At 47.5% G+C, this 139,893-nt stretch overlaps 5 protein-coding genes, 2 long non-coding RNA genes and 1 other non-coding gene across 15 annotated transcripts; 5 read left to right on the top strand and 3 right to left on the bottom strand.

Annotated features, from left to right (window-relative positions):
- Positions 1–3,204: 3,204 nt before the first annotated feature.
- On the top strand, positions 3,205–14,160 carry CNBP (CCHC-type zinc finger nucleic acid binding protein). 4 transcript variants are annotated; one of them, XM_047095855.1, is made up of 5 exons: positions 3,205–3,337; positions 11,390–11,527; positions 11,626–11,718; positions 11,899–12,100; positions 13,163–14,160. In XM_047095855.1, exons 2-5 carry the CDS (start codon positions 11,404–11,406, stop codon positions 13,278–13,280), a joined length of 537 nt encoding a protein of 178 aa, XP_046951811.1. In that variant the 5' UTR covers positions 3,205–3,337; positions 11,390–11,403; the 3' UTR covers positions 13,281–14,160. The 4 variants fall into 4 exon arrangements, with proteins under 4 accessions (XP_046951811.1, XP_046951813.1, XP_046951814.1 ...); XM_047095857.1 differs by having other exon boundaries at positions 3,206–3,337; positions 11,390–11,506; XM_047095858.1 differs by having other exon boundaries at positions 3,207–3,337; positions 11,390–11,506; positions 11,902–12,100.
- Positions 14,161–29,848: 15,688 nt separating this feature from the next.
- Positions 29,849–55,619, top strand: ISY1 (ISY1 splicing factor homolog). Its single transcript, XM_047097455.1, has 11 exons — positions 29,849–30,105; positions 32,196–32,218; positions 32,824–32,875; positions 34,330–34,395; positions 35,404–35,446; positions 40,531–40,643; positions 46,246–46,363; positions 50,175–50,297; positions 51,093–51,214; positions 54,456–54,542; positions 54,929–55,619. Exons 1-11 carry the CDS (start codon positions 30,103–30,105, stop codon positions 55,034–55,036), a joined length of 858 nt encoding a protein of 285 aa, XP_046953411.1. The 5' UTR covers positions 29,849–30,102; the 3' UTR covers positions 55,037–55,619.
- TRNAR-UCU (transfer RNA arginine (anticodon UCU)) lies at positions 47,544–47,628 on the top strand. Its single transcript has one exon. It is a non-coding gene; the product is annotated as a tRNA-Arg (tRNA).
- Positions 55,620–60,927: 5,308 nt separating the features above from the next.
- RAB43 (RAB43, member RAS oncogene family) lies at positions 60,928–94,474 on the top strand. The gene is made up of 3 exons (XM_047097456.1): positions 60,928–61,243; positions 86,674–86,857; positions 90,611–94,474. Exons 1-3 carry the CDS (start codon positions 61,034–61,036, stop codon positions 90,859–90,861), a joined length of 645 nt encoding a protein of 214 aa, XP_046953412.1. The 5' UTR covers positions 60,928–61,033; the 3' UTR covers positions 90,862–94,474.
- Positions 94,475–104,283: 9,809 nt separating this feature from the next.
- Positions 104,284–106,925, bottom strand: GP9 (glycoprotein IX platelet). Of its 5 annotated transcripts, XR_006964951.1 has the most exons (5): positions 106,819–106,925; positions 106,242–106,366; positions 105,951–106,079; positions 104,848–105,843; positions 104,284–104,424 (listed from the first exon to the last, which is right to left on the bottom strand). XR_006964951.1 is itself a non-coding variant. In XM_047095056.1 (4 exons), the coding sequence occupies exon 4, from the start codon at positions 105,830–105,832 to the stop codon at positions 105,299–105,301; it is 534 nt and encodes a 177-aa protein (XP_046951012.1). In that variant the 5' UTR covers positions 105,833–105,843; positions 105,951–105,976; positions 106,242–106,366; positions 106,819–106,925; the 3' UTR covers positions 105,222–105,298. The 5 variants fall into 5 exon arrangements, 4 of the variants coding, with proteins under 4 accessions (XP_046951012.1, XP_046951010.1, XP_046951009.1 ...); XM_047095056.1 differs by lacking the exon at positions 104,284–104,424 and having other exon boundaries at positions 105,222–105,843; positions 105,951–105,976; XM_047095054.1 differs by lacking the exon at positions 104,284–104,424 and having other exon boundaries at positions 105,222–105,843; positions 106,242–106,404; positions 106,819–106,903.
- A 1,986-nt stretch (positions 106,926–108,911) lies between these two features.
- Positions 108,912–109,391, bottom strand: LOC124523215 (uncharacterized). The gene is made up of 3 exons (XR_006964953.1): positions 109,318–109,391; positions 109,086–109,159; positions 108,912–109,003 (listed from the first exon to the last, which is right to left on the bottom strand). It is a non-coding gene; the product is annotated as an uncharacterized LOC124523215 (long non-coding RNA).
- On the top strand, positions 108,950–115,920 carry LOC124523214 (uncharacterized). The gene is made up of 4 exons (XR_006964952.1): positions 108,950–109,039; positions 112,381–112,703; positions 115,047–115,131; positions 115,492–115,920. It is a non-coding gene; the product is annotated as an uncharacterized LOC124523214 (long non-coding RNA).
- Positions 115,921–129,026: 13,106 nt separating this feature from the next.
- LOC124523212 (EF-hand and coiled-coil domain-containing protein 1-like) lies at positions 129,027–138,323 on the bottom strand. Its single transcript, XM_047095057.1, has 6 exons — positions 138,038–138,323; positions 136,145–136,286; positions 134,796–134,961; positions 132,864–133,004; positions 130,816–130,885; positions 129,027–129,993 (listed from the first exon to the last, which is right to left on the bottom strand). The coding sequence occupies exons 2-6, from the start codon at positions 136,177–136,179 to the stop codon at positions 129,857–129,859; spliced, it is 549 nt and encodes a 182-aa protein (XP_046951013.1). The 5' UTR covers positions 136,180–136,286; positions 138,038–138,323; the 3' UTR covers positions 129,027–129,856.
- Positions 138,324–139,893: the final 1,570 nt, after the last annotated feature.

The raw sequence follows: 139,893 nt of genomic DNA, 5'->3' as shown, positions 1-139,893 counted from the left end.
CTCTATACTGTCACTTTAAGGAGTCAATGGAAAATTGTAGGATTAGGTTTCAATCACTACTGGGAGGCTGGAAGCTTTGTGCTTAGGCACTTAGGTTGCCTTGGTTTGAAGCCTGCACTATCATTTATTCACTCTCTGACCTTTAGCAGAATACTTCAATTCTCTGGAATTTTATTTCCTCCTGGGGATAATAAAAGTACTTATCTCATAGAGGTTTTGTGTAAACTTAAAAAGAGATTATAAACAATGACTGGCATATAATAAACACTCAATAACAATAACAAAAATAATAGATAACACTTTAATAGTAATTATGCCAGGCCCTTTTAAACAACTTTATATACACTATTACTATTAGTATAACTTTATATTACACTATTACTATTAGTATAACTGATTTCAATTTCAGGATTTAGCTTAATAAACTGTGTTTTAGTTGCAGGAGCAGACAGGAGAGGTAAAAACGATATATGCTCTTTAACCTTAGTTGCATACTTTCCAGGTCAAGTCACAGAGACTATTTCCCTGCAGGCAGAGAAAACAAGACATTGAAGGTTTAGAACAATATATACGATATCCTCTCCATTTAACAGCAGAATTTAAGGCATGTACTATTGCAGTTGGGCATTTTAGCGGAAATTAAGAGTTGGCAGGTGCTGCTGCTCAACTCGTACTCATTTTAAGGAATCCTGAATCATGCTGAATCATAGCATTTTAGCTGGTCCTCCCTCAGGATACTTAATACTTTCTTATGGCTTTTTTCATCTTGCAAGATCTTCAAGGGCAAGGTTTGTCTGAACTAGTCACCTTTGTAACACATTGCTGAGCATAGTAGTGTTGGTAAGACTGACTACTGGAAGGGAGGAGGGAGAGAAAATACATTTCCAGGGGAAGGAAATGTAATAGGAGACTCTTCATATATGGTTGGCAGTTTATCTTCTGAGTGGGCTGCCTTTTTCCTTTCTTATTTTCAAACATCTCTAGTGAAATAGGTGTACCCAAGGGTAACCAGACAACACAAACTACTGTAGTTAAATTTCATCATAGACCTCTGGAGACAGAATGCCTCATGATCAGTCTGGCTTTGTTAATAATAATAGTCACTACAGAAAGCTGGATGTCGGGTGGAGAAGAGCCATTACCTGTTACTACTCCTAGAGCCTAGCAACAAAGACCATATTATGCTTCCATTCCTTCCACTTAAGTCTTTTGAAACCTACAGAAGATCATATGTTCACTATCTGTTTCACACCCACCCTCATTTTTCTTTTAACATTAGGAACATTCTGTCCCTGGGTCTATAATAAATATCAAACATTTTATGTAGCATTGTGGTTGGGATGATAAACAAAAATCAAGTCAAAAATATGAATTTATGGTTACTATGACAATTTAACTAATCTTCCTGGCATGATGCGGATGCACCCAGGGTGGACTTCCTCCATATAGCCTCTTGCATTGTACTGACTCACTGCTGGGGCTTAGGAAATCACTACTTAAGTGTCTGCAATTACCACACTAGTACTTACCTCAAGATATTATAAAGATTAATCAGGGGAAATCTATAAAGCTGTGTTAAGCTTCTTGGTAATAAAACCACAGAAGCACAAAACACTGTTTTATTATGGTAACTGGTATTAAAACTCAATACAGAAACTGCTGGGCAATTCAATCTTATTGGAAATGGGACCATCTCCTACTGAATTTTGAAATATTTTTACTTTAATCGTCTTGGTTAAAAACAGCTTAAAAATCATTGGTCCTTGAGATAGTTCATTCACTCTTTGATAATTGCTACCCTTTATTGAGCACTATGTTGCGTACAATCTGCTAAATGCGCTACAATGATCGAGTCAGCACTAGTGATTTGAAACCAGGTTTAATGCCTGATTCTCAACACCTGTGCTCTTCACTGCTTTGCCTCCTCATAAACATGATTTCAGAAGCCATACAGCCTGGGGACCGGGAGGATTCAGTGAGATGAAACTAAGGGCAAAGAACAGTTCCAGTCTTTGTAGCTACCCACGTGTACCCACTAATGCTACACACAAGGACCATTCATCAGTTTTAACATCTCGATAGATCTGTACAGTTAATTTCAAAGAAGATGGTCATTAAAGAAAAGAAAATTTCTGGGCTATACCAGCCAACAACATGGGCTGCACACCAACCTTGAGAAGCATATTAAGCTCAGTAGGAGACTATAGTCGCTTCAGGGCTTTTAGAGCTCGAGAGGCTGGGGACGCTTGTTTTTTTTCCTGTTTGTAACAGAAGCCCTTCCAAAATGGTACACAAAATTCTCTAACATTTTAGTTCATATTCAGCAATTTAAATTGTTTGCATCCTGGAAAAGTATCTGACTACATAGCCAATCTTTTTTTGGAGAAGATACCAAATCTCAACTGAAGGCCATTCCTGAACATGATAGCCCAGGCCAGATGGCTCTCCTGGCACTCCGTGTTACCCCTGAAGTCGCAGGGAATGTCACTCATCAGTGTGCTGAACAGTCACTAGGTGTGTTGTGAGGCAAAGAGGTCTCGGTGCCATCCCTTCGCCATCTTCACACCCTCACCAGGTACTTTTCTGGGAGAAAGGGATGTTTGGGGGTTGGTGGTGGCGGTAGATGTTAGAGGTGAACACAGCAAGGCGTTCCAGGCTCTGCCGAGGCTCACACAAAAACGAGAACAAACCTCAGGGCCCGTGACCTTCAGCCACAGAAACTTCCGTCACTTAGCAACCAGGGCTCTTCCCAAACTGAGACGTGTGTATTAGGAAATGGGTCCTGGCTCCCAAAGCCAGAACGATCCAAAGGCCTAGCGGCAGACGCTTTTTTCTGAGCCCCAAAAGGGACCGGAATTTTCCCCGACCCCACGTTAATCACAGCCATTTCACTCAGACCCGCCCTCTGGCATCCCTCGTCGCCGGCTGCCGCGAAAGATCACCAAGGCCGGGACGGGGTCGCGAGGGGCCTGGAATTTAGCGGAAAGAGCCCGAGAACGGTCCGGGGGCCGAGGGTCCAGGCGGGAAAGGCCGCGCGCGGGGCACGGCGGGAAAGGCCGCGGCGCGCCGAGGTAGAAGCCCGCCCCGCCCCGCGCCGCGCTCAAGCTGGGCGGCCCTCCTCTGGGCGACTCTGATTGGACCGCGGAGCTCCGCGCGCTGATTGGCCGCGTGGGCGAGGCGGAGGAGAGCCGTGCGCAGCGGCGTGTGTGGGGCCGTGTGCAGACCCGCGTGTGGCGCAGGCAAGGACCCTGAAAATAAACAGCCGCTACCTTGTGAGCCGACTTCTCCGGGCCTGCGTCCGAGTCTCCGCCGCTGCGGGCCAGCCCAGACGCCGAAGGTGAGGGCCTGGAGTGGGGCCTGGGCTTGGGGAAGCCACGGTGCGGGCCCTGGCCGAGGCGGACGGAGAGGGTAGGGAGCGGTGAGGCGTAGATGGCGGCCGCACTCTGGCCTGTTCTGCTGCTGCGTCAGGCGGGAAACTCGGCTGCCACTGCTGCTTCAGGTTCAGGTTCCCGGCCTGCCGCAGTCGGACGACCCTTCCGCCCTTCCTTCCGTCTTGGGAAGCCGGGCCGCTGCGCGTCGGGGCCTCTTCTGCGGCCAAGGCCGCACCCCAGGCCGCAGCCTTAAAGCAGAGGAGGCCCAGGCCCGTGCGCCCTTGGGACTGAGGCCCTGAGACTTGAAGGGTCGTGGAATGCGGGAAGGAGGGTCGATTTGGCGGGAACTTACTGGAAGGTGGTTGTGGTGGGGAAAAGACCCTAGTGCAGATGGGGAGCGGGGGGGTTGGGTATTTATGCAGGCCATGTGCTGGGGTAGTGGGCCTGGCGGGCCATGTGCCAAGTGTTCTGATGGGCTTAGAAAAGGGTCATTGAAGACGCGCTTGCGGTTAGAGTGAGGGGATACCCTGCCAGAAGGTCTGAGAATGTTTGAAATTCTTACTCTCTATACTTGATAGCTTCCCGATCCTTGAATTTTTATCGTCGTTCAAAGGCTAAATTGCTTGTCTTACATGGCAATTCGAAAAGAGGCAGCAGCTAGGTTTCGCTTTCCATGAATCAACGAAACACACATCATTTCTTGGATTCATTAAACGAATATAATTTAATCTAAAAACGAGACGTGAAAGTTAATGAGCCAGCCCCCATCTAGATATTCCAAATGGGAAAACCTATTTTAGAACGACATAATTGCCCACATTTGGGTTTGGGTGTTGATTTTATTATGGGTAAGCATTATGCTTGTTGCCACATGTTAACCACATGGCCCCAGTCACAGGGCACTTCCAAAGGAAGTGACTGCATCTGGTATTGGGGAGCTTACTTAGAAAAAGAAAATATTGCTCAGTAGTCGTTTGTGACTTGGGATAGTGTGTTTCAGTCATTCAGAAAGACAGAAAGTGTAAGAAGAATCTGGGTTGCTTTTTTCTTTTAAGGTAAACAGGGATTAATTTACAGCCTCCTCATACAAGTTTTTTTTAAAAAGGCTTTCCTTTCCTGTCGTTTGACTCAGTTTTTGAGAGAAACATAACCAGTTAATTTCTGCATGGAAGAGTTACCTTAAGATAGCAACTTTGTTACTCTGTTGCTCAAGCGCTGATTGCATATAAGGTTTTGAGGGTTTTTAAAAGATGCAGGAGATGAAATTCCCACCTCTTAGGCTTTTTTTCCCCCTCTGCAAAGCAGTCATTTTCAAATACTTCCTTAAAAATTGCTCTGATCATGGCTTAATCACACCTGCAAATGCCACGTACTTAGGTGTGTACTCTGTTTAGGTTGTTGAGCCTGATTCTTGTCTACAAGGAGCTCTCTCTTGCACTGGAATATAAAAGGAATCATTTATTAGAGTCCCAAGGGCTGAATTAAGGACTTGAAAGTTTCTCCAAATTGCAACTCTTGGCAGTGGTTTTTTTTTTTTGTTTTGTTTTTTTTTAAGCTATCCGTATGTTTGTGTACTTATCTGCATATGTCACATTAGAAAACTTGGATGAGTCTTAGCAACCCAAAGGTCCACATTTTCATGTTTGATAATGAGAGGTAATGATTTCAAACAAATGTGGAGTCTCTAAAATATTTTGAGCCAAATCAATGGAAGATCAAAGGGCATTTATTACACTAGCATTTGAACAACTGGAACAGGCAGAGTGATCTCTTCTTTACGGTATTATAAGTGGGTTTTGTGAATGGTTATATGTTTGGATTATTTTTACTGTTCTTTTTAAATCTAATAAAAATACCTGGTACCTACATCCTACATGGGAAGTTACCAAATTGGTGCTTAAAAGCAATGGAACCACAGTTTGACTAATTGGAACGATTGGTCTGTTGGCTAAGCACTTGACCACAAGAGAGATTTGCCTTTTTTTTTTTTTTTTTTTTTTTTTTTGCAGGAGTGAGAGTTTTAAAAAATTGTTGGCTTTTTTCCTCTTCCTAGCCTCCTGACAGTAAGTGGAGAGCCAGAAGACTGATGCCAAGGCATCCTGGCCTGCTATGTGGAGAATGCTCTTTCCTTACTGTCTCACTTAATAGAACTCCTATTCTGGCAGTGTCAGATGCTGCTGCAGTAAGGGCATGCTATTGAGAATTCCAGTAAACTGTGCACCATTTTTATGTTGTAAAAAACTGTTGGAATAATAAAGTGAGAGCTTGTGGCAACCAAAATGCAAGTTGTAAGTAGAATCTATTAATCAGTAGTATGAGAATGTAATATAGTGATCACCTGGAGTGGCTCCATAATTACAAATGAGGGTATTAACTAGGGAAATCAGGTGGTCAGTCTTTGGATCTGTAGTGACACTTTAAGTTCTACATAGAGGTTTGAGAAAATCTGTCTTGGCTTAAAATTCAGGAAAGCTGTGTGATGGTATGCTGTGAATAAATTTGTGTATGGCTGTGTATTTTTAAAAAGCTATCAGTTCTAGTTTCGATTTATCTAAAGAGATAAGAATACAGAATACAAATATTTTTGTATTAAAATTGACATGTTTTATATGGTCTCAGTTCTTGAGCTTCCCTATCAGTAAAATGGGAACAAGAATGTGTAACTTGCATAACTTGTTGTGAGGATTGTAGATACTATGTTTATTAACCTTTGAGCCGCAGTAGATATCTAGCTATTAAAACCTCCAAACCCTTTGTGGGTAATCAGAGCAGAAACCAGGATGAGAACCCAGAATCACTCCCACTGTTGCACTCTGGTCTCCATTATTCTGGCAGGAATGCAGGTAACTATACACAATGTAACTTCCTTCCATTCTGAGTTTTTTATTTGTCTTAAAACAGCCTGAAATGTTGCAGTACCATGTTGGAACACTGAACCACTTTAGAGTGTAGTGATGAATGAGTATATTCAGGGGGACAAAAGCTCCCCTATGGTCTGGATGCAGTTAGGGTTACATGGATGAGTCAGGGATAATCCTACACTTGAGGGAAATAACTAGAGATGCCGAAAATGTGAATATATACAGGTATATTAGGAAAGCCATATAAAACAGGATAGCCAGGTCCCCATCATACCTTGTCACCCCCCCCCCCCCCCCCACTTAGCTATCACTACCTATTTTAAATGTATTTATAGAGACAGGGTCTTTTATTCATTGCAACTCACATTGTTAGTCTTGAATTGTGTATTAAGATTTAAGTCATTTACTGGCTTTGTTCTTATTATCAAAAATGTGGAACAATTACATTGATGAAGACAAGTTAGTATTACGGTGTTTTGGTACCAATTGTGAGATATAAGCCTAGATGAGTGTAAAATAGACCTCTTAGTTACATATGGTCTTTCAGTGAATTTTCAGTCTTTTCAGGCGATATCTTGACTGCATTATATCCCTCCTGCTGCCTGGTATGACCTGTGCTCCTACACATCTTTAAGTGTGGTCTGTGTCATGAAAATTAGATATACAAAAATTAAAGTGGAAACACAACATTTCTGTTGTTGGGAATGTGAAGTCATTTGGCATTCACCCATTTTTCTTAGCTCTTCGCCATTCCATTGAGGAAGTAGACTTTATGAGATGGAAAACTTCATTATAAGCACAGTTTGCCCTATGCTAAGTCTGCTCTGTAGGCATTGCACTGAGTTCTAATCCACCTGTAAGCAATCTAACTTAATTGGAGGAAGAGTGGAAAGGAAGGTATGTAAACAGAGGACTTCAACCCTTAAAAGTGTTTTACAATTGAACATCTGTTAAGCACAGGGCACCTGGTAACACTTGTCATCCCTGATCAGTTTTCCCATCTTTTCCTAGTACATCAAATTTCTGAGGTAACACAACAGGTGGTTAAACTGGGTTAAGTTGTTAACCCAGGCTTACCTATGGTCCCCAAATCTTTACTATGTGAAGATAACATAGGTGTAGAGATACCTAGCAATGAGTTTTAGCAGCAAAAGGAGGAAAATACGTGCTCTCTTTCTGCCTGGCAACAGTGAAAATAAGCATTTTGTCTTTTATCTTAAATTTGTAGATACGTTTTGTAGCATTCCATAAAATATTACTGAGGTCTAGTTGATTGAATTCTTGGAGTAATAGGATTTTGTTAGGTAATCTGAAATAAGCATTCTTGAATTTAGAGTTCATCCTTAATGAGTACATAACTTAAAAATACATTGTTACTCTAATGGTGCAATAATTCCTGTGATAGCAAGAATTTAGGTGTTTTATTGTTAGTACTTGGTTAGATTGGGTTGGGTCTGTACAAGAAACAGTTTGTTTCATTCAGCAAATGACTATTAGTTGCCCACCCTCCCCCCCCCCAGCTGTTAAAATACTGAATACAGCTGCTACTAAAAGAATAATTATATGGGGTGTTGTGATGATTGAAAGGTGAAGTACTTGGTCTCTGCCCTCAAGGTAAGAGGCAATATGGTAGTGTCATCAGACAGATCCTAACAAAGTACCCTGGGTTTAACTAGGAAGGAGAGTTCCAAGCTGGGAGATGTGGTCAGATTCTTTTATAAGAGTTGGCATTTGAGCTGGCCCTTGAAGGTTGGAAAAGGTTGTGACAGGTGGAGGGAGCGGAGGCAGAACAGTGCTGCAAAATTGCAGCCAAGAGCAGTCATAGGCTGTGAGAATCACAGAGCCATAATTTTCAATTTTCTTACCTTACTGGCACTCCTTTTCATAGGGAATAGCATACAATTCTCTAAAGAACTTTTAACTCAATACATTTGCATATAAGATGGATATTAGGGGGGCGCCTGGGTGGCGCAGTCGGTTAAGCGTCCGACTTCGGCCAGGTCACGATCTCGCGGTCCGGGAGTTCGAGCCCCGCGTCAGGCTCTGGGCTGATGGCTCAGAGCCTGGAGCCTGTTTCCGATTCTGTGTCTCCCTCACTCTGTCCCTCCCCCGTTCATGCTCTGTCTCTCTCTGTCCCAAAAATAAATAAACGTTGAAAAAAAAAATTTAAAAAAAAAAAAAAAAAAAAGATGGATATTAGGATGGGGACCTGCTCCTAGGATAAGTGGCGGGTCTCTAAAATGTAGTGGGAGTGGGTTGGTTTAATGTTCATGAAGAGACAAATATATCACAGGGGACTTAGTGAAAATACAGAACAGCTAATTGGCTGCAATTGGCTTGGCTGAAGGGAGAAGAGGCAGATTGCACACACGGTACCTAAGCCCACTGAGAAGACCTTTAAAAAAGCCTGTGGCCTACTGATGATGGTCTTTGGGATATTAATGAAGTTAATGTTTCTTTTACCTTTTAAGATGTAGTATTAAGCCTTAATTTACTCCAGTGAACAAAATTATGTGAGACTGAAATTTGTTGATGGCAAAACAAATATTTAAAATTAGTTACATGTATAAAGTTGCATATCTGTTTTGTGGAATAGTTTAATTTCTGTCTAAATGAAGAAATACCTTTTTCCCTAAGTAATTTGTGGTTCATACAGCAATGATCACATTTTAACCAACTTTCAATTAGGAATTAGGGTAGGAGGAAGTAGAGCTTAGTGTTTAATCTTTTAATGTTACTTTAACTAATTGTCTTCTTTCCAGAAGTACTTTTCCTATCATTTCTTTTTCCTTTAGGATCTGGGTACCATGAAAAGAGAGATAAGGCAAAATGGAGGAGAAACAGTTCATGAAAAATCTACGTGTAAATTAAATCTTGAGTCGTTTTTTAAACTGATATTTCTAGGGGCGCCTGGGTGGCGCAGTCGGTTAAGCGTCCGACTTCAGCCAGGTCACGATCTCGCGGTCCGTGAGTTCGAGCCCCGCGTCGGGCTCTGGGCTGATGGCTCGGAGCCTGGAGCCTGTTTCCGATTCTGTGTCTCCCTCTCTCTCTCTGCCCCTCCCCCGTTCATGCTCTGTCTCTCTCTGTCCCAAAAATAAATAAACGTTGAAAAAAAAATTTTTTTTAAAAAACTGATATTTCTATACCAAAAGTAAACCTGAAGTTTTTTACCTGTTGACTTTATTCCACTGATAAACACATGATGATTCATTATAATGCATTTCCTTTGTACTTTATTATGAAATAAACAAGGCCCTTTTAAAGTAGCAGTCTAAAGGGGAGATTACCTGGAACGATCATTTTTTTTTTTTAATTAGCATTGGAAATATATAGCATGTTGAATGTATAGGATTGTCATTTTCTGTAAAAACAGTCTTTAAATATTAAATGATAACCTATTAAGGACTTTTCATATTGCCTAACTTACGTTGTAAAAGAACATGATCATTTCTGTGCAAAGAATTCATCGACAGCAGTAGTTAAATGTGCTCAAATTGGTCTGGCTGTAAACTGGAGAAGATCCAAAATGAAATGGGGATGGAGAGGAGGATGAGGTACCCTAAGCAGCTCTTTTCTGTGATCTTTTTATCTTATTTTGTTCTCTCTGGAAGCCAGGACCTCACATAATATTGAAGGCTAATACCAGTATAAGAAAGCAAATGTAATCTCAGATTTTCCAGTGGCTGTTTTCTTCTGGCTAGAAATGTACATTATGCATCTGAAACCACTAATGCTTAAGCATCCCATGCAGCTCCGCACCTGCCCTTCCCTTTTTTGTTAATGTGTTCATATGGCAAGTGGCAAGAATTGATAGAAAGATCCCTTTTGAAAACTTATCCTGAATCTGATTGCAGAGACTTGGGATAAGTATTGAATTCTTTTGAATATTTGACAATGGAAACTTTTGAAACTGAACTTCAGCTTAATTTTTAGTTACTATCTCTATAACTTGTGATGAACCAGTTAAAGAATGGGTGGAGGCTTTACTGTTTTGCTGTCATTTGATATTCGGTGCTGTGGTTGGTTTGGGTAATTCCACTGTCCAGTCAGTCTTGTTCCCTTGAAGCAATATGTTTTGCTAGACCATGGTCCTTAACGGTTGGCTTTGAGAGGGTAGTTAAAAAAAACTTTTTATACCATGGCTTGACACTGGAAATAAGGGTAAAAATGTTCAGATGTGGAAATGTAAAGGTTATTACATTGTTTTGAGCTGGGTTTTTTTTAACTACTTTCTGAGGAGTTTGTCCTGAAACATTCCATTCTTTTCCATTCTATTCCAGGAATAGCCCTTGCTTATTTTTAGATTGTTACATAAGAAGTATAAAATCCATTTGCTTTAGTGGGAGTTTTTCCCTTTTTTGTAAAAAAGTAGTACCCAATAAAGGAATCTATTGTGAAAGTCCAAGTAGCGTTGTTTTAAATGTAAAACTGGGAAAACTTGGAGAGAATAGAAAAGAGAAAAAAGTGGTCCCAGTGCTTTAGGTGCTATTAGCACTTTGGTGTGCCTTTTTGTTGTTTTTCTAATATTTTTAACATACTGTACCTTCTAGAGATAAAATTTATGTCCTGCGTTTCTTCTAACATACCTGCTCTAAAGAGTCAGCAGGCAAGTGTTGCAGCACAACTGGGTGTTAGATACTAAAGTTACAGAGAGAAATTGTTTTTCTTTACCCCTCACTTTCAATCCATACTACAGCTCCATTGGTTTGAGCTTTTCTGATTTTATGACTATTAAATAACTTCCAGTTGCCCAAAATAAAGTTTACTGGCTTGTAACCATGAAAATGTGTCCGTTAAGTTGGACCTTGCATGAGGTAGATGTTATTTCTAATAATGGATACTCATTGATATTAACTCTATAAATTCCATCACCCCCATCAATAACTGAATTAACATTTGTATTAATATATGCATAATCCTAATGGTTTTAAAGATCAAGAATTATATCAAAATATGTTTACATTTTTTTTTCACTTTTAATATATTTCATAATAGGTATATAATGCCTAAGTGTATAATTGTGTGGCTGTTTTTCCTAACCAATGTATATTCTGGCTTCTTTCCCTCCAGAATAATTATCCAAAAATACACTAAAAGGGCAATAAAAGTTAAAGTAATTCCAAGTGGTTTAACATTGTCGTTTTTAATATTTTGAAGATCTAACTGCAGCCATGAGCAGCAATGAGTGTTTCAAGTGTGGACGATCTGGTCATTGGGCCCGGGAATGCCCTACTGGTGGAGGCCGTGGTCGTGGAATGAGAAGCCGTGGCAGAGGTGGTTTTACCTCGGATAGAGGTATTTTTGTCGAATAAAAAATTTTGAAGTACTTCAGTGTTTCTTAGTATCAAGACTGGTCTAATTAGTCAAATTCTTTTTGTTTCTGCCCAAAATAGGTTTCCAGTTTGTTTCCTCATCTCTTCCAGACATCTGTTATCGCTGTGGTGAGTCTGGTCATCTTGCCAAGGATTGTGATCTTCAAGAGGATGGTAAGTATTTAACACTTCCTTTTCATACCCTTCTAGAACTTGGAGCGGTGAGGATGTACTACTACTGCACGTAGCATTGGAAAGGACTTGCTGCTTTTGAGATTTTGTATTGTATGGCTTAGAACAGCAACGTTATGTAAAGGTTTTATAGTCTTGGTCTGCTTCTTTTCCTTATTGTTGAAGCCTGCTATAACTGCGGTAGAGGTGGCCACATTGCCAAGGACTGCAAGGAGCCCAAGAGAGAGCGAGAGCAGTGCTGCTACAACTGTGGCAAACCAGGCCATCTGGCTCGTGACTGTGACCATGCTGATGAGCAGAAGTGCTATTCTTGTGGAGAATTTGGACACATTCAAAAAGACTGCACCAAAGTGAAGTGCTATAGGTAAGTTGTTAGGGTGTTACTGAAGGAAAGCTCATTGTAGAGATTATTTTAGAAGTGAGCTATAAATGGAAGGACCTTGCGGACCAGTACATTCAGTGAAAGTTGGTTGTGACCAGATGATAATGGTTTTAAGCATATATAACCAGCAGCCTATCTGTACATCAGTCACTATTCTACCATGATAATTTGTGGCTTATGGCTGCTGGACAGCTTACACAACTTGGGAATTTTTAATGTAAAAATTAATGTTATGCTGTAATTTGGTGTTTTCAGAGACATTGGAGAAAACTAAATTTATAATTCGCATACACAGATCTGTTTTTGTTTTGTTTTTAATGTTTATTTTTGTGGGGGTGGCGCAGAGAGAAGGGAGAGAGGAAATCCCAAGCAGGGTCCGCACTGTTCACACACAGCCCGATGGTGGACTTGAAATCCCAAACCTAGAGATCATGACCTAAGCCAAAGTTGGATGCTTAACTGACTGAGCCATTAAGGCACCTCCCCACCCCCATCCACAAATCTTTTGTCCTGCAACCAGAAATCTTTGTGGTTGTGACATATAATGTACGTATTTAAAGTGTAAAATTTGGTAAGTTTTGATACGTACATACCAGTGAGATCTTAGGGATTAATTTGTATAAAGGTTCAACATCTTGGGGCACCTGGATGGCTCAGTTAGTGGAGCATGAGACTCTTGATTTTGAGGTTGTGAGTTTGAGCCCCATGTTTGATGCAGAGATTACTAAAAACTTTTTTAAAAAGGTAACAGCATTTTGCCCAGTGTTATTGTTGTGTTGGTTTTGATATTGGTGGATCTCTTACAGTGAAAATTTTTAATTTTAATGTAATGGCTTAGGCTGCACGATTGAGTACTTTGTTATCTAATTCCTCCTTTCTGCCCTTAGTTTAGGGGTTAATGAGACTGTTTTGAGGGGAAAAAATATGTTCCTTCACTTGTTAACTGCTTTTTGTTCAGTTAATTATTGCTTCACTATGGTTTTGTATTTTCTGAACACATTGTGAAAATTATCTTAATTTCTTTCTCTTTATTTTTTTTTGTAGGTGTGGTGAAACTGGTCATGTAGCCATCAATTGCAGCAAGACAAGTGAAGTCAACTGTTACCGCTGTGGCGAGTCAGGGCACCTTGCACGGGAATGCACGATTGAAGCCACAGCTTAATTATTTTCCTTTGTCGCCCCTCCTTTTTCTGATTGATGGTTGTATTATTTTCTCTGAATCCTCTTCACTGGCCAAAGGTTGGCAGATAGAGGCTACTCCCAGGCCAGTGAGCTTTACTTGCCGTGTAAAAGGAGGAAAGGGGTGGAAAAAAATCGACTTTCTGCATTTAACTACAAAAAAAAAGTTTATGTTTAGTTTGGTAGAGGTGTTATGTATAATGCTTTGTTAAAGAACCCCCTTTCCGCGCCACTGGTGAATAGGGATTGATGAATGGGAAGAGTTGAGTCAGACCAGTAAGCCCGTTCTGGGTTTCTTGGATATGTTCCCATGTAGGAGGTAAAAACAATTCTGGAAGTATCTATGAGCTTCCATAAATAACTTTAATTTTAGCATAATGATGGCCTTGGATTGTCTGACCTCAGTAGCTATTAAATAACATCAAGTAACATCTGTATCAGGCCCTACATAGAACATACAGTTGAGTGGGAGTAAACAAAATAAAGAGACAAACGTGTGTTGATGGCTGTGCAAGAAAGATCGGGATAAAGGCCTAAACAGGAACAACTTCATCACAGCGTTGATGCTGGATATACATAAGGTGATGACAAAGGTTTAGAACACATTTTTTTCAAAGACTAAATCTAAAACCCAGAGTAAACATCTAAGCTCAGAGTTAGCATAATTTGGAGTTATTCAGGAATTGCAGAGAAATGCATTTTCACAGAAATCAAGATGTTATTTTTGTATACTATATCACTTAGACAACTGTGTTTCATTTGCTGTAATCAGTTTTTAAAAGTCAGATGGAAAAAGCAACTGAAGTCCTAGAAAATAGAAATGTAATTTTAAACTATCCAATAAAGCTGGAGGAGGAAGGGGAGTTTGACTAAAGTTCTTTTTGTTTGTTTCAAATTTTCATTAATGTATATAGTGCAAAATGCCATATTAAAGAGGGGAATGTGGAGGACTAAAAGTTGACAGTTTGGACTTTTCTTTGTGTACTAAGTCACGTCTTAGTAATGAAAAATACCTGTTATAAGGAAGCATAGGCTTTAGCTATTTAGGTGTCTGTTTGCGAAGATGTAAAAGTTTTATTTCTCTTTGTAACCCATTATATTGCTGTCCTTGAGCTCTGGTGTTCACTGTCAATAGTTTTAATGCCATTGTTGTTATGTTTTTTTTTTATTTTTATTTTTGAGAGTGAGCAAGTAGGGGAGGGGCAGAGAGACACAGAATCTGAAGCAGGCTTCAGGCTCTGAGCTGTCAGCACAGAGCCCCACATGGGGCTTGAACCCACAAACCGCGAGATCGTGACCTGAGCCAAAGTCAGACGCTCAACCAATTGAACCACCCAGGTGCCCCCATTGTTCTGTTTTAGCATTTAATAGTTTTCCTGGGCTTCACAAGGATCTGAAATGTTAGATTGTTTTTTTCTAGGATTTGATCTAGAGTTGAGGTGGACCTTAGAAATCATTTGGTTTAAGGAACTCACTTTGTACATGACTTACTGGGAACTTGGTTGAAAAATGTATAGCTATCCAAAGCCTAGAACCTAACTCCAGTATCCTTGCCACCTTGTGTCCTCTTCTTTTTTTGTTCCCCACTCCCTATAAGCTAACTATAGTTAGTGGCTTATGCCTTCCTGACTTAGTTTATTGTTTTTCCCCTCCATGTGATTCTTCGCATTGGATGTATTGTGAATTTTCATCCTCGTGTGATACATGTCATTGTACGATTAAGATGTTGGTGCCTCAGCCATGCTATGCTAATTCCTACTTTGTCAAATTAACAGTCAAAAGCAGGCAAAAAAAAGTGAAGTCCTGTCGTGTAGGTCTGTTCACTTACGAATACAAGCTTACAAGTTCCTTTTTCATTTGATATTTTTACTGAGCAAATGGTATATCTCAGATGTTAACTAAGCAGCATCTTGATAATTTTTCTTTCTACTGCAAATAAGCAGTGTAAGGGAAGACCTGTTTTCAAGGGGATCACTGTTAAATGTAGTTAAATTCAGGTTTGGGGGTGGTGCACACGGGGCTATTTCCTATGAGGTTTCTGGCCTCGAGTTAAAAAACCCAGCAAGTGAGATACTTAGAACTGCTTTGCTTTACACAACCGTTCTGTGTTGCATTTGTAGTACCTAGCAGCCTTTTGTTCCAAGCTCTTTGATAAACATAACTGAGTGCCTATTCGCAGGCCACATAAGTGTTCTTTCATAAGGTAGCATTTAGTTGCATTGACCTTGATGATTGAGCAAGTACAACATGAAAATTCTAGGGAAATTCACTTAGCTATGCTGGAAGCCAATGAGCTGTTCCTGTAACAATTAATGGTTTGTTATAAGAGTGGGTTTTAAGCAACTTTTTTTAGGTGTATTTGTTTTGAGAGAGCATGCACATGTGGGGGAGTGGGGAGAAGAGAGAATCCCAAGCAGGCTCCAGGCTGAAGCTCAGACCCTGATGCGGGACTTGATTTCCTGAACTTGGGAGGTCATGATCTGAGCCGAAATCAAGAGTCGATGCTTAAACTGACTGAGTCCCCCCTGGCGCCCTGGTTTTAAGCAACTTTTTAAAAACTTTTCGGACCGTAATTAACATTCCCTTGATTGGCAAATGGTTCTTTCAAAAGTGAGGTTTGCTTGGGGATTTAGCAGCTTTCACCTTTGGTTAAGAAAACTTGAATTCTTCCTCTGGGGGATCTGGACTATGAAGAAACTAATCCTCCGTTTCTATAATACCGACTGAGATTCCTATCCTTGCAGGCTAGATAAAAAGGTCAAGGATTTCTCTTGTGACAAAGGGTTGAGGGGATGATGGAAAGATTAGTGAAGGTACTACAATGAGTTTTTCATTGTGTAACATAAAATTTCATCTTTGCATCCTCATGGAATTTTGCTACCTTTTTGCCTACTTCTGGAATGGCTGTTTCTCTTCAGCTTCTTGAAGCTGGTTCATCAGTGACTTAAATGAAGTAGATCAGATGGCAAGCTTTTGCCTACAAACTTATTTTGAAGAAGTTAAAAGAATAATCTGTACACTTAGGGGTGCCTGGCTGGCTCAGTCGGTAGAACCTGCAACTTTTGATCTTGAATTCAAGATCAAGCCCCACAGTGGGCTTAGAGCTTACATTAAAAAAAAAAAAAAAAAAAAAATACATTGAACACTTTCTACTCCCCACCTAGATTTAACAGCAAACATTTGCTGAGCCATTTGAAAATAAGTTGGTACACCTGACACTTACCTCTTACTGTGGCTTACATGTCCTAAGAACTAAGATGTTCTCTCTCAATCACAGGGATTGCAATCCATTATCATACTTAGAAAATTTGACCTTATTTCTCTAGTACCATTTGATCTTTAATAAAATAATTCAAACAGTGCCGGTTGTACCAAAATCAACATCGCCAGGTTTTCCAAACGGGATCTAGTCAGGGTATGTAAGTTGTGTTTGATAAGTTTATTTAGACTCTCTTCATCTAACAGTTCCCTACCTTTCCCCCTCATAACCATGGGTTTTTGGTTTGTTTTTGAAGAGACCAGAGCAGTTTTCTTGAATGTCCTGTATTTACTAATTATTTTTTCTTCCTGGTGTCACCTTATTTATGTCTTCTATTTTTCCTGCTGTAGAGTCCTGATTATTAGGTTCAGCTTGAACTTGTTTTGGCACGAATGTTTTAAAAGTATGTAATGTTGCATTTCATTAGTTTTACTTTTGATACAGACCTTTATCGATCGTTTAAGACTATTTTTTCATTGCAGTGATACGTCTTTCTCTTGAAAATTTAGTAATCGGTCTCCATCCCCAGTATCTTTTCACGTAATGCTTTTAGCACGTATTATGCCTTGTTCAGATGTTGCTTTGAGTTCATAAATTTGTTGTGCAATTGCTAGGGATGTAGAATGTAATCTCACTAGCTCAGCAAAGCCAGGTTATACCCAGAATGATGCCGGGTACCCCAAACCATAGGTTCTTCATAAATGTTAAGTATCTCTAAAAAAGCCACAAAAGGAAAAGTTGGTTTTCTTGATATAAATTATAGTCCCGTTTCTGTTGAAGTTGTGGGAACAAAACTTCTAAAATAAGCATATGTGTATATATATATATATGTGTATATATATATATATACACACATACATACACGTATAATATACGTGTGTGTATATATATATATATATAAATACGATTTTTCATGTTAAATGTTACATGAAACCTGTTTTTAATAGCAATTCTAGAGTCAGGGTCAGATGCTTGGGTTTTCTAATCATAGCAGTGTATGAGACATTTTTCTCTGGGAAGTGTAGTGGTCCACCTAGCTTGAGGTAGAAAGCTTATTTAATAACCTTGAAGTTGAACATCCCATCTAACTTAGATATGCATAGCAAAGAAAACTACACTTTTAGGTACTATTTTAAAATGTTAATTTGACTGGTCTTTGCATTCTTGGTGTGACACTTTATCTTATTTTTAAATTATTAAAAGTATTTTAGGGGTGGCTGGGTGGCCCTGTTGGTTAAGTGTCCCAACTTCAGCTCAGGCCATGATCTTACAGTTCGTGAGTTTGAGCCCCGTGTCAGGCTCTGTGTGTCAGGCTCTGTGCCGGCAGCTCGGACCCTGGAGTCAGCTTTGGCTCTCTCTGCCCCTCCCCCATTCGTGCTCTGTCTCTCTGCTTCGAAAATAAAATTTCAAGAAAATTAAAAAAAAATTTTTTTAATGTTTATTTTTGAGACAATGCGAGAGACAGTGCAAGCAGCGGAGGGGCAGACAGGGAGACAGAATCTGAAGTGGGCTCCAGGCTCTGAGCTGTCAGCCCCAGAGCCCAATGGGGGGCTTGAACTCACAAACCGTGAGATCATGACCTGAGCTGAAGTCGGATGCTTAACCGACTGAGCCACTCAGGCACCCCCAAAACGTTTTTAATACAGAGTATGCACCTGTGAACGGGAGGTGGGGGAGGAGAGGAAGAGAGAATCTCAAGCTCCACGCTGAGTGTGGAGCTGAAGCAGGGCTTGATCCCATGACCCTAGAGATCATGACCTGAGCCAAAATCAATAATTGGATGCTCGACTGACCCCCCCCAAATTTCCCTTCTTTTTAAAGTTTTACTTGAGTGATCTCTACACCCAACATGGGGTCAAACCCACAACCCCAAGATCGAGTCATGTGCCCATCAGACCGAGCCAGCCAGGCACCCCTTGCTTTGATACTTCCTTTTCCTATTGTAGATAAGTCCAGAATTCTCTCTACACAACCGATATGCTGGATTGCGATGATGGAGGTGATTTCGTGATGCACTGGTTACATCTGAAGCACGTCTGCTTTATTAGGAGTCTCGTGCAGCACTGTACTCCAATGTACAAAAACTTGCACGTACTGCTTTGATGAGTATCAAAGGGCATTGGGTAGTCGACTTCAGGAAACATTTAGGTTCTGCTGTCTGCTACAGGTGCACTTGTAACCTTGTGCACTTAAAGTCCCGCAAGGTAAAACCTTGATATTTGGGGGAAGTTCAGTGTTTGGTGCATACTTTTACCATCTGTCTCTTACTTTCTGTTTTGGATGTGTTTGCTTTAATATGCATTAGTATTTGTTGTGGCAGTCTAAGTTAATGACTTTTCAAAGTTCTCTAAAAGATTCGGAGCACGTGGTTTTCTTGTTGGATTCTGTTATGTCCTAGGAAGCATTAGACATCGTATTTCCTGTGTGTAACCTGAAGTGCCGGGGGTACTGTTGTGAGTCTGGTGTGCTTGCTGTGCGGAGCGAGCGACTGTGAAGCAGTGAAGCAGGAATCTTACCAGCCTCGTGGCTGGGTGCTGGTAACCGCTAGAATTAGGCTTGCAGGCATCTAGGTCTAATTTGGGTGGGTCCCTAAGCTATTGGTGTTTTAGAAGCTTCTAGATGATTCTACGGTACCAGTGGGTTGAAAACCACTGGGGTACGTAACTGAGGTCATAGCCCCAGTGGTGCAGTTGGAATTTGAAAACTCAGTCCTGTGCTTATGCTCTTGGTTACAGGGGTTTACACGTAATTACCCTTTCTTGCTTGCTTTAGAACTGAAAGAACATTCATTAAACATACCTGCTTCACATCTATTCCATTTTCAACCCCACAACAAACCTTTTACAAGGAACGTAGCTGCAATTCTGTTGAGTAGTGTGGATGCATTTTAGTCTTGATATTTCCTGATCTTTTTTCTCCCTACTATTGTGGTTCTTGGTTTTCAGCACTGCGTTTTTCTTGGTAGTTACTTTGCAGTGTGACCCACCAACCAAGGGCCTAGAACTGGACTACTCTTTTCTCCCCAGGGAACATTGTTAAGTGACCAAGCAGAGGCAAAAACAGAGTTAGTTAATTCAGTGACTTCCCAGTATGAATTCTTCCACTTCAGTTGAGATGGACTTCTTTCCTAAGTGTGGCTACTTCATGGCTTTGTCTTCCCAGAGTAACCATCCTTTTCCCATAGGTTCATTTCAGATATTCTTAGTTGCAGTTCGCTTGCCTTCTTGTGCCCCAAATAATGATAGTCATAGGAGCAACGGTATCACAATGGGACCTCCACTTAAAGTGGGTGCAAGTGGAATAGAACGAGGGACAGTTCCCTGGAAGGAGAATTGGGATCTCCAGTCATTCTGCCTGTATATTTATACTTCATGGATCAGGCCACCATGAGCAATGCAATAGGCAAATGTGCTTGTTGCTTAGCTGATGCACCTGCCATTTGTGAGGCAGCCTTATATGATCACTGGAGCTCTTAAGAGCCTTCTCATCAAGAATTGATTGCACCTGGTTGAATGGCTCAACGTCAGAAGATTTTTGGCTAATCTAGGTATAAGGCCACTTGGATGGGCATTCATTCAGTGCTTCCACGTGGTATTTTTAATTGGGAAGGGTCAAACTGTATTTGTACACGTTACATGGTGTTAACAGGTGAGGTGACACTTCTCTCCAAACTGTGGTCACTTGTCCACTAATATTTTTGGGCGATAGTTTCTACACAGTGAACCTGAACAGATGTGGCAGAGGTCAGAGCTTACAGATTTTTCTTTTTTCTAAATCAGACAAAAATTCAAGGGCAAGATTTTTGTTTTTTGAAATTTTAAACTACAGCTTAGAGCAGAAGCAAAAACTGGTCATTGGCCTAAAACCTTTGCTGATTCTTGTGAGTGGAAGGGAAAGTGTATTCACTCTAGTATTTTCATGCCAGTTTGTAGAATTAGCTCACAGTCATTCTAGCTGCCAAGTTAATATCAACTTCTTACAAACGTGTTTCATTAACTAGGTTTCTGAATCAGATCAACCAAAAAAATGCCTTGGAATTGGAATATTTGTAAAGTGGCAAGTATGGTAATGTATGGAGGCAACGTGAATTTCCCACTTGATTTCATTTTAATTTTTTCTAGTTGGTTTGTTGGATCAGGATCCAAATGTTCTATATACATCGCATTTGGTAATGTCTTATATTTGTAATAGTTGCCTGTCCTTATTGGAAAAACAAATTGAGGAATTTCTAATGACTTGCATTTGGCTGATTGTATTCCTGTCGTATTGTTTCATACGGTTTTATCTCCCCGAGTTTAGTAATAGATCTAGAAGCTTGATTATATTTTGATTATTTTTTTAGGCTAGATACATCATAGTGGGTGCTGCATACTTCCTTTTGCATCATATCAGGAGGTACGTAATGTCAGATTGCCTTACTTTGGATACTAAGCTTGGTTAGTAGATTCTAGTGATTTCAGTGTTTTCTATCCATTATAAAGTCTTCCATCAACGTTGCACCAAATAGTTTTAGCAGCCATGGATGATAAACATCTACACTGATACTTTAGTCATAAACAACAAATCAGTGAAAGGACCTTAAATTTCTTAAGGCAAGCCCAGAATAGAAGACCCCAAGAATTAATATATGTGACTTCTAAAAGCTGTGCAAGTTATCTAGGGTGACTGGGTGGCTCAGCCAGTTAAGCGTCTGACTTCAGCTCAGGTTACGATCTCACTGTCCGGTCCGTGAGTTCAAGCCCTGCATCGGCTTTGTGCTGATAAGCGTGGAGCCTGGAGCCTGCTTTGGATTCTGTGTCTCCCTCTCTCTCCACCCCTCCCCACTTGTGCTCACTCGCTCTCTCCCCAAAATAAATAAACCTTAAAAAAATTTTAAAAAGCTGTGCAAATTATCTTGCACTTTTTCCCCCAAGGTCTGTTGGTACTGCAGTATCTATGCCTCCAAAAACCTGATTTTAGCTTCACGGCCTTGCTCATTTTTGAAACAGTGGCATCATGCAGCCAATATGGGCTGTGGTGTCAGACTTCACTGGAATCTCAGTTCTAAGTCTGTTGTTGGCTTACATTTGAAACAGCAAGATTTCTAAGCTCCACTTTCCTCATCTGTAAAGTGAGAAAACCTTGTATTTATTTTGCAGGATCACTATGATGGATTACATGAGACATTGGCAAAGGGCTTAGCACTTACTGGAATAATAAATGGTACATACTATTTTTATGCAAACTTCCTACAGTGCCACCAGATTGCCGCATGCCAACTGAGAGGAATACCTCTCAGGATGTTTGGCAGGTCTGAAAGAATACCTGGCTGAACCAGTTCAGGGACACCTTTAATGTATGCCACTAACTCCTGAGCCTTTGAAAGGCAGCAGATGGTGCTATGAATGAAGCAGGTCAGCTGGGAGATGGGGGAGGTGGTGCTGTAGAAAACTCTGGAGAAGAGCCCACGTCCCTCCAGGGACAACAGCTACTTGGCTCCTCCTGATTGAGAGATTCTCTAATGATTTGGTGCAAGGAGGAGCAGTCTATTTTATTACTTTTTTAGTAGTCTATTTTAAACTTTGATGCATACTCTGTTAAACCTGAGCAACATTTTGAAAATCAGTTTTTCTCAGGCATTGAGGCCTTGGTTCCAAATATGTCCAAAATTTAAACTTTGAATAGAAATTTAATCTGGTTTTGGGATGCCTGGGTGGCTCAATCGGTTAAACGACTGACTCTTGATTTCGGCTCAGATCGTGATCCCAGTCATGGGATCGAGCCCCATGCACCGAGCGTGGAGCCTGCTTAAGATTCTCTCCCTCCTGCCTCTTTCCCCCTTGCGTGCTTGCTCGCTCACTCTCTCTCAAAATAAACTTAAAAAATTTTTTTAATCTGGTTTTGAAATTTTTAAGCAGAAACACTACAAATACCATGGTTTAAAGTTTTACTAAGAACTTTACATTTTTTCTGCCTTTGTGATGTTCCAGTCATACACCTTCCTAAGGATCTTAATAATTCTACCATATTCCATTTTTTTAAAAAATGTTTATTTTGAGACAGGGAGAGAAAATTGCAAGCAGGCTCCATGCTGTCAGCATAGCTGACAGCACAGAGCCCAATGTGGGGCTGATCTCACTAACTGTGAGATTATGACTCGAGCCAAAATCAAGAGTTGGTGGCTTAACTGACTGAGCCACCCAGGTGTCCCTACCATATTCCTTTTTTAATGCTTTTTCTTGAGTATAAACAATCAGATGCAAGAGAAAGTGGATGTCCTCTCATCTCAGGTTGTCAGTGGGAGTTTCTGGTATTTGGGGCTGATTAGCCCTAGGTTAGGACAGAATTCCAAAGGTGATTAAAATCAGATTCTGGAAGTGAGGTTGAATCCTCTTTTTTTTTTTTTTTTAATTTTTTTTTTTAACATTTATTTATTTTTGAGAGCTAGAGACAGAGCACAAGTGGGGAGGGGCAGAGAGAGAGGGAGACACAGAATCTGAAGCAGGTTCCAGGCTCATGGCTGCCTGCACAGAGCCTGATGCGGGGCTTGAACTCACGGACCATGAGATCATGACTTGGACCAAAGTCGGATGCTTAACCAACCGAGCCACCCAGGTGCCCCAAATCCTCTTTCATAACAGTTTTTCTTAATATGGTCGTACACAACAGGTCTCCTAGCCCCTATCTTTCAAGCACATTAAAACAATTTTTTTAATATTTATTTTTGAAAGAGAGCACGAGTTGGGGAGGGGCGGAGAGAGGGAGACACAGACTCTGAAGCAGCGCTGTCAGCACAGAGCCCAATGTGGGGTTCAAACTGAGACCACACGATGAGGACCTGAGCCGAAGTTGGACGCTTAACTGACTGAGCCACCCAGGTGCCCCCTTTCAAGCACATTTAAAGTGTTTGGACCCTTTTTTCTAGAAACAAAGTGGTCTTGCAATATTTTTTTAATATTAGACCACAGTTGTTGATCAGACCTTTTTGTTCTTTGTGTAGTTTATACATTTTCTGGATTGTTTATCTGATTTGGGACATTTTGATTCAGTTCACGGGCGAAAAGTACACATGTATATAATTATAAGTTCCTTTAAAAGGACTTCATGTTCATATCTTTGTAACTAGTTTTCATACACTCTTTTTAAATTTTTTTTAAACATTTATTTTTGAGAGACAGCACAAGCGGGGGGGGATGGGCAGAGAGAGGAGACAGAATCCGAAGCAGGCTCCATGCTCTGAGCTGTCAGCACAGAGCCCGACGCGGGCTTGAACTCACAAACCGCGAGATCGTGACCTGAGCCGAAGTTGGACGCTCAACCGACTGAGCCACCCAGGCGCCCCTCATACGCTTTTTTTCTTAAGCTCACTTATTTATTTTGAGAAAGAGCGTGCAGGGGAGGGGGAGAGAGAGGATTGCAAGCTGGCTCTGCCTTGTCAGCACAGAGCCCAACATGGGGCTCGAACTCCAGAAATGTGAAATCATGATGTGAGCTGAAATCAAGAGTCTGACGCTTAACCGACTGAGCCACCTAGGTGCCCCTGTATATTTTAACATAGCAAAATTGTGAACCCATGGACTTTTACAAATTACTTTTTATTATTTTATGCTCATATTGTCACATCCTTATTTTCTGCTAAGGACAGCATTCTACAAGATCCATTCTGGGTTTTTTTTTTTTTTTTTCTGCCCCAAGTGAAGGAATCAATCACTGTATTAGTTTACTGTTAATGATGTAACTTAATCACACCCCCAAAGTCCTTTGGCCATGTAAGGTAACTCCCAGGTTTTGGGGATTAGGACATGTACATCTCTGACAGGGCATTACTCTTCCTACCTCAGTCTGGCTTCTGGCCCCTAAAGATTCACAGTCATCTCACATGCAAAATGCATTCATTTCCTCCCAGCATCCCCCAACGTGTCAACCCATTATACACCAAAGAAAAAAACCTCCCAACTCTCAGCTCCAAAGTCCAAGTCTCATTGTCTAAATCAGGTCTAGGTAAGAGCTGAGCATGATCTATTGTGGGGCAAAATCCCTCTCCATCTGTGGTTTTATAACAGGTTTTTAAGTTATCTGCTCTCCAAATGTCAATGGTAAGACAGGTATTGGAAATGGGAAGAAATGAAAGGGAAAAAGGAGTCACTGGTCTCAACCAATTTAAAAATCTAGCTGGGCAAACAGTGTCCAATTTAAGGCCTGAGGGTATTCTCCGGGCTCAAGCTACCTTCCTGAGTCCTGCCTTCTTTTTCATGAAAGGTAGCGCTTGTTCATAGCTGAGTAGTTTTGTCAGCTTGTTTCCTGCTTACAGAATTTCGGGAATTTAACAGACTTCTTTAATTTGATCCTTTCTCCATCCCTCAGAGTCCAGGCTGGCAGTGTTCTGGCTGGTATAAAAATTCTCAACCTTGATCTTCTGTGGATGTCACGGAAATTCACTTCATTGGACAAGAGGTGCCTCCACAGAACTTTCCTGGGTAATCCCATCTCTATTCCTGGGTTCTGCTGAGATGGTTGAGAGTATTCATGAGTCACACGCCTAATCTCCTAACCTATCTGTGTGGACAAATATGAACTTTTGGTCATTCTGAGGCACTAGAAAAAGGGGGCTCATCCACACCTTGGCTTTTTCTCCAGAGCACACTTCCCTGTGAGTCTCCTAATTTTAGCATCTTTTTGCAGTGTGGATAGGCTGAGATTTCTGCATTAAGTTCAGGTTCTGTTTTAACCGTTCTTCCCTAGATTTATCTCTTTGCTCTTGCATTTTACTATAAGCATCAAAAAGAAATGAAAAAATCCCTTCAGCTAAATATCCAAGTTTGTTATGTGCAAGTTCTGCCTTCCACATAACTGTTGGGTACAACTCAGCTATGTTTCTACCATATAAGGATTCCCCTTTCTTCCAGTTTCCGATAACATTACCCAATTCCTTCTGAGCCCTCACCAGCCGTGCTTTTAGTGTCTGTATTTCTATTCACAGTCTGTTTATGTATTCTCTAAGACTACAGATTTTCTACTAGGCTCTTCACTTCCTTGTGAGTCCTCACTGACAAAATTGTTAACATTCATGTTTGTAGTAACAATCCGTGGAAAGCATTCTATCATACCCATAATTCTTCCAGCCTGTGTCCATTTTTCAGTTCCAAAACCACTTCTACATCTTAAGGTATTTGTTACAGTAGCACTCCACTTCCAGGTACCAAAATCTGTTTTAGTTTCTATATTGCTGTTGTAACAAATTACCACAAACTTAGTGACTTCAAACACTTTGAATTATTACACTTCTGGAAGGCAAAAGTTGGAAATGGGTTTTACAGGACTAAACGGAAAAAACAGGGCTGCTTTCCTTCTGGAAGCTCTAAGGGAGAATCCTTCCTTGCCTTTTCAAGCTTCTAGAGGATGTCTGCATTCCTTGACAAGTGGCCACTCACTCCAACCTCTGCTTCTGTAGTCATGCTTTCTTGGACTCTGATCCTTGGTCTCCTTATAAAGATCCTTGTGGATGACACTGGGGCCATCGAGTAATCCAGGATAACCTTCCCCTGTCCCAAGATCCTTAATTTAGTTACAGCTACAAAGTCCCATTTGCCATGTAAGGTGATATGTTCACAAGTTTTGGGGATTGGAATGTGGGCATCTTTGGCCAGGGGTGGGGGAGGGGGTGCTTGCCTGCCCCACCTGCTCTCCAATGCAGTATTGAGGTCCTTAAATGGGTGCTAGGGGACACATGAATGAGTGTTGCTAGGTGAAACTACTGCCTCTGTTGCTTGTTGGGTCAGACAGAACTGGAAAATGTCTTTTTAATGTAAAGAGGGGTTTTTTCCCCTACCCAATTAAATGTATTGCATTAAATGTATTACATGCTCACAACATGGACTGATTTAATATTAAGGTTTTTCACTTGTATTGACAATTACTGTGCAGGCATGTGGGTTCAGTGTTGCCTCATATCAGGATTTCTATGTGAGATTTTCTAGTTCTTATAACATGATACAGGGCAAAGCAACGCTGTAGGCCAAATTCAGCCTGCTGGCCAGTTTATAGCTGTGGTCTTATGGATTAGTGATGTGATCTAATGATAGATCGTTGATTGTGGATGTATAGGTAGATAAGATATATATGACTGATACTGGGATATGAGTACAGAAAGTCTTAGCACTACAAATATGCTGTTCAAATTTACAGGGTGGCTAAGAAACACAGCATTAAGTTGAGGCTGTTGGCACAAAAATAAGGCAGTTTAGTGTCACTGTCTTTGCTCCTTTATTCGTTTAGCCATGATATCTCACAAGCCAGACCTATAGGGTGGAGATAAAAAAAACAAGATAGGATTCCAGTAGGGCAAGACCTGTAAATCTTAAGTCTGGTGATTTAAAGACTAACAAAGCTAGGGGCACCCAGCTGGTTCAGTCAGAAGAGCGTACGACTCTTGATCTCAGGGTTGTATATTTATATAAGTAAGTAAGTAAATAAATAAATATATGTATATATAAATAAATAAAAGGCTAACAGAGCTCTTACAAAGCCCCTGAGCCTCCCAGCTGTACATGGAGTTGGGTAAGGCCACGTGATAGATTTGACTGCCGATTATGGGGTTTTGAGTTTTGAAATAGTTACTGAGAAGTTTACATAGATCTGTTCTGAGCACCTTATATGCTGTTCCCTCTTTTTAATAACAGGTCTGTAAGGCAAGTGTCCCAATTTCATGAGTGATGAAAAATGAGAACAGAAGGGTAAATACTATGTCAATTTCACAATAGAAATGAAACAGGTTGTGTAAGTCACCTAAGGCCACAGAACTACTAAGTGGTGGAACTATGATAAATCCAGGATGTCTAAATTGTCTCAGATGATAAGTAGGCATAAACAGGGAATATTTGCAGAGTGGAGGCAGGGTGCTGCAGGCAAAAGGAACACTATGGGCAAAGACAGGATCATTGTGCACGCAGCAAGGACATTAGCAGACTGTGGCAAGATAAATGGTATCATCAGGATGCTCTTAGTTTTAAGTACTGGTAGGTCTGACTTTTACTTGTTTCAACACTAAAGAGAGTTTATTGGTCTATATAACTGAAGACTGAGCAGTGGGTGTGAGTTGCTGACAGCAGCTTCTGGTATTACATTTGCTCTGCGTCTAGCAGGATGTATTCTACCCAGCATTGCAAGCCAAGTCCTGAGACTCAACTTTGAGTCAGCTTGGGTTTGTTTTGTTTTGTTTATTTGTTTTGATAGAGCATGGGAGGGGCAGAGAGGGAGGGAGAGAGAATCCCAAGCAGGCTTCACCCTGTCAGTGCACAGCCTGATGTGGGCTCGATCTCACAGTTGGTGAGACCTAAGCTGAAATCAAGAGTCAGATGCTTAACCAACTGCTTGGGTTTTCAGTCCACCAATCAATATTCATAGGGAGATAGTGTGGATTGTTTAGCTTAACCTAGCTCTTTCATTCTGCTCTTAAAGCTGGGCATGCAGTTCCCTTCCCCTGAACCGTAAGATCCCCAAATGTAATTCAGGTAAGCGGGTAGGGAGAATGGATGCTGGAAGGACAATCAATACAGGTAATGCCTCTTGAATCCTGTTATATATGATCTCTGTATCCTAGAGTCAGGGATTTAATGGACAAAGATACAGAAATGTGAGAAACTTTTGTCTCACAAATACTCAACTTGAGTGAGAAATAACCTTGCTTGTTTGGGAACAGGTGTTATTTATGGTAAAGGTTAACAAAGGTAATAAAAGACTCCCAAATGCAGCAGCTTACACAAGACTAGGTTTGTTTCTTGGGGCACCTGGGTGGCACATTCGGTTGACTGTCCGACTCTTGATTTCAGCTCAGGTCATGATCTCGTTTCAGCACAGGGCTCTGTGCTGACAGCGCGGAGCCTGCTTGGGATTCTCCCTCTCTCTCACTCTCAATCAACATAAACATTAAAAAAAATAAAGTTTGAGAAGCAAAACTATTCCTCTCAACGCTTATATTAAAAAAAAAAAAAAAAGACCATGTTTATCTCTCTCATTTCACAGGGCTAGATGTTCCATAGCTGGGAGTGTAGCATCCTCACAATTCAGTTCTTCCATTTCTGAACTTGAGGTGGCTGTTGGCCATAGTCACCTCTCAGCCGTGAAGGGAAAAATGGCAAGGGAAAGGCGTGTCCATACTTTTCATGGCATTGCCTATGTGGCATTTATTCCCTCCATTCAATTCCCGTTGGCGGTTATATAATCACAAACCCACAATTAGCTGTCAGAAGTGGGAAGATGGGAATCTAGTTGGGTGGCCATATGCCCAGCTGAAATTTTAAGAACTTGTCCTTATCACCGCTCAGGCATGAGATCCTGGTGTCTATTCTGAGTACATGTCTGTCCTGTCTGATCCTGAACCACATGTCAGCTGCTTTCCCCAGATGGCTTGTGCCTCCTGGGTGAAGCTGAAGTGCCCATCATTGGTTACGTCCTCTGGTAGAGAAGACACCATGGCCGAAGCTGTAACTGGCTTAATTTGCTACTGTCCTTTACCTGAATTCCACACAGCTCTGGACACCATATGGGGATAGCCACCAGAACCGTACGTATCAAGTGGCCTCTCCCGTGTCCCTGGGTCCTTGTCTGACGATCTCCTGATCCCAGCAACGTGCCCATCACACACTGATTGACCGCATCTCTCTGGGTAATGACCCAAACCACCTCTCTAACCAACCTCCTCCTCCAAGTAAGTAGGCTTTTCTTCCCTGGGCCTTAAATTTCTTATCTTAAAAGAGGGTGACTTAAAACACGGGTCCAGCTCTGATTGAGCCTGGCGATTCCAGAAGAGCTCAGAAAAAGTTAAGTCCCCACGTAAATGACAGGGAAATGCGGAGGAATTTACGAAGCCCCGCCAGCTCGAACTCCTGGAGAACACTCGCTTTGACCTGACCAAAAGGGCGTTTCAGCGCCTACTACCTGGGGCCTGCGGCTTCCACTTCTCGAGCTGCCTAACCTCTTACGAAGGCTGGGTTCAGCGAGCCCAGTCCGCTGTGAGGACTCAGTTCGTTCAGAGGCATGAGGACGACTTCCGAAAGGGCATGTTTGCTCTCACCAAAAGAAGTAAAAAGGGGGCCGGTGGGATGCGATCCAGAACGGCAACCATAACCCCAAGCAGCTTACAGTCAACCGCACCCGGTGCCCTCCGCTTCCGCAGTAGCAATAGTTAACGCAAGAAAATTTGCACTTGTTATCGCGAGAGCGAAACCAGCCTTCGGGAGCGGAGTCTAAGACACGTCAGTCTCACTACGCAGGCGCAATTTGCCAACGCCCCCAGTCTTCGTACGCGCGTGTCAGTGCGACGCCCGAACGCCTAAGGGAAGGCAGTCCTACAAGAGCGCTTTTGCGTTTCCTCTTCCTCCTCTAGTCGAGTCCCATTTTCGCTTCCGGCCCCCAACTTCCGGTCCATCCCGTTTGTCCTTCCGACAGAAAAATCGGTGGTGCGGTCAGCTAGGGTGTTTCAGTTCCCGCCGGGGTCAGCCTCGCCCGACTCAGTGAAGCTCCCGGGGCTGGGGCCGCGCGGCCCGAGGGCGGCGCCCTCACTGCCACCATGGTGAGTTGGGTGGGTGCGTGGTGGAGGGGGCGAGCGGGCGCGCAGTGAGGTCTCCCAGCCCCATTCGGTCGCTCGTGGTGGAGGGGTGCAGCCGGGCATCACTGCAGGCTTCAGGCTCCTTGTCTACCTGTAACTTGGGTTCTCTTCCTCCTCTCTTCAGCTGTCAGAATTTGGGGTGGGAAATGGGAACCTCGGAGAGCGGAGTTACCGTCTCCAGCACTGTTGTAATCTCGATGAAGCGCCTTATCTTATCGCCCGGGAAAACTAAGAGAGGTGCAAGGACCGGCAGCGAGTCACGGTGCCTGGCGTGGGCCCACTTGTTTGTCCCCAGGTCCCATACGGGGGATGAGCAGCGGGGGTGACAGTATGTTTCTGGGTTATTTGATTTATGTCTCCTCTCTTCCCCATCTCCCCCGCAAGATGTAAACTTCACGGGGGTCGGTCTTTTCAACATTGCTTTCTTAGTGTCTAATAGTGGCTTTCTTAGGGGTGTGACACGTTGTAGGTGTTCAGTAACGATTGAATGGATGGCGTAGTGTTACTGCCTGAGGGTATGATCTCTGTGGTCTGGAGTGGTTTGTTGGCTTCTCCATTGGTTCAGGAAGCACTCTCGACATGTCAGTGTGAGAATGCACCTAGCGCTGGTACAAAGAAGATGCTCATACATGTTAGTTACCATAATATTTTCATTAAGCGAAGCCCGCATAAGAAGCACAAGACACAGTAATGAGGTTATAGAAGATGTATTGCATGCTCTTGTAGATTAATGAGCCCAAGATCCCAAGAAGGGAAGAAACCTTCTTGGGTTGGAATCAGACCTTTCTGTGGGAGACTATATCCCAAATTACTGCTTCATACTGCCCTGCTCAGCCTTGAGGCTCGTCATTTCTGAACTCTAACAAACATAGGGAATCCTTCTGCCTATTCCCTAGCAGGGGAGAAGAATTCCTGGGCCTGGATATTTTTGGGTACAGGAGTTGTTGGGTATTTTATATCCCTGTCACCATCGCACATTCATATATGAGTGGGCTTACATTACCCTGGGTACGTGCCCGTATCACATTGATTCATTGTTTGGTGGGGAAGTTCCAACGAACACCTACCGCGGTGTTTTAAACATGCAGTAAACATTGAGAAACACTAAATTAAATATCTAGAATCTCTAGGATTTAGTAAAATAGGTAGGACACTGCCTCAGCCTTCAAGATGATGGCTTCCCCTGGGAGGGCTGCTTTGTTTTTATCCTTAGTTGGTAATGTGTTCACGTATCCGCCAAGCTTTTGCCGAGTTTGTTGCTGTGTCCATTGTAACGGAAGGCCAGGAAGGAGACTTACGTTGAACTTAACTTTTGCTGAGGCTCTAGAAGCTGCATACCTGATGTTTTTATGTGTTTATCTCTTAAGTCTTCATGACATCTCTAGGAGATAAGAGGTATGATCCCTGTTGTAAAGATGGGGAACCTGAGAGACTACTTCTCCGGGATGGTGAGTGGAAGAGTTGAGAGTAAAGTTCAAGTCCCTGACTTAGCGAGTACTCTTTCTACTTAAACTACAACCCAGAAAACATGTTCTGTGCTTGACAGTGTTTCAGGGACAGTGGACTTGACACTTGTGTGACAGTAGTTACATAAAACTCCTTTTGGAAAAGCCAGTCTTTTCTTCCTCAAGTTCTGCTGGCTGGAAACAGACAGTTGGGATGCTGAGTGGAAAGGACCATGGTAGTTACAAACCCACACAAAAGGTAGCAGCCCAGTTGGGAAGAAGGGGCCACAGACCAACTTTCTGGGATGGCGATGACACCGGTGATACATTTTGAAGGATGGATAAGAGTTAGTCAGATCCAAAGGGTGGGGAGGGACAGTGGAGGGGTGAAGATTTTAGGTGGAGGGAGCAGCGTGGGTAAAGTCACAGGATTTGGACGTCTTTTGATTTTTTTTCTTTTCTTTTTTTGGTTTTCTTTTCTTTTTTTCTTTTGGGATGCTAGTTCAAACATTATGCTTGTGACTGTCCTTTTGATACTTTTCTCTAAAAGTATGTGAAAAAAGGGTATTTTAAACATGGGCATTTTTCTCCCCTTCTGTCTCCTTTTAGGCCCGAAATGCAGAAAAGGCCATGTAAGTATCAATTCAGTTTTGTCTGTAAATTTTAAGGGACTTAATTATCACCATGGAGCTCTTTTTGTGTTTGGTTCTTTTCGTATTTTTCTTTCTCTACGTGTGTTAAAATAGTATGCCCATGTTCGATGTTTGTTTTCCCTACTAGTGTTTTCTGACAACTCCCCAGAACTTATACTGGATAAACATTAGTTTAGTTGGGGATGGTACAGGGGCTATGAGAGTGACAGCTAGGCACCCCATGATGCTAGTCTTTTAGCATCCGGATGTGTTGCTCACCAAGTGGTCTGATCAGGAGAGTTTCCCACGGTCTTTACACACAGTGTAAGTAAAATAGATATTTGGGTGTTCAGGAACACCCATGGCTTTTTAAGTTCCACTGTCGGGACATGGAAACCCATAACTTCTCTTTGGTGTCTTAATCTCTTGTGCATGCTCATGTATGCTCTCTTTTTATGAAGAATAATTATTATAATCTATTTATGAATAGTATTCATGAATGGCTAATGTTAAATACGGTCATGAGCAGATCTATGTCATCTAGGAACTTGAGTGATAAGAAGTCTGTGAGTGGTATCTAATGGATTCTTCTCTCTTTCTGATAGGACGGCCTTAGCAAGATTTCGCCAAGCTCAACTGGAAGAGGGAAAAGTGAAGGTTGGTGTAAATCTTCATGAATTGTAAATCGTTAAGAATAAATGTGGTAAAACTCTCTCCTGAGCAGACGAGACTTCCAATTTCTTGTCTATAGCCGCTGGCACTCTTAGGAGTCTATACATTTGAATTCTAGGTGTCTCTCTCTGTAGCTGGGGCAGTGTGATTGATGATCTAGCTGCTTCCATTTCCTCTGTATTACGATAATTGGCTTTCCATATTATCCCAGCTCTGTCTAATAGTGAATAATAGAAAACGGAAATGTACTATGGAGAGGAGCTCTAAGCTGATACCAGTAAATGATCTCAACTCATGGAGACTCAACCAGGTCAGGGATAATAGGCAGCATTCTTTCAATATTTTTGTTTTATTTTATAGAAATTAAACACACAGGGGCACCTGGGTGGCTCAGTCGGTTAAGTGTCCGACTTCGGCTCAGGTCATGATCTCACAGTCTGTGAGTTTGAGCCCCGCGTCGGGCTCTGCACTGACCGTTCGGAGCCTGGAGCCTGCTTCCGATTCTGTGTCTCCCCCTCTCTCTGCCCCTCCCCCACTCACGCTCTGTCTCTCTCCCTCTCTCAAAAATACATAAACGTTAAAAAAGATTAAAAAAAAAAAAGAAATTAAACACACATGCTCACACACACATGCATGTGTACACATACACGTTTATGTATGTTCTGAATATTGTAGATATTTCTTTTTTTTTAAGTTTCTTTATTTTGGGAGAGAGAGAGAGAGCAAGTAGGGGAGGGACAGAGAGAGAAGGAGAGAGAGAGAGAGAGAGAGAGAGAGAGAATCCCAAGCAGCCTCCACACCATTAGTGCAGAGCCTGATAGAGGGCTCGAAATCATGAACCATGAGATCATGACCTTAGCTGAACTGACTGAACCACCCAGGTGTCCGATAGACATTATTTCTTAAGATAATATGAATATTCCATGAAGTGAATATAACCTAGCTTACTTAGTCATCTCTCTATTATTGAACTTTTAAGTTGTTTCCAGTGGTTCACTGTACCAGATACAGTGCAATGTATGTATGTTTTTGCATGTATAGTTGTTTCCTTTTTTAAAAAAAGTTATTTATTTATTTTGAGAGAGGGACAGTGCATGCGCAAGTGGGGCAGGGGGAGAGGGAGACTCCCAAGCAGGCTCCACCCTGTTAGCACAGGGCCCATTGCAGGGCTCCGTCCCATGAACCGTGAGATCATGACCTGACCTGAAATCAAGAGTCAGATGCTCAATTAACTAAGCCACCCGGGCACCCCTTGTATAGTTGTTTCCAAGTAGAGACCGTAGTGTGAGATAATAAGGCTTGATGGAGATCATTTGGAACTGAAACTTCAAATGTGTTTAGACCACTAGACATTTAGTCTTCAGGGCTGAATCAGTTGTGAATGCTGCACAGAGCTTGTAACTAGTACAGTGGCAACATGTGTATTTTCTTCTTCATAGGAAAGAAGACCCTTCCTTGCCTCAGAATGTACTGAGCTGCCCAAAGCTGAGAAGTGGAGACGACAAGTATGTTCTGGGTGAATCTGGTCTTAGCAGAAGTAACAAGTCTCTGATTGTTTCTTTTTTTTATTGAAGTACAGTTGACACAGAGTGTTACATTAGTTTCAGGTATACAACATGGTGATCCCACAAGTGTAGCTACTATCTGTTACCATAAAGGCTATTATAATACCATTGACTATATTTCCTATGCTGAACTCCACTGCACCTCCCCCTCCCCCCCCCCCCCGACTTATCAATCCATAACTGGAAGCCTGTATCTCCCACTCCCCTTCACCCATTATTATGCCCATCCCCCACCTCCTTCCCCTTTGGCAGTCATCAGTTTCTTCTCTGTCTTCATGGGTCTGTTTCTGCTTTTTTGTTTGTTAATTGATTTGATTTGCTTTTTAGAGTCCACATGTAAGTGAAATCTGTCTGGCTCGTTTCACTTAGCATAAATAATACCCTCTAGGGCCATCCGTGTTGTTGAAAATGGCAAGATCTCATTCTTTTTTATGGCTGAGTAGTGTTCCGTTGTATGTGTATAACACATCTTTCTTATCCATTCAACTGTCCAAGGACACTTGGGTTGCTTACATATCTTGGGTATTGTAAATAATAATGCAGTTAACATGTATCTTTCAAATTCGTGTTTTCATTTTCTTTGGGTAAATACCCAGGAGTGGAATTATTGGATCATATAGTATTTCTATTTTTCATTTTTTTTGGAACCTCCATGTTTTCCATGGTGGCTGTACCAATTTACATTCCTACCTACACTGCACGAGGGTTCTCTTTTTTCTACATTCTCACCAACACTTATTTCTTGTCTTTTTAATTCTAGCCATTCTGACAGGTGTAAGGTGATACCTCATTGTGGTTTTGATTTGTATTCTGATTTTTTCTTATTTTCTCAGTGATTCTTTACCAGAATTCTAAGTATTTTTAATTACTAATCTTGAATTATATGTTTTCTGTGCTTTCAGACATAATCAAAAGTCATGAGAATATTACCTTTTCTTTTTTTCACAGATCATTGGAGAGATCTCTAAAAAAGTGGCTCAAATTCAGAATGGTAAGCTAATTTGTCTTTTATGGTGTTTTTTTTTTTTAAGTTATTTTAAGAGAGAGTGCATGCATGCACGAGAGGGGTAGGGGCAGAGAGAGAGGGAGAGAGAGAATCCCAAGCAGGCTCCATGCTGACATCATGGAGCTCGACCCCACAGAACCATGAGATCATGACCTAGGCCAAAGCCAAGAGTTGGACACTCAACCACTTGAGCCACCCAGGTACCCCTGCAGTGTTGATTCTCAAATCCACCATTAGACTCAGGGATTTCAACACTTCTCTTTCAATAATCAGTAGAACAAGTAGATAGAAGATCATTAAGGACATAGAAGAACTGAATAATAGTATGAGTCAATTTGACACTTCTAGAACATTCCACCTAACAAAAAAAACATTTTTTAAAAGTTTTATTATTTTTTATTTTATTTTATTTTTTTGAGAGAGAGAGAGAGCCATATGGGAGGAGCAGAGAGAGAGGGAGAGAGAATCCCAAGCAGGCTCCGCACTATCAGTCTGGAGACCAAAGCGGGGCTCAAACTTACCAACGGTGAGATCGTGGCCTGAGCCGAAATCAAGAGTCGGACGCTTAACCGACTAAGCCACCCAGGCATCCCAGAATGTTTTCTTTTTTTAAGAGCATCTAGAATATTCACGAAAATAGAACATGTTCTGGGTTATAAAACAAATGTTAGCAAATTTAAAATAATTGAAATCTTACAAAGTATGTTCTCTGATTATAACAGAATTAATGTAGAAATCCGTAACAGAAAGATACCTAGAAAATTCCTAAATATTTGGAAATCAAGCAGCATGTATCTAAGCAACCCATGTGTCTAAGAGCAAACTGCAAGGATATTCGAAAATATTTTGAAGTAAATGAAAATGAAAATATAATGTCAGAATTTAAGGGACAAAAACAATTTTGGGAGGGATGTTCTTTTTTTGTATTAAAATAATAGAAAATAAGAAAGGTCTCAAATCAATGATCTAAACTTCTATGCTAAGAAACTAGAAAAGAAGAGTAAACCAAACCCTAAGTAAGCAGAACGAAGAAAATAATAAAGGTAAGTGCAGATATCGATGAAACTGAAAATCGAAGATGAAGAGAGAAAAGAAGTCAAAAGCTGGTTCTTTTTTTTTTTTTTTAAGCCTCACCAAGGCTTTACTCTTTTATTTTTTATTAAAAAATTTTTTTTAATGTTTATTCTTTTTTTTTTTTTTTTTAATTTTTTTTTTCAACGTTTATTTATTTTTGGGACAGAGAGAGACAGAGCATGAACGGGGGAGGGACAGAGAGAGAGGGAGACACAGAATCGGAAACAGGCTCCAGGCTCCGAGCCATCAGCCCAGAGCCCGATGCGGGGCTCGAACTCACGGACCGCGAGATCGTGACCTGGCTGAAGTCGGACGCTTAACCGACTGCGCCACCCAGGCGCCCCTAATGTTTATTCTTAAGAGAGAGAGAGCACGTGAGCAGGGGAGGTACAGAGAGAGAGGGAGACACAGAATCCGAAGCAGGCTCCAGGCTCTGAGCCGTTAGCACAGAGCCAGTGTGGGGCTCGAACTCACTAACTGTGAGATCATGACCTAAGCCAGAGTCGTTAAACCCAACGCCCCTAAAACCTGGTTCTTTAAAAATATCAGTAAGTGATGCCTGGGTGAGTCAGTCTGTTAAGTGTCTGATTCTTGGTTTTGGCTCAGGTCCTGAGGTCACAGTTCATGAATTTGAGCCCCACATTGAACTATCAGTGCAGCAGAGCCTGCTTGGGACTCTCTCTCTCTGTCTCTCTCTCTCTGTCCCACCCCTCCCCTGCTCACTCTTTCTGTCTCTCAAAATAAACTTCAAAAAAAAAAGAAAATTAAATAAATAAAAAGGTCAATAAAATTAATAGACTTCTAGTCAGAGTGACCAAGAAAAAAAGAAGATACAAATTAGGAACATCTAGGGGTGTCTGGTTTGCTCAGTCAGTAGAGCACGTGACTCTTGAGCTCAGGGTCATGAGTTCGAGCCCCATGTTGGGTATAGAGATTACATAAATAAACAAGCCAACAGGGGCGCCTGGGTGGCTCAGTCGGTTAAGCGTCCAACTTCGGCTCAGGTCATGATCTCGCGGTCCGTGCGGTCCGTGAGTTCGAGCCCCGCGTCGGGCTCTGTGCTGACAGCTCAGAGCCTGGAGCCTGTTTCGGATTCTGTGTCTCCCTCTCTCTCTGACCCTCCCCCATTCATGCTCTGTCTCTCTCTGTCTCAAAAATAAATAAACGTTAAAAAAAAAATTAAAAAAAAAAAATAAACAAGCCAACAAACAAGCAAACTTAAAAAAATTACAAGCACGAGGAATGACACTGGGAATATTACTACAGACTCTCCAGACATTAGAAGGTTAATAAGGGAATGTTACAGACAATGTTATGTCTGTAATTCATCAACTCAGATGAAACCGACCAGTCCTTGAAAGACAGAAACTTAAAGAGAATTAGTTCTTACCCAGGGGCAGTTTTGTCCCGCCAGGGGACATTTGTCAGTATCTGGAGAAACTTTGATTTTTATAACTTGGGGTGCTACTGGCATCTAGTGGTTAAAGCCAGGGAAGCCACTAAGCATCTTACAGTGTATCCTACAAAGAATTATTTGACTTAAAATGTCAGTAGTGCCACTGTTTAGAAACATTGTTCAAGATGAAATTGAAACCTGAGCATTCCTATGTCTATTAAAGAAATCAAGAATTTTTTTTTTTAAGTAAACTCCATGCCCAGCATGGGGCTCAAACCCATGACCCCAAGATCAAGAGTTGCATGCTCTACTGACCGAGGCAGTCAGATGCCCCGTATCTGTTAAAGAAATTGAATTCATAGTTAAAGCCTTCCAGCAAAGAAAACTCCAGACCCAGATGGCTTCACAGGTAAGTTCTACCTAACATTTAAGGAAGAAAAAATACCAATTCAACACAGTTTCTTCCAGAAAATTGAAGGGGAAGGAACACTTCCTCCTTCATTTTAGAAGTTTGACTATTAGCATTACCATGATACTAAATCAGAAAAAGACATTACATGAATAGAAAAAAATTTCCAACTAATATTCCTCATGAGTGTAGAAATCTTCAATAGAATATTAGCAAACCAAATCCAGTAATTTATAAAAAGGATAATACATCACAACCAAGTGGGATTTATCCTTGGTGTACATGTCTGATTCAGTATTCAGAAATGAATATAATTCACTGTATCATCATTCTTTTTTTTTTTTTTTAATGTTTATTTATTTTTGAGACAGAGAGAGACAGAGCATGAACAGGGGAGGGTCAGAGAGAGGGAGACACAGAATCTGAAACAGGCTCCAGGCTCTGAGCTGTCAGCACAGTGCCCGACGCGGGGCTTGAACTCACGGACCGCGAGATCATGACCTGAGCTGAAGTCGGCTGCTTAACCGACTGAGCCACCCAGGCGCCCCCACTGTATCATCATTCTAAAGTAGAGAAGCCTCTCTAGATGATCTTTAGTAGAGATCATCTCAGTAGATAACGGGAAAAATTTTTGGCAAAATTTAACATCCACTCATGGTAAAAACTCTCTGCTAACTGGGAATAAGAGGGAATTTTTTTCACCCAGATAAAACACTTCTCCCAAAAAACCTATAGCCAGCATCGTACTTAATGGCAAAAGGTTGAATGCTTTCCTCCTAAGAGCAAGGACGAGGCAGAAATTCTTACCGCTTGTATTCAAGGTCGTACTGGAATTCCTAGTCTGTGCAGTAAAGCAAGGAAAGGAAATAAAAGGCACACAGATTGGAAAGGAAGAAATACAATTCTCTTCTCAAACTATGTCATTTTCCGTGTAGAAGATCCCAAGAAATCTTATGGGAAGCTTTCTAAAGTGAGTAAGTGAGGTTAGCAAGGTTACAGAGTAGAAAGAAGGACAATACACAAAAATCAATTTTATTGTTATAAACCAGCACTGAAAAATTGGTAATAGAACATTTGCAAAAAGGGCTATTTACAAAAGCACCAAAACAGAAGAGATACTTAGGCATACATCTAACAAAATGTATGTGTGGTCTGTTTGCTTAAAACTAAAACATCGATGAAGGAAATCAAAGAAGACCCAAGTAAGTGGAGAGGTACACGGCATTCGTGGATGGCAAGACCCAAACCTAGTAATGATGTCAGTTCTTGGTCTTTTCAAATAGTACCACAATCAAAATCCCAATGGGATTTTTTTTTTTTTAAATAGGTTGCCAGATTTTTTCTACATTTTAAATGGAAAATCAAAGGAACTAGGATAGCCAAAATAATTTTGAAAAAGAACAAGATTGTAGCATTCATACCACCTAACTTTAAGATTTTATATAAAGCTACTGTATTCCAGATATTGGGGTGGGTAGTGGTGAAAGATAGACCAATGGAAGAGAGTAAGAAATAGAGCCACACATGTGGTCAGTTGACTTTTGACAGTGGTGGAAAACCATTCAGTGGAGAAGGGGGAGGGAGGTTACTCCCTTGCAACAGCCACGTGATACTTTGTTTCAACATATCAAGGTTCATTAGCCATTTCCCTTCCTTTGCGGTGGGATGCCCCAGCTGCTCTTGGCGTGGGAGACAACACCTCTGCAAACTCTCTTGTGCATATTCCTTTAAATGAGTCCCTTAGGCTTCATTCTCAGAGTATAGTCTTTGCCAAAAGATGTTCCCATATAACAAAACATTGCTTTCCTGAAAGGGTGAAACCAACACAGAATTCTCCCAGTCCAGGTGCTTATGTCAGCCTCCTGCATATTTGCTGGCGTTGGATGCCAGGTGCCCCCACCACCAAAGTATTTTAATAGTTGTATAAATGGAACAGTAGGATTGCTTCAGTTTATATTTCTTCAGTTGCTAATGATGATGAAGGTTTTCCTCAAGAATTTTTTTCCCCTGTGCTGGTGGGGACTCGGTTCATAATCCTTGCCATTTCCTTTATTTGGGTGTGATGGTTTTTCTTATAAATTTAAATGAGTGTTTTTGTCCCGCATACCTTCCTAGGTATTGACATTTATTTTTAGGGTTTAACATTGAGTGCTATTTTGAAGAAACAATGTTAATGTTTTTGTTTTCCAGCTGGTTTAGGTGAATTCCGAATTCGGGACCTGAATGATGAAATTAACAAACTGCTAAGAGAGAAAGGACACTGGGAAGTCCGGATAAAGGAGCTGGGTGGTCCTGATTATGGAGTAAGTAAGCCACTGTGCCAGTGGATCTTGGGGGTAAGCGTTTTGGCAGGCTGGGTAACTTTGCATCCGCTGCAGCTCCCAGCCCATGCTGGCCACGGAGTAGGTACTTGAGGAATGAAAGAAGCTTTGAAGAATGCCTGTTAAATGTGGACAGGAAACATGGGAAAGGTAGGGAGGGTAATTTTTTTTTTTTTTTTTACCTTTTTAATGTTTATTTTTTTTTAATTTTTTTATTTTTATTAAAAAAAATTTTTTTAATGTTTATTTTTGAGACCGAGAGAGACACAGCATGAGCAGGGAAGGGGCAGAGAGAGAGAGGGAGACACAGAATGTGAAGCAGGCTCCAGGCTCCACACAGCCAGCACAGAGCCTGACATGGGGCTTGAACTCACAAACTGTGAGATCATGACCTGGGCCGAAGTCAGACGCTTAACTGACTGAGCCACCCAGGCGCCCCATGGTAGGATAATTCTTAAACACCCCATAGCACAGCCATCAGAGCAGATAGGGCCCCTCAGTTTACTGTCCAGATGTTCTTTTTTTTTTTTTTTTTTTTTTTAATTTTTTTTTTTTAACGTTTATTTATTTTTGAGACAGAGAGAGACAGAGCATGAACGGGGGAGGGTCAGAGAGAGGGAGACACAGAATCAGAAACAGGCTCCGGGCTCTGAGCTGTCAGCACAGGGGCCCGATGCGGGGCTCGAACTCACGGACAGCGAGATCGTGACCTGAGCCGAAGTCGGCGCTCAACCGACTGAGCCACCCAGGCGCCCCTTTTTTTCTTTTTTTTTTTTTTTAATTTTTTTTTTTTTTTTTTGTCCAGATGTTCTTGAGTAAACCACTTAATCTCTCTGGGCCTCTTGTTTGTTCGTTTATTTATTTATTTTTAAATGTTTATTAATTTTTGAGAGAGAGTGCGAGTAGGGGAGGGGCAGAGAGAAAGGGAGACAGAGTTTCTGAAGCAGGCTCTGCTCTGACAGCAGAGAGCACAATGTGGGGCTCAAACTCACAAAACGTGAGATTGTGACCTGAGCCGAAGTCTTAGGCTCAACCAATGGAGCCAGCCAGGCGCCCCTGGCCTCTTGTTTAAAATGGCCATGGTCCTGGAGCACCTGGCTGGCTCAGTCAGAGGAACATGCCGCTCTTGATCTTGGGGTTGTGAGTTTGAGCCCCACGTTGGGTGTAGAGATTATTTAAAAGAATAAAAATATTTTAAAAATGTGTATTATTTATTTTGAGAGAGAGAGAGAGAGAGAGTGGGGGAGGGGCAGAGAGAGAAGGATGGAGAGAATCCTAAGCAGGCTCTGCGCTGTCAGTGCGGAGCCTGACATGGGGCTTGATCTCACATACTGTGAGATCATGACCTGAGCTGAAATCAAGAGTCAGATGATTAACCAACTGAGCCACCCACGTTCCCCCAATCTCACTCTTTTTATGGCTGAGTGTTCCATTATACACACACACACACACCCCACATCTTTCTTTTTTTTTTTTAATTTTTCTTACTAACATTATTTTTTGAGAGTCAGAGAGAGACAGAGCACAAGCAGGGGAGGTGCACAGAGAGGGAGACACAGAATCGGAAGCAGGCTCCAGGCTCTGAGCTGTCAGCACAGAGCCCGACATGGGGCTCAAACCCACGAAATGTGAGATCATGACCCCAGCTGAGGTTGGTCGCTTAACCGACTGAGCCACCCAGGTGCCCCACACACTACATCTTCTTTATCCATTCATCAATCCATGAACAGTTGAGTTGCTTCCATATCTTGGTTATTGTGAATAATGCTACAGTATTAGGAGTGCATTTTATCTTTTAGAATCAGTGTTTTTCATTTTTCTTTAGGCAAATACCCAGTAGTGGAATTATTGGATCATATGGTAATTCTGTTTTTAATTTTGAGGAACCTCCATACTGTTTTCCACAGTGGCTGTACCAGTTTGCATTCCCACCAACAGTGCGTGAGGTTCCTTTTATTCCACATCCTTGCCATGCCAACACTTGTTGTTTCTTGTGTTTTTGATACTAAGCCATTCTGACAGGATATCTCGTAGTTTTGATTTGCATTTTCCTAATGATGAGTGATGTAGAGCATCTTTTCAGTGTGTCTGTTGGCCATCTTTGCCTTTGGAAAAATGTTCATGTCATCTGCCCATTTTTTAATTGGATTATTTGTTTCTTGGTATTGAGTTGTAGAAGTTCTTTTATATTTTGGATATTAATCTCTTATTGGATATATCCTTTGCAGATATATTCTCCTAATTAATAGGTTGTCTTTTTGTTTTATTGATTATTTCCTTTGTTCTGTAGAAGCTATTTATTTTGATGTAGTCACAATAGTTTATTTTTGCTTTTGTTTCCCTTGCCTTAGGAGACATATCTAGAAAAGTGTTGGTATGGCCGATGTCAGAGAATTTAGTGCCTGTGCTCTCTTCTAGTATATTTATGGTTTCAAGTGTCACGTTTAGGTCTTTAATCCATTTGGAGTTTCTTTTTGGGTATGGTGTTAGAAAGTAGTCCAGTTTCATTCTTCTGCATGTAGCTCTCCAGTTTCCCCAGCACTGTTTTTGAGGAGACTGTCTTCCCATTGCATATTCTTGCTTCCTTTGTCGTGCATTAATTGGCCATATAATCCTAGGTTTATTTCTGGGCTCTGTGTTGTGTTCCGTTGACCTGTGTGTCTGTGTTTGTGTCACTGCCATACTATTTGGATTATTACAGTTTTGTAGTATATCTTGAAATCTGGAATTCAGCTTTGTTTTTCTTTCTCAAGATTGCTTTGGCTGTTTGGGGTCTTTGTTGTTCTATACAAGTTTTAGCATTATGTGTTCTAGTTTTTTGGAAAGTGCTGCTGGTATTTTGATAGGGATTGCATTAAATCTGCAGATTGCATTAGGTAATATGGACATCTTAACAATATTAAGTCTCCCAGTACATGAGCATGGAAGAGCTTTCCATTTCATTTGTCATCTTCAATTTTTTTCGTCAGTGTTTTACAGTTTTCAGAGTACAGGTCTTTCACCTTCTTGGTCAAGTTTATTTTATAAATTTTTGGTGCAATTCACATTAATCTTTCAATATTTTTCTTTCTTGAATTTTTTTTTTAATGCTTAACAGTTTTATTTCCATTCTCTATGTGTAAAAGTAATACATTTAAAATTTTAGTTTCACTAGATGAGACGAGTTCTGCAGATTAATGGTGGTGAGGGTTATATAATATTATGAATGTATTTAGTATCACTGAACTGTCCACCAAAAATGGTTAAGATGGGTGGTGCCTGGGTGGCTCAGTTGGTTGAGTACCTGACTCTGGATTTTGGCTTGGGTCATGATCTCATGGTTTGTGGGTTCGAGCCCTGAGTCGGGCTCTTCGCTGGTACTGCAGAACTGCTTCGAATTCTGTCTCCCTTTCTCTGCTCCTCCCCCACTTGTGCACGCACGCTGCACACTCTCTCTCTCTCCCTCTCTCAAAATAAGCAAATAAACTTTAAAAAAAAGGTTAAGATGCTGGGGCGCCTGGGTGGCTCAGTCAGTTAAGCAAGCATCCGACTTAGGCTCAGATCATGATCTCGCAGGTTGTGAGTTCAAGCCCTGTGTCGGGCTCTGTGCTGAGAGCTCAGAGCCTGGAGCCTGCTTTAGATTCTGTGTCTCCCTCTGTCTCTGCCCCACCCCCACTCATGCTGTCTGTCTCTCTCTCTCTGTCTCATAAATAAATAAACTTAAAAAAAAAAAAGGGTTAAGATGGTAAATTTTGTTATGTGTATTTTGCCGCATTAAAAAAGAAAAGTAGTACATTTATCAAGTTCAGAAAAGTACAAAGAAGCAGGATAGCATTCAGTCAGGATGGCATTACCTGGATGAAACTACTTGAATAGTTCCTTCTGTTGTTTTTCTGTGAGTGCCACGATTGAGATCACACTCACTGTATATACAACTTTGGTTGTAGGATTTGTTTCTTTCCAAAATAGTAACATTGTCTGTGTAGATACTACAGAGTTTTATGCAAAAAAAAAAAAAAAAAAAGAAAAAAAAAAAGGAAGAAAATATAAAATAAAAAATCATAAAAATTGTAAAATATTAAAAAATTTGTTATATTCTATGAATGATACAGAATGTTATATAGTTTTCTACTACACAAAAATAACTACTACTGACATTTTCTATTTAACCTTTCTAGCATTTTTTTCTATGTATATATATGTTTATTTTTACGGAAATTGTTTCTTATTGTAACTATATGCTTTGTTCACTTAACAGTGTTTCAGGAGCATACTTTCATTTCAATAGTCATTTATATCATCATTTTATTTTTATTTTTATTTCTTTCTATGCCCAATGTGGAGCTTGAACTCATGACCCTGAGATGAAGAGCCACATGCTCTGTTGACTGAACCAGCCAGATGCCCCTCATCATTTTAAAAAGCATTTTTGAGGGGTGCCTGGGTGGCTCATTCGGTTTAGTGTCCAACTCCTGTACTTGGCTCAGGTCATGATCTCGCGATTTGTGTTTCAAGCCCCGCGTTGGGATTCTCTGTCTTACCTTCTCTGCCCCTTTCCCACTCGCTCTCTCTCTCTCTCTCTCTCTCTCTCAAAAACAAACAAACATTAAAAAAAAAAAGCAAATTTTTGAGAAAGTTGCAAAATTAGTACAGAGAATTCTTATATACCCTTCATACACATTTACCAGATTTTGGCTTTTTTCCTGTGTTTACTTTGTCATTTTCTGTGTGTACCTTAACACATTATGCTTCTTTTTCCCTTAATACTTAGTATCTCTTGTGTATATTTTCTCTCTTTCTTATTTTTGTTATTTTCTTATTAGAGAGAGAGAATGCGAACGGGGGAGAGGGGCAGAGGGTGAGAGAGAGAGAGAGAGAGAGAGAGAGAGAGAGAGAGAATCTCAAGCAGGATCCGTGCTCCATGCAGAGCCCATCATGGGGCTTTATCCCATGACCCTGCAATCATGACTTGAGCTGAAATCAAGAGTTGAGCGCTCAACTGACTGAGCCACCGAGGCGCCCCTGTGTGTATTTTCCAAGAGGAAGAATGTTCTCTTACGTAACCGTGGTAGAATTATCAAGTGTAAGACACTTTGGTACAGTCATTTTATGTAAAGTACTTGACTGTTTCATAGATTTTCCCAACAATATCCTTTTATAGTCCTATAGACCTGGCGCAGGGTCACCATACTACATGTAGTTGTTGACATCATCATTTTTAATGGGTAGAATTCCGTCTTCAGCATGTATTTCATTTGTCTTCTACTGCTCGTCATTTAGGTTGTTTGCAATTGTGTTTTGAGCTTTTGTCACTTACCTCATGTTATAAGTGTTTTCCCAAGGCAGTATAGGAGTTTCATAAGAATCATTATCTTTAAGTTATAGAGTATATTCCGTCCATGACAATGCTATAATTTACATAAATCATCCTCTTAGTGTTAGGTATTTAGGTTGATTTTAATTTACAAAAAAAAGTGCCCAAATGTTTTTCCGTGTACATCAGTATTTTCCCACAATTATTGTTATTATCTTAAAATATATTTGCAAACATGGAAATAGTGGGTTAAAGGATCAGATTCATTTTCTCTTTTTCCTTCCCAATAAGAAAGTTGGACCTAAAATGCTGGATCATGAAGGGAAAGAAGTCCCCGGAAATCGAGGTTACAAGTACTTTGGAGCAGCCAAAGATTTGCCTGGTGTTAGAGAGCTATTTGAAAAAGAACGTAAGTGACTGCTAATGTTTGTGAAGGTCTTAGCCTCTAATTGTTGGTAGTCATCCTAACAGATCTGTATGCTAGGTGCTCCTCCTGCATTGTTTCAGGAGTCAGTAATTCAGTGTCAGAATTACTGTTCCCCCATTTTAAATGAGAAACTTTAAATACCAGGAGTTGAAGTCACAGGCCCAAGGCACGCAGTCGGGGTTGGGAGGCGAATCCAGAATTGACTGGCGCCAAATTCTCACATGCCAGTCTCTCAGTCTGAATGACATGTTTCCGGTTTGAGGTTTCCTCGAACTATCAGGGCAGGCTCTGATGTTCATTGAAATGGGCTCATGTTTCAGTTACTTGTTAGCTGAAAAAACCCTAGCCGAAGAACAAGTAAAAGCTTGGACCGAACCCCAGTAGGTATAAACGGAGTAATAGGGAACTGCTCTGTGCGAATTCAGGGCTGGTCCCCTCACCTGTCCTGCCTTTTCCCTCCGTGGCCGTGGGGAGCTTCAGCCAAACCTTGGCCTTCCAAAATGCAATTGGAAACCACTAGCCTGGAGTGTTTGTGGATTTTAATTTTGCCTTTTAAGAGTGTAGTCTAGGGGCGCCTGGGTGGCGCAGTTGGTTAAGTGTCCGACTTCAGCCAGGTCACGATCTCGCAGTCCGTGAGTTCGAGCCCCGCGTCAGGCTCTGGGCTGATGGCTCAGAGCCTGGAGCCTGTTTCTGATTCTGTGTCTCCCTCTCTCTCTGCCCCTCCCCCCGTTCATGCTCTGTCTCTCTCTGTCTCAAAAATAAATAAACGTTAAAAAAAAAAATTAAAAAAAAAAAAAAGAAAGTAGTCTAAATATTATAGAAAAAAATGTGAATAGCAGAGAAGAATGACAGCAATATTCTCACCACTGTTGGTGTTCTTGTCTATTTCCTTCCAGTCAGTTTTTCTTTTAAAAATATAATTCTAGGGGCGCCTGGTGGCCCAGTCGGTTTGAACGTCCGACTTCGGCTCAGGTCATGATCTCACGGTTGGTGGGTTAGAGCCCTGTGTCAGGCTCTGTGCTGACAGCCTAGAACCAGCCTCAGATTCTGTGTCTCCCTCTCGCTCTGCTCCTCCCCCAACTCATGCTCTGTTTCTCTCTGTCTCAAAAATAAATAAACATAAAAAAAAGATTTAGAAAAAAATGTATATAACTCTAGGGGCGCCTGGGTGGCTCAGTCGGTTAAGCATCTGACTTCTGCTCAGGTCATGATCTCATGGTTTGTGGGTTCGAGCCCCACGTTGGGCTCTATGCTGACAGCTCAGAGCCTGGAGCCTGCTTCAGATTCTGTGTCTCCCTAATCTCTCTGCCCCTCCCCCACTTGTGCTCTGTCTCTTTCTCTCAAAAATAAGTAAATGTTAAAAATATATTTATAATTCTATCTGTATTCAGCCCTGCTTTTTTTTTTTTTTTTTAAGTTTGTTTATTTATTTTGAGAGACAGAGAACCAGCAGGGGAAGGGCAGAGAGAGGAGGGTGCAGAGGTTCCAAAGCAGGCTCTGCGCTAACAGTAGAGAGCCCAATGCGGGGCTCGAACCCACAGACCATGAGATTATGACTTGAGCCGAAATCAGACACTTAACCGACTGAGCCATCCAAGTGCCCCAAGCCCTGCTTAATTTTAAATTAATTATGCCCAAACTGGTTTTGCGTGCGTTATTAACACCACTTAAAATTAATTCAAGGGGTACCTGGCTGGCTCAGTTGGTGGAGCATGTAACTCTTGATCTTCGAACTCCATATTGGGTGTAGAGATTACTTAAATATAAAATTGTAAAAAAAAAAAAAAAAATCTTAAAAAAATTTTAAAAAATAATTCAAAGTGTAAGTATCATGCTGTTCATTGTGAAAATAATATAGTTTTATTACAGAGAAGTGGTAAAATACAGAAAATCAGAAAAACAACTGCCCATATTTTCCCATCTGTAGATGACAATTGTTGACCTATTGGGACATATTTCCATCTAGTTTTTAAAGGGAAATGACAACCCAACAGATTGGTCAAAGAATCAAAGCTGATAATTTAAAAAGAAAAAATTCATATGTTGGGGGGGGCACCTATATCGAGGTCAATATTTTTAGAAAAATAATTTTTCTAAATTTATTATTTATTCCAGTTGTAGATTTTTTTTTTAAATGAGAAGGTATGTAAGTCAGTCTTCATGAGTATATTCAAAAGCACTCTCCCCTGGGTACCCCCCCCCCTTCCCCGTGCCCCTGGATAACTGGTAATCGTTATTATCTGTTTGTTACGTTCCCTTCCAGGCCTTTTTTAATGCACTTATGTGCTTATTTCATAAGCTGAATTTCATCAGTGTGAGTGACACCTGGCTTAACCCCAATTCAGTTTAGGCAGCAGAGTGAATTTATTGGCTCGCATAACTGAGAAGCCCACTGTGGTTTGCTTTCAGGAATGGCTGATTCCAGGCCACATTTCCTCCATGTTGCAGTTTTGACTTCCACTGCGTGAACTTTTTCTCTGTTTAGTTCTCTGCTTGTGGCAGCGAGTGGTTTATCACCAACTTACATTTTGTCCTCTTCAGCAAGAGATTTTTTTTTCTCCCAAGCAGTTTAAGCAAAACCCCCAGAATTGAATCTGGTTGGCTTTGACCAGACCATAGTTCTACCCTTAAACCACTCCCTTTGACTGGGAGGAACGCAGCGTTCTGAGCCCGAGGGGTTTTAGCCCTGAACCCGGTCCTGGGTGAAGCCAGCATGGTCACGGGTCAGGGACCAAGAGTAGTGGAGCAGTGAATAGTGAGATCGTGACCTGAGCCAAAATCAGAGGTCAGGACTGAACCACCCAGGCATCATGCTAAATGAAATTTTTATACATGTGAGCTTTTTCTGCTGAAATGATCAGCTTTTACTCTTTCACCTATCTGTTGGGTTGCCATTTCCCTTTTGATTTTTTTTTTAAGATTTCTTAATTTTAAGTAATCTCTACACCTAGTATGGGGTTTAGACTCACGACCCTGAGATCAAGAGTTGCATACTCTACTGACTGAGCCAGCCAGATGCCCTCCTTTTGATTTTTAAGAATTACTTAGGTATCCTGAATAGTAACCCTTAGTCTGAAAAAAAAATTTTTTTTTAATTTTTTTTAATGTTTGTTTATTTCTGAGACAGAGAGAGACAGAGCATGAACAGGGGAGGGGCAGAGAGAGGGAGACACAGAATCCGAAACAGGCTCCAGGCACTGAGCTGTCAGCACAGAGCCTGACGCAGGGCTCGAACTCACAAACCATGAGATCATGACCTGAGATGAAGTCGGTCGCTCAACCAACTGAGCCACCCAGGTGCCCCTGAAAATATTTTCTTTAGGACTTTCTTTTGTTTTTTTATAGTTTCTTTTGTCTTATCTATATACTTACATTTTCCTATCCTGTTTTTTTCATTTAACATGACATTTCCTATATTATCAAAGCATCTTGTGCAAGAGTAGTACAGGGGCCATCAGATACCCCATTTTACACACATCCTACAGCTTACATAGAGCCTTAGGTTATTCCAGGCTTTCACGACCCTGTGAATAATGTATATCTCTGTCCATTAGGCTTTGCCAGCTTTTGTTTTTGTGTTTTTAATCAGTATAAATTTTTTCTAAATAGACTAATTGGGTTAAAGTTTTAAAAAGGGTTGTACCACTTAATGTAAATCTCTGGCTAGTACAGAGAGGTGCCTACATCATGGTATTTTCTTGAGCACGCACACTCCATGGCCACATAACATTGTCCAGGATGAAGGCTTGGGTGTGACTGTGGTGGGTTATTTAGCTGGTGCTGTTTCTTTCAGCTCTTCCCCCTCCAAGAAAGACACGCGCTGAGCTCATGAAAGCAATCGATTTTGAATACTACGGTTACCTTGATGAAGATGATGGTGTCATCGTGCCTTTGGAACAGGAATATGAAAAGAAATGTAGGTCTCCGAGCATTTCGTTTCGTTATAGATGGCATCTGGTTTCTGTTCTGTCCTTTGAAAATGTCCTTTACACCAGAAGTGGGTTGGTTTTATTGCTGATGGTCTTCTGAGGAAATGGTCTGCTCGGTATCTATGATGCAGTCAGGGCTGTGTTGGGCCAGAAGCAGCAGGTTGGGGAAGCCCAAGAGTGACATCTGACCTGCCCCCTATCCACCCAGAATGCATCGTCTAGATTCCTTCCCACATTGGTTTTCTTGAAATCGGGAAGTGGTGCCCATTTAAGTAGCTTTCAGATATGCTTTAAGCACAGCTAATAGGTTATCAGTATAGAGCAAGGTGGGTGTCTCTTTCTGAGTGCTTCTTCCATGCCAAGCCTTGTGCTAAGCATTTTATGGACATTGTCCTGAAGCCTCATGACAGCCCTATGAGGAAGAAGTTAGTGCTGAGACCCCTGGTGTGTCAGCTAGGGCTTTGGGTGCAGGTGGTCAGGAGTCTGAGCCCTTTTCCGGCATGTTGTACCACTGTGTCTCCTCTTTCATGTAGGCATGTCAGGAAGTCACTTAGGTCGTTGAACTGGGGATGATCTGAGGTTGTCCCCTGCCAGGCTGCCTTGTTGTGACTGGGAGCTAGAGCTGTGGTGTGACTAGACTACCTCTCACACTCCACTCCTGCCTGCCAGGGCAGAATGGAGGGTTCCCCTCTTCCGAGGGGACATGTGGGCCTCACCCTGCATTGCACATAAAGCTGATTTCGAGGCCTGACTAAGCAGCACCTGCTCTCCTGTTTCTCCAGTCAGGGCCGGATTGGTGGAAAAGTGGAAAGCTGAGAGAGAGGCCCGGCTGGCAAGAGGAGAAAAGGAGGAGGAGGAGGAAGAGGAGGAAGAGATCAACATCTATGCTGTCACCGAGGAAGAGGTACTGTGGGCAGTGGGGGGCCCCGGTGCTCACTGCCTCTGCTCTGAGCCACGAAGGCTGGGCCTTGGGAGAATGGGTGGGATGGTAGGAAGCCTCGGCCCATTGGCGAGGGGTCGGGGCCAAAGCCCAGCCCTGAGAATTCAGCTTCCTCAGCTGGAAGATGGATGTGAGGATCACCACTCAGCATCCCAGGGAGGGTTCTAGAAGGGAATGGCTGTTAGAGCACTTGGTAAACTGTACTTTATACCCAGCATTACTTACCTGCTTTGTAGAGATAGGCCCTTCTGAATACACTGCTGTCGGACTTATAAACACATTTGATGCCATGAATTCTAGCCCGTGTCCCCATCGTTTCTTTTTATTTATTTATTCACTTCTTTATTATTACCACGTTTTCAGGTTTAATTATGTATCTATTGTATTAGTTGCTTATACATTACAAGGTACCACAGATTGGGCGGCTTAAACACCAGAAATGGATGTTTCTAGCCTCAGAGTTCTAGAGGCTAGAAGTCTAATATCAAGGTGTCAGCAGGGTAGGCCTCATCATTTATTTTTATTTTTTTATGTTTTTATTAAAAGTTTTTTTTGAAATGTTTGTTTATTTTTGAGAGAGAGCACGCGGGCCGGGGAGGGGCAGAGAGAGGGACAGAGGATCTGAAGCAGGCTCTTTGCTGACAGCAGAGAACCCGATGCAGGGTCGAACTCATGAACCGTGAAATCACGACCTGAGCTGAAGTTGGACGCTGACTGAGCCACCCAGGGGCTCCTCATCATTTCCTTTTAAGTGGCAGTGCCAAAAGGTCTTGTTTAGTCTTAACAACCCCATTTTAGAGATAGAAACCAGCCCAGAGCAGAGAGGGCCTTATTCAGAGGGTGGTGGTTGAGGGTGGAGCTATGATCCTGCCTCTCAGGCAGAGCCTGCTAGCTCTGGACTCTTCTGAAGAGCCTGCCATGCAGCCCTTGCTCCCTGGACACATCGAGAAGGGATGAAATGGATTCCATGGACTGAGAAGGGGAGGGGAATTACCCGTGTGTGGGCGATAGGTCAGGTCCCGGGTGAGGAACTTGCCGCGACATCGGTGGCAAGGAAGCAGGCTTGGAGAAGTTTAGTGACTTGGTCATTATCACACAGGGTACGGCGGACCTGAGGTTAGGTTCATATGCAGGTCTGGCTGCTCAGCAGTGGGGACAGTGAAACATTTGAAGCGCTAGGAAGGTCTTCTTCAGCTGCAAATAATTCATTTGCTCTTTCAGCGGGTGTTTGTTTAATTAGCGGCTACTGTGAACCAGGCCTGTGCCAGGGGCACAGCAGGAGACAAGCTCTGCTTGTAGCTTAGAGTCAGTGGGGAGACAGTCCGGTGAGTAGAGACAGTGGGAACCAGTGGCTGTGACAGCGGTCTGCGATAGTGATGTGGTGCGGGGAGAGCCCATGAAGGCTCTTCCTGGGAGCTGACCCTTCAGCCGAGGTCTGGAAGATCAGGACAAGTTAATAACCAAGGGAGAGGCAGTGAGGGAAGAGTGTTCCAGCAGCGGGGGAAACACATGTACTGAAAGACACCGTGGGAGTGTGAGGGACAGAGGACGGGCCGGTGTGGCTGGAGCACAGTAAGGGGCTGCTGGGGTGGGGGCAAGGCAGAACAGGCTGGCGCCCCTGCTCCACGGTGAGGAGGGTTTGCCTTCATCCAAAGAGCAATGGAGAGCCACCAAAGGTGGGTTTTTTCCTTGTAGTTTTGAAATAATTTACAGGAAGTTGTAAAGGTGGTACAGAAGGTCCTGTGTATCCTTCACCCAGTTTGCCCCAACGGTTACATCTTCCAGAGTTACAGGACGGTGTCAACACTAGGAAACAGAGATGGCGTAATGAATGTATAGCGTTGTGTGTCTTTTATCACACGTGTGGATTTGTACAACCACCATTTCAGTCAAGATACAGAGCCGTTCCCTTCGCGTGTTGCACCCTGACAGTCAGGCCTCCTTCCTTCCCCCATCCCGTGGCCAACTCCAGTCGGTTCCCTGTCTCTATAATTCTGTTCTCTTGAGGATGTTTCACAAGTGGAATCGTACCGTATGCCACCTTTGAGGATGGTCTTTATACTCAACACAGTGCCCTTGAGCTCCATCCGAGGTGTTGAATCCAAGAGTTCATTCCTCTGTATTGCTAGGTAGTAGTCAGCGGGTGTGGGCAGAGGCTGGTGCAGGGTGTCTGGCACCGACACTGGCAAACAGTGGACCCCACCACCTCACGGGAGCCCTCTCTCCTCAGATTTCCAAGGCCACATTATTTCCTGAAGTTATTGGCAATCTCTTTTGACTCGTGGGCAGACCCTGAATTGATCTTTTTTCTATATTTGGTACATTTCCCATATTGGGTACATTTGGTAATTAAATTTTTTAAATTTTAATTAAAGAAATAGATAACATTCACAAGGTTCAAAAACCAAAGAATGTGTAAAGACCAACAAAGATTCCCTAGTTCTCTGGGTGCAAAGATGCACCCGGTTCTCACGGCTGTCACTAGATTCTCTTCTAATTCTCTTTCCTCATTCAAAAGGTAGCATCATTTGCACAGTGTTTTGTGGCTTTTTTAAATAGTTAGTGGGTGTCTCCATGTCTTTCTATGTGAGCACTGAACTTCCCCATTCCTTTTGTTTTTTTCCTTTTATTTTTTTTTAATTTTTATTTGTTTATTTTAATGTTTTATATATTTTTGAGACAGAGAGAGACAGAGCATGAGCAGGGGAGGGGCAGAGAGAGAGCGAGACACAGACTCCGAAGCAGGCTCCAGGCTCTGAGCTGTCAGCACAGAGCCCGACACGGGGCTCAAATTCACAAGCTGAGATCATGACCTGAGCCGAAGTCGGACGCTCCACCAACAGAGCCACCCAGGCACACCTGGCATTTATTTTTTAAGTTTATTTTGTGAGTGAGATTTTATTTATTTAGTTAGTTAGTTACTTATTTATTATCTCGCATACACAAGAGAGACCAGGGGAGGAGCAGAGAGAGAGAATCCCAAGCAGGTTCCATTGCTGTCAGCAAGGAGCTCGAGTGAGGCTAGATCCTACAAACAGAGATAATTACCTGAGCCAAAATCAGGTTGGATGCTTAACTGACCAAGCCACCCATGCACCCTATTTTTTCCTCTTAAATAGCTGCCGAATTGTGTGTTTTGTAGCGGTTCCAACATGTGTGTAACGGGCTCCGGCTCACTGCCTTTTGGTTGTTCTCTGTTTTGTAGTCTGATGAGGAAGGCAGCCAGGAGAAAGGAGGTGAAGACGGGCAGCAGAAGTTCATCGCCCATGTCCCAGTGCCATCACAGCAAGAGGTAGGACAGAGGCTGAGAGCTGCTCCCCTTGCAGGTGGGGCTTCCCCAGTGCCAGGGGACTCGGGGAAAAGGAGCCTGCACAGAGTGTGTTCGTGGGTTTTCTTCGCCCTTCCTATCCGTTAGGGCAGCTCTGACTCCGACCACTTGGCACTGGTCGCTATGCTTCCGGTAGGTAAGGTGCAGCATGCAGCGGGGGGCTGGGTCCCGTCCGCTTTAGGGGATACTGACAAACAGGGTTGTTCCTCCGCTTCCAGTGGGAGCTGGCTCTGGGGTTTGGCTCCTCGATGGCCTCTGTCTGGGGATCGCCCTCCTGGCTGAGCTCCAGCAGGGCACGGAGGGCCTTGTGGAGGAGTCCAGCATGAGCCTTTCACTCTCGCTGTCCACAGATCGAGGAGGCCCTTGTGCGAAGGAAGAAGATGGAACTCCTCCAGAAGTACGCCAGTGAGACCCTGCAGGCCCAGAGTGAAGAGGCCAAAAGACTTCTGGGGTATTAGGTCTGAGCCGGGACCTGTGCAGGGTCTGGAAATCTGTCAGGGGACCATCATCCCCCGCTGGCCCTTGCCACAGGGCTCTGCTGTCCTGGGACTGCAGATGGGCAGGCTGGCGCTGTGAGTCCTGGGGCTCCTTCTCCCACCTTCTCTTACCCTGGCCCCTGTCCCTCCCTGGCAGGCTGTGGGCTTCAGCTGTCACTTTTGTACACATGTTTTGCTATTGTAGGAACTCACTTATTTTTATCTTGAGTGTGTAAAACAGGCTGCTAGCTGGGTGCTTGCGTTTTATTTAGCTTTCTCCTGTCACTCGCGGTGGGGAGGTCAATTTATGACTACCGTTAAAAAGATATACTGCTACCTCCTCTTGAAAAATGAGACTGTGTCAACTCAGCCCACAGTCCCATGTGTCAGCCACCAGCTAGAGCTGTTCCTTTTGGGTCGGCTACCGCTCGCAGTTCTCTGTGGCCTGCCCAGCCTGCCTCATTCCCTCCTGCCCAGGTGGCAGGACTTTCAGTTTGGTACTTCCGTTTTATGACAGGTTCTGAAGAGAGCTATTTTTATTAAAGATTTTTATATGGAAGGGCAACCCCCACGTCTGCGGCTGGCTCTCTGGGAACCGTACTGAGGCGATGGCTGCAGCAGGACGCGAGGCTCAGAATCGCTGCAGGGGACAGAGTCCCGAAGCACACAGCCCACGTGGGGGAGGGCTGGGACGGTCCGGGCTCCGTCCAGGGCCGAGGTGGGCGGGCAGAGCCGTCCTCGCCACACCCCCGGCCTGGCCCGAGTGAAGGCACACCACGGATGTCCAGGAGACGCCAGTGGGAGCCCAGCCTGCCATCCGGGCTGGGTCTTTTCTTTCGGGGGTGTGGGGGGGGGGGGGGAACCGACGGCAGCGACGGGGCACAGCCGTCTCCGAGGCTGTGTGTGTGGGAGGGGGTTCCCCACGCTCCGGAAGGCTCCTAGGAGTAGCTGGGAGTGAGTGTCAGGACCAAGCAAGGGGGCGACCCGGTCGGTCAGTGCGTGGCCTGCTTTAGGAAGGTGTGTGGAGCGGGGTGTGGAGACGGGAGGTAGGAGCCAGGCCAGGCAGAGGCTGGGCAGAGACTGGCTGCGGTGGGGAGTGGCCGTGTGGGGAAAGGGACAGAGGACGAGGACAGGGGATGTGACTCGGGTGAGGGCACCCTGCGTCCTGGCTTCCCCAAAGGAAGGGTGGCACGGTCCCTCAGCTGAGCCCCTGGCTGAATGTGTGGTCGGGGTTGGGGTTTTGGGGTCCCCGGGGGGGGGCGGCGGGGACCAGACTCCGCTCTGGGACCTAGGACCCAGCCCCAGCCTAGTCCGGGACAGGGGCTCAGGAGCCAACTTACTGGGGACTTTGAGTGAGTCCCTCTAGGCCCCTGGCCTCACTCTCCCTGTTTTCAAGCCCAAGACGTTGTCCCAGGGTCTGGCAGTCCCATGGTGCGGGCAGAGGGAAGAGAGGGCCCTCAGCACAGCCTCTGGGGGCCACGTGGTGGCCCGGCTCAGACCACCCAGTTAGGGGTTTTTCTTCCAAGGGCCACATGCAGGCTTGGGGCCGCCCTGCATTCAAGGACACCAGGAAATTCAAACAACAGGTATCTCTCCCTGGAAAAGGTCACAGAAGAGACTGCGGTGTGGCCCCTCTGGAACGCCCAGGACCCCAGGCCCGCCTCCGTCATTGAGTCCGTGGACTTCACAGGTTTCGAACCTCTGGGACAGAGTCAGAAACAGGCATTGCTGCTCCTGTCCTTCAGTTTCCAAAGTCCCTCCCAGCTGGGATGTCCTGGTGGCTTCCCAGGATGCAGGCAGGACAGGAATTCATGTCCCATGTCTGAGGAAACTGAGGCTGGGTAGAGAAGCACGTAGCACAGGTGTTACTGGCTGAGACGGACCCAACCCCAGATTTCTTCCTATCCTGAAGGCCCTGGCTACTTGTCTGCCAGGGGGCCCAAGGGGGAAGATCTGTGCATGTCTCCCACTCTAGGCCTGTAACAGAGGAACTGGCTTGGCATGTGTGACCATTGGTGAGGATGTGATTCCCTTGGCCCAGTTCATTGCTCAGAGGCAAAGGAACCAGTCTCAGGAACCTTGATTTTGTTGACCAAATCTGTTTCATGGTTTGGCTTTGGCTCTGCCCAACATTTCCAGAGAGGCGATTTTGCATGGATACATTTCCTTCCCCTTTGCTTATTCCTGGTTTTCCTGAGCAAAATGTCAATATTCCTCTTGTTTTGCTTTAAGATTCGACACACCAGCCCCACCCAGGCCTCAGACCGCCCTCCTTTTCCTGCATCACCCCCCCACCTCCCTGCACTCTGCCCCCTGACCCTTGTGCTCCTGCTCTTGAGCAATTTATAAACAAGGAGGAGATTAAAATGTTTCTCCTCTGGCCCTGGATACCTTGGGCTGCTATGAGAGGGCCAGGCCTGTCACAGAGAAGCAAAGGTGCTGGTTTTGATGCTGCACAGACTGCCCCGTTCCCACCCCCACCCCATCCTCTACTACTGTCCTCCTCCCAAAGCCCCAAGAGAGGATGGAGTAGGGGTGTGTCATCCTCTGCTCACAGGAACTGCGAAGTGGTGACAGCAGGAACCCATCTGGGTACATCAGACCTTCCCTCACTTCCCTCACTGGACAGGCACCACTTAACTAATGAGCAGAGACAGGCCCCCTGGGAGATTTGTGGCAGCAGCCTGCCCCTTCAGCCATTTTCACATCACGTCCGTCTCCTTCATTTCTCCCCACCTCCCCCTGAAAATAAAAATGTGGCGGGAAGGTCTCCTGCAGGACTGAGCAGGGCAGAGTTCCTGTACAGGGTATTTTTTGCAAGCTTCAGAGCCTGGGTTTCCGCCTAAGCATGGTGAGGAGTGGTGAGCTCAAGGCTGATCCCACCAGTCCTTCCGGCAGGACCCTGGAGGATTCTGTGAAAACTGGAAGGTTGGAGGGTCTGGGAAACAGGGGAGGGGCTTCCTGGCAGGGGAACAGATGATTATGGAGGGGTGGACCTTGAAGGTGTGGGTGTTCCAGAGGGTCTGGGCTCATCACTGACGTTTGAGCAGGGGGAGTGACCTCATAAGAGCCCTTCCAGCAAGCCCATTTGGTGGTGGGGGACTGTGGGGACTAGAAGCTGGCAGGGGAGAAAGCCAGGGCAGTGCTGGGTGGGGCACTGAGCCGGGTGTGGGGGTAGCAGAGGGGGTGGGAGGGCAGCATGGAGTTGGTAGAGGTTGGCATAGAGGTGCTGAGAGCCAATTGCTCCCTTATTTCTAGGCAAAGCCTCAAGCGTGAAATGGGTACCATCAACGGAAGCAAGGGAGGCCTGGGGGTCATTTGACCAGTGTTTATAACATTTTGGGGTTTGGGGAGGGGGGAAAGAGTGGGATGGCTGCCATTTTTTTGGCCACCAGGTGGGTTGAGGGCTGCCCCTGCGAGGGAGCCTTCCCAGTCCTCAGCCAGCACCAGCCCAGTCCTTGCTGCTCCGTTATATTCTAATAATGTGCACCAAGCACTCTTTACTAACGCAGGGTATCACGGTTGGTGTCTGGTCTTCTTTGTGGTGTTTTCTCGCCTTCGTGTATGTTGGGGACACATTTTTAGCACTAGCCTGGGCACTGACAAGTAAAACTCAAGATGGTATTGTTAGAGGCTGTATATTTTACCAAAGGTGACAGTGGAAAGAAAGATAAAGATGAAAAAGGAATGGAGGGAGGAACTAAGGAAGAGGGAAGATGGCATTTGTCTCTCTAACCACTGGGAGGAGTTCTGATCCACGCTGTGCGGGGGTTACAGTGCATGCTTCAGCATGTCAGCTAGGCTGGTGCCCCCCATGTGGCAACGGCATAGTTAAAACTCAGCATTCCCCCTGCCCCCCCACCCCAGCTGTAAGAATGTTAAATTCTTGACCTATTTTTTAAAATTTGGGATGTGCATCATTTCACATTTGGGGCATTAAGTGAGACATCATAAAACATTTCTAAATTTGAATTGCTCTGTTTCAAATGTGCATAATTCAACTTAAGATAAAATGGCACCGGGCTACTTAGAAACTTCCCACCAAAAAAGAGGAAATGTGGATATTTTTTAAACAGTTTTATTGAGGTGTAACTTAACACACCATCTTCCCCACCCATGGTTAAGTGTAGTTTAAGGACTTGAATACATTTCCTGAGTCATGCAGCCCTCATCGCAACAGTCTAGTTTTAGAACCTTTCCATCACCCCACCAAAGCAAGTGGTGGCTGGGCCTTCTGGCAAAATCCATAGCAAGACCAACATGCCCCCACCCCACCCCACCCCAAACCAATTCCAGGCAAGGCAAATTAAAAGGCCAGTTCAGTTCATCGGCCACTCGTCCACCCCACCCTGCAACTGTTGACATTCTTCCTTCCTCTCCCCGTGCTTCCAGCAGCTAAGCCTTGGCTCAATCCAGCTCCTGGGCTCACCTTTCCCTTCCCTGTCTCCACCAGTGGCTGTGAGTAGCCACTCTGGGCTGGAGCAGATGTTATTTTCTAGAGTTCTAAGCTTTGACATGCCCCAGTTTCCCAGAGCCAACCCCAGCATGTGGAAGCCCTCCATCCCATATCCTTCTGTCTCCTTCCACCTCAGGATGGAGGCTATTTCCTGCCACTCCAGTCTGATGTAATAAAGCTGGGCTCCCAGAATTGCTTTTCCATGGCACTTTGGGGGTTCCTGTCTGGCACTGTTGGGTATTTACCATGGGAGTAGAGTTCACACTGTTCCAGAACAAATTGCTCCTCCACCATCTCCATGGGTCTGCCTTTGCCTCCTCATCCAGTCTCTTCCCCACTTGGACAGTAAAGCTGGTCAGGGATCCTCAAGGTACTGGCCCTGGTGGACTTGCCCTCTGTGGTCTCCTTAACCCATGGAAAAGCCCTCTTTCCTTTTCTACTGGGGAGGGTATGGATTTTTGTCTGCTTTGTGCACTGATAGGAACAAAGGCCCTAGAACAGTACCTGAACCATGGTAGGCATTAACCAAATTTATTGAACTAAGTAGAATTGGAGGGCAAGAGTGTTCTCAGTTCCCTCCCATCTTGGTGGTCGGGAAGCCCTTTGGGGGGATAGGTCCCATTTGATCTATTTTAAGCTTCTTATAGACATTTGGGTTCCATTTCTCCAAGGACCCCTGGTTTATGGACCATCTTGACAGGAGCTGATCTGCCCTTCCATAGAGCTGCCCACAAACCTCCCATGTTCCTCTGCTCAGGCCAAGTGTTTGGTTCTTTTTGGCTGGGTCAGGCCCAAAGATCCTACCGTTGCCTGGAGCCTGTTCCTGACTGCTTATGCGAGCGGGCTGACCAGCGGGACGGCGGGGGGCGTGACGAGTGCTGGGGGCGGTGCTGCGGGCGGAGTTAGGTTGTGGGAAGGCTTAGGGGCGGTGCTGAGGGGATTCGTCCACCCGCCTAGGGCCGCGGCGAGCGCGCAGTCGGGTTGGGGGCGGGGCCGACAGCGATTCTGGGGACGGAGTCTGGCTGGGGGCGCGGCCAAGAACGGCGCTGCGGGCGGAGTCTGGCCGGGGCGGGGCTGAGAGCGGAGTCTAATCGGGGGTGTGGCTGAGGGCGGAGTCTGTCCTGCAAAGTGCTGAGGTTGGAGTGGGGAGGGGGGGGCCCGATGTGCTGAGGCTAGAGTCGGGCCGGGGCCGTGCGGGGGGCGGAGCCTGGCCGCGGCAGGGCTGAGGCCGGACCTGAGGGCCGGACTGGCCGGGAGCTAGCAGAGGGCCGGCCGCGAGCTTTGCGGAGGAGGGACCGGGAGAGTCCCGGGCGGAGCCTAGGCCGGTGGGCTCCGGCCCGGCCGGGGGCGGGGCGGAAGGGCGGAGGGGCGGGGCCGGGGCGGGCCCGGGTTGGGGCCGGCAGTCGGCGGCGCCCCTTCTTCAGGTGTTGCGGTGGTTCCACGTCGCCTGGCGGTCCGTAGCTTCCGTGAGCCCGGGCTGCCCCCAGCGTCCGGAGCGCCGGCCCTTCGGCTCCCGCGCGGCCATGGCGGGGCCGGGCCCGGGCCCGGGCCAGGGGGACCCGGACGAGCAGTACGATTTCCTGTTCAAGCTGGTGCTGGTGGGCGACGCGAGCGTGGGCAAGACGTGCGTGGTGCAGCGCTTCAAGACGGGCGCCTTCTCCGAGCGTCAGGGCAGCACCATCGGCGTCGACTTCACCATGAAGACGCTGGAGGTCCAGGGCAAGCGGGTCAAGGTGGGAGGCCCGGCCTGGGGTCGCCGCGCGGGGGGTGGTTTGGCCTTCTCTGACTGCGGCGCGGCCGGGGCAACGACGGGCACTGGGGGTCGACCAGGGACCCCGGAAGGCGCGCTCCCCCAGCGGGGGCAGGGGCTGGTTCAACCCCAGACCGCAGCGAGCGCCCCGGATTGTTCTGAGGTTCTGACAAACCCCTTTCATTTCCCCTTACCCTTCCTCCTGTAGTAGCAGGCCTGGGCCTTAGGGTCTAGGTCAGGTTCAGTCCTCAGAGCGCCGGCCTTGGGGTGTGTGTGTGCGGGTGTGGGTGTGTGTGTTTGGGGATAGTGTGGGGGAGGAGTCCCTGCCCTCCCGAGCTCACACCCTGGGGGCACTTTGCTCCAAAATAACTTCGCCGGTGGAAGGCAGCAGAGCGCCTCGGAGTGCGGGGTATAGAAGGGCCCATGGTTGGCCTGACCCTTCCCCACCGCGATCGAAGGCCCTAGCTCGGCCCCGGGCTGGGAGAACCCGGCCAGAAAACTACCCCTTCCCCCCTCCCTCCAAGACTAGAAAGGATCAGGAAGTAGTTGCTTCTAGGACCGGAGGGCCAAAACTTTTTGTCAGAATTTCCGGCCTGGCCACGCCTCCCTGCAGTCTCTTTGTGGACCTGGTGGTGGAACTTTACTCGACTAGGGCCAGCACTGGGTCCCCTCCCCCATCTGGAGTTTGATAGAAACTGAAAAGTTCACAGATACCGGAAGGTGGGGGAGAGGACCAAACTTTGGCAATGGCTCTGAATAGAAACAGCAGGATGTAGTTGCCACAATGTCCTGGCGGTGGTTTGATAAATAATATTTGTGATTAATGAATCAGAGTTTTCTTAACCTGGGTGCCAGCTCTCCCTAATAGAGTTAGGAGATCGTGGCCAGGACAGAGCATTGTTTTTGCCCAGTAACTTTACTTAACTGAGCTGTGCAGAAATCTTTTCCATTCTTTCATGGTTTTGAATTCACATGATCTCCAGGACGGCTCTTAAGAGCACCGGGCAGGGGCGTCACAGGGCAAGTGTTTTCTCCTGTTATCTCTGTGTTTTCTAGAAGATGAGCCAGAGTACTGAAGTCCCTTGAGGCCTGATGCTCTGGTGCTTTGCGTCCCTGGGCCGCTGGAGCCCTGCTCATGTTTGCCTTTTGCCAGGGTACTTCGCTCTTTGTTTCTGCAGAATTGGGATAATTTGTGGGTGTTGCCTACCTCCTGTCTCTCCGTGGAGAAAAAGTAAGCCAACAAACTTTACATGACCGCAGTGCCCCTAGAATGGATGTGCCAGAGGAAGCAGAAACTCCCTACCTGAAGCGTTTGTTGTTTGTTTGTTGTTGTTTTTAAACAGTCTTTTTGGTTTCTGTGTGTTTTGGTTTCTTTCGGAGAGCAGAAAAAAGGAGCAGCGTGTGGCAGGCAGCTTTGAGTCATTATTTGGGACCACCCCTTTGGAGCAGATGGTGAGGGAAAGGGCTGTAGGATGGGTGGGGTGTGTCTCTGGATGAGTCTGTGCCCTGTGATGATGCCAGCAGCCACAGGGAAAGCGGAGTGCCTAAAATATAGGCATAAATAGCCGTGGTGTTCCTGTGAGCTGTCGGCCTTCTCCTGCACCCAAGTGTTTGTGGTGACTGGGTGCTGACGGTGGTCAAGGAGGGGGCAGGGTGTTCCTGTTTACCTGGTGTGATAACAGCCTGTGCCCCGGTGGAGCCCAGGGTGTACTGTGTACCCGGGCACAGGTTATGCAATGCAGCGCAGGCAGTTTGTGATTTCTTTTCCTTATGGTCACCTCCGCATTCAGAACAGTATGGGGATGGTAAAACCCCTTGGTAGTTACGACGGCTGCCCTTCTTGAGAGTCTGTTGTGTGCCAGCTGTTTTACGGCTGTGTGTGTGTGTGTGTGTGTGTGTTTAATGGTTATGTATTTTGAGAGGGGGAGGGGGCAGCGAGAGAAGGAGAGAGAATCTCAAGCAGGCTTTGCACTGTTAGCGCAGAGCCTGACGTGGGGTTCCATCTCACGACTGTGAGATCCTGACCTGAGCCAAAATCAAGAGTCAGATGCTTGACTGCCTGAGCCACCCAGGCACCCCTACAGATGTGTCCTTATTAACCCTGTCTGGCATAGGACAGGCTTGCCCCAGGGCACACAGCAGGTAATGGTAGCAGTGGGAATTTTCTTCCACTGTTTCGGTCTCCACAGCACTGAGGTCTTTCCCCTTACACCAGACTGCTTCTTAGAATCTGATTGTTGGGAGTGGGAAAGTCTTTGGCAATTATTTCTCTCTTCATTTTGTAGTCAGAGAAACGTGGGGCCCAGGATGCTAAAGAGGCTTTGAATTAAAACCGAGCAAAAAAAACACAAAAAACACAAAAAACTGTGAGCAGCAGTGGGTGGGGGACTTTTGGGGTTCCAATGACTCAGAAGGAGCAAGTCACTTTTGCTTTCTGAGTCTGTTTCCTCATCCATAAAACACCTCAGAGGTGTCTTTTTTTTTTCCCCCTCAAAAAACCCACCAGGTTTATTAAAGTTTAATTTATGCTCCTTAAACATTTCCCATTTTAGGTGTGCTGTTCTGTGAATTTTGACAAACGTATACAGTCCCATAATCACCCCCACAATCACAATATAGAATACTTCCAGCGACCCAGAAAGTTCCCTTGTGTCCCTTTGTGTCAGTGTCCTCCCTTCACCCCAGCCCCTGGCAATCACCGATCTGTTTTCTGTCCCTATAGTTTCAGCAATGTGATTTTAACTGGAACCTTTGGTGAGCCAGGTTTTATTGTTATTGTTCCTGCAGAAAGTGTGTCCGTATCAGGGGTTTAGTTTAAAACCTTTCCAGGGGCTGTTGGGGTTCCAACAAGCATCCAACATGATCTCCCAAACCTCCTCTCCATGTGCCACAGGCTTTTGTTAGAGCTCCAACAACCCAGAGATAGATCACCCGGTGTTTAACCCTCTGAACGCCAGTGCGAGGCAGGGCGGGTGGGGTGGGGTACTGCTGCAGGGGTGAAGGGGGAAGGCCGAGGGGCCACAGGTTCTGGCTTCTCACCCAGCCAGAGTAATACTCCTTTTATCCACTTCTGTATTAAGGGTCCACTTGTTTCTATTTGACTGAAAAGTTCTGCTAAAAACTGTTTGAAATGTCACAGATCTAATCAAACTTCCTTATTTCTATAGTCACTTCCTGTTGCAACCACAATAACATCCAGACTCCTTAGGACCTGAGGAGTGGGCCCCCGTCTACCTGGGCTGATTTCATGTCCCTCCCTCTGTCCCTCACTTGCTGCTGTCTAGCCTCGCTAGCCCTTTCTGCCTTGAGGTCTTTGTATCTGTCCCCCTGCCTATCACACCGTGTTCCTATATCCCCCTGCTGCTTCATTATTTGGCTCCCACTGCAAATGCCTTCTCTTCAGAGAGAGGCCTTCCCTGACCTTCTAGACCCTCTCTCCCATTACAGTATAAGTTCATAGCACTTATTAGGACTTGAAATTACTCGTTTGTTGGTCCCCTCCTGTACGATGTATATCAGCTCCTTGAAAGCGCAGGGATCTAGTCTGCCTTATGGGCCTATGAGTCCCTAGCACATTGTTAAGACACATGATGTGCAGTACATGTTTGTGCATTGATTTTTATTAATAGAGGGGAAGCTGAGGCCAAAATAAATGAAGTGACCAGCATGCCCAAGGCTACACACAAGTCGGTGGCAAAACCAGGACTTGAGCCCAGGGTCTGCCTGGGTCCCAAGCCTAGTGCTTGTTTTCATACTCAACACCTCCCTGCCTCCCCCGCCCGCCCCCCATCTGAGTCCCTCTGAGTTCATAATAATGACCCTCAGAGTCTGCAAGTTAATGAATCTAGTAAAAATGCAGTTGCAGCCACCGCACTTTGAGACAAGAATGTGGACTTGGGCATTTCATAGATTTTTCAGGAATAAGGGTTGAAGCCTCAGTGAGTTCCAGCATGTTTGTCCACTAACAGAACATCTAGCCAGCCTTGAACAGCCCACATAGCCTGCTGTGCTGGTTAGGAAGGCACCTTATGGGGTGACAGGTTCCTGTGCCCAACCTCCTGGGGATTCCTGAGGCTCTGGCTATGCAGGTTGAACTTCAAGAGTGAACCTGGGGGGCGCCATCTTGCACACCGTGCAGTCTCTGAAAGAGAGCACTGGCTTAGGAGTCTGTAGGTCTGAATCTTCCATCCAGCTCTGGCACAACCGTGGTGAATTCCTTTTCCCTTCTTGGAGCCCATGGCTTGCTTCCTCATTTTTGAGTTGGGACTAATGATCTTTGCCTGCTTCTTAGGGCTGTTGGAAAACTATGGACGTACTTAAAATAGTGTAAAAATTCCCCTTACATATTTTTGAATGGATGATCCATCCACGTGGTCCAGAATTTCAAAATTTCGAAGACATAAAAGGGCATACAGTTAAAAAAAAAAAAATCTCCCTTTGACCCCCAACTCCGCGGTGCCCTCTAAGAAGAGACAACCAGTGTTACTCATTTCTGGTCTATCCTGAAAGTGGCGTTGCGGATAAAATCAAGGAATTGCAAATATGAGGACTTACATTATTATTGCTGTTGTTACCATTTTTCCTCCTCAGAGCAGACAGGTGATTTCTTAACTCGCCCCTCCTCCACCCCTCACTCCCCGCCCCGCCCACCTCACTGTCCCCCAGGAAATCTCAGCCGGTTCTAAATCCTTAAAACATTCTGACCGCTCCTCTACTCTCTCTTATCTAGGACAATACAAAGGCCTGTTATGTAAACTCATTTTGCAGATCGCTGGGGACACAGGCCTCAAGTCCACACACAGAGGTTAGCCTTGTCGAATTGTACCCCCTTTATTCAGCTCTCTGTCGGGTTCACTCTCCCCTTGTTGGGGAGGTTGCCAGATCTCTCCTTCACAGAGGTAAAGTTTATGCCCTTGGGCCTGGGCCTCCAGATTTCAGGACCTTGGGCCTTGGCTCTCAAGCTTCCCCGGGCCCTACAAGTAATCTTTGTTTTTGTAGCCTGGCACTTTCAAAAGAGGGGGCAGGGGCAGGGAAATAGGCATTGCCTTCTTTTAAAGTTTGCATCCTCTGTCCTTCCAATCGGGATTTTGCGGTTCAGATCAGGTGCTTTTCCTACTTGGATCATATTGGTTGGACTTTTTCAGTTTTGATCAGAAATAGCAAAAGGACTGTTAGATAAGAAAGAAGTACTGGGTCGTGCTGGTTGTCCGAGGAAATCTGTTCTTGATGCCAATGACAGCTATCCCTGTTGCAAAATAAACCTTGCCTCCTGAGGTTTCTGACCCTCCTGAGGCAGCACGTGTAGCGGAAAGACCGTGAAACGAGCTCCAGGAGCAGACCCACGCTGCTCCTTAAGATTTATCACCTTAAAATCTTGGCTTTGCCACGTAGCCCTTTAGGCGTGTGATGTCACCTCCCCTTACCGGCTTCACCCTCAAACTCTGCAAACCCCTTCGCTTTAGGGACCTGGCCCACTGCAGATCATCAGTAAATGGGTGCTGACATTGGTATGGAAATCACCTGGGAGAGAGAGAGAGTGAGTGATGTGGCGAGTCAGGAAGCTTGGGTGCGCAGCGGACCTTACACAAGTCATTTCACTGATCTGTTACCCTGTCAGTGAATGCAGGAAGGATCCTTGTCTTACCTACCCATATGGGGTTTCCCCGTGGCCACCCTGTGAGAGAGACCCTCATCTTACAGAGCAGGACATGGAGGCCTGCGGGTGACAGATCTGAACAGAACTGAGCCTTCTGGCTCCCGGTGCTTCTGCTCACTGTTGGCCATGCCCTCCCCCGCCCCCCGCCCGGTAGTATCCGCACCAACACCACACACACGCAGAAAGGTTGGGGAGGAATGAGTTCAATATCTGGGCTGTCATATATCACTTGCATTTCACACTCTTTGTGTGTTTTGATTAGCAGTACCAAAGCAGCATCCTGATGCCAGGTGCTTGTTACACAAATCCTTGTTAATTCAGATGAATTGGGTGAAGTGGTGCATTTGGCTGGTACGAAAAAAAGAAAAAGCCCATCTTCTAGAATGGCTTACAAAATGCTGTCCTGTTGAACACATAGCGACAGAACCCAAGCAAGGACTGTGAGAGGATCCCTCCAGCCCGCTGGGAGGGATTAGTAAGTGAAGACCATTTCTCATTAGCAGCTCCTGTATATACACCACGACACACATGGACTTCTCTGATCTGACTTGCTCTACTGTGCCTCGTAAGCCTCTGTTTCCCAGATTGGAAAGAGGCGAATTTAACCCGAGATGAGGTGTGTGAGCATCGGCGGTTCTTAGAGGTTTTCTCACCTATTCGTCAACGTTTGAGGTGACACCATCCCAAATTTGGAGCGTGACTAAGGAGCGATGTGCCTGATTTGTAAAAAATAGCAACCCCAGAACCTGATGTGTCCACGGGTGCTGCGCCTTTCAAAAGAGTCTCCTTGAAAAATTGTACACGTATTTCCCAGATGTTTAACCAGCTGCGATGATCCTTATTCAAATTCTTCAGAATGTACAGATCTTTTTTTTTTTAAGTTTATTTATTTATTTTGAGAGAGAGAGAGAACAAGTGAGAGAGGGAGAGAGAGAGAATCCCAGTCTCCTCACTGCCAGCACAGAGCCTGATGTGGGGCTCAAACTCATGAACCATGAGATCATGGCCTGAGCCGAAATCAAAGAGTAGGACGCTTAACCGACTGAGCCACCCAGGCACCCTGCAGCTCTTACTTTTGGCAGGACTTTCAGGGATGTATTTGAACACCTGCCATAGTGTTAAGCAGTTCTTCGGTCCAAAACGAGGTCTGACTATAAAATCTCAAATCTGGTGTACGGCAGGCCAGGGGGCTTGCCCAAGTGCCCTGATGGCAACTGCAGTGTGTGTTGGGCAGTGACAGGTCATTGGAGTGTGTCCCGTCTTGAGGCAACTGCTTTTTAAATGGATGCCATTCATCCTTTTTTTTTTTTTTTTTAAGTTTATTTATTTTGAGAGAGAGCACGTGCACATGAGCGGGGGAGAGGCAGAGAGAGAGAATCCCGAGCCCGATGCAGGGCTCTATCCCACAAATTGTGGGATCTTGAGCAGAGTCGAAATCAAGAATCAGACGCTTAGCCAACTGAGCCACCCAGGTGCCCCGGGGATGCTGTGTATCTTGATGTGAGAGGCACACAGCTGATGGTTAGTGGGTTACGGTAGCTGATGGTGAGGATGTTGGACCATTTCCCTGAAAAAATTTTTCTTATAATTTCAAGCCAGGTAATCCCCACTCCTGCCATTTTCATGCCTGAGAAGGGTAAAAATCCAATAGTTTTTAAAATTAAAAATATTCCGTTTACATTTTCTAATGAAAAACTTTGATTTTTTTAAATTTATTTAACTTGTTTTTTTATTCTTGGGTTTTAACTCTCTAATGGATACACAAACAGTAGGTGATTTCGTGATGAAAAAGTGGATCAAAGCTGTCAGAATAAACTTCAGTTCGCTAGCTCTGAATTGTGCGTATTTGCCATGTTTACGTGATAGATGAATTACATAGAAAAAGATCAATTTTATAAAATACATGAACATTCTTTGAAATACATAGAAAAGAGTCTATTTTATTGAAACCACAAGGTAAATTAAATACCTCTGTGTGCACTCTGACTCTAGGGTTTTCTTTGGGTTATTTTCCCCAGAATAAGCCCTTGATACGTGCTGACTGAATGAACGAGCAAGTAGTGAGAGGGAGGGAAGGGTAGAGAAGGAGGGAGAAGGGAGAGACTTCTAAGGAAAGGGTGACGGTGGGGCTCTGCTTGAAGAGTGGGGTTCACACATCAGCTGAAGGGCTCCTGGCCAGGGAGGCGAGTTAAATGGCTGATGAGAGCAGGAGACCTTATGGGGAACTCCGTGTTTTGTTTTGTTTGATTTTATGACTTTTGAGAAATAGTACCACCACAGCACAAGTTGATGGGGAAAGTTTTATAGACTAGTTTGCTAAAAGGCCTGATCTCTTGGGACACCTTGGTGGCTCAGTCGGTTGAGTGTCCGACTTCGGCTCAGGTCATGATCTCGCAGTTCGTGAGTTCGAGTCCTGCGTCGGGCTCTGTGCTGACAGTACGGAGTCTGGAGCCTGCTTCAGATTCTGTCTCTCTCTCTCTCTCTCTCTCTCTCTCTCTCTCTCTCTCTCTCTCCCTCTCTCCCTCCCCACCCCCCACTTGTACTCTGTCTCTCAAAAATAAATAAACACTAAAAAAAGTTAGATCTCTTAAAACTTAATTGGCAAAGTTAGGCTAATTTGATGCAAAATGGTCACACAGTTGGTACTTTCAAGCCTAACATGAAAAACTCATTAAGTATTAAAAGGACTCCAAGCTATAGAATTCCCACTAGATTCTTCTTTTTACCAGTCAGGGTTTCCCCTGCCTCTGAGCAGGAGCGTGGTAATGGATGGAAGGCCGTGGCTATTAAGATGCTTTGGGGCAGTTTGCTCTGCGTGTGTGCACATGTGTGTAAACAGTACAGATTGTTATTTTGCTTTACATGAGTTGGCCTTACTGGACTAGCTTGTCTAAAGTAGCATTCTACCAAGTTCCTTTAAAAAAAAAATCTTTATTGGGGTGCCTGGGCGGCTCTGTCAGTTCAGCCTCTGACTCTTGATTTCAGCTCAGGTCTTGATCTCAGGGTCGTGAGTTCAAGCCCTGCGTTGGCCTCCACCCTGGGTGTGGAGTCTACTTAAAAAAAAAAAAAATTCTTGGGGGGAACCTGGGTGGCTCAGTCGGTTAAGCATCTGACTTTGGCTCAGGTCATGATCTCACGGTTCCTGAGTTTGAGCCCTACAGCTGTGCTGACAGCTCGGAGCCTGGAGCCTGATTCTGTGTCTACTTCTCTCTCCACCCCTCCCCTGCTTACACTCTGTCTCTCTTTCTCTCAAAAATAAATAAACATTAAAAAAAAATCTTGGGGTGCCTGGGTGGCTCAGTTGGTTAAGCGTCTGACTCTGGTTCAGCTCAGGTCACAATCTCACGGTTTCATGAGTTCGAGCCCTGCATCGGGCTCTTTGCTGACAGTGCAGAGCCTGCTTGAGATTCTCTTTCTCCCTTTCTCTCTCTGCCCCTCCTCTGCTCACATTGTCTCTGTCTCTCTCAAAATAAATAAATAAACTTAAAAAAAAATTGAAAAAAGTCTTTACTGAGATACAATCCATATCCTGTAGAACTCCCGTGTTGAAAGTGTTCAGTTCAGGGTGGTGATGGCGTGTACTCACAGAGTTGTATAACTGTCAGCACACTTAATTGCCAGGTATTTTCATCGCCCCAAGAGACACCTTCTACCTGTTAGCATTCGCTCTTGTTGCTGCCTCCCCATGCCCCTGGCAACCACCTGTCTACTTTCTGCCTCTATAGATTGCCTGTTCTGGACATTCTGTGTAAGTGGAACCCACAATGTGGCGGGTATTCCCGCATCTAGCTTCTTTCGCTGAGCATAACGTTTTCGCGGTCTGTGTTCCTTTATATCCTTTACTTGCCTTACTTTTTTTTTTCTTCCTACCACTTACCACCACCCCACATCACACGCTTTCTTGTTGGTTCCCAGGCCCGGGAGGGAATGTGAGCTCTGCTGTGTCTCTATTCCACTGCCCCCTCTCTGTTGTTGAACGAACTGGATGAAGCCTTCTGCCCTCACTGTTCAGTGACTGCCTTTTTCCACGTCACAAAGTACGTCTTTGCCTTTGGCGGATCCAATATTTGTCTCTCTCCCATGCTACCCTCTAGTAATTGGGAAATCCACATACCCTATTTCTACTTATCTTGTTAAATGTTAAATGCGTATTCAAACTTATATTTTTCTACCTGTGGTCTAGAATCAGCATTTATTTCTTTGACCCTAAGAGTACAAGAACCTGGCACATTCTCCCTGTGTGTTTATTGCCTCCTCATCCCCAATTTCCACGTTGAAATCATCTAAAACTTGCATGTCAGATCATTGTTGATTTTTTTTTTTTGGCATTATGCATTAGATAGAAACAGTATGAAAATTCCTATACTTCTGAAGGCCTAAGGAATTTTTTAAAATGTCTCTCATAAGCTCCTTCTTGTCATTTTCCCTGTTCTCTCCTCCAGAGCTTGCATGGGACAGGAGCTGGAACTTAGGGTCTCTTCTCCACATCGCTTGCCTTCTCCTCCACCTTAACTGCGTTGTGTTCTGTTGTGCTGTATTCTGGACAAAACCTGGGCTCCACCTTCTGGCACAACGATTTCCTTTTGAGCTGTATCTGTTCTGATCATTCATCTCTCGGTTTCTTTATTTTGATAAATACGATTTTCGTTCCCAAGATCTCTAGCTGGTTTTTTCATATCCGTAATACCTTCATTCTGAGGTTGTTATTAATACTCTCATTTTCCCTGACTTTTTACTGTGACAACTTTCAAGCATAACAGAAAAGGTGAAAGAACACAGTAAACCGCGAAACCTGGATTTGGCCACTGTTCGTATTTTGCTGTGTGCCTTATCTTTCTGTATATGTAATATAATTTTTTTTTTAGTTTATTTATCTATTTGGAGAGAGGGTGAGCGCACCAGCAGGGGGAGGGGCAGAGACAAAGAGAGGGAGAGAGAATCCCAAGCAGGCTCCACACTGTCACCACAGAGCCCAGTGTGAGGCTTGAACTCACGAACTGTGAGATCATGACCTGAGTCGAAATCAAGAGTTGGGTGCTTAACCTACTGGGCCACCCAGGCATCCCTCTTCCTAATGACTTTCTTTTTATTTATTTATTTATTTATTTATTTATGTTTGTTTGTTTGTTTGTTTGTTTAAATTTACATCCAAATTAGTTAGCATTTAGTGCAACAATGATTTCAGGAATAGATTCCTTAGTGCCCCTTACCCACTTAGCCCATCCCCCCACCCCCTCCCACAACCCCTCCAGTAACCCTCAGTTTGTTCTCCATATTCATGAGTCTCTTCTGTTTTGTCCCCCTCCCTGGTTTTATATTATTTTTGTTTCCCTTCCCTTATGTTGATCTGTTTTGTCTCTAAAGTCCTCATAGGAGTGAAGTCATAGGATATTTGTCTTTCTCTGACTGACTAATTTCACTTAGCATAATACCCTCTAGTTCCATCCACGTAGTTGCAAATGGCAAGATTTCATTCTTTTTGATTGCCGAGTGATACTCCATTGTAGATATATACCACATCTTCTTTATCCATTCATCCGTCAATGGACATTTGGGCTCTTTCCATACTTTGGCTATTGTTGATCGTGCTGCTATAAACATGGGGGTGCATGTGTCCCTTCGAAACAGCACACCTGTATCCCTTGGATAAATACCTAGTAGTGCAATCGTAGGGATTATGGCTTTCTTAATAACATTGCTTTCTCTAGCTTATTTTATTGTAAGAATATAGTATATAGTACATATAACATATAAAACACATGCTAATTGACTGTTTATGTTATCTACAAGTCTTCCAGTCAACAGTTAAGCTATTCGTAGATACGTTTTTGAGAGTCCAAAGTTACCCCCAGATTTTCAACTGCCCAGGGGGTTGGCATGTCTAACCCCCACATTGTTCAAAGGTCAATTGTATTTCTATAATAGCTTCTACTGTCTAGCCGATTTTTAAGCTTTTCCAACTTTTCTCCCAAATGTCTTTTATAGTGTGTTTCCTCTTTGAACCAGAGTCTAGTACAGGCTTGGTCCAGAACAACACCTTGCTACCTTTTTTTTTTAAATGACTTTTTTTTTTTTCAATGATACTGATTTTTTTTTTTTTTTTCTTTTTTAAGATTCGCTCCCTGGATTTGTCTTGTGGTTTCCTCGGGGCGTCTTTGGACTTGTCCCTTTGTCTCCTGTATTTCCTGTAAACTGGAGATTGGGTTAGAGGCTCACTTTGGCTCTGGTGGGATGGTTTGGGCAAGAATGAATCATAGGTAATGTTGTGTGCTGCCCATTTGCACCACGGCAGGCAGTACCGGGTGCCAGGTTACCTACCCCCTGGTACTGATGCCTTCTTTGATCACTTGGTGAGGGGAGCGTCTGCCAGATTTCTCTGTTCACGTTTATTGTTAAAAGGTTCCTTTTTGCTCTTGGCTTGTTTCTTGGGGGATCACTTCAGAGCCATGGCCTTGACCTGGCCTTTTCTGCCTGGAGCAGCAGACAGGATGAAATGGGATTGAAAGGGAAAAACTCCTAACGTTTAGAAGGTACTCTGCCCGGCTTAATTACAGTTGTTGGTAGAATTTACCGTCTGACACCCTGAGACACCAGCTGCATATCGGGGAGATCATTAAATAGAGACTCATTCATGGGTTATCCATCCATTCTGTAACTACCTCCTCTTTCCCCAGGTACCGTTCTAAGCTCTGAAGAGAAAAAAAGGGGAATAAGAGACAGTTCCTGTTCTTTAGGAGCTCACATCTGGTTGGGGCAACAGATATGTAAACATAGCTAGCGTGCAGGCTGTGAATGTTGCTGCCCAGTTTCTGAACCCAGAATTGGAGCATGTGGCCTGACAAGTAAGTATGTGTGTATTTATTGTGGCCACAAGATCGAATATGGAAAATTAGGACCGGGACACCTGGGTGGCCCAGTCGGTTGAGCCTCTGACTTCAGCTCAGGTCATGGTCCCCCGGTTCGTGAGTTCGAGCCCCACATTGGGCTCGCTGCTGTCAGCGCAGAGCCCTCTTAAGATCCTCTGTCCCCCTCTCTCTGACCCTCCCCTGCTAGCACTCCCCCCAAAATAAATACACATTTAAAAAAAGAAGAAGAAGAAAAGAAAATTAGGACTGTTCCCACAAAGCAGGGCCCTGTGGTTGCCATGGCTGTCCTAGGGGTGTTGGCTGAGTGCCATAGGGCCACAGAGGAGGCAGCAGTCCGCTCTCCCCAGGGTTGCAGAGGCAGGGAGTTTCGAGCTTAGGTAGGCCCTGGAAGATAAGTCAGTGTCCCGTTGAGGAAAGAGAGAAGGGGCTTTGCTACCAGGGCCACATATGCACAAAGCCATGGAGGTGTGGGAGAGGAAGTGTGGGTATTCGTCCAAGTCCAAAGTGGCTGGAGTGTGTTGGGGTGGGGGCAGGGATGAGCATAAGGAGGGGGCTCAAGACCAGACTTCTGAACATAGAAGGCGTGTCAACGGTGTCCTGAGAGCCGTGGGAAGCGTTCTCTGGAAGACCCACTGTTTGTCCCTCAGGGTTGATGTGGGCGGGAGGCACGATCAGCTGTGGCTGAGTGGAGGGGCGCCCAAGGGGTCAAGGCCGAGCAGGTATCCCTGCTTGGTGCACTCTCCATTAACCCTAGTGGCAGGGCACTGGAGGGACACCTTGAGGGAAGGCAGAGCTCAGTTTGGGACGTATGGCATACAACCCTTCTGTGGGTTGGGTCCTTGCTGCTGAGGAAGTTTGGAAAAAGAGAAGCCGGTGAATTAAGGGAATTACTGTTGAGGCAGTGAGGGCTCTACCAGACCGTTTACCCAGAGAGTCTGAGCTTGTGGCCATGGCTTTAGGAATGCTGCCGTTGCTTGTTCTCGGCCTTTCCTGGGAGGCATGGGTTGTTGCCACAAGGAGCCAGCAGCCCACCCTGTTTGTTATGGGCTCTTCCTGGCCTAGCGGGGGACTGCCTGATCACTGAATCAGGTGGGGGGGCCTCCTGGCGCCCTGCTTGGGTCAGGTCCCTCTCTGTTTCCCCGCAGCACCTCAAAGGGCCTGTGAGTGCAGTTTGGTGGCAGCAGGGAAGGGGGACGGGTGGGAGGAAGGGCTTGGGTTGTGCTGGATGGTCACCGCTTCCCTGTGAGAAGGAGGAGGGGTGTCCCTGGGGAGCCAGTGGCCCTTTGCTAGCGACCGAGGCAGGACTCATTGGTCAGAGGTTCTGGTCTTTTTCCCACGTCGTGCCTTTTCCCCATGCAGACTGTTCAGGAAGGGGTTTGACTGATTCCTGCAGGAGGTATGAATCATCAGTGAGGTTTCTTGGAAGAAAGAAAACAAAACAAAACCAAACAAAGCATTTAAGGTTTGTGGAGGAGCCATACACAGTAAAGGTCATGGGGTTTTAGAATCAGACCAAGCTCTTCTGCCAACGGCTTCCCTGTGACCCTTTGACCCCTGGTGTAGAAAGTCATAAACCTTCTAGAGCTGTCGTGAGGATGAGATGGACTGGCAGATGTGAGCAGTAACACTGGTGGTGCCTGATGTTCTCGAAGCACGTTAGAACCCCTCCTGTGCCCCGTGCCCCCCCCAGCCCTGCAGAGCGGGGCTGGTCGCTGCTCCTCCCAAGATCCTGGTGAGGAAATACCGACTCCAGGAAGCTACTGAACCATCCTTGGCCCCTCGGCGGATGGAGAACGGGAACCCAAGAGTCCTGATGGCTCTTTGACCTCAGACTACGGGTAACCTGCCGAGGAGGGCTGCTAACAGGGGATGAGAAATCTGTGACGCTGGGACCTGGAGCAGCTGTGTTAGGGGGCAGGAGGAATCTGGACTGAGGAGTCCGTCCCCAGCGCTCACTGCCCGCCACAGAGGAGCCGTCTGTGTTCAGGGCCACGTTGCTTGCCCTTCCCTGTCTTGCCCTTGTCTCCCTCACTCGGTGTCTGCCGTCCTGCTGCCTGTCTTCAGCTAGCATACTGGACGTTCGGCAGCACGTCACTGTCGCTCCTGACGGCACACCCGTGTCTCGATCGTGGCTGGTTGGCAAGCCCCAGGCCACCCTCTTCCTTGGAGGACTGGGGCAGAAGTGACAGCAGCTGGCTGGAGGAGTGGCCTGCAGACTCCACCTCCTGGTTCGACTCCCCACATCCCAAGACATGATGAAAAATAACTCAGGAACTCGTATTTGGGTCAGTCTGACCAGTTTTCAGAGTTTTGTCCTGAGAACTCATTTTCCCAGGGTCCTTTTCTACTATGAAGTAGCAAGTAACTTTCCGTTGTCTGTTCCATCATGCAGGAGAAAGACTGTTCAAATAAAATCTTCTCTTTCCACTGGAGGAGACAGTGCTAGACATAGGTGTTTTGGTAACTCAACCACTAGCAGTGCTTTTAACCTAATGAGCAGAACTGATTTTCCACTGGGGCACATGTGAACTCACTCCTTGGGGACAGCCGGCACAGATCCCTGGAAAGCAGCTTTAGCCCCACTGGGCCTGTTGTCCCCCTCTTGTCCCCTCTCACTGGCCCAACTACCAGGACTTATCTTCAGAAAGCTTCCTTTATTGTTGAGTACCTGGGTCTGTGCCAGGTTGCTGGTAACACAAAGAATAGATGGGGTCTCTCCCCTCAAGAGCCCGTTCATTTTTTTTTCCTAAGTTTATTTATTTTGAGAGAGCAAGAGCGAGCAGGGAAGGGGCAGAGAGAGAGAGAGAGAGAGAGAATCTCAGGCCCTGAACTTTCAGCATGGAGCCCAATGCAGGGCTTGAACCCACAACCCATTGAGATCATGACCTGAGCTGAAATCAAGAGTTGGACACTGAAATGACTGAGCCACCTACGCTCCCCTAGAGCCTATTCTTGATGGCAACAGACAGACTTACAAACCTAGAGCCCCAGACAGACAGCCCTAGGCCAGTTCCCACTAAGAAACCTGTTTTTTTTTGTGTGTGTGCCTACAGAATGGTCATTTGTTAGTTTTGGTTTTTTTTTTTTTGGATTTGCTTTAGGCAGGATTTCCTTTTCTGTTGTCTTGCTACTTTTTTTTTTAGTTCTTTTTTTTTTTTTTTTCAACGTTTATTTATTTTTGGGACAGAGAGAGACAGAGCATGAACGGGGGAGGGGCAGAGAGAGAGGGAGACACAGAATCGGAAACAGGCTCCAGGCTCTGAGCCATCAGCCCAGAGCCCGACGCGGGGCTCGAACTCACGGACCGCGAGATCGTGACCTGGCTGAAGTCGGACGCTTAACCGACTGCGCCACCCAGGCGCCCCTTTAGTTCTTTATTTTGAGAGACGGAGATGGTGAATGGTGGAGGCATAGAGAGAGAGGGAGACAGAGGATCCCAAGCAGGCTCTGCGCTGTGAGCGTGGAGCCCAACACGGGGCTCCACCTCTTGAAACCCTGAGATCATGACCTGTGCCGAAACCAAGAGTCAGACGCTTCACTGACTGACTCACCCAGGCGCCTCAGTCTTGCTGCATTTTATGTTCCTTGCCTGGCCCCCAGGGCACCTTCGTTTGGGACATTTGAATGAAATGTTGAACACAGTCTGCCGTGGGTGCTGTTTTATAGAAGCAAGAACCAGGATGCTAGGGAGCCAGGAAGGAAGAAGAATGAATTCCCCTCTGGGCTGGGGCCTAGGCCTGTGTGTCAGGGAGAGCTCTACTAATCAGATGACTTCTGATCTGGGGTCTTGAAGGTTAGGTAGGAGTTCACCAAAAGGTCAAGATGAATGCCATCTATCCTAGAAAAGGAAGATAAAGGTGTCATCCCTAGTGACTCAGAGGGACACCGTAAACTAGGACTCATTACACATGGAGCTTAGGAGAGAAAATAAGCGTCATCCCTCATCCTGAGACTGCTTCCCCCCACTGAGGCCGTGATCAGTGTGCCCGAGCCCTCCTGTCACCAGGGTGGAAGAAGGACCTGATGAAACCCAGGACTCTTGCAGCCTTGGAATCCCTACCCCTTGCCCATTTGAAACTTACCTGACTGACCCCTGCTGAGTGGGAGTGGGGGCAGCCTCCCTCTTCTGAATGTACATGCTTTGGGAGCCCTTCTCCATCCTAACTGGGCTGCCCTCCTGCCCTCTGTGCCTAGCAGATGCTTCTGAATGTCACTCCAGATGTCAGCAGCCCCAAAAGTTTCCCCTGAAGTTGAGTGTAAGATGTGGAGGCCTGGCTGGGGAAGGTAGGAGAGGCTGGCAGTGTGCCAGGTGGGAGGTGGGAGAGGAGGGAGGGCAGGCTGAGACCTAACCCACAGGACAAAGTCCCTATCTGTCAAGTGAGCATGCGTGCAGAGGACTTCAGGTGAGTGGGGTAGTAGTTTCAACTTGGCAGATGTTCTCTTGGCTTCAGGCTGATTATGGACTTGGGGTAGGGTTCCAAGCTAACTCCATGGTTAGCTTTCCTAAGCCAGGCCCTGGAGCCCAATCTGCTAGATGGAGACCTGGCAGGGCAGGGTGACAAGGCTTTAAGGGCAGACAGGGTGCTCATCTGCCCAGCATGTATTAATCAAGGACCTTCTTCATCCCAGAAGGCTCAGCCGGTTAAGAGTCTGACTCTTGGTTTCGGGTCAGGACATGATCTCACAGTTCATGAGTTTGAGCCTTGCATTGAGCTCTGCACTGACAGCTTGGGATTCTTTCTCTCTCTCTCTCTCTCTCTCTCTGCCTGTCTCCTGGCTTTCTCTCTCTCCTTTTCAAAATAAATAAACTTAAAGATAGATAAAAAGATCTGCGGAGGAAAAGTAAATTGGGGTGAGGGGACAGGACGGACTGCTCTTTTAAGAAAGGGTGGTTGAAAAAAAAAAAAAAAAAAAGGGGCGCCTGGGTGGCGCAGTCGGTTAAGCGTCCGACTTCAGCCAGGTCAGGATCTCGCGGTCCGTGAGTTCGAGCCCCGCGTCGGGCTCTGGGCTGATGGCTCAGAGCCTGGAGCCTGTTTCCGATTCTGTGTCTCCCTCTCTCTCTGCCCCTCCCCCGTTCATGCTCTGTCTCTCTCTGTTCCAAAAAAATATATATAAACGTTGAAAAAAAAATTTTTAAAAAAAAAAAGAAAGGGTGGTTGTGAAAGAGCTGTGAGTGGAGTTGATACTTGAAAGCAGGCTGGAAATGAAGGGTGGTGCCAATCATGCACCAGTCTGGGAGAAGAACACTTCAGGAAGGGGAACATCAAGGGCCAGGGGCTTGGTATAGAGACCTCGGAGTGCTCAGGGATCAGCCAGGAGCACATACGGCCCCAAGGGAAGTTCTGTGGAGGCGAGTAAGGTCCATGCTGCAGGACCTTTAGGCCTTTCCGGGGAGGAGAACGGAGGAGCGACGAGATTCTTAATACTGTTTTAGTGGCTCCACGTTGGCTGTGGGGTAGAGAATGGACCGCAGTGCAGGAGGAAGCCTGGGGCGGGTTTGAGGCCATCCGCAGTGGCCCCGTGTAAGGCTTGGTGACAACAGGTGTGGAGGGCACGGAGCAACGAAGGACTCCGTGTCCATGATTCCTGCTCACCCAGGCCCCTGCTGAGGGTGGAGAGCAAGGAGGTGAGCGGACAGACAGCCAGACAGACAGACTGGCGTGGGCCCAGCACCATGCTCACATGCCTCAGCCAATCACGGGGCTGTCAGAGCCTGCCTTTCTGCTCTGTGCCTCGGGCTGGAGTCTCTGCCTGCAGGCTCTGTTGGGGACCCGGTGAGGTGGCCTGCACGCCTGCCCCAGGTGTCACTTCTGAGAAGTAGAGCCTGCATCATCCTCTCCGATGGAAGGTTCAGGATGGTGCTGGCGTGCTTGCCTGCCTCGTCACCTTCCTGTCTCTTGAGGAGCTGAGGTGGCTAATCACGCTCATTAAACTTTTCACCCAGACCCCCTCGGGGCGCTGCCTAATGGCAAACCTGGGGCTCCGGCAGAGTAGCTTCACTTGGCTGCTGGGAAAGCAGGGCCTCCCCTGGTTTGGCTTCTCGCACCTCTTCTGGAACACAGAGGGCATTTGGGCCAAGAGATTGAGCCTCCTCAACTAAAACCTCCTCTGCGATCCCACGGCAGGACCGCACCGCGCTCAGCAGCCCAGATGTACTTCACAGACATCAGTCAAGAGTGCTTCTCGTCTTAGCCTGGGCTCCCTCTGGAAAATGGCCTGAGACAAGGGCTTGTTCGCAGCTCGTTTGTTTTGGCAACTGGAGAGGGGGAAACAGAGGAGGAAGGACATGTTACAAGGCCGCATCCTCAAGTTGGTCGCTGCCATGGGCAGATAGGGCTTGATCTGGCCGGACATCCCTTGCTCCCCATTGGCCAAGGGTTGATCCATAGGGTTGGTGAGGCCTTCTCACATGTGTGTCACGAAGGCATGAAGGCTTGGTGGTTTGTGCAGCACTGCCCCACCCCCGCCCCTGGCTAGAATCGGAGAGACTCCCAGGTGGGATGGAAGAGATGTCTAATGTATATTTCCCTGCTGCAGACCATCTCCAGTGGCTTCCCATCGCGATAAAAATAAAACCTGCCCTTGACGTTGGCCCGTAAGATCCCACACGTTCTGGCTTCAGTCTGCCTCTGACCGCGTCTCCTTCCATGTCCCTTTTCACTGCCGTCTGGCCACACTGCCCTTTCTGTATCTCCCAACACGGAGAGCTTTGTCCTTCTGGACACTGTTGCGCTGTTCCCTCTGCCCGAACACTGTCCCCATGATTGGCTTCTCATCATCAGGCCTCAGCTCGAGTGCCCCCTTCTGTGACCACGCGAGGAGGCCCCTGTCCCAGGGAGTCTCTCCTATTACCTGTATCCTCTTCAGAGTGCTCGTTACCCTTCTCTGCAAGGATCCTGTCTGCATTCCTGTCTCTCCTTTTGCTGCGATGTGAACCCTGTGTTTGTTTTGTTCCCTGCAGTATCTCCAGTTCCTAGAGCAAGGGCTGGCACACGGCAGAAACTCAGCACACGTTAGATGAACAAGTGGTTGGCCCATGCCCACAGCCCAGTAGGTTTTCCTTTGGGCATTTCATGTATCCTACCTTTTGCATTAAATCTCCTTTGTGTATATTAAAAACACTAGCCAAAAATTGTAAATAGCTACGCAAATGTTGTTAAATGGCTGCATTTATCCAGCACCTTCTCTGTGTTAGGCATTGTGCACACTGAATCTGTCATGTGGTCCTTACTGGACCTTTTTTTTTTCTTTTTTCTTTCTTTTTTTTTTTTTGGAACAGATGAGAAACTGAATTCAGTTGTAGCCCAGAGATAACCGTGCTGGAAAGTGACGGAGTCGGGTCGGTCGGACCCCAAGAGCGCTGACACTGCTCTTTTCCTTCCCTTCCTCTAATGTGGGAGAGGATGAGAATATTGCCAGTCATGGGAAGGACCTACTTTCCAGAAATACCTCCTCCATTGCCACCCAAATTTCACCAATTGGTTGACCCAGATACCTTGACCTGTAGCTATTTTGTTGGCTTTTAATTTAGTTTTTATTTTTATCAGAGTTGTACTTGTGTATGGTTGAAAGAGTCATCTGGTTCAACAAGGCGCGGTACAGAAAGGTCTCCTGATACGGCCACCCGCAGCCTCTGGGGGTAACCCCTTCGAGCTCTTTTCAGTTGATGGGGTTTTTCTATTTATTTTGCTTACATTGCTACCTACCTCCGCCTCCCCCAGTTACACACGTAGTCTGTTGACTTCTGACTTCAGAAGGTGAGAGTTAACTAACTCTCAGTGCCTCCCCAGCCCCCATCACACACGTACACACTCCGCATCCTCCCAGTAGAGTGGTGTGGCGATATTGATTAGATCAGCAGTATGTTCCTTTCAGCACTGTTCTCAGAACGTATTCTGAATTTGTTCCTTTCTCCCCACCTTCGCTGTGGTAACCACAGGGTGCTCACCACCCTGGTCCAACCGCTGTCTTTCACCTGGATGATGGCCCTTGCCTCCTAACTGGTCTCCCCATTTCTGTCCTGGATCTCTTTTGATCTCTTCTCCGGGTGGCAGTCAGAGCGATCCTGTTAGAAAGTAAATCTGATCGCCTCTAAACTCCCACGGTTTCCCACCTTCACTTAGAGTGAAGGCCAAAAGTTCTTGCTGTGGTCTGGAAGCCACTGTGTGATCTGGTCCCCCCTCCCCGCCCCGGTCATCGCTGACTACTCTCTCCCTTTGTATTCTGTGCCAAACGCACCCATCGTCTTGCTTGCTTTGTCTCTGCTTCAGGGCCTTTGCACTTGTTCTCTCTCCCCGAAATACTTCTCTCCCAGACATCTGCACTGGTAGCTAACTTTCTCCAGATCTTTACGAACAATGAGGTCTTGTGTGGTTGTCCTATCTAAATCTCCATTCCTCGCCTTGCCTCATAATTTCTTTCCTTGCTCATTTTTTCCCATCTGATCACTAGCTACCATACTTACTATTTTTATTATTTAGTTTGTAATTGATAGTATTTATATTATAGATATTTATGTATAAATAAATATATTTTATAATAATTATAAACCCTTATTACTTATGATCTTACTTAGCATTTGTCTCCTGCACCAAACTGTAAGCTTGAGGACAGCAAAACGCATCTGTTTGGTTGGCCCCGGTATCTCTAGTATTTTCTTGTTGAAATGGTTGAAGGGGGGCGCCTGGGTGGCTCAGTCGGTTGAGCGTCCGACTTCAGCTCAGGTCATGATCTCACGGTTTGTGAGTTCGAGCTCCGTGTCAGGCTCTGGGCCAACAGCTTGGAGCCTGGAGCCTGCTTCAAGTTCTGTGTCTCCCCCCTCTCTCTGCCCCTCCCTGCTCTTGCCCACACTCTGCTTTCTCTCTCTCTCAAAAATAAATAAACATTAAAAAAAATTGTTTTTAAAGAAATTGTTGAAGGAATTGTTCAACTAAGGGTGATGATTATATTACTAAGAGTTGTTCACTGATCTTTCGTTGGCCACGTCCCACCAGTTCTTCCTGGAAGGACTATCATCTTGGGTTTGCTTACGTGTCTGTGTTTTTACCATTAATTCATCTCTGCAAGTAGGGGAGATCCTAACTGGGATAGCTGTCCTCCCCATCTGTCCGACATACCGTAAACCCTGCCTCTCAGTATATGACCTTCCCTCAGTTCTGTCTTCTTGAAGAAATCTCTCTCAGAGCTTTCTTGATTTCTATTTTAGGTTTTTGTTTGTTTGTTTTTGTGGTGAGAGTACTACTCTATAAGAATTCCATTTTTGAAATTTCCTGAGACTTACTTGAGGCCCAGTGTATGTATATGGTTTATCTTGGTGAATATGCTGGGTCCACTTGAAAAAAAAAGGGGCAGTTCTGCCGTGTTGGGTGTGGTGTTCTGGAAATACCAATTTGATCAATAGTGTGGTTTAGATGTTCTTTACCCAACACTGATTTTTTTTTCTCTGTTTATTCTATCAATTCCTGAGAGAGAGGTATTAAATCTCCAACGATAGTTGTGGATTTGTTTCTCCCTTTAGTTTTATCAGTTTTAACTTCATGGGATTTAAAACTCTGTAATTAGGTAGATACATACGTAGTATCATTATTTTGAGAGGGGGTTGGGGAGTAAGTCTGAGTGGGAGAGGCACAGAGGGGTGGGGGGGAGAGAGAATCCCAAGCAGGCTTTACACTCTGTGTGGAGCCCAACATGGGGCTCAATCCCACATTGTGAGATCATGACCTGAGCAGATACCAAGAGATGCTTAACTGATTGAGCCACCCACGTGCCCCAAAGTGTCTCTTTATCCTTGCAATTCTTGGTCTGGAAGCCTTTGATATTACTGCAACTGTCATTCATATACTTTCTTACCCTCACTTCTTATATGTATTTTATTATATGTTTCGTTTTTTTATAGGCTACCTATTTGTGTCTTTATATTTAAGGTGCCTCTCGTTGGGCTCTATGCTGACAGCACAGAGCCTGCTTGGGATTCTCGCTCTCCCTCTCTCTCTGCCCCTCCCCTGCTTGCACACCTCCCTCTCTCTCTCAAAATAAATTAAAAAAAAAAAATTTTTTTTTAAATACCAGTTTATTTCCTCTACTGACTTGCTGTTTCTCTTACTAGTTGATATAGGGCCAATGATAAGTTAGGGCGTCCTTAACTTATAAAGTCTCTGTACAGTTTTGTATCACTTCATATGTTAGAACTGGCACTGAACCCTTCTCATTTTTCACTTCACATCTGACACCGCACAAGTGTAGTCACCTTACAACAGGATGATTTCATGTATCTGCTTTCCTTTTTTGTGTCTGCTGTTATTGTCCTACTTTTTTATTTCTTACACATTAGAAATCCCACTTTACAGTCCTTATTTATCGTCTTCTGGTCAGTTGTCTTATAAGGAAATTACAAGAAACAATAATTTTTTTACTGTTTATTTATTTTTGAGAGAGACAGAGATAGAGCGTGAACAGGGAGGGGCAGAGAGAGAGGGAGACGCAGAATCCGAGGCAGGCTCCAGGCTCCGAGCCGTCAGCACAGAGCCTGACGTGGGGCTTGAACCCGTGAACCATGAGATCATGACCTGAGCTGAAGTCGGACGCTTAACAGACTAAGCCACCCTGGCGCCCCTAGGCATTTTTCATTGGATATCTAATGCCATATGGATTTTTATGAAACTTTAACCTTAATACCTGTTTTCTTTTCTTTTTTTTTTTCTTTCTGGAAGCTTTTAGCACTTTCCCCTACCCCATTGTGGAATTCCCACACAGTGTGTTGGGGGGGGGGTCTGTTTTCTTCCATTGTGTGTTATGTTCAGTGGGCCCTTTGAACTCTCAGAGGGAGTTTTCTTGAAGTCTTTCTTTGATTTCCTCCCCTTGATTTTACTGTTCTTTTTCTTTTTTTTTCAGTCTTTTTTTTTTTTTTTTTTAATTTTTTAACGTTTATTTTTGAGAGAGAGACCGAGCATGAGCAGGGGAGGAGCAGAGAGAGAAGGAGACACAGAATCCGAAGCAGGCTCCAGGCTCTGAGGGCTTAGCACAGAGCCCGACACGGGGCTCAAACTCAAACCATGAGATCATGACCTGAGCCAAAGTCCAATGCTCAACGGACTGAGCCACCAGGCGCCCCACTGTTCTTTTCCTTCTGAAATGCTTACTATCCCGATATTAGACCTCTTAGGCTGGCTCTACAGTTTTTGCCCTCTTACTCTTCTTATTTCTTCTTATTTCTTTGTATTTCTTTATTTTGGAGGGATTTCTTCAACTTTATCTTCCAGCCCTTAGGTTGTATTTTTCACTGATATATTTTTAATAGTCAAAAGCTCTTTTTTTTCCCTGAATACTCCCACAACTTAAAAAAAAAATAGTATTCTATTATTGTTTTGTGGATCTTTTCCTATCTCTGAAAATACCGATGTTTGTTTTTGATAAACAAAAATTTGCTTCTGCCTAGCTTTTGTTTCATCCAGGTCACTTTTTTTTTTCTGTGTTTGTCCTTTGTCTTTTGTGTCATGCGCTCTCTCTGGGGTATGGGGATGAGTTTCTTGGTCAACTGGATTCCAGATTTGTGTATTGCCAGACTTCATGCCTTTCGCTTCGCCCCCCCTCCCCCCCCCCATCATGCGTAAGCAAGCAGATACCTGATTTCCTTGGAACCTTTCATAGTTGAGTAAATAGGAGGTCTTGGGACAGGAGGGTCTCATTTGGCATGTTGTGGCTGAGTTTGTTAACTCTTGAACTTCTCTCTGTGGGGCCGAGGGAAGAGGTGCTCACCTCCATGGTACCAGGGCCTGAAGCCCTGCCCTCAGGAACAGTCTGAGGCCTCTGGCGTTTTTCCCTACCCCGGATGGACTAGGGGGCCTCCCAATACCTTGAGAACTAGATAAAGAGGCCCCCAGAATGCTTGTGCAGCAAAGGAAAATGGATAGACCCAGAACTTGGTGGAGACCCAAGGCTCGTGTTCATCTTCAGAGAGCCCCAAGAACCTGTGATCTGTGGAGCAGAGAAGGCAAGTCCTGAGCCCCCAAGAGCCCTGCCATCTGCCTCCTCAGATGCCTGCCTGCAGTCCATCTCTCCCAGTTGCAGAGCTGGTGACCTCCACCCAGAGTGCGCAGCCTCCCAGACCCGGCACAGTGAAGGTCCAAGGTCTACCCCGGGTTCAGGCCCTCCCCCTGCCCTATCTGGGAATGCCAGACTATTGCTTCTCCAGAAACTAGGAAAGCTCCCGGTACACAGGCACCTCTCGTCCATGGCCAGGGTGCAGGAAGGCTTGGCAGTGGGCACTGATGGGTGTTAGTTAAGTGAAAACATGGGCAAGGAAAGACCCCAAGTTCCTTGCCTTTGGCCAAGCTGGGCCAGCAGGTGATAAAGGCCCCGCCAGAGGACTCCATCCACTGCTTCCCCCAGGCCGTCACTGCCACCAGGCATCACTGAGGCAGAAGTAGAGAACCCTAATGCTGGAGGAGCTTTCCACGTGGCTGGGTGTAGTAGTGTGTTTACGGGCCCAGAGAGGGGAAGGCACAGGACATGCACACACAGCCAGCATCATAGCATACCAGAACCAGCTCGCCGGACCGTGAGCTGCTGGAGCTCTTCTGGTTCAGTGTCCCTACAGCAGAGAGCCCAGCCTTAGGGGAGCCCTGGGCACTCTAGAGAGCAGAGATGAGGGCTCCCCACCTTCCTTTGCATCCTCCTGCCCCCCTCAAAGCTGGGCCACTGAGTTGTCTTGTAAGGGATCAGGGGTCTTCTCTGTCCACCTTCTAGCCCCTCTTGCATGATTCCCGCCAAGGTGTGGGCTGGTGGCCTGCCCAGTGGAACCAGCGCTTTGGGCATGGGTCTGTGGGATTGCCCTCCCTATCCCCCGTGCTTGGCCACACCACCAGGTTCACGGGAGGCCCCCTATTTCTTTAGCTGCAGATCTGGGACACAGCTGGCCAGGAGCGATTCCGCACCATCACCCAGAGCTATTACCGCAGTGCCAACGGGGCCATCCTGGCTTACGACATCACCAAGAGGAGCACCTTTCTGTCCGTGCCTCACTGGATCGAGGACGTGAGGAAGTACGCGGGCTCCAACATTGTGCAGCTGCTGATCGGTGAGCTGAGGGGAACAGGGCCAGGGCCAGCAGGGTTCCTCGGGGCCACGGTTCTGTCTCTCCGTCTTAGTGTCTTTCTCCTTTAAAAAAAAATTGTTTTTAATGTTTATTTATTTTTGAGAGAGAAAGAAACAGAGCACGAATGGGGGAGGGGCAGAGAGAGAGGGAGACACAGAATCTGAAGCAGGCTCCAGGCTCCGAGCTGTCAGCACAGAGCCCAACACGGGGCTCGAACCCACGGACTGTGAGATCATGACCTGAGCCGAAGTTGGACGCTTAACCGACTGAGCCACCCAGGGGCCCCTCATCTTTCTCCTTTTTAAACAAAGGGCAGGTGGAGTGCAGAGAGAGGCTGAGCTTGAAAACGGTGATCTTGCAAATTCTGATCCTGCCAATCACTTACAAAGTCATATTCAAAACTGGAATTGGAGGGAGGGAGAAAGGAGCGAACATTTGCTTTTTACTTCCCGCATATCCCCACCATGGTCAGCCCTGGTTAAACCTTCACGTGTGTCTCTGGATTCAGTTCCCATAACCTTGGCTACTGGCTCCTCCTGGTTTGGCAGGGCTAGAGCCGAAGCTCAGAAAAGTGGAGTAACTTGTCCCAGTTTGTGCACCCTGTGAGCCTATAGATCCGAAACTGGGGTCCTGCTGGTGGTGCCTTGGTGACATGCTGTCCCCCCACACCGCAGAGCAGCGCTTCTCAAACCTTTGCGCTCCGAAGGTTTGTTAAAGCACAGATGCCAGGCGTCGGGTCTGACTCAGGAGGGCTGGGTGGGGCCATGAATGTGCATTTCTCACAAGTTCCCAGGTGACGCAGGTGACGTCCATGTTGGCGGCCCAGAGACCCCACACTGAGAACCACTGTTGCAGAGAGAGGCTCTTACTTCCATTTTCCCTTTTCCTCCTACATAAACTCCCCAGACCTGGGCTCAAGCGCTTTGGACCATTTCTGTGGTCCCTAGGGTCCTCATTCCAACAGTCAGGCAGATTCTTCTTCCTTTTTTTTTTCTTTTTTTTTTTTTGAGAGAGAGAGAGAGAGAGAGTGAGAGAGCACATGCACATGCACACAACCGGGGAGGGGCAGAGGGAGAGAGAGAATCTTAATTTTTTTAAGTTTATCTACTTATTTATTTAGAGAGAGAGAATCTTAAATTTTATTTTGAGAGAGAGAGAGAGCACACCTGCACGCACAAGTGGAGGAGGGGCAGAGAGAAAGGGAGAGAGTGAGAATTGCCAGCAGGCTCCGCACTGTCAGCAAAGAGCCCGATGCGGGGTTTGAACCCACAAACCATGAGATCATGACCTGAGCCGAAGTCAAGAGCTGGACGCTTAACCGACTGAGCCACCCAGGCGCCTCAATTTTGTTCTCGTTTTTTAGAGGCAGATTCTTCTAAGATGAGATTGTACAGATGGGGCTGCACATAGCTCCACCTGGGGAAAGGGCGGTGCTTGGTTCCCTGTCTGGCCTCGGATATGGGAGCGCTCAGTGGAGCTGGGCTCCCCCGCCAGGAATGGGGTTCTCCTTACCCGGCCTGACACTTCCCTTTTATCCAGAACATTCAAAATAAAACATTCTGGGGCTCCTGGGGGGCTCAGTCGGTTAAGCATCCAACTTTGGCTCAGGTCATGATCTCACAGTTCGAGGGTTCAAGCCCCGCCTAGGGCTCTGTGCTGATGGCTCAGAGCCTGGAGCCTGCTTGGGAGTCTGTGTCTCCTTCTCTCTCTGCCCTTCCCCCACTCACATTCTGTGTCTCTGTCTCTCCAAAATGAATAAACGTTAAAAAAAATAAAAAATAAAACATTCTATCATAGAGCATTTTATACAAGTATAAAAATAGAATAGTGCACTGAACCCCACATACCCAGTACCCAGCTTCAGCAATGAGCCATTCATGGCCAGTTTCCTCTCTACCCTCATCCCTTCCCCTCCCTTGTCTTACTTTGGAACAAATCCCCACACCAAACTATTTCATTTATCAATATTCCAGCATAAATCTATAAAAGGTACAAACACTTTAATAAAAAGTACATAACAATACCATTTTCTTTATTTTTTTATTTTTTATTTTTTTTTCAACGTTTATTTTATTTTTGGGACAGAGAGAGAGAGAGCATGAACGGGGGAGGGGCAGAGAGAGAGGGAGACACAGAATGGGAAACAGGCTCCAGGCTCTGAGCCATCAGCCCAGAGCCCGACGCGGGGCTCGAACTCCCGGACCGCGAGATCGTGACCTGGCTGAAGTCGGACGCTTAACCGACTGCGCCACCCAGGCGCCCCAACAATACCATTTTCACATCCACAAAATATTGATATTTTCTTCTTCTTATTATTATTATGTAGTTTATTTATTTTTTGAGAGAGAGAGCAGGGGAGGGGCAGAGAGAGAGGGAGAGAGAGAGAAGCCCAAAAAGGCTCTGTACTGTCAGCCCAGAGCCCAATGCAGGATTCGAACTCACGAACCACAAGATCATGACCTGAGCCAAAATCAAGAGTCAGATGCTTAATCAACTGAGCCACCTAGGCACCCCCCCCATATTGATATTTTCTTAATATAATCAAATGGCTGATGAGTGCTCAGATTTATAATTGCTAATAAATATCACATGTACTTGTTTTTCTTCTTTTTGTTGAAATCAGGATCCAAACGAGTTCCACACATTGAAATTAGTTGCTGTAGCATTTAAGGTTACCGAAGACAGTCTTGATTTTTATAGGTGGTTATCTATTTTTTTTTAATGTTTATTCATTTTTGAGAGACAGAGCATGAGTGGGGGAGGAGCAGAGAGAGAGAGGGAGACACAGAACCCGAAGCAGGCCCCGGACACTGAGCTGTCAGCACAGAGCCCGATGCGGGGCTCAAACCCATGGACTGTGAGATCATGACCTGAGCCGAAGTCGGACGCTCAACCGACTGAGCCACCCAGGGGCCCCACGGTTATCTTTTTTTGTGTGTTCTCCCTATAACCACATTACAAAAGTCAACTGCTTAGAGACTTAAAAAAAAATTCTTCTAGAAATTGGGTCAAGGAGCAGTTGACCAGATTATTTAGAACATAATGACACAGCTGACACCTTGTAGGAGCAACCAGAGGTGCGCTCTCAGGTCAGGCGGTAGGCTGTGCTCTTACTATCAGCAAAGCAAAATAATCAAAGTCCCCGTCTTCCAGGCAATGAAAGAATTCCAGATGAGAATAGGAGAGCCTAAATAATAAGCATAACGAAATTGTAGCCAAGGAAACAATTGGCAGTGCGAGACTTCCTTGTTGGCGTCCCCTTGTAGGGAGTGTCTGCCAAGTGCCCGTTGCTTTCAGGTTCACTGTATCATCTGATCCCTCCTGTGCTGAAGGTGGCATCACAGATGGGGAAACCGAGACCCAGGGATGAAGTGACTTCCCCAAGGGTCACGCAGCAGGCGAAAGGGAGCTGAAGTTTCCTGCAGCTCTAAGGTTCTTTTCACCAAAGTTGAGTGCTCCGATGTGTCAGGAAGAAGCCATAAAAGACACCAGCCTCTGGCAAAGATAAAAAAGAGAAACAAAAGGAGGGACTAAAGGCTGGACTAAGAGCCTTAAAATAAAAGAAGGTCTTTTTTCTTCCCCCAAAAAGATGGAGGGCCACACCAGAAGGTATTCGTTGGTGGCTGGCCGAGCGCGGTGGGCGGCTTGACGTGTCTCAGCTTGGCCCCGCCGGGTGGGACAGGGCGGGCTGGCACCCGTGGGCCTCACCAAGCTGCACCTGGCCTTTCCCTACAGGGAACAAGTCAGACCTCGGCGAGCTCCGGGAGGTCCCGCTGGCCGAGGCACAGAGCCTGGCAGAGCACTATGACATCCTGTGTGCCATCGAGACGTCGGCCAAGGACTCGAGCAACGTGGAGGAGGCCTTCGTGAGGGTGGCCACGGAGCTGGTCATGCGGCACGGTGGCCCTCTGCTCAGTGAGAAGGGCACCGACCACATCCAGCTGGATAGCAAGGACGTCGGAGAGAGCTGGGGCTGCGGCTGCTGACCGGGGTGCAGGGCAGGCAGGCAGGGGCCTCCCCACCTCCTCTCTCTGGCCTGCCAGGCCCACCCCTCCAGAGCTGGCCCTCCACGGTGCTGGCGACCCTAGAGCAGCTGGATAAAGCCCTGGAATTCTCCATTCCGTGGCCTGGGTGCTTGATGGGAAAGCTACCCTTGATGAAGGAAGCAGCGGGGTACCTTCTGAGGGAGACCTGTTGGCCTGTGGGGCGTGGGGCCCCACCTGCCAGCCAGTGGCCGTCCCCTCTGTGTTCTTCACAGTCCAGGACTGGCCCAGGCCTGCCGGTGTGGATCCCAGCAGGAGAGGGGCTGGGATGTGCCTCCCTTGCTGCACTCGTACTGGGTCTGACCATTTCACACCTTGAGTCTTGCTGCAGCTGAGGCGGCAGGGGTGTGGCTGGTGCCTTGGGTTCTTTCAGGTCACTCCAGGGCCTCTGTACCGAGTGAGAGCAACCCGCCCAGCAGACTCGGTTCCTGAGCACAGCCCCAGGGAAGCCCCAGCTCCTTCCAGGCCGGGAACTTCCTTCCTTTCTTCACTGCCAGCTCGAAGCTCACAGACAGCTTGGGGCTTGGCCTGCTGCCTTAGCAAGACCTCTCAAGTTTTCTGGTTTTCCGTGTAGCTTCTTGTTTTCGTCGGCACAAGTATGGGGTCATGGCCCACAGCCCAGCGGGGACCGTCTGCTGGCCTGGGGCCCAAAGTGTGGCCACTCAGGTTGCAAAACCAGCTGATTCCTTCAGCACCGACTCTCAGAACTTGGGGGTTGGGGGAATGAGGTGGGAATGTGGACACTTAAGGGAAAAGTAAACGCTTGCATCCCTGAGGCTACGGTCTGAGAGGGACCCTCAGGGCACTTAGTCTTAGCTGTGCAGAAGCCCTTCCTGCCACGTTCAGAGTGACAGCTCCCTAACTGCTTCCAGTCTAGCTTCTGGTTTCTCAAACCAAAAAGGCGATGCCCCGGCAGTCCTGGGTCCGGCTCTTTTATCCTGGGCCTTACCAGCCTCAACGTGTGCAGGGTGCTGAGGTTAGAAGGCGGGTGGGGGCTGGGACCACTGGGGCTGCACTCGGCGGGTAGCTCAGAGGGTCACAGGGATTGAGCTGGGGGAGGCGGTGATCTCCCCGTACCACCCGGACCCTCTATGTCAGCCCAGTCTAGCCCCTTAGGGCCCCTCAATGGAGGGCCCCGGGAAATAAACTGCTGTCAGAGCCGTGGGCAAGGTCACATCGTGGAGGTGCAGCCCAGAGCCTTGCGGGGCCCAGGCGGTGCTCCAGCCGACTTCCCTTGCCTTCCACTTCCTGCACTTTGGTCTGCACCGTCCCACCCTTTCTCGTAGGCAGGCCTGACCGCAGAGTGAGAAGCCAGACCCACGGCATTCTGTGGGCTTGGGCATGGAAGGCTTCCCTGGCTGAGACCGAGACCAGCAGGGCTGATGACTCCGTTTCAGGCAGGCATGTCTGAGCCCAGTTCTGGAAGGGAAGGATGTTGGCCTGGTTGGGCCAAGAGCTGCTGAGCAGGGTCCTGTGCTGAGGGCAGCCGGCCCACTGGTGGCCGTGGTGGGGTGGGAGCTGGGAGCAAGAAGGCCACTTGGCTTCCTTCCTCAGTGGCCTTGTCAGTGAGATGGGGTGAGCGGGGCTTGGGGCCCAGCTGCTGGCAGGGAGAGCTGGTGTCTGCCAGTCCCCTCCATTGCAGTGCCTGGGCTCTTCCTCCAAAGTAGAAAGTGCCTGTCACTGAGATACATTCAGACCATGGCCTCTAAGGGCTGATCTTGGGGCAGAGCTAAGCTGTCTACCAGGGCCCAAGCTGGAAGAGCGATCTCATGAAGCCTGACCTTCCAGAGGCCTGCTGCTTTGGGGGGCGGTGGCGGGAACGCGGGGGATCTTGGAGCACGGGTCTGGGCCTGCACCCCCATCGTTGACTTGCAGCCACAGTTCCAGCTGAGCATAGGTGCGGGCCCTTGCCGTTGTTACCTGCTGCCCCTCCTCTGCCTCAGGGCTGGGATGGCTTTGGCAAGGTGGGGAGACCTTTCATTTCCTCTCTATGAGCCATCTCCCTCCTCCAGACCCCTGGGATGGAGACCTGAAACTTTGCAAGGGCCTGGCTGAGAGGGAGCAGGGAGCAGCTGGCCCAGCCTGGACCGGGGAGGTTTCCTCACTGGCAGCCTCTTGGCTCACCCAGCAACACCCCCCAACACGATTCTCTTCTCCCTTCAGAGTCCCGAGGTGTCTGAAACGTGGGCTGATTGGTCTCTGGCCATCCCTCCTTCAGGCACCACAGCCAATAGGGTCTAGCCGGGACCCTCCCTCTCCCCTCCCCATCACAGTGCTGGGATCCTGCCTCCATACTTCCACCCCCACCCCCACCCCGCCCCTGCTCTGGATGGGCCCCAGGATCCCCTGGACATCTCATGGACCTCTTTGTCCCCTGGGCCTCTAGCCTCTGCAGCCCAAGCCGCCCTCGTGCCGCAGTCAGAGTGGCATTTGTAGAAGGTCACAACTGATGCTGCTGCCCCCTCCCCATTCCAGGGTGCCTGGGGCCCTTGGGATATGGCCCATACTCAATCTAGGTGTCCAAGGCCTCCACAGCTGTGCCCTGGCTTCTCCCAGCACCTTGTCCCCCAGGAGGACCCTTTATGCAGGCCTCGCCCTTCCTGCCCTCCCCCACCCCCACTGGCCCCACCCCAAGCTAGTCCTTTGCCCATAGTACCCTCTGGCGAGATTGAGTTCTTTCTCCCCCTCTTCCTGGGCAGAAGCCATTTCCTGCAGCCTCGAACAGAGACTATTTCCGGGTTTCAGTCACAGGCACGAATGCTAGTGCTCAGGACCCCACGCTGGTGGGCTGCCTGTAGTGAGGCATCAGGCAGGAGCCTCACTACCTCCTGGGCCTCAGTCTTCTCTCACGTGGGGACCCGGATTTGGGTAAGAGAAAACGGGGAAGTTGTGTGAGACAGAACACAACCCACCTTTGTTTCCTCCTGCAACAGCCCAGGCCTTCTGGGGCTGAAGGGAAACAGCTTTATCTCTCCCTCTGTTTATAAATTACCCAGTAGCAGGAGCCGGTGAGGTCAGAGGCCAGGGTTTAGGAGAGGAGGCAGGGATCAGAGGGCCAGGAAGTGTTCTGGCCGCTACCAGGTCCCCGGGGACAGGGCGGTCTGTGGCCTGGGTGGGGCTAATGGGACGTGGGCTGAAGAAGGAGAAGGCTGGTGTTTTCTACTCCCGGGAGGAGGAGCGGGGCCGCCCAGAGGGTCCCTGTCCTTCCAGAAAAGGGCTTTAAGGACACAGACCCCGGCAGGCAGCCATGGAGCTAGAGGAAGCTCCTAATTCATATTGAATTCAGTTACTCTTCCCCAGGAGGGCTGCCACGGGTGGGGGCCTCAAGGACCTTCTGAGCCCTGCTGGACTGGACTGTTGGGCTGCAGGGAGGGCCTCAGCACTGCAATAAGGCAATGCCATTTTGCATTTGGGAATTTTTCATGTTACCTATTTATGATACATAAATCTTTATAGCAAATCTATTTTTTAAAACTTGGGAAAGTTGCCTTTATGGAAACTTAGCAGAGCCAGAGTCTACACATTCCTAAACCATTAAACAGATTTCTGCAAAGAGTCCATGGCGCCCAAGACTGCTTCTCTCACCTTTGAGCCCAGAGCTGGCCCAGGTGGCCACATCTCTACAGGTGGTCCCACCTGCCCAGCTGGTTTCCCCGACTAGTCTCCAGGCCCAGAGTGGACGGGTGGGTCTGCACTTCTCACCGCCCATCCGTTGCCTGGAGCCCTGTTAAGACTTCTCTGCCCCAGGCCAACGTGGGATCCTTTGGCAGAGGAGCAGTCCGTGCCCAAGGGGCAGGAAAGAGCTTGGGTTGGGTCCTCACTCGGCCCGGGAGACCATGGGCAAGTCACTGAACGACTTCAGCTGGATTTGAGTTGGGGGTGGGCAGGTTGAGGAGTACGGTTGGGCGATGCCCGGGGAAACCAGGCCTCTCCCACACCTACAACCCTGTGGGGGAGGTGTTACCATCCCCGTGCTTTGCAGATAAGCCAGTGGACTCAGTGGTTGGGAGTGTCTTGCCTGAGCCTTGCAGCGGTAACAAGTTAGACCTTGTATTCCGAGTCAGGAGAGGCCCTACAAGGGCCAGGACTGGTCTTGCTCGCTGCTGCTATGTTCCCAGGGCAGAGAATGGCTCTGGGCGCATAGTAGGTGCTCAAAAAACTGCCGAGTGCCTGAATGGGGCCCCTGCCACCAGGAACCATAGCCCACCGAGACCATCTGGGATCTGTCCCCGGTCATTCTCAGAAGGGGGCCTATGCTGACACGGGCCAGATGACGATAGCGTGACTGTGCACGGTGGCCAGGTAGTAACTACCCAGTCTGGCAGCCCGGCTCTGAGACACGCTGACAACATGGGGGTCAGACCAACCTCCATTCCAATCCCAGGTCCGCTATGACTAGTGTGACCTTAAGCAAGTCATTTCTCCACCCAGCCTCAGCTTCCTCAGACGCGGGACACAAATTCCTATCCTGCCTGCATCCTGGGAAGCCACCAGGACATCCCAGCTGGGAGGGACTTTGGAAACTGAAGGACAGGAACAGCGACGCCTGTTTCTGACTCTGTCCCAGAGGTTTGAAACCTGTGAATTCCACGGACTGAATGACGGAGGCGGGCCTGGGGCCCTGGGCGTTCCAGAGGGGCCACACCGCAGTCTCTTCTGTGACCTTTTCCAGGGAGAGATACCTGTTGTTTGAATTTCCTGGTGTCCTTGAGTGCAGGGCGGCCCCAAGCCTGCATGTGGCCCTTGGAAGAAAAACCCCTAACTGGGTGGTCTGAGCCGGGCCACCACGTGGCCCCCAGAGGCTGTGCTGAGGGCCCTCTCTTCCCTCTGCCCGCACCATGGGACTGCCAGACCCTGGGACAACGTCCTGGGCTTGGAAACGGAGAGTGAGGCCAGGGGCCTAGAGGGACGCACTCAAAGCCCCCAATAAGTTGGCTCCTGAGCCCCTGTCCCAGACTAGGCTGGGGCTGGATCCTAGGTCCCAGAGCGGAGTCTGGTCCCAGCCGCCCCCCCCCCCCGGGGGCCCCCAAAGCCCCACCCCCGACCACACATTCAGCCAGGGGCTCAGCTGAGGAGGGACTGCGCCACCCCTCCTTTGGGGAAGCCAGGACGCAGGGTGCCCTCACCCGAGTCACATCCCCTCTCCTCGAGTCACATCCCCTCTCCTCGTCCTCTGTCCCTTTCCCCACCCCAGCCAGTCTCTGCCCAGCCTCTGCCTGGCCTGGCTCCTGCCTCCCGTCTCCACACCCCGCTCCACACACCTTCCTAAAGCAGGCCACGCACTGACCGACCGGGTCGCCCCCTTGCTTGGTCCTGACACTCACTCCCAGCTACTCCTAGGAGCCCTCCGAAGCGTGGGGAACCCCCTCCCACACACACAGCCTCGGAGACGGCTGTGCCCCGTCGCTGCCGTCAGTTCCCCCCCTCCCCCCGAAAGAAAAGACCCAGCCCGGATGGCAGGCTGGGCTCCCACTGGCGCCTCCTGGACATCCGTGGTGTGCCTTCACGCGGGCCAGCCCCGGGGTGTGGCGAGGACGGCTCTGCCCGCCCACCTCGACTCGGGGGACGGAGCCTGGGACCGTCCCAGCCCTCCCCCACGTGGGCTGTGTGCTTCGGGACTCTGTCCCCTGCAGCAGTTCTGAACCTCGCGTCCTGCTGCAGCCATCGCCTCAGTACGGTTCCCGGGGAGCCAGCCTCAGACGTGGGGGTTGCCGGTTCAAAGCTGCTTCCTCACCAGCACAGTGATGACGGTGTCCACCAGGGAGCTGGAGGCCCCGTGTGCAGGGTTGAGGGGTCATCAGGAGGCGCGGACCCGGCGAAGGAGGCCAGGAGACAGAGAGGGTGGTCAGGGGGCTGGTGAGTTAGCTCCCGGCCAACATGCTCCAACCTTCTGTCCAACGTGTGGTCCACGGGCCGCCAGCCCGGCGTCATCCGGGAGCCGGTTAGAAACACGGGATCTCAGCGTCCACAGCAGAGCTCCTGAGTCAGAACCTAGATTGCAGTAAGTTCCCCAAGGGATCTGCATGCAAGTTACAGTTTGAGGAACCCTGGTCTGCACAGCCTGCCCACCCCACTCATGTGGCCCCTGGGCAGGTCTTTGTGCCTCAGAAGTTTTTAGTTTCTTCCTAAAAAAGAAGAGCTGAAGGTTCTTGCCCATTTACCCCTGAAGAGTGTTTTCTGTCCTCTGCACGGAGGCAAAGGACATCAGAGGCAAAGGGCTGGTGGCAGGCTCTGATTCTGATGGCCAGATCACCTAACACCCGGCACTCTTCCATCATACTCCAACCCCCACTGGCAACATCTGAGCTCGTGCCTGATGCGGGTTCTGGGTCTTGTCTGGATCTGTGACCCCTTTAAGCTGTAGACCTTCCAGTCGGAAAACACACAGATTCACAAGAGAATTCACATAGAATTTGAGGCCTTGCCTCAAATGCACATCCAGTGAACAGCAGAGATGAGATGTGAGTCCTCGATGTGGTGCTCTAGGGTCGTGCCTTGACCCCCTTGAAATCCTGGGGGGACCCCTTGGGTTTTGTCGGGTGGGACTGTGGCTGCAGTGACAGTGCCTTGTACTCAGGTTTAGATTCAACGAAAGGGACTCAATTCTAAGTGGACAGGTCTGAAAAGGACGGAAAACTTACAGGGATCTATCTCAAGGAACACATCTTTTTCTTTTTTAAGTTTACTTATTTATTTTGAGAGCGAGAGAGATAGAGTTTGTGTGCATGTAAGCAGGAGAGGGGCAGAGAGAGAGAATCCCAAGAAGGCTCCGTGCTGTGGGCACAGAACCCGATGTGGGGCTCGATCTCATGAACCATGAGATCATGACCTGAGCCAAAATCAAGAGTCAGATGCTTAACTGAGCCACCCGGGCGCCCCTCGAGGAATGATTCTTAAAAACAATAAAACCTTGGGGCGCCTGGGTGGCGCAGTCGGTTAAGCGTCCGACTTCAGCCAGGTCACGATCTCGCGGTCCGTGAGTTCGAGCCCCGCGTCAGGCTCTGGGCTGATGGCTCGGAGCCTGGAGCCTGTTTCCGATTCTGTGTCTCCCTCTCTCTCTGCCCCTCCTCCGTTCATGCTCTGTCTCTCTCTGTCCCAAAAATAAATAAAAACGTTGAAAAAAAATTAAAAAAAAAAACAAAACAATAAAACCTCTACGCACAAGAACATCCACGATAGCCTTATTCCCATACGAGGGGGATCCAGGAGGTAGCCATCCCTCGCTGCAGAGTATTTTAGACAGTATGTTGGAACGCTGGAAATGTAGGACCATCTCTCAGTGAAGGGCTGGGGAGCTTGGGTCTTCCTTCTGCCTTTTTACACTCTCCAGTCTTCCATAATCAATTTCTACTATCTTTGTAATAGAAAGGCATAATATATATACTTCAGAAGAGTCAGGAAAACGATGTAACGTTCAAAAATATGATGCAATAGCAAACGATTCAGAGTACCCAAGTAAAGAAGTGTTCCGACTGATGTAAACAAGAAAGTCTGGACATGAAAATGTTAACAGCGATTGTGTTAAAATAGAGCTATGAAGAACTTCCTCCTTCTTTTCTTTCTTTTATAAATCTTTAAAAATGGAACTATCTTTTATATATATATATATAAAACCTATTTTATATGTATCCTATTGATACATATTACATAAGTGTGTGTAACTATATACCTATATCTAGCTATAGACACAGGTACATATGGGTACATGCTCATATGGGAAATAAGTAATAAATCTGATGAGAGGGGTGCCTGGGTGGCTCAGTCGGTTGAGCATCCGACTTCAGCTCAGGTCATGATCTCCCGGTTCGTGGGTTCAAGCCCCACGTTGGGCTCTGTGCTGACAGCTCAGAGCCTGGAGCTTGCTTGGGATTCTGTGTCTCCCTCTCTCTCTGCCCCTCCCCCGCTCACACTCCATCTCTCTCTCTCTCTCTCCCTCTCAAAAGTAAAGAAACATTAAAAAATTTTTTAAATTCTTTTGTTTCATTTGTGAATAAGAGTCACATCACAATTGCAACAGGGGAGCATGGAGCCTCCTGGGGGTTCAGTGGGGCGACGCCACGGCCCCTCCTCGGTGGTCCCAGTGCAGGCCATGGGGGGAGCCTCCTGTCACCTGCTGAGGCAGTGGCGACTCCTCTGTCCACTGTCCATCTTACAGAAGCTTGTGGGCATCACTTTCCTACTGTTGTCTCCTCTATTAACCCATCCTTGGAAACTTACCCTTTTTTTTTTTTTACATTTTTTTTTCAATATATGAAATTTATTGTCAAATTGGTTTCCATACAACACCCAGTGCTCATCCCAAAAGGTGCCCTCCTCAATACCCATCACCCACCCTCCCCTCCCTCCCACCCCCCATCAACCCTCAGTTTGTTCTCAGTTTTTAAGAGTCTCTTATGCTTTGGCTCTCTCCTACTCTAACCTCTTTTTTTCTTTTTTTTTTCCTTCCCCTCCTCCATGGGTTTCTGTTAAGTTTCTCAGGATCCACATAAGAGTGAAACCATATGGTATCTGTCTTTCTCTGTATGGCTTATTTCACTTAGCGTCACACTCTCCAGTTCCATCCACATTGCTACAAAGGGCCATATTTCGTTCTTTCTCATTGCCATGTAGTACTCCATTGTGTATATAAACCACAATTTCTTTATCCATTCATCAGTTGATGGACATTTAGGCTCTTTCCATAATTTGGCTATTGTTGAGAGTGCTGCCGTAAACATTGGGGTACACGTGCCCCTATGCATCAGTACTCCTGTATCCCTTGAACTTACCCTTTTTTTTACAATCATCTAGTAACTTCCGTGGGGCTTGAGGCAGGGAGAGCTGTCTGTCCCATGTGGTCAGCGTGCTCAGCGTAAGCAGTCTGGGGAAGGTTCTGTCTGCCTCACCCATGCCCCTCCAAGCTGCCGCTCTGGCTTTATCTGACTTTCTGCTTAAACCTCTCACGAGGATTGATAAGGAGGTTCCGGTGACGCTGGTCTCATCCCTTATTTGTCAAGTTCTATAGCAAAAATTTTGATTGGGATGACTTTGAATTTAGAGACTAATCTGGGAGGACTGAGTGTTGTGGTTCTTGAACGGGTACCTCTTTCCATTTCCAGACCATGTGTCCTCAGAGACAGTTTGCTGTACTTGTTTTGTTTTTAATTTCTTAAAATGTTTATTTACTTTTTGAGAGAGAGACAGACAGACAGAGTGTGAGCGGGGGAGGGCCAGAGAGGGAGGGAGACGCAGCATGTGAAGCAGGCTCCAGGCCCTGAGCCGTCAGTGCAGAGCCAGACGTGGGGCTTGAACCCACAGCTGTGAGATCATGACCTGAGCCGAAGTCAGCCGCTTAACTGACTGAGCCACCTGGGCGCCCCTGTACTTGTTTTTTTTTTTTAAACCAAATTTTAATACCCCACTAAAACTCTAGACCTGTGTTTCACAAATGGGCTTTTGGAAGAGTCTTGAAGCCTGTCAGTAGCCCACAAAAGGCAGGGATGGGGAAGGAGGGAAGGACGCCAGTTAGGCCCCCGTCCAACCAGATGGAGACACTTTATTTCATAGACCAGGTACTGCCTAGGGGTTCGTTGGTAGAAAGGTCTTACTGCTAAAAGGTTTGAAAACCATCACTCTAGACCTCTTTTTTTAAAAAAAAATTTTTTTAATGTTTTTATTTATTTTTGAGGCAGAGAGAGACAGAGCGTGAGCAGGGGAGGGGCAGAGAGAGAGGGAGACACAGAATCTGAAGCAGGCTCCAGGCTCTGAGCTGTCAGCACAGAGCCTGATGCGGGGCTCGAACTCACGGACCGCGAGATCATGACCTGAGCCGAAGTCGTCTGCTCAACCGTCTGAGCCACCCAGGCGCCCCTCTAGACTTCTTTTAAAAAGTTGTGATAGCACATGCATAGCATAAAATTTACCATCTTAAGCTTTTTTAAGTGTCTAGTTCCGGAGTGTTAAGTATATTCACGTGGGTGTGCGACCATTGCCACCATCCACCTCCAGAGCTTCTTCGTCTTAGTTCTTGCAAAACAAAACTCTACACGCCTTCAACAGCTCCCCAAACTCCCCACCCCTGAGTCTCCGCTGTCGACTTTTTAAAGGCTTCAGTTACAGAATACAATTATCCGTGTTTGTTGAAAGATACTGCATAAATATACAAAGACTTTCTGTATGGTAATTCAAACTTTCTGAACTCAGAGGAAGGAACAGTCATTCAGCTTGCGATGCAGGTGTGCGGGGTTCTTTTAGACTCTGAAACATCAAATGCATGTATTCATGCTTTTGTTTTCAGTAACAAGTCAGCACCCTGAAGCATCAGATAAAGAACCCAGCAGGTTGGATGAACCTCAGAGCCCGACCTCTCTTTTCATGATATCGTTGTAAACCTGATATTTGTTTTCTACTTAATAGGGGTACACAGATCTAAAAGAAAGGAATAGGACTAAATCTATGTCCCTCTAACAGTCTGAACACAAACAGGACATGATCAATAGGGCTGATCTGGGGCTCCATCTGGCTCCTTCTGTATTGTTGCCCTGACAACCCCGAGGTTTTTTTGTTTTGTTTTGTGTGTGTGTGTGTGTGTGTGTGTGTTTATTAAGAAAGTAATATCGTTTTGGGGCACCTGGGTGGCTCAGTTGGTTAAGCGTCTGACTTCAGCTCAGGTCATGATCTCACGGTTCGTGGGTTCGAGCCCTGCATCGGGCTCTGTGCTGACACCTTGGAGCCTGGGGCCTGCTTCAGATTCTGTCTCCCTCTCTCTCTGCCCCTCCCCCACTCATGCTCGCGCTCTCTCTCTCTCTCTCTCTCTCTCTCTGTCTCCCAAGAATAAATAAACATTAAAAAAGAAAATAGAGGTGCCTGGGTGGCTCAGCCAGTTAAGCGTCCTACTTCAGCTCAGGTCATGATCTCACAGTTCGTGGGTTCAAGCCCCTCGTTGGGCTCTGTGTTGACAGCTCAGAGCCTGGAACCTGCTTTGGATTCTGTGTCTCCCCCTGTCTCCTCCTCCTCCCCTGCTCACACTCTGTCTCTCTCTCTCAAAAATAAACACACACACAAAAAAAGAAAGAAAGTATTACAGTTTTGCTTTCCTCTCTGAATTTAACCCACTTGGTTAGAGATCTATCTACAGAAACAAAACTTTCCCAAGATTTTAAGACATACTGCCTGTAGTGATTTAAAATGAGGATTCTGGCCCCAGAGCTGTTTAGAAAGCTGACATTCAGAGGCCAGGGGTGTCTGTCAAGTCAGATGCTGTTCTTAGAAGATTCCTCAGGCCCTGGACTCAGCGTCCCCCTTTGGAGCGGAGCCCGGGGAGGGCAGAGCCTTCCACCTTCTCTCTGCCATCTCAGCTACACGGACAGGGGCTGGCTCAGGCCGCTTTCAAGAAATGGAGTGCATCCTTTGCCCGACAAGGAATTCACTCTCATCAGGTTTGATGTGTCAACCCCAGGGGCTGGAGACGGTGAGGGTCCTGGCTGGGCCATGGAGTCTTAGGAGACTCTGCACACATGCACTTACAGGAGGTGTGGTTAAGTGTGTATGCAAAACACATGAGATGGGCGCTGTGTTAGGAGCTGGATCTGGCTGTGGCTCAGGGCCAAGACTCGGCATGTGCCCCCGAGACCGCCCAGGCTTCACAGATTCCCTCTCTACAGTGTGCCTGCCTTCTGATCAAGTGCCATTACCTTTGCGTAGACCGGGTGGGGCCGGCAGTGGCCAGATGCCCGCCTGCTGCTGCGGTTGGGCACACAGGGGGAGCAGTTCCAGGCCTCTCTTGTGGTTAGGGCGGGGCCGGTGGCTGGTTCCAGACAACAGCTGCTTACAAAGGCCCTCCCTACCACTTCCAGGCCCGGCCACGAACATCCGCGCTTTCCTCTTTGGTCTCTCTGTTCACCCACTGGCCAGAGGATTGCAGAGGACCAGCAGAGGGCTCTGAGCAGGCCCTAGAAGCCGGGCGGAGCAGGAGCCTGGAGCAGGGGCAGAAGGCAGAGGTGGCAAGGGGGTCAGCAGCTGGTGAAAGTCACCTTAGCAAATTCTCCACGTGCCGCTTGATTTTGAAAACGCTCATGAGGGAGATGGTCATGAGGATGACGTCAGGGTGACCGTGATGGGGCCAAGGTCCCTGGTTGTTTGGTGCTAGAGGTGACAGAAGCAGTAGGGGGCCGGCGGGGCAGGGGGTGGGCGGTGTCGCCTGATGTCTGTGGCTGTGGCCGACCCATAGGAGACAGTGGTGGCCGGCGGATGGTCGGCCGTGGTGATGGGATCTGTGGATGCTGGGTTGGTGGCTGTGGAGTGGGTGGGGACTATGCGCGTGGCGCTGTGGTGGCCACCTTGCTGGCCTGGGACAAAGACCATGGGGACAACGGAGGTGGCCAATTGAGTTTCCCAGCGCACCTGTTTCCCTGGGGATTCTCGTGTGAATCCGCCATCCACTTCGGGAGATCCCTGCCCTCCCCACCTCCCGCGGGGACGTCACCCTCTGCATTGACGATGCTGTGCTGTCTGGGCTCCTGGCAGGGTCTCATGGGACCAGCTGCTTGGCCAGTAGGATCAAGGCTTATGATCACTACTGTACCAGAGCCGTGGCTGCATGTGTGCGCCTCAGGAAGGGGCAGTAGCAGGATTTAGGGGCACCCTACATGGGGGAGCCTGGGGTTGCTGAAGGGCCTTAGTTTGAGGAAGCTGTCAAGGGGGCACTTTTCAGGTACGAAAGGGGACCTGTCTGAGATCACGCCTGTGAAGAGACTGTCGTGGGCCCTGGGGCTGTGTCCTCCATCCGGTGTGGGGGAGCAGTGCCTTCCTCACGGGGCATACAAGAAGGCCCCATGGCGGGTGGTTCACGCAGGGCTGCACACCTACTAAGTGCCCTGTGGGGAGATGCCAGCTTTTCCTGCTCCCCAAGGCAGCCCGGTTCCAGCTGATCCCGACTGTACAATTCACAGACTCTCAGCCTACGGACTCCATCCAGTCAATCAATGTATTTTATGTGTCCTGTTGATGTATACGTATTTTTTTCCGGATTTACTTGCCAACACTGAGGTTGGGATTTCACATACAGATGTACATTTCCAATCTCTCCGGATGAATGGGAAGACAGGGTTCACATCTGCACAGGGCAGCACAGATGGAACACGGGCTGTCGGATTTGCCATAGTCTCCACCCCTCCCTATAGCTCACCCCCACCCCTGAGTTTGGGCCTCCTGCTCCAGCCTCAGCTCTGTGGCTCAGTGCCCTCCCATGGTGCTCTTGCCTACCTGACCTTCCTTATGACCCTCTGAGCCCCAGGCCCACCACATGCAGGATCTCCTCGAGGGAAGGACCTTGGGGTGATTATATTTGGATTCAGATTGGCCGTAACAGACCTGGAAACACTCTCATACAGTGGAGAAATGTTTTATTAGTTTAACTGCTGGCACCAGAATCCTCTGAGGGAGAGAAGAGTCTTGTTTGAAGAATTTGGTGACCATTGCTTGGGGTACAAGTGGGACTCCAGAGTTTGAGGTGTCTGATGTCAGCACCTGGAGTTGTTTCCATGAGAAAGGGAAGAATTTCTTTTGTTTCTTTTTTAAAAATGTCTTAGATGTTTATTTATATTTGGGGGGGGAGGGGCAGAGAGAGGGAGACACAGAATCGGAAGCAGGCTCCGGGCTCCGTGCTGTCAGCACAGAGCCTGACGTGGGGCTCGAACTCACAAGCCGTGAGGTCATGACCTGAGCCAGAGTTGGGCGCTGAGCCGACTGAGGCACCCAGGAGCCCCACTTTTGTTTCTGAAGAAAGAGGGATAGAGAGAGGAGGAAAGGAGAGAAGCCCTGCAGGAGAAGATGAGAAAGGATGGGGCTGGAAAAGCAGGTGTCTTCATGGCCAGGACACAAAAGGCTGTTTTGTAAACGGTGGTGTGCCTTTCAAAGTATGTCTGTCACAGAGATGGAAACTCCTCCCACCTGCCCAGGGTCTTCTGAGCCTCCCGCTTGCTCACTGCTGTGTCGTGAGAGCCAGCTTTCTGCAGAATTTGGACGGGAGCCACGTGTTGATGTGAAATTCGCCTGGGCCCTCCAGAGTGTTCCATGTGGGCGCTGGGACAGAGGAGAGCGTGCGGACCGGAGTCCTGGGACCTGTCAGGCACCGAAGAAGGGCTTGGGATGTCCACAGATGGTGGAATTGGGGGTGGCTGGCGTGGGGGAGGTGGAACAGCCCATTTTATTAGGAACCTGGGGGACAGAGAAGCCCCAGTTGATATCAGGTTATAACAAAACGGACCCAGGTTTCCAGGAGGAGCCAGACTTGGGTACCGAGAGGAAACACAATTTTTCTGAGCTTGGATACAATGGTTGAGCAGTTTATTTTGGGTTACTGGGAGCTCAGGCTGGGGGGAGTGACCCTAGGGTCCTGGCCTCAGTCCAGGGTCTCTGTGGCGGTGCACAGCAGGCCAGCCAGGAGAGCCAGGCCCAGCGTGGCCACGACCACCAGCGCCACGTCCCACCAGAAGCCCGGGTAGGCCCAGGATGCCTGCAGGTGCCAGCCGCAGCTGCCCAGCTCATAGCCCGTGAGCTGGCCCAAGGGGTGGGCCGTGGCGAGCTTGGGGCTGGCGCAGCGGACGTGCAGCAGGGCCTCGGGCGTGCGGTCCTCCAGCCAGAGACGCAGGTAGGTGAGACTGCAGTCGCAGTGCCAGGGGTTCTGCGTCACGTCGAGGACCTGTAGCTGGGGCAGGTGGTCGAAGGCACCCGGAGGCACGGAGCTAAGGCTGTTATTGGCCAGCAGGAGGTAGCGGGTCTGGGTGGGCAGGGTGGGCAGGGCTGTGAGCCCCCGCCCCCTGCAGTCCACCGACAGCCCCATGGTTTCCAGGGCCTGGCAGGTGCACTCCGCCGGGCAGTCCTTGGTGGCCTCTGCGGCAGCCCAGAGCAGCAACAGGGCCCCCCAGGCAGGCATTGGCAGGCTGGCTGTGGGGAGAGTGGCCGTGAGGTGAGGGAGGGTGAGGGAGGGCCCGGCAGCCTCCACCCCATGCCAAGGGCTAGGGGGATCGAACCTGAGACAAGGGACCACTCACCTCCGTTCTCAGGCCTCAACTTTCTCCTGTGTTGAAATGGGGTGGTGAAGACAGAAGCAAGTGTAATGAGTCCCACCCAGGCCTCGCTGAGCCTCACTGGACACTCAGAAGGCAGGATGGTGAGCGTGGCTGTGATGGGGGACGGGAGGGAGGGTAAGAAGGTTCTTGGGAAGGGACCTCCTGGCCCCTAACAGAGACCCCAGCCCCAGTTCATGGGTGAGGGGCGCTGATGCCTGCTACATGATTCCCAGTTCCGACCCCTGGCCCCCAGGCTCCTCCCAGCTCCCCTACCTCTAAGCCTGGGGTCAGGCAGCCAGTGTGGATTTCACAGACCACACCTCCTCCCAACCACGCCAAACAGCTCGTCCCGAGGCCGAGTGAACTCTTAGGTGAAAGCCAATGCCGAAAACTGGATGCTGAGGTGCAGACAGGGAAGGAGAACAGAAGAGGTTCCCTGTGGGAAGCCATGCATCTAGGCTAATGCTCAGAGTTGGGGAAATTGAGGCCCAGGGACGGAGCGTGACTTGTGCAGGGTCACCCAGCGGTCTGTGTCAGAGAACAGACTCAAACTCAGGCCTCATGAGCTCCAGGTGACTTCCCTACGAGCGTTTCCCCTTCCTAAGACAGGCCCTTCCCACCAGGGCCTGGCCCGCGCAGGCTTCCTGTGAATTTGGGTTGAATAAACCAAGGAGCCCGTGTCTCAGAGCGAGTGCCCCCCGCCCAGCCCCATCTGGAGCGGAGAGCTGAAGGTGGGACACAGGCAGGCCTCGGTGGCTGGCCTCCCCTGCCAGGCCCTGTCCCGTTGTCCCACCTGGGAGCGGGGGGTGTGTGTGGGAGGGGGCGATGGGTAATAAGGAGGGCCACTTACTTGTGAGGCCTGCAGTCGGCACCCTCTTCTGTGGCTTGAACTGTCCTGGTGGAGGCTGAGTTGGCAGCTGGATGTGAGGCAGCAGATGGTGGGCGCTGCTCGAGTGGGAGGAAGGAAGTGATGAAAATAGCCTGGCTTATCCCCCGAATGCAGCCGCCGGGGGGCCCTATCTGCGGGGGCAGCGGGCACTCAGGGATCCAGCGGGCTCGGGCCCAGAACGGTAAGTCGACCCCAGTTTACGGAAGGGGGTCCCACAAGGTAGGCTATGTGCCACCAGCGCCTCACTGGGCCTCAGTTCAGGGTCTGTGGGAGGACCAAGGAGGCCCCTCCCCAGGTCTCTGGCGGTGGGGAAGGTTTCCAGGAGGAAGAGGCCTTGGAGCTGAGCGACTTTGCTGGCTGTTCCTCCAAATCTCAGATTTCCTCATCTGTAAAATGGGAGCGATGATGTCTGTCCTGCTTGTATACACGGGGTGTGGGCTGGGCAGCTCATGGGCTGAGAACCCCACAGGGGGAGAACGACGTGGGTTTTCATTTTCTTCGGTTCTTCGGAATAGGTCAGGGAGAAAGTCGATTTTTGGTTCCCCCGTGTCTTTAGCGCCTTCTAACGCTTTGCTGAACCCTGTTTTTCACAGGACACTGCAGTCTGGGGCTCAGTTTCCATCAAACACTGGTCTCTAGCTGGAGACCATTTTTAATTTGCATTATATTTAGACTGTGCCTCAGTCTGACTTCCGCTCAGGCCATGATCTCGCTGTTCATGAGTTCGAGGCCCGCGTCGGGCTCTGTGCTGACGGCTCAGATCCTGGAGCCTGCTTCGGATTCTGTGTTTCCCTCTGTTTCTGCCCTCCCCCATTCACGCTCTGTCTCTCTCTCTCTCTCTCTCTCTCTCTCAAAAATAAATAAACATTAAAAAAAAACAACAACATTAAACACCCCGTTTACACACTACCCTAGACCCACAGGAGCATTCCTGTGTTCACACGGAATGTGGGTGTTTTATTTTTTTAGCATCTGGCAACTCCCAGCCCGCTTCGAGGCATGGCGTTGCTCCCATTCTTGTGTGTATTTGTCATCTGCCTTTTCCTCAACTGCACAGGGGTCCCTGAGGGCGGGAACCGTCTCCACGGTCCAGTGACAGTGCCCAGGTCAGTGCCTGCACGTTGCGGGTCCTCACTTAGTTTGTGCCGGGTGATTGCAGGAGGGAGCCAGTGCTTTGACTCTGACCGATCCCATCCACAGGGGGGACCCTGGTCCTCTTCTAACCTGACCCCTCATTGTGTGGATGCTGGCAGGCAGCTCAGAGGGGAGCCCTGGCTCACCGAGAGCCTCACCTGTCACGGTGGCCCCGGGCTTCTGAGCAGACTTCTGGTCCTAGGACACCTGGGATTGGGTTTGTTTTTGTTTTTAAATACCCAAAGCAGTGTTGTTAATGGTAGCAAACAGCCGGAAGCAAAAGGGATAGGTACTGGTGCATTCACACCCCGGGATATGATACTGACATTACATTAAGTGACATAAAACTGCATGAATTGTGTTGAAGGAATTTCCATTGTATTGAGTGTAAAGTAATACCTCATTTCGGTAAAACAAACTGCGACAAACTATCCAAACTATCCTTGCCCGGGGCAGGGCGGGGCGGAGGGGTGGGGAGAGGGGGGCTTGAGAATGGGGGCCTTCTTGTTTAGTTTACTTATTTATTTTTATATTTGTTGTTTTGTAAGGTTTATTTATTTTGAGAGAGAAAGCGGGCATGTGAGGGGGGAGGGGCAGAGAGAGGAGGAGAGAGAATCTCAAGCAGGTTCCGGGAGGTCAGCGAAGAGCTCCACTCAGGGCTCGATCCCATGAACTGTGAGATCGCGACCTGAGCCAAAATCAACTCTCGGGCACTCAACGGACTGAACCACCCAGACGCCCCAAGGCCTTCTTATTTCTTATCATGCACCTCCCAAAGGGCCAGCCTCCCCAACCTTCTGATGCCTGGCCCAGAGCAGGGTGGGAAAGGTGTCATTCGGGCCCCTGGAGTCATGCTTGCTGTGGAGATTGCTTGTTCCAGGTGGGGTCCCCTGGCAGGTACTTGGTGAACATTCTCAGTAGAGCCTGGACCGCAGACATGAACCTCGGCCTCCACGGACCCTCCCTTGGAGGTCCACTTGTGAACGCCTGGCCTTGTCCCATCTCCGTCTGCCTGCATGAGTTTACAGCAGTTGGGGAAGGAGTCCCGGTGAGTGGGGGTCCCACAGCCCCCAGGCTGTGTTCCCTGACCTGACCTGACCTAGTTGGGCCCACGCTCTTTCTTCCTCTTGGCCCTCTGAGATCGCCTTCTTATTTTTAGCATGTACAACTAAAAAAAACAAAAAGGGGGACAAATGAGAACTCATTTTTGTTGTGGAAAAATTGAGCATTCAGATGAGCAGGAAAGAGACAATAAAATGTTCTCTCAATTCTAATACCAAGCAGGCTTGCCTTTTAGTTTTTCCCTGTGTGTATTTTTTTTCTTACCCAAATCAGGTCACTTGGGGCCCACGCTCTTCTGGAACCTTCTCTTCCCACCAGTGAAACACCCACATATGTCACCAGCATTCGCCATGACTCCATTGTATGGATGTGGCACCTTTTATTTAAGGACTCTTTGGGCATAAGGAACATGCCTTGCTCTCCTTATCTCGGTCAGACAGGCCTTTGTGGGGGCTGAGGGTGGGAGGGGGGACAGCTCTTGGGGCTTCCTGAGGTGGGGAGACTCCTCCTTCCAGGCTGACCCAAGTTGGCTGGCCTGGTTTATTACACCATTTTCCCTGTGGGGAAACTGAGGCATTCTCCATTCCTGCCCCTTCAGGCTCCTTACCAGGTCACCCCCCACTCTCTATATGTGGAGGCCTCTTCTGTCTGGCCCCTTCCTTCTTCTCAATTCCTATACATGCTTATGACCTCTTATATTCTGGAAAGATCTTGTGCGTGTGTGTATGTGTGTGTGCATGCTTTGAGCACCACAGCATGCTCCCTGCCCATTCCCCTCATCCCCTTGGGATGACGACTATCCCAGATACAGTCGCTACGTCCCACAGGCACCAAGTCCTACCTCAGTCCTGTGTGTTCTCTCTTAGCTTGCAGTCCAGCTGCACTGCTTGCCTACCCATCTCCAAAGCCAGCCCAGACCTGGGTATCCTGTAACTCCTGGACAAACCCTCTGAGTGTCCTACAGGTTGATCACACCCACCATGGCCTAAACCTGGTCGTTTTTCCCCAACGCCAGCCCCTGTCAGTGTTCTCCACCTTAGGGAGGGCCAGCTTCGTCCACCCCGTCACCCAACCAGAAACCTGGGATACCATTAGGGATGTCCTCTCTTCCCCACTCTCACATCCCATTGGCCTCCAAGCTGGCCAAATGCCTCCCACATATCTGTAGACTTCGTCCCCTGTTGGGTGGCTCTCTGCTCACTCTATGTCCCCCTCCTCTGGCCTTGCTCTCCACCTCTCTCAAGCAACCCTCACCACTCCCCTTTCTCCTCTCACATCCTTCTCCACTTCTAGAATGGAAACCCAGCTCTTCCCTAGGACCCTGTCCTCTTGCTCCTTCTTGATGCTTGTTGTCTACCAGGCCACCTGCTCCTGCCAGCAGCTCCCCATCCCGGTCACTCCTCTGTCCTGGCTTCCTGTCCACCATGAACACTGCCCTCCCTCTCTGTAATTCTAGCATCCACGCGGATGACCCTTGGTCCCCCTGGCCTCACAGTCCGTTGGCCTCTCCCTGCACTGTACTCCTGCCCTCTGCCCCACCCCAGCCACTCACCCTCACAATCCTACCCCAGACTGGCCATCACCAGCAACCGCTCCTCCTCCAACCCTTGATTCAAGTGCCCCACCCCTTGACTACACCTCTCCATTCCAGCACAAATTTTTGAGCATACCTGCTCTGGTCCTTCTCTGACCTCATCAAGATCTCCAGGCCAGTGGACTTATCATGGGTCCTTTTATACTCTCAATGTCATGGCCTCACAGGCTGACTCCGGGATGACCACTGTCCTTCAGTGTCCACTCTTCCTTTCTCTCACACAAATAGAATTTTAGCTGGACATGTGGCCGTCAAGCTAAAGACTATATTTCCCAGCCTCTGTTGCCTTTCAGTGTAGTCATGTGACCAAGTGTAGGCCAATGGGGAAAGAGGAAGAAGTGATCAGTTCTGCTTCCCACTGGCTGCAGAGGGCAGGGAAAGCCATCTTGGTCCATGAGGAATAGCCCTGATTTGACGATAGCAGAGCAAAAAGAAGGAGCCCGGGTTCTTGATGGTTCTGGAACTGCCATCAGGCTCAGGCACGTGCCTCAGCAGCCTATGTGCCTCTGAGGGCAAACCCCGCCAGTCTGCCCGTAGGTGTGCCCTCACACATTCTGCCATGCCACCTGCTACAGTGCAAGGAGGCCCTGCGGTCCTGGGGCACCTGGGTGGCCCAGTTGGTGAAGCATCTGACTTTAGCTCAGTCCATATTGGGCTTTCTGCTGTCAGCACAGAGCCCACTTCGGATCCTCTGTCTCCCTCTCTCTCTGCCCCTCCCTGCTCGCTCTCGCTCTCTCAAAAAGAAAAAAAAAAAAAAAAAGAAGAAGGTCCTGCTGTTATAAGGCTGGGTGGGCAGAATTCTTAGGAATGCCTCCCTAACTCCAAGATCCCACACCTGAATCCCCAGAATTGGTGAATCTGATGAGACATCACTGCCATGGTGGTGCTGTGTTTTATGGTACAGTTGACCGTACAAAGGGAGGTGTTCCAGGAGGGCCTGATCCACACATGTGGGCTCTTAAATGCAGAGAACTTTCTGTGGCTGCTGGCAGAGGAGGAAGTGAGAGAGATGTGGCAGAAAGGGAAGCTGGAGAGATCCGGAGTGTAAGAATGGAATCGCTCTAGAAATGTCAAGGTGGATAGAAATTAAGGTGGACACACTAATTCTTCAGGAAGGGGGACTTGAAACTGAACAAATGTTTCTCTTCCTCACTTTTTTTTTTTTGAGAGAGTGTGTGCACAAGTGGGGGAGGGGCAGAAGTGGGGGGAGAGAGAGAGAGAGAGAGAGAGAGAGAGAATCCCAAGCAGTCTCCATGCTCAGCGTGGAGCTGGATGCGGGGCTCAATCTCACGACCGTGAGATCAGGACCTGAGCCTAAATCAAGAGTTGGACGCTTAACCTACTGAGCCACCCAGGTGCCCCCTTCTTCCTCATTCTTGAGGCCTCCCCCCTCCCCTTCACTTGTTTTTCTGTAGAATCCTTTGTTCTGGAACTTGGTATCGATACTTAATAATGAGGCTTGGATGGCCCGTGCCAGTGCCAGTTATAAGACCATCTCGAAGACATGACACACGTGACTGAAGCGTACCAGATTCTTATCAAAACTGCCCAGATCCTGTATTTCCCTATAAAACCCCTCAGCCTTTTACCCTGGGCAGGTCTAAAGCATTAGAAAGCATTTGAAGGCATTCAAATTTTGAAGGCATTAAGCCTGCTGCAGCCTCCTTTTGCCTGGCAAACTAATACAATTGTTCCTCTTTATCCCCAAACTCTGTCCTCCTGTTATATTTCAGCTCCAGAGCACAGAGGTCGGTTTTTGACCATGAGGACTTGATGTGAGACTTCCAATTTGAAGACAAAGCAAGAGCTGAATGTTGCCAATGGTGGGAATGAGCCAGCAAGTGGATTCTAACCCAGAGCATCTGGGAAGGGACACAGGCAGCCCTGCCCACACTTGATTTAAGCCTTGTGAGACCTTAAGCACAGAACCAAGAGCCACACTGGGCCCACACCTCTGTCCCTTGAAAAATGTGAGATAAGAAACGAGTGTTGCTGTAAGCCTTACTACAAGTCTGTAGTAATTTCTCACAGCAGCAAGAGAAAACCGACGCCAAAGGTAGGCTCCGCTCAGGTGCTCTGCATTCTATCCCCTTCGGGAAAAGTCATGAAAGGAAATCTTGTTCAGAATGGAGCGGGGAGGCGGGCAGGGGGAGCGCTCACGCCCTATCACCCATGGTCAATTATAGACCCAATAGGAAGAGAGGGACCTGGCACTTGAATGCTACTTTACTATCTAGCAGGTGGAAGGAAGGTTTCTCTTGCCCCGCCTTCGCAACAGCCCAGCCAATGAGAGGCTGTCGCAACGCAGCCAATGAGAAGTCACTACACTTTGAGCTCCTAGTTTACACCAATGGGCTTTTTGTTTAATTAAGACAGCCCCTCCCAGCTCCTCCCTTTCCTCTATAAAAGAGCCTTCTCTTTTATTCTGCGGATTTGCCTATGGTTTTGCAGTAGCTTCTTTGTCTCCAGTTGCAATTCTCTGCTGTTCCCGAATAAGCCCATTTTTTCGCTGGCAAGGTAACTGATAGTTTTATTTTTAAGGTCATCATCTTTCACTTTCTCAAGCACATTGCTCCCACAGCTAGCCATTCTCCCGCATCATCAAATTTATCCTCTACAGTACCATTCCCATTAGATTGCAAATGGTCTATAATATCGTCCTTTTATAAAACCCTCCCTAATGCCACACTTTAATCCAGTCTCCTCCACTTCTCCTGCCTCTCTCCATCACGAAATTCCTCCAAAGATTTGGTTTCACCTGCTATGCAACCCATCAGTAATTCCTGTTGTCTCAGCCCCCAAATATACAGAATTTACCCACTGGACTGCCACTGCCCTGGTCTTCTGTAAACTTTCTCAGCTTCCTATTGCAACTAGAATAAACTCCATTTTCCGTGTTTTATGAGGTCCTTTGTGGCTTGACCCCCACCCAGTTCTTGACCTTTGCTCCCTAATCTAAGCCACGCTGACCTTTTTTTCTGTTCCTCAAACCCTCCAGTATCTTCCTGCCTCAGGGCCTTTGCACTCCCAGATCTCTCTGCTTGGAGCACCCTTCCCCCAGACCCTGCCATGGCTTCCTCCTGACCGTCATTCATGTCTCAATTGAAGTGACCTCCTTCTCAAAGGCCCTCCCCCCACCTGCTAAGGCAGCTCTCCATTATTCTGCCCCATAGTATTCCATTCAATTCCTTTAGAGTGGTGGGGTCCAGAGCTGATGGCCAAGAAAGAATTCTTGAGACATCTTTGGTGCAAAAAGGGGGTTTATTAAAGCACCGTGACAGTGCCCGTGGGCAGAAAGAGCTGCCCTGGGGTTGTGATGAGTGACTGGTCATATACTATGGAGTTGGCGGAGGTCAAGTCAAAAGGGAGGCCTCCAGGAGGATTTTCACATGCTAAAGAGGACTCAGAAGATGCCAGGGGCCTTGCTATTGTCAAGCTAAGGGTGTTTTCCCTCTAGTAAGGCATTAACATGAAGACAGAAGGGAGTTCCTGGAGAAATGTTCTACTCTGTATTTGCCTCAAGTATTTGTCAATGAGCTGCAGGCTATAAGGAAATTTAATTTTACCTGCCTTTTCCTTCTTGTCTTTGTTTCCCACATCACTACGGCGGGGAGGGTGATGTTGGGGTTCCAGGAAACTGAGTCTCTAGGTTTCTGGAGATCCAGCTATTGATAAGATGGCCTTTTTTTTGTAATTAACTAAGATTTGTTAACTCAAGTCCTGTAGGACTGTGCTATCGGTTAACCATTTGTTTTCTTTCCTTTCCTTTGTTCTGGGGCAGCCAGGAGTGCCTGGGGAATGTCACACACATCCCACCTGGGGTGGGGGTGGGGGGGGCGGTGCTTGAAGGGTGTCAGCTTGCCTTATGCTTCTTCATCAATAGCACTTGATGGGACCTAAGATTATCTTATTTTATTTTTTATTTTTTTAATGTTTATTTTTGAGAGAGAGAGCATGCACGAGCAGGGGAGGGCCAGAGGGAGAGGGAGACAGGATCTGAGGCAAGCTCTGTGCCGACAGCATAGAAGCCCAATGCAGGGCTTGAACCCTTGAGATCATGACCTGAGCTGAAGTTGGAGGCTCAACTGACTGAGCCATATAGGCGCCCCTTCTATGTACATTTTTGTGCATTTCTTAAATGTCTGTGCCCCTGACGTTGAACTTCAGGAGGACAGGGACTCTGTTAACTACTGTTTATAACCACACCTATGTCTGGCATATAGTATGTGTCTAATACATATTTATCAGTTTTGCTGACCAGCTCTCCTCCAGTGCTGGCTAGTCCATATCTCTCCAGGATTTTTGTCTCCTGGATGCCAGTCTCTGCCTCTGACTACAGAGGTTTGACCTTGACACTCAGCTGCTCAACATCTTTTCATGGCTCCTTGGTTATCTTCAGGATGAAGTCCAACTCCTCCACAGAGTTCTCCTCGGCCATCCACTCCAGGCTCCCCTGTCATCTCTTCCTGACCAGAAGCCTCAGGGTAGGTCATCTCTGATGCTACTCCCCACCCACATGTTGGTTTCCCTCTCTGTGCCTCTCTCTTTCTGGAGTCTGCTCCCCTCCCCAGCTGGCTTTCCTGTCACACTCCTCCCTTTAAGATTCGCCTAGGATTAGGGGTGCCTGGGTGGCTCAGTCGGTTAAGCACCTGACTTTGGCTCAGGTCACAATCTCATGGATCGTGGGTTCGAACCCTGCGTTGGGCTCTGTGCTGACAGCTCAGAACCTGGAGCCTACTTCAGATTCTGTGTCTCCCCCCCTCTCTCCCCCTCCCCTGCTCACGCTCTGTGTCTGTCTCTCAATAATAAATAAATCTAAAAAATACATACATATATTCACCTAGGACGTGACCTCTTTCCAGAAGTCCTCCCAGACCTGCTTCCCCACCTGAGTTAGTGGCCCTGCTGTTTGCCTGTCTGTCTGCCCATAAGCCCAGCTCCTTGGGGACTCCAGGCACCCACAGAGGTATAATGGATGAGCTTCACAGAGTGAGGAATGACTCAAAGCTGTTTGAGTTTCTCAGGTGATCTCAGCAGATACACATGCCTTTGACATACATACTGAGACACAGGAGGGACAGAGTCACTCCTCTCCCATCCCCTGACCCAAAGGTGATGTCGGAGCATAAGGCAAGCTGAGGTCAAAGCCCAAGCTAGCAAGCCCCTCCCCCCCAACCCCAGGTTGGACATGTGTGACATTCCTCAGTCACTCCTGGCTGCCCTAAAGCTAAAGCAGAGGGGAAAACAAATGGTGAACTGATAGAGATCACAGTCATGAGCTTCCATCGGTTTCCAAATATCTTAGTAAATTACAAGAAAAAGGCAATCTTATCAATAGCCTGATCTCCAGAAACCTACGACCCAGTTTCCTGGAGCCCACCCTCACCCACCCCTCCATAGTGATGTGGGGAACAAAGAAGGAAATGGCAGGTAAAATTAAATTTCCTTATAACCTGCCTAGGCAGAGTAGAACATTTCTCCAGGAACTCCCTACTGTTGTAATGTTAATGCCTTACTAGAGGGAAAACACCCTTAGCTTGACAATAGCAAGGCCTCAGGTATCTTAGGAATAGTCTAGTCTTTAGCATATGAAAGCCCTTTTGGAAACCACCCATTTGGCTTTACCTCCCCCAACTCCCCAGTATATCATCAGTCACTCTTCACAGCCCCGGTGCAGCTCTTTCTGCCCACGGGTCCTGTCCCGAGCTTTAATACACTCACCTTTTTGCACCAAAGATGTCTCAAGAATTCTTTCTTGGCCATCAGCTCCAGACCCCACCACCACTCCAAAACCGCAGAGAGCCTTGGTCTCTTATTGTATAAGGGAAGCTGCTTAGAAACCCTTTATTTGGGGGCCCCAGGATCCTTCACTATCCTCCTGGAATAATTTTTTCTTCTCATGGGAAGCAGAGGAGAATAAGACGTGATTACTGTTACCTAGCATTTCATTTTTAATTGTGGGTTTTTAAAAAAAAAACTTTATTTACTTTGAGAGAGAGAGAGAGTGAGCTGGGAGGGGCAGAGAGAGAGAGGGAGAGAGAGAATCCTAACCAGGCTCCACACTGCCAACGCGGAGCCCCAGGTGGGGCTTGAACTCACAAACCGTGAGATCATGACCTTGATAAGGGAGCGCAAGGCAAACAGGGCAATGCACAGCTAGCACGCCCCAGGTGGGATGTGTGTGACATTCCCCAGGCTCTCCTGGGAAAGGAAAGGAAACAAATGGTTAACCGATAGAGATCACAGTCCTTCAGGACACCGGGTCTCGATCAGTTTACAAATCTTAGTTAATTGCAAGAAAAAGGCCATCTTATCAATAGCCGGATCTCCAGAAACCTAGAGACTCAGTTTCCTGGAACCCCAACATCACCCTCCCCGCTGTAGTGATGTGGGGGACAAGAAGGAAATGGCAGGTAAAATTAAATTTCCTTGTAACCTGCAGCTCATTGACAAATACTTGAGGCAAATACAGAGTAGAACATTTCTCCAGGAACTCCCTTCTGTCTTCATGTTAATGCCCTACTAGAGGGAAAACACCCTTAGCTTGACAATAGCAAGGCCCCTGGCATCTTCTGAGTCCTCTTTAGCATGTGAAAATCCTCCTGGAGGCCTCCCTTTTGACTTGACCTCCGCCAACTCCATAGTATATGACCAGTCACTCATCACAACCCCAGGGCAGCTCTTTCTGCCCACGGGCACTGTCACGGTGCTTTAATAAACCCCCTTTTTGCACCAAAGATGTCTCAAGAATTCTTTCTTGGCCATCAGCTCTGGACCCCACCACTCCAAAACCCCATCAACCTGAACGGAAATCTAGAGTCAGACGCTTGACTGAACCACCCAGGTACCCCACTACTCCCTAGCATTTTTAGCCGGTGTGCAACCAGGCAGTGAAAGGATCACCCTTGCCCCAGCTGCTGGGGCCCCTTTGACCAGAAATTCTGCTGGCTGGTTCTTTGCGGATACATATCTCTGTCAATAAAGCTGTTTGGGACCAGGCTGTAGAGCAGCGTGCGTGGCTCCAAACCCACCTGTTGCTAACTTTCCTAGCTCCGTGATCTGGGGCAACAGTCTCAGCTTCTCCCTGGCTCAGTTTCCTCATCTGTAAAATGGAGGAATAAAAGAAGCTGCCTCTCTGGGGAACCATGAGGTCCGCGTGAGTCAGGCACTTGAAGCGCGTTGCTTGGAGCCTGGTACAGTCCGAGCTGGGCCAGCCAGCCACAGGCAAGGCACTGTCTGCTATCAGGGCATAAAAGGTGGGCCTGACACCCTTTGATCTGTCTGTGGTGTCAGAGGATTCTTGTCTCTTTGGTTGTGATGTGGTTTTGAGTGGGGGTGGGGGTCCGGAGCTGACGGCTGAGAAAGAATTCTTGAGGCGTCTTTGGTGCAAAAAGGTGATTTTATTAAAAGCATGGGGACAGGACCCGTGGGCAGAAAGAGCTGCACTGGGGTTGTGTTGGGTGACTGATTATATACCTTCAGGTTGGGAGGGGGTTAGGGATAGTGTAAATCTCTAAGGAATTTGGAAGCAAGGTTTCCAGGACCTTGGGGGCTAGCTTCGGTTAGGAAAAGTCATTTATTACTATTCAGTAAAACCTCAGTCGTGAGACCTTCAGATGTGTATCAGGGGGCCATTAAACTTGGAGTATGATTGCCAACATATATTTTGGCGGGGGAGTGGGTGGTAATGGATAAAAGACGTTTCCAAAGGAATTTTTACATGTTAAAGTAGACTCATAGGATCCTGGAGGGTTGGGCCAAGATTGCCTTTTGCCTTGAGCAAAGTGTCATCATCTGGCAGCTGAGCTCCTAGAGGAAGGTCACTCTGCCTGTCTCAAGGACTTGTCAGTGGGGTGTAAATTGTAAGAAAATTTAATTTTTCATTTGTCTTTGCGTCCCACATCAGTTGTGTGAAAGGATCAGACAGTCTAGCTTGGCACCCCTGAGCACTGGGGCTTTGCCCCTTGTTTGTCTCCTCAGGCTCGGCAAATGCATCTGGTCAGAAGCTACAAGTCGTATTTTCTGTGAACTTCCTGTTACATTACCCTCTCGGTTCGGCAGGCAGGAGTGCTTTCTCAATTAAATTAGAGCACAACAACTTTTCGTCCTAAAGCCATTTCCATAAGTTTAAAAAGGGGGCTGATTCTAAGAAAACTATCGAGTTGGTAATAGCACAAGTAGTGCAAAGATACGGCAAATATCTAAGGAGGGGCATCCGAATGCGTTCAATCCCAGACTCCCAGACCTCATGCTTAAGGCGATTTTGAACCCTCTGTTCGTTCCTCTATTCAGTGAGTGCGCTCGCCACCTAGTGGCAAGAGTGTGAAATTACAGGATGTTTGGAGAAATGGGAGCAATTTCAGGTCGACACAAATTTGTCACCAGAAGCTGAGAAAGTGTGTTAGTTAGAAATTCCCTGGTAAAACATTTTCCCCCCAGAAAAACATTTTTAACTAGTTGCAGGCCATTTGAACAATCCCAAAGAATCCTTTCTAGAAAAAAGGCAAGAGAAGAGTGATAGATGTGGAGGCTATTCACAAATATTCAATTCTCCTCTTCTCCCCGAAACAGGTAGGATTACTACCCCACTCCCCACCTCCTCCTTGCTTTTCGCCCTACCCAGCGCCAGCTTCAGGACATGTATCCAGTGTAGTTGCAAGGGCTCCCCACTCAGAAAGGCCCTACGATTGGGGTTTAATGCTCTGTGGCTTCTGTCTTGAAATTCATAATTGTCTTAACTTTGAATTTGTTTTGTAAGCGAAGTCTAACAGGACAATGGTGCAGGCACCGGGGACTTGGAGCCTGGCTAACACATACTGTTGCATCCACACGACTCCTGAAACAGAAGGCTGTGGGCACCAGTAACAGTCACAACCAAGTTTATTGCAATGAGAGGCAAGGCAAACCGATCGATCGGGACCGACACTCTTGACCCGAGTGCGGTCTCAAGCAGCCGGGGTACAGAGTTTTTACAGCCGATCACATCGTCTTATTACCTGGGAACAGAACAAAGGAATAGTTCCCGGATGGGGGTGGAAACAGTTCAGACGTGCCCTTGTCCCAATCGAATCAAACACTAATCCGGTTGATTTTCCTTAAACTTTTGTTCCCTTGGTGGACAGGATAAGGCTGTTATCTCTTCACCTACAGTGTTAAAACAAAGCTGTTATTTCTTAAGGCTACAGGTTAGCCCTACGCTACAATTTAACCCTGTCACCTCCCTGATTCTTGGTTGCCTACTCCCTCCCGTGCCGCACTGGTCCCCTGGACTCCCATGCTGCCCTCCTGCCAGGGTGCATTATGTTAGTCAGCCGGCTCTGTGCCTGGGGGGGACCCTTGTCCTCCTTCCAACGTGCTAGTGATTACTGTCAGGCCTCCAATGGTTACTAATATACTAATATACCTAAACACCCACCACAGACACATCCAAATTATCCTGTGTTCTGTTTAAAATTTTTTTTTTAATTTTTAATTTTTAAAAATCTTTATTTATTTATTTTGAAGGAGCTAGAGAGCACACAAGCAGGGGAGGGACAGAGAGAGAGAGAGAGAGAGGGAGAGAGAGAATCCCAGGCTCCCCAAGCCTTTTTTTTTTTTAATTAGGAAATGTATCTGTTATCTCCAGCTGCATAACAAATCATCCCCCATACTGGCAGCTGGTAGCAATACCATGTGTTCGTTTATGATCTCGCCATTTCATGGCTTGAGAGCTTGGGAGTGGCTTGGATATTCCGTTTGGAATCTCAGCCAGGGCTACATTCTCTGGAAGACTTGATTAGGGCTGGAGGATCTGCTTCTTGAGTGTGAGCCATGGCTGTTGGTCTGAGATCTCGGTTCCTCGCAGGCTACTGACAGGAGACCCAGATCCCGGTCACACGGCCTCTTTCATGGGGTGCTTGGGTGCCCTCATGACACAGGGAGCAAGGAGGGAGCACAAGGCCTCTCATGACCACGTAGGAGAAGTCACACCACCCATTCTGCCACACTGGCTTTGTTAAGACTGAGTTGCTGGGGCGCCTGGGTGGCTCAGTTGCTGAAGCTTCAGACTCTTGGTTTTTGGCTCAGGTCATGATCTCACGGTTCGTGGGATCGAGCCCCGCACTGGGCTCTGCACTGCCAGCGTGGAGCCTGCTTGGGATTGTCTCTTTTCCTCTCTTTCTCTGCCCCTCGCGCCTGTGCGTGTGCTCTCCTTCTCTGTCTCAAAATAAATAAACATTAAAAAAAGAAGACTGAATTGCTAAGTCTAGCTCATGCTCACGGGGAAGGGAGTTCGGCCTTACAGGTTGAAGGAAGAGTATTGAAGACTGTGGACACTTTAACACAGTTGTAAGGTTGCTCTCAAGGAAACGCTAAAGCTTTATTGAGAGGCATCTACCCAGGGATTAATTAGTTAATGGTAGCTCCCAGGAGGCTCAGCTGTCAGGAAACTTCTGGGTCAGAGTTGGGATTGATCCTCAGGCCCAAATATCAGGGGAGGCCCCTTTTCCAGTGAGGGCTTCTCAGGAGCTGAACACTTATTTTGCTTCTGACCGGAGGAAACCCCAAGTTTCCCGTGATGGCAGCTCCCTGGGCTCCACGATTTCTCCCCCGGGAGACATCACCCCGGCCTTCGGCTCAGCAAAGGTGTGCCCCACCTTTTGGTGAAATTGTGCCCTCTGACCTTCTTTTCTGTCAGCGACCTCAGGCTTTGGTGCTCGGTACAAGCCCTGCCTGCTTATCACAGCGACAGGCTGGGGCCTGAATCCTGGCTCTGCTATTGAGCCGTGTGGCGGTGGACGAGGGCCGCCATTAGTCAGAGGTGGAGGTGAGAGGAAACCCTGCCCACCCCCACCCTGCCTGGCTTCTGTTGGTCCCTGACTTGGGCCTTTTTCCAGGGAAGTCCCTAAGTCCCTTGGTCTTCTCAGGATGTCACGCCTGGAGGCAGTATGGGGCCAGATTCCCTGGGCCAAGTTCCACGGGGCCGGGGGCAGCAGGCCGACCTTGACCCAGAACAGAGCATCAGGCAGATGCTTAGGTCACACCCACGTTCAGGGTCTTGAAGTTGAGGAGGTCCCAGGCTCTCCCCACTGGGCAAGAGGAAGGCCGCCCAGGGGCAAGTCAGCAATGCTGAGGGGCCAGGAAGCACTTGACCCCGGGGCTGACTGCCAAGGTGGCCGAGAGACCTTCTGTACCCATTCTTCCTTTATTTCGTTAAAAAAAATTTTTTTTTAACATTTATTTATTTTTGAGACAGAGAGAGAGCATGAACAGGGAGGGTCAGAGAAAGAGGGAGACACAGAATCTGAAACAGGCTCCAGGCTCTGAGCTGTCAGCACAGAGCCTGACACGGGGCTCGAACCCACAGACCACGAGATCACGACCTGAGCCGAAGTTGGACGCTTAACCGACTGAGCCACCCAGGCGCCCCTCCTTTATTTAGTTTTAAGTGGACTTTATTTTTCTAGAGCAGTTTTAGGTTCACAGCAAAACTGGCCAGAAAGTATAGAGTTCCCCTATACTCCCCGCCCCCCTGTCACATGCACAGCCTCCCCCACCACCTCCCCAAGTCCACGGCTTACATTAGGGTCCACTGTTGGGGTTGTTCGTTCTATGCGTTTTGACAGACATACCTGTTACCATGGGCTCATACAGAATAGTTTCTCTGCCCTGAACTACTCTACACTCTACCCTGTCATCCCTCCCCGCTGCACCCCTGGCAACCGCCGCTCTTTTTACCGTCTCCGAAGTTTTACCGTTTCCAGAACGACCTATAGTTGCACTTGGACAGTATATATAGTCTTTTCAGACCAGCTTCTTTCACTTTGTAATATCCATTTAAGGTTCCTCCATGTCTTTCCATGGCTTGATAGCTCATTCCTTTCTAGTGCTGAATGATATCCCATTGTCTGGATGTGCCACAGTTTATGTATCCGATCCCCCACTGAGGGACATCTCGACTGCTGCCAAGTTTTGGCACCTATGATTGAAGCTGCCATAAACATCCCTGTGTGAGTTTCTGTATGGATGTACATTTCAACTCTTTTGGGTAAATACCAAGGAGTGTGACCGCTGGATCGTATGGTGAGAACATATTAAATTTTTAAGAAAGTGCCACAGCGTCTTCCAAAGTGGCCGTAGCTCTTGTGTCATTCCCAACCAGCAGAGTGGCATCTCCGTCAGCAAGGAATGAGAATGCCTGTTTCTCCACATCCTCACCAGCATTTGGTGCTGTCAGTGTTTCTGATTTTGGCCATGCTGATAGGTGAGGAGTGGAATTCATTGTTGTAATTTGCAATTCCCAGATGACACATGTTGTTGAACATCTTTCCATACGTGTATTTGCCTCCTCTGTATCTTCTTTGGGGAGTTGTCTATTCAAGGTCTTTGCTCATTAAAAAAATCAGGTGGTTAATTTTCTTATTATTGAGTTTTAAGAGTTCTTTTGTATATTTCAGATAATAATTTCATCTGATGTGTCTTGTGCGGGTATTTTCTCCCAGGCTGTGGCTTTTCTTCTCATTCTCTTGACAGTGTGTTTCTCAGATCGGGAGATTTTCATGTTAACAAATTCCAGAGTATCAGTGGTTTCTTGGATGGATCACACCTGTGGTATTATATTTAAAAAGCTCATAACCATACTCAAGTTCGTCTAGATTTTCTCCTGTTTTGCATTCTAGGAGTTTTTGTAGGTTTGCATTAAAAAAAAATTTTTTTTTATGTTTTTATTTATTTTTGAAGGAGAGAGAGACAGAGCATGAGTGAGGGAAGAGCAGAGAGAGAGGGAGACACAGAATTTGAAGCAGGTTCCAGGGTCTGAACTGTCCACACAGAACCTGACACAGGGCTTGAACTCATGAGCTGTGGGATCATGACCTGAGCCGAGCTCGGACGCTTAACCGACTGAGCCACCCAGGTGCCCCTGTAGGTTTGCATTTTATATTTAGGTTTATGATTCACTTGAATTTTTATGAAGGGTGTAAGGTCTGTGTCTAAATTTTTTTTTTTTTTTTGCATGTGGATGTCCACTTGTCCTAGCACCATTTATTGAAAAATCTGTCTTTGTTCCACTGTACTGCTTCTGTTCCTTTCGCGGAGATCGGCTGACTATATTTGTGTGGGTCTATTCTGGGCTCTCCACTCTGTTCCAGTGATTTATTTTCCAGCACCGTATGTCTTGATTACTGTAGCTTTATAGTAAGTCTTGAAGTTGGGTAGTGTCAGTCCTCCAACTTTGTCCTTGTCTTTAATATTGTGTTGGTTATTCTGGACCTTTTGCCTCCCCATATAAACTTTGGAATCGGTTTGTCAATATCCACAAAATATCTTGCTGGGATTTTGTTTGGGGCTGCACTGAATGGAGAGATCAGTTGAGAAGAACTGACGTCTTGATACTTCTGAACCTTCCTGTCTGTGAACGTGGAATATGCCTCCATTTGTTTAGTTCTTTCATTTCTTTTATTGGAGTTTTGTATTTTTCTTCATGTAGATCTTGCACATATCTTGCTCGGTTCATATCAAAGTATTTCATTTTAGGGGGTGCTAATGTAAGTGGTGTGGTGTTTTTTATTTCAAGGTCTACTTGTTAATTGATGGTATATAGGAAAGCAAATGACTTTTGTATATTAACCTTGTATTTTGCAATCTCGCTATAATCACTTATTAGTTCCAATTTGTTGCTGTTGTTGATTCTTTAGGATTTCTACTTAGATGATCATGTCACCTGCACACAAAGAAAGTTGTATTTCTTCCTTTCCAATCTGTGTATCTTTTGGCTTAATCAGTTTGGGTTGCTAATAACAAACACCATGGACTGGGGGGCTTAAACGACAAACATTTCTCACAGTTCCGGAGGCTGGATTAGCGTGCCAGCATCATTGGATTCTTGGTGGGGGCCCTCTTCCTGGTTTATGGACGGTCACTTTCTTGTATCCTTGCATGGCAGAGACAGAGAGACAGAGGAAGCAAGCAGTCTCAGGTCTCTTCTTATAACGGCACTAATTATCATAACAGCTCCACTCTCTTGACCTAATTACCTCCCAAAGGCCTCTGCTCCAAATACTATCCCACTGGGGATTAGGGTTTCAACATATGAACTTTGAGGAGATGCAAGTTTTCAGTCCATAGCACCTTTCATTTCCTTTTCTTATTGCATTGGCTGGGACTTCCAATAAGATGTTGAAAAGGAATGGTGGGGGACATAAGGTGTTGAAAAGGAGAGGGGGACATCCTTGCCTTGTTGCTGGTCTTAGTTGGAAATTATCGTTTTTCTCTCATTAAGTGTGATGTTGGCTGTAGGTTTTCTGTAGATGTTCTTTATCGAGTTGAGGAGGTTCCCTATGCCTAGTTTGCTGATGGGTTGGTGTTTTATTATGAATAAGTGTTGGATTTTGTCAAATGCTTTCTCTGCATTTATTAATATAATCATGAAATTTTTTTCTTCTTCAGCGTGTTGATGTGCTGATTACATTAGTTGATTTTTGAATGTTGAGCCAGCCTTGCATACATGGGATAAATCCCACTTGGTGATGGTGTATAATTCTTTTTGTACATTGTTGGATTTACTTTTTTGAGGACTTTTGCACCTGTGTTCATGATGTAGCTCTGTATTTTTCTCTTTTTTTTAAAAAATGTTTATTTTTGAGAGAGAGAATGAGTGGGGGAGGTGCAGAGAGAGAGGGAGAGACAGAGAATCCCAAGCAGCCTGTCAGTGCAGAGCCTTGATGGGGCCTCGAACTGATGGGGCTCACGAACCATGAGATCATGACCTGAACCAAAATCAAGAGTTGGACGCTTAAGACTGAGCCACCCAGGCATCCTGTGTAGTTTTATTTTCTTGTGATAGCTTTGTTTAATTTTGGTATTAGAGTAATTCTGGCCTCAGAATGAGTTAGGGAGTATTCCCTCTGCTTCTGTCTTCTGGAAGAGATTGCAGGAAATTAGAAGAATTTCTTCCTTAAATGTTTCTTCCTTAAATTTACCGGTGAACCCATCTGGGGCCTGGTGCTTTCTGTTTGGGAAGGTTATTAATTATTAATTCAATCCCTTTATTTAATTTTTAAAAGATTTTAATTTTAGGTAATCTCTACATCCAATGTGGGGCTTGAACTTACAACCCCAAAATCAAGAGTCACATGCTCTACTGACTGAGCCAGTCAGATGCCCCTGATTCAACCTTTTTAGTAGATACAGGCCTGTTCAGATTTCTTCTTGTGTGTTGGCCGATTGTGTCTTTCAAGGAATTGGGCCGTTTCATCTAGGTAATCAGATTTGGGGACTTCAAGTTTTTCATAACATTGCTTTATTATCCTTCTAATGTTCATGGGATCCATCGTGATACATCCTCATTCATGTCTGATATTAGCAATATGTGTCTTCTCCTATTTTTCTCAATTAGCCTGGCTAGAGGATTATTGAATCTATTCACCTTGTCAAAGAACCAGCTTTTGGTTTCATTGTTTTTCTTTATTGTTTTCTCATTTTCAATTTCATTGATTTCTGCTCTAATTTTTAAAATTATTTCTTCTGCTTATTTTTGACTTAATTTGCTCTTATTCTTCTAGTTTCCTAGGTGGAAGCTTAGGTTTTTGATTTTACATCTTTTTCTTTTCCATTATATGCATCAGTGCTATAAACTTCCCTGTAATCACTGCATCCCACAAATTTTGGTAGATTTTATTTTTCATTTAGTTCAAAGCATTTTTAAGTCTCCTTGAGATTTGTTCTTTCACCTACATGTTATTTAGGAGTATGTTGTTTAATTTCTACATATTCAGAGATTTTCCACCTACTTTTGTTGATTGATTTCTAGTTTAATTCTATTTTGGTCTGAGAGCATACAGAACACATTGGAAATTGTGAGGGTGTGTTTTATGACCCAGAATATGGTATATCTTGGTGAATATTCCATGTGATCTTGAGAAAAATGTGCATTCTGTATTTTCTGGATGAAGTCCTCCATAGGTATCAATTAGATCCAGTTGGTTGATGGTACTATTGAGTTCAACTGTGTCCTTACTGATTTTATACCTGCTGGATCTGCCCATTTCTGTTAAAGGGGAGTTGAAGTCTCCATATATAATAGTGGATCCATCCATTTCAACTTGTAGTTCTACTGGTTTTTGCCTTATATATTTTGACACTGTTGTTAGGCGCATATACATTAAGGATTGTTATGTCTTCTTGGAGAACTGACCCTTTATCATCATTATAAAAAGAGGCATTACATAATGCCTCAACATTTTTCCTTTTCTGAAGTCTGCTCTGTCTAAAATTAATATAGGCTCTGATAAAACTCCAATAAGTTAAGCTCTGACAAAATAGTTTCTCTTAAGGGCCTTGTTAAGAAAAACAAAGTGTTCTGGCATATTTCAACATGGTTACTTCCTTCTACTGTGAGAAGCAGGTTTTTTTCCTCTCTGAGTTTCACTGTGAGGACCTGGTAGAGCTTCAGGAGGTAAAGCTCACAAAGGTGTGGTACTCCACCCCTTCCGTGACTGGGTCACCCTGGAGTTTTTAACTCTCATACTTGTCCACACTGAGCCTCCACCAATTTGTCAATCACAGTTGAGCTTTTCCTATTCTGGTACCGGTTCCTGAGAAGGTGGCTTCTGCTTTGGCAAGTTGTGATTCTCTGCATTCGGCAGTCTGTCTCTCCAATTTGGGGGGCAGCCTTTGTCCTGTGACGTTCGTGGATTTAAGAGGATTTGTTGAATTTCCAGCTTGTTCAGCTTTTTACTTGTCATTAGGGTGGGCTGATGACTCCCAAGCTCCTTACATGCTGGACTGGAAACTGGGCACATGGTTGCCCAGCCACAGACTACATCTCCCAGCTTCCCTTGCAGCTAGGCATGGCCAGTGGGGTGTAAGTAGAAACCTTGTGAGCCAGAGAACCTTTCCTTCCCTTCCCCTCTCCTCCTTCCTATGGGTTGGAAGGCAGATACAATTCTGACGAATTGGCCTCCACCGTGCAAGGGAGGACATCACTCTACGGAATGGCAGAGCCACAAAGTGGAAGGGACCTGGGTCCGTGGGTGACCACATAGAGCAGAGCTACTTTGCCAACCAGGACCACGCACCTTTGGATTCTTACAGCAGGGAAGTAAAGTTCTATCCTCTTGGACCCAGAGTATTTTGGGGTCTCTTTATCAAGGCAATTTAGCCTGTACCCTAACTAATCCAGACCCCAAACCTTAGCGAGCCCAGAGTTTCCTAGCCAGAGACAGCTGGCTGTGGTAGAAAGTACATGAGATACGGGCCGAAAACAGGCCTGCTCCAGGCTTGGATGCTGATTTACCGGGTAGCTCACCCTCTCTGGGCACTTCTCCATCCTAATCCACCTCAACTTGCCTCCAATGAGCTGAGGGGCATACAAGTGTGGCGATGAACCACGGATGGCCGGGCAGTTGGTAAGAGCAGATTTTAATGAGGGACATCCCGAGGATGAAGCTTACTGTGACTATAGCCTATGAGAGCCCTCTGTGCCTCTGTCTGCAGATTTCAGGTGGCTAGACCTGGAGGCACTGTAGGAATGTGTCTTCCGGTGGCTCTTGGGTTTCAGTAACATAACGGTCAAGTTGACTTTTTTGAGGACAGCTTCCAGGTCTGTGAATCTTAACACACGTGTAGCGTCCTGTGCTTGCTGCCATGGTCAGGATACGGAACAGCTGGCCCTTCTCACTGGGCGGGGCACAGGTGAGGCTCACCTAGGTCATGCAGTCCTTAGCAGCACAGCTGGGGGAGGTGGGCCTGGTGGGCTCAGGCTGAGCCAAGAGGAACAAGCTGGGGGCAGCCCCCTCCTCAGGGCTCAGACCAGCCTCCTCAAGGCTCTTCCCTGCCCACTGGCCCCTGAAGAGCCCTAGGGGCCTTCTCAAAAAAGCCTGGCTCATCTGACAGTACCAGGGGTGAGGTGGCCCCCTGGAATGGCCACTGGCCTTGGTCTCTTTCCTTCCATTCCCAGAGGAACCATAGAGAAACTGGGTTGGGGCCTGTGTCACCCTGCTTAGGAGCCTGCAGTGGCTCCCTGATGCCTTCTGGCCCCATCCAAGGTGCTGAGTGTCTGAGGTCAGAGAGGAGGTCGGTCATTGTCCCCAGTCCCTGTTGCCCTGCCCCGGAGTGTCCGCTGCTCCCAGGCTCCCCCTGGGTACCCCTTGGTCCTCCTTCTCCCATGATCCCCTTCTGTGTCCCTGTAGCTTTGGCCCCAAGCTGCTGGTGCCGCCTTCCTCCCACGGACCTGCAGCTGCCTCTTCTTCCCTCCTCTCCATCCATGCTCCATGGGGCAGCTCAGAATCCTCCAGTGGCTCCTGATCGCCTGTGGAAGTAAGTCCCGGGTCCTCATCTGCTATTGGGTTCCCCCACCCCCGACCTTGCCACTGTCCCCCCAGGCACCTGCCCTCACCCCTGCCATTCCCCTCTGTGGTGCATCTGCCCTCCTTGGCTCGGATGAACCCCTCTAGGCTGGACTGCTGAGTAACTATTTTACCTTGATTTAGCGCTGATTTCATGCATGTTGCGCTATTTGCCAACGTATCTTTCTCTCCTATGAGATGTTAAGGTAGGTGAGAATGGGCAGCTTGTCTTACTCTCTCCTGTGACCGCATGAAACCCAGTACCCACTGCATGCTTGTGAAAGAGGTATTCCAGGTACTGTACTAATGGGGGCCCTTTCTGGCCCCACTCTTTGCTCTTGCTGTTTTCTCACATTAGCATTTAATGTCCTTCTCTCCCCTCTCTGTCCATCGAAATCCTGCCTCTCTTCTAGAGCTAGTTCAAGGGCAGCCTCTACCTGGAAGCCTGCAGTGATCACCCCCTCCTTATTTTTCCCCAGCCTGTGTGGCCTGGAGGTTGGGCACAGTGTGCCTGCATCAGGCACATGGGTGGCAGGAAGGGGGCAGTGCTGGAAGGGGAAAAGACTCCAGGAGTCCAGGGAGGGGATTCTGGGCTGGTTTGTGCATGAATGTAGGCAACTCTGCACTGAGGGCAGGGGAAGCAGCAGCAGGTATGGGCTGATCCAGCAGCCCCAGGGTTTGAATGTGAACTCTGGCAGCAGGAACGCAAGGGAATCTGTGAGGAACGAAAGGAAAGGATGTCTGTCAGGCTCTGTCGTGGGAGGCTCTGGGGTTAAGTCCAGTCTCACAAGGAGTCTGGGTCTCCAGCCTGCTGGTCAGGCTGACATGGAGGCTGGTCTGATGGAGGTCGGGCTGACCCAGGTGCCCACAGGTTGGGCCAGTGGCCTCAGCAGGAGATGAGGAGGGGGTTGGCGAGTGCAGGAGCCGTGGAGGCTGGCGCCGAGGGCTCTCTCCGCAAGAGCCCACAGCCAGCCAAAGCCGTGTGCAGGGCGTCCAGGATGGCCGAGGGTCCAGATCTCCCCTCTGGAAGGGAAGAGTAGACAGGGAGGGCACGTCAGTTTGCTCACCATGGCCCACAGAGCCACTTTTCTTTCTGGGGCCCTCTCCAGCCCTCTCTTGTCTCACTCCCACTGAGGACCCCAGAGAAGCCGGCTCCTAGCACATAATTTCTGACCTCCCTCTCGATTCCAGGGGCCATTCCGGGTGCTAGACATACCCAAGCCTTGCCCAGCAATGCCCTGTGAAGCTAGCGAGCAAAGGCTTATGACCAGTTGGTCATCCCATTAGCGTGAGGCCCTTTGAGGAGAGAGCTTGGCCTGGCTCGTCTTGATTTCACGAGACACAATCTGGCCCTGATGTAATCCTACTGCCCCCGAACTTTATCTAAAAATGGCAACCATGTAGCTCAGTGCTTAAAGGAGAGACCTAAGGCTTTGGGTGCAGCTGGCACTTGGCCTCTCTGTGCTTCAGTCTCTCCATCTGTGGAATGGGCACAATAACAGAACCTTCTTCAGTGGGCTGCTGTCATGACGCAGGGGGTTAAAACCATGTGAGGTGCCTCTCCAGAGCCTGGCCCATAGTCAGCCTGCCGACTGAACTGAGAGCAGGGAACCCTGCCCAGTTCCCTTGGGGGTTTTGGCCCTGCTGGCTTCTGCTGGGCTCTTCTCCCCAGGACTTCTGTTCCCCTGCTCTTGTCAAATAGCATTTTGAACTGTTCCTGACTATGTACTTTCAGGGTGGTAATGACAGTGGAATTTTGCAGACAAGACACTCAGGACAGACAGTGCTGAGTCAGGCCACCATCAGATGCTGTCCAGGGTCTGAAAGATAGGAGAGATCTCCTACCATGTGTGGGGTCCTTGCAAGCATCCAGTGTGTTCAGCAAAATCTTCCCCAGGGCTCTTTTCGATATGTTCTGAAAAAGAAATAGAGACAGGGCTGGACTGCACTGTGGCTGCTGTGTCCTCGTTCAGCGGGTCGGACTTGGTGGCCCCTACGGGCTTCTGTATGGCTCCCTAGGGCACAGAGAGTCACTACCCCCCTCCCTCCCTGGCCCCCTGGCCATAGGCTGGCAACACTGCTTGCTGGGCTTCTCAGAGACTTTTGGTGGGTGGATCGAGTGGTATGCGGGACCCATTCCATCAAAGATCACATATTTGTGGATTACCACTCATGTGCCCAAGGAGAAGTAGGCACTTGGGAAATACACATGAATAAGAGCATTTCTATGCAAGGTCTCATGTAACTTTTGCAACAGCTTATATTATTAGGCTCCTTTTAATGGGTGAAAAAAGCAGTGCTGAGAAAGAATGAGACATTCGGCCATAGCCACCCAGCAGGGAGGCAGAAGAACCAGCATTTACCCACAGGCTGCATGGCCAGAAGTTGCCTGCTGGTGCTGGCTGCCCCTCAGCTCTTCTCCCAGGCTGTGCTAATCTGGCCTGGGCCTTGCTGGTTCTGTATCCTAGGCAGTCTGGTGCACAGGTAAGAGCCTGCTTAAAACTCAGGCAAGCCGGGTTCAGATCCCACTTTCACCTTACAGCGGCTGTAATCCTAAGTTAATTGTCTCTCAAGAAAAAAAAATTTAAATGTTTATTTTTGAGAGAGAGAGAGAGAGAGAGAGAACATGAGTTGGGGGAGAGGCAGAGAGAAGTGGGGACAGAGACTCTGAAGCAGGCTCTGTGCTGACAGCAGAGATCCTGATGCGGGGCTCGAACCCACAAACCATGAGATTGTGACCTGAGCCAAAGTTGGATGTTTAACTGACAGAGCCACCCAGGCACCCCTCAAAAAAAAATATTTTTTTAAAATAGTTTGCTGATGCTATTTAGGAACACGCTTGATGTCTGTACTCTGATATTTTATCATTCACCTTGCCAAGAAATTACAATATTTTGCTTATGGATTCTCTTGGGTATTTCTGTGTAGATGAATATGATATATAATTACTGATAGCTTAATGTCTTCTTGTCTAATCCTTACACCTTTTCTTTTTTTTTTTTTTTCTTGTCTTATCCCATTGGCTAGAACATCTAGCTGGAATACAGACAGTGAGGACAGGCATGCTGGTCTTGATTCTGACTTCAGAAGGATTCCTTCTAACATTTAACCAATATCTGTGAGGTTTGTGAGACATAGTTGGCTGAGACTCCTTATCTGGTAAAGGAGGGTCCTTACTGTTCTTCTTTCTTTTTTTTTAATGTTTATTTATTTTTGAAGAAGAGAGAGACAAAGTGTGAATGGGGAAGGGGCAGAAAGAGAAGAAGACACGGAATCTGAAGCAGGCTCCAGGCTCTGAGCTATCAGCACAAAGCCCGATGCGGGGCCCGAACCCACAAACTGAAATCATGACCTGAGCCAAAGTCGGATGCTTAACCAACTAAGCTACCCAGGCTCCCCTATGATTTTCCTTTCTTATATTCATCCTTCTGTAGTTTTTTTTTTTTTTTAATTTTTTTTTTTCAACGTTTATTTATTTTTGGGACAGAGAGAGACAGAGCATGAACGGGGGAGGGGCAGAGAGAGAGGGAGACACAGAATCAGAAACAGGCTCCAGGCTCTGAGCCATCACCCCAGAGCCTGACGCGGGGCTCGAACTCACGGACCGCGAGATCGTGACCTGGCTGAAGTCGGACGCTTAACCGACTGCGCCACCCAGGCGCCCCACCTTCTGTAGTTTTGAAATCAAAGTTAGGTTAGCTTTATAGAATAAATTAGAGAGCCTCCTTTTGTTTTTAATTACCTTCCCTGAGCCTCCTTTTCTGCATCTGGAAAGTGGAGATAACACCTGCCTAATGTGAGGAAAGCTCGGAGCCAGGTGCCCGACATAGGCCAGTGCCCCCTTCTGAGAGCCCCTCTCGTTGCCCTGGGTGGGCCACCTCTTGTGAGCCTACCAGGTCCCGGAGCCTTTGCAGGAGCTGCACCACGTCTACCAGCTTCTCCTCCAGCAGGGACAGCCGCACCCTCTCTGTCTCCACCATCTGCAGCTCCAGCCTCAGCTGCTCATTCTCTTCCACCTTCCGCTGCAGCTCTGCCTGCGGGGACCAACGGGGACTCAGCGCCCACATTCACTGTGCTGTCTCTGGGCAGGACCCACAGCTTGCCTTGACCCTTTCTCAGAGGTCATCTGGCCCCCTCTGCCCATCCCCCCCGCCCCCCAGCCCAGAGAGGCTGCATGTCTGGCCTAAGGTCACACAGTGTATTGGGTTAATGCAAGAATATGCATATTTTGTTTTCTAGTGGAGAACTTCATTTTCCCTTCTCTATCCATATGCTTTCTTTTCAAATATATATACATATATATATATTAATTTAAATTAAAAAAAATTTTTTTTGGTTGCAAGCAACAGAACCTTTCTGGCTAGCTTAAACAGAAAAAAAAATTCACTAGTGGGCTATGGGTCATTCCCAGAACAGACCGGTGGCTGGAGAAGCTCAGGGATGGGGCAGCAGTGGGGGCTGAGACGGTAGCACGGTCTCAGGCCTCTTGTCCAGGGGCCAGAGCTGAGAAGAACACTTTCCAGCAACTCTCCCATCTCTCTCAAGATGAAAGGCCTCAGGAGAGGGGCCTTATTGGGCCAGTGACTCACACTTGGCCAGGGGAGCACCGAGACCGTGGGTATCCACTGGGATACCCACTAGGGGGCAGATGCCAGGCAGTCATAAAGTGTCACACGGCTATCTGCCTTCTAAAGCAGGGATGCCAGGAGTAAGGTGGTCCCTGTTCTTAGCACTGATGGAGGGAAAGAGAAGCAGCCGAAGACGTGGTGCCCTTGGACACTCTGAGTCCTCTTTGGGCTTTGGGCAGGACAGAGAAGGCGTGGTGCCTATGCCTCCTGCAGACGGGCCTGGAAGGTGGGCTTGGGGACACAGCTTGTGTGCCTCAGTAACTCTCCTGATCCCCACTTCCTGGAAATTTACTTAGAAAAGGGGTGGTGGCTATGCCTTGTGGAACTGCATCAGTCCAACGTCAAAGACAGAATGGGTTTAGAATTTCAGGTATATAAATATAAAACGATCTTCTATCAAAACGACAGTTTGCAAAAGCGCAATGTGCTGGGGCTTAATGCAATGGCGACTCTCAGTAGCACTCCACACTTGACTACTGTGGGATGGAGAAGCTGCTCGGAGTGGAGAGATGAGAAAAAAGGCCAAGCGGTCTCATTGAAACGGAGACACCTTGCCATTGGCTGTTGGTGTATATCCCTCCCTTACCCTCCATAACTCTCCTGGGGGGCAGTGTCCCTCCTCCCCCTCATCTGACTTTGATGGAGCTGCTAATCACTGAATCTTGCCCGGCTACCACAGGGACTGGCCCAGGGACACTCACATGACCGAGGCTGGGCCGGTTGGTGTTCTTCCCTGAGGTTTAGTATATTGGGCTCTTATCCCCCTGGGTTTTCTTAGGTGGGCCAGTGGGAGGCTGGAGCTGTCTCTGGTCCCTTTCCCCACCATACGGAGGAAGCCTTTCTGAAGTAGGGCGAATGAGGCCAGCGCCAAGAGAAACACAGAGCAGATAGGTGGCAACAATCTGGTCTGAGTCGCTGGATCGAGCTGTTTCTGACGCTCATCTCCTCGGCTGTTCTTGCCAGCTCCATATTCTAATAAATACCTATTCTGCACGCAAGCTGTTCTGAGACGGTTCCTTTAACTTGCAACCAAAATATTCTTCGTTAAATCTACGACAAAGGAAGGCACATCTCTTTGAGTCTTGGTTTACCCATCTGTGAACAGGGCACAGGACTTGGCTGACATCCCTCAGGGTTCTTCCAGCTATGAGAGACTTTAGCATTGGTCCAGACCTCGACCTCTGGGGCTCAGCTGACCTCCTCCCCAGGTGTCCCCAGGGTCTTCTCACTGCAGCCCTGGGTCCCCAGCTGCTCCACCAGCACGGCGATGCGAGTCTCCAGCTCCCCCAGGGTACAGGCATGGTCAGCACTGCCAAAGTGGCCGAAGTAAGTCACGAGCTTCTTGGCTGTCTGTTCATCACACCTGCAGCAAAGGAGAGCACCAGCATTGTGGGGCTGCTTTCCAGAGTCTGCTCCAGCCTCAGAAAGTGGGTGTTGCCACTGAGTCTAAAAGCCAGGCCATGGCACCCCCTGGTCAGTACCCCTCCCATGGCTCCCCATCTGACTGAGAGGAAAAGCCAAAGGCCTCACCCAATGTGCCCCTCTGATCTCCCTGGCCTCCCTCTCATCCATCTTCACTCACTGTGCTCTAGCCACAGAAACCTCCTCACTGCCCCTCCAACATGCCTCAGGGCCTTTGCACTTGTTCCCTCTTCCTGGAATGCTCTTCCCTCATTTCCTTCAGGTCTTTGCTCCAATAGCACCTTCTTAGAGTGGCCTTCCTGGCATCTCCTCGCCCCTCCCTCTTCTGCTGCTTCACCTTATTTTCCTCCTACTTGTCACCACTCACTAGAATAGGGGCTCCAGGAGAGGAGGGCTGCTGTCTTGTTTATTGCCGTTCTCTCAGAGCCTCCAGATTTGTCTGGCACGAAGTAGATGCTTAATAAATGCTTGTTGTTGACTTAAGGGTTGGTGGTGACAATAGTCCTGGAAAGCTGACAGCACTATACAATATAATAATAAACATCAGCGCTGCCCCTTGGTGGCGTACCTACTGCGGTCAGGCACCTGTTAGGCATTTTATAGCCTTGACAACAAATCTTCACAAACCTCTTGCCTGCCTTAGAGACGAGGAAGCTGAGGCTCAGAGGAGTCAGGAGACTTGTCTGAGGTGCCCCAGGCATCTGGGTCTTTCTCCCCTCTAGGGGTCGTGAGGATTACATAAGTTGGGGAGTCAGAAGGCCCCTGACCTGGGCCAGGCTGGAGGAGGGCACCGTAAACGCTACTTCTCGCAGGAGCGACCGGGTAAGGAAGGGTCTGGTATGTCCTGGAATTACATGGAGCTGTGGGCCATGTCCTGGGATAGCGGCCAGGGGACTGAGAAGACACCAACGGTCATTAAAGCTCCCCACAAAGTGTGCCTTTGCCAGTCCCCTCATTTCATCCCCGCACATGCCGGGGGTGGGGGGCGGGGCATCTGATCACTTCCCTCCTATGGACTAGGGGACAGAATCAGGCCTGTCAGCCTCCCAAGCTCAAGCTCTGTCACTGTGTGAAGGGGCTCTGGGCCTCTCGCGCCCCCCCGCCGCCCCCCGCGGCACACATACCCACTCCTGCAGCTGGAGAGGCGAGCCAGCAGCATCTTGACCTTGGCCAGTGACCTCTGCTCTTCCTGCCACTTCTCGGCCTCCTCTTCTTCTTCGTCGGAGGCGGCCTGGCCTTCCACTGAGCGGAACAGCTGCCCGTCCACTGCTGGAGAAACACGGGATGCGGGGACAAGGGACAGAGGGAGGGAACCAGGCAGCCCGCCCCAGGGGGAAGCCACCAAGGCTCCACCAGGAGCCGAGCCGGCCACCCAGAGCCCCTCCCTGACGTTCTACCCAGGGACCCTGAGAGAGAGAAGCCCTTTTTCTTCTCCGCTTTCTAAGATGACACAACCAGCCAGGACCTGTCCATGCCCTCAGAGATGCAGTTATTATTCCCATTTGAGGATATGGCCATCCCAGCCAGGAAAGCCGTGGGGCGGGGGCTGGGGTCTGCTGGCACACACACCAGGTTGAACAGGTTTTCAGCTCGCAGGGGGCTGCATGCCTTTGACACTCGGGGGGGGGGGCAGGGGATGCAGAGGAAGAGCAGTCATACGCGTGACTCTGTGTGATCCCCAGCATGGCTGTGTCTGGTTGGTGTCCCCCAGTCTGGCTGTGCATCAGAAACCCCGGGGTTGGTTGTGGCCTCCTGGGGTCCCGTCACCCAACATCAGGCTCTGTCTCCGGGGGGGGGGGACAGCCCCCGAATATCTCTCCAGGGGAGCCCTCCCTTTCCTCCCCGCTCCACCCCAGCCCCGGGGACACAGATGTCCAGCCTGGCCAGGCAGAGTGCAGACTAGACGGCCACGGGACTGGGTCAGCCAGGGCAGCGGACCCAGGGCGGGCCGAGGACAGTCAGGCCAAAATCTGATTCAGACTTCCAGGGAAGAGAAGGGCCTGCATTCCCCTGGCCTGGGAGTTGGAAGGTGTGGGTCTGGAGCTCCTGGGGGCTGTCTGGTCAGTAAGAGGGGAGCGCCTTCTGCACGATGGGTCCACGAAGGCAAGGCAGCAAGGGGTGCAGTTCTGCTGACATCTCGGCTGTGCCCAAAGCCTACTTGGACTTTTTAATTAATTCCCCGCACCGTACCTTCCATCTAACTCGAGCCAGTTTGACAGTGACAATGGCCTGACCCTCGCAGATAGACAGTATCCTGAGCAGCAAAGCTGTGCATACCTTCCCCCCCCCCATAGAGGGAGAGGAGAATCAGAAGCAGCAGATCTGAGGTGGGCCTGGGCATCTGTGATCCGGGCCACCTGGCAGGTTTGGGAACCACTGATTCAGGTATCCTGACTTGGGACACCCGTCTCTCCAGCCTGACTGACCCAGCTGGGTGGGCTCAGGGCCCTTCCGTTTTGTTTCAATAGAAACTGTCCTGGACCAGAGCGCCTGGGTGGCTCAATCGGTTGGGTGTCTGACTTGGGCTTAGGTCACGATCTCATGGTTCGTGAGTTCAAGCCCCACGTCGGGCTCTGTGCTGACAGCCTGGAGCCTGCTTTGGATTCTGTGTCTCCCTCTCGCCCTGCCCCTTCCCCGCTCACGCTCTCTCTCTCTCTCTCTCAAAAATAAATAAATGTTAAAAAAGAAAAAAAAGAAACTGTCCCGGACCAAACAGAACCAGGGTTGAGGTGACTGATCCATGACGTTTTGGTTGCGTGAATCATGTTCCCAATATTGACGGTTTGTTTCTCGTCCTCGGGATTTCCTGGTGCTGTGTGTATGTGTGTTGTGTATGTGTGCATGTATATATGCGTGCGCGTGTGTGGTATCATTATGGTCACGGTCATTAACACGTCCTGGTGCCCGAGTCAGGGGCAGGCAAGGGGCTCTGAAGATGAACTGGAAAGATGGCACCCAGCGGCCCCTCCGCACCTGCCCATGGCTGAGCCCAGCGAGCACTGTGTGCAGCGACAAACCTTCGTCCAGGGGTCTGTTCCCGGAGCTGCTGTCTGACTGCCAGGCTCCCTCTGGAGAGGTGTCTGGGCTTCTGGTCCCACTTTCCTCAGGTTCACCACTCTTGGCTTCTGGCTCTGGGCTGCCTTGTGAGGAGATTGGGAGCTGGGTGCCCTCTGACCTGTGGGCAGGGGAGAAGACACAGGTGCTGAGAGGGAGGAGGGGGCTTGGCCAGCTTCCTGCTGGCAGTGTGGGATGTGGACCCACCCTCTGCCACTGCTTACTCTGCACAGGTGAGCTATGATGTGCCTGAAGAAGACCATGTGGTTGACCTTACTGGCTCTCTACCCAACAGCCAGGATGTTAGAGTCAGACTTCCATGACAGACACTCCCTGTCCCAGTGTCCCTTGCATCTAAGGCACAGGCTGCAATCTAATTTTAGCCAAGGAGGCTAAAGGAAAAATCTTCTGGGGAGCCTCTGGAATGGATTTTTATCCCTTACTAAAAGTAAATCAGGAAAGAAAATGCCCTTCCTTCTTGCCTTTGGACTTTGTCGTGTGGATATGTTTGAAACACTGGCAGCCATCTTGTGACCATGAGGAAATGGCTGAGAGAATTATGGAGTAGTTGAACAAGAGCTCTGATATCTTTCAGCTGCTGAGAGTCCTGGACCTCCCACTGCGGGACTTCTTATTATGGGAGAGATTTTTTTAAAAGTCTTAATTGTTTCAGTTACTTTTAATTGGGCTTTGGAGAACCTACTTCACCCTCATCAATCAATGTTCTTGATATTCTAAGGTCCTCACTTGAATCTTCAGGGTCCGTGTCACTGCCCTTACAAAATCAAGGGAAAAAAAGAAAAACAAATCTATCCTAGCATGAAAATATTCACTAATGAACTGGCTGCTTATTAAACTAGCCCTTTCCTCCTCTTTCATTTTATACCCACATCTGTCTTTCATCTCTTCAGAATCTGTTGTTACTCAACCTCTCCCTGTCAGATGTAACAGCCCAATAGAAAAGAAAGGGCTGTGAAGTGAAATTTCACATCTTGGAAAAGAAGAGGCTGTGGGGGTGTCGTTGAAGGGGTACTGGGGAACCATGGGACTCACAGGCAAAGCCACTGATGGTGGGAATGTGGCAGAGTTGGGCCAGTTTACAACCGAACAAGAGAAAAATCAACAGGATTAGGAAGGGCCAGGAGCACCAGAAGAGACTCGGGGGACTGGGAAAAGCCCTTAGAAAAACGATCAAAAGTCTCGAATACTTTTGCATAAGAGACCCTCCTCATGACCCAGTTGCAACAACAAGAAAATGTGACGTTAAGGATGCCCCCATTGTGTTTTCACACAGTTTTGTTGGGAAAATTATTCCAAAAGGAATATAATCAACCCGGAAACAGTCTACATCTAAGAATTAATACACTGTCCTACAGTCATGAAGATTGCTTTTTTTTTTTTTTAATTTTTTTTTCAACGTTTATTTATTTTTGGGACAGAGAGAGACAGAGCATGAACGGGGGAGGGGCAGAGAGAGAGGGAGACACAGAATCGGAAACAGGCTCCAGGCTCTGAGCCATCAGCCCAGAGCCTGACGCGGGGCTCGAACTCACGGACCGCGAGATCGTGACCTGGCTGAAGTCGGACGCCCAACCGACTGCGCCACCCAGGCGCCCCTAAGATTGCTTTTAAAAAAGGAGTGAAAAGTGAAAAATAGAATTGCCGTGTGACCCAGCAGACCACTTCTGGGTCTGTACCCAAAAGATCTGAAAGCCGGGACTCAAGCAGATGTTGACACACCCTTGTCCACCGCAGCATGATTCAAAAGGTAGAAGTGACCCAAGTGTCCATTGATGGTTGAATGGATAAAGTGTGATCT

This window comes from Lynx rufus, unplaced genomic scaffold (genome assembly GCF_022079265.1).
Source record: "Lynx rufus isolate CCGP_SWC_20201006 ecotype Redwood Valley unplaced genomic scaffold, mLynRuf1.p SCAF_4, whole genome shotgun sequence".
NCBI classification, from domain to species: domain Eukaryota; kingdom Metazoa; phylum Chordata; class Mammalia; order Carnivora; family Felidae; genus Lynx; species Lynx rufus.
This window is presented reverse-complemented; position numbering and strand designations above follow the sequence as displayed.

Bases quoted from the DNA above. Each gene is read 5' to 3' on its own strand.
- RAB43 (XM_047097456.1), top strand. From the start codon at position 61,034: ATGGCGGGGCCGGGCCCGGGCCCGGGCCAGGGGGACCCGGACGAGCAG. The intron at 61,244-86,673 runs GTGGGAGGCCCG...CTATTTCTTTAG, and splicing joins TCCAGGGCAAGCGGGTCAAG to CTGCAGATCTGGGACACAGC. The intron at 86,858-90,610 runs GTGAGCTGAGGG...CTTTCCCTACAG, and splicing joins CATTGTGCAGCTGCTGATCG to GGAACAAGTCAGACCTCGGC.
- LOC124523212 (XM_047095057.1), bottom strand. From the start codon at position 136,179: ATGCTGCTGGCTCGCCTCTCCAGCTGCAGGAGTGG. The intron at 133,005-134,795 runs GTCAGCTGAGCC...TGGTCCCCGCAG, and splicing joins TGGGGACACCTGGGGAGGAG to GCAGAGCTGCAGCGGAAGGT. The intron at 130,886-132,863 runs GTAGGCTCACAA...TTTCTTTTTCAG, and splicing joins TGCAAAGGCTCCGGGACCTG to AACATATCGAAAAGAGCCCT.
- CNBP (XM_047095855.1), top strand. From the start codon at position 11,404: ATGAGCAGCAATGAGTGTTTCAAGTGTGGACGATCTGGTCATTGGGCC. The intron at 11,528-11,625 runs GTATTTTTGTCG...TGCCCAAAATAG, and splicing joins TGGTTTTACCTCGGATAGAG to GTTTCCAGTTTGTTTCCTCA. The intron at 12,101-13,162 runs GTAAGTTGTTAG...TTTTTTTTGTAG, and splicing joins ACCAAAGTGAAGTGCTATAG to GTGTGGTGAAACTGGTCATG.
- GP9 (XM_047095056.1), bottom strand. From the start codon at position 105,832: ATGCCTGCCTGGGGGGCCCTGTTGCTGCTCTGGGCTGCCGCAGAGGCC.
- ISY1 (XM_047097455.1), top strand. The intron at 34,396-35,403 runs GTATGTTCTGGG...TTTTTTTCACAG, and splicing joins CTGAGAAGTGGAGACGACAA to ATCATTGGAGAGATCTCTAA. The intron at 54,543-54,928 runs GTAGGACAGAGG...CGCTGTCCACAG, and splicing joins CAGTGCCATCACAGCAAGAG to ATCGAGGAGGCCCTTGTGCG.